At 56.2% G+C, this 136,401-nt stretch overlaps 9 protein-coding genes across 10 annotated transcripts; 4 read left to right on the top strand and 5 right to left on the bottom strand.

The window, feature by feature from the left end:
* The first annotated feature begins 30,673 nt into the window (after positions 1 to 30,673).
* On the top strand, positions 30,674 to 50,924 carry LOXL1 (lysyl oxidase like 1). The gene is given in 9 exon segments (XM_086620584.1): positions 30,674 to 30,738; positions 32,973 to 33,068; positions 42,578 to 43,551; positions 48,352 to 48,460; positions 49,877 to 50,014; positions 50,213 to 50,369; positions 50,479 to 50,574; positions 50,804 to 50,896; positions 50,898 to 50,924. Coding segments are annotated over 9 exon segments (1,755 nt in total).
* Positions 50,925 to 62,497: 11,573 nt separating this feature from the next.
* Positions 62,498 to 65,036, bottom strand: LOC104383370 (zona pellucida sperm-binding protein 3-like). The gene is made up of 9 exons (XM_086620158.1): positions 64,668 to 65,036; positions 64,121 to 64,239; positions 63,928 to 64,031; positions 63,574 to 63,751; positions 63,356 to 63,476; positions 63,175 to 63,266; positions 62,863 to 62,999; positions 62,697 to 62,786; positions 62,498 to 62,622 (listed from the first exon to the last, which is right to left on the bottom strand). Exons 1-9 carry the CDS (start codon positions 65,034 to 65,036, stop codon positions 62,498 to 62,500), a joined length of 1,335 nt encoding a protein of 444 aa, XP_086476284.1.
* Positions 65,037 to 68,953: 3,917 nt separating this feature from the next.
* Positions 68,954 to 72,191, bottom strand: LOC104378394 (zona pellucida sperm-binding protein 3). The gene is made up of 9 exons (XM_086620157.1): positions 71,790 to 72,191; positions 70,850 to 70,968; positions 70,669 to 70,772; positions 70,278 to 70,455; positions 70,055 to 70,175; positions 69,742 to 69,833; positions 69,414 to 69,556; positions 69,161 to 69,250; positions 68,954 to 69,069 (listed from the first exon to the last, which is right to left on the bottom strand). The coding sequence occupies exons 1-9, from the start codon at positions 72,189 to 72,191 to the stop codon at positions 68,954 to 68,956; spliced, it is 1,365 nt and encodes a 454-aa protein (XP_086476283.1).
* Positions 72,192 to 77,632: 5,441 nt separating this feature from the next.
* On the bottom strand, positions 77,633 to 82,053 carry LOC104378395 (protein PML-like). Its single transcript, XM_086620583.1, has 5 exons — positions 82,027 to 82,053; positions 80,907 to 81,385; positions 79,636 to 80,213; positions 78,334 to 78,453; positions 77,633 to 78,267 (listed from the first exon to the last, which is right to left on the bottom strand). Exons 1-5 carry the CDS (start codon positions 82,051 to 82,053, stop codon positions 77,633 to 77,635), a joined length of 1,839 nt encoding a protein of 612 aa, XP_086476709.1.
* Positions 82,054 to 84,358: 2,305 nt separating this feature from the next.
* Positions 84,359 to 88,470, bottom strand: STOML1 (stomatin like 1). Of its 2 annotated transcripts, none has more exons than XM_009982503.2 (7): positions 88,317 to 88,470; positions 88,011 to 88,117; positions 87,732 to 87,881; positions 87,023 to 87,226; positions 85,972 to 86,200; positions 85,274 to 85,489; positions 84,359 to 84,561 (listed from the first exon to the last, which is right to left on the bottom strand). In XM_009982503.2, the coding sequence occupies exons 1-7, from the start codon at positions 88,462 to 88,464 to the stop codon at positions 84,359 to 84,361; spliced, it is 1,257 nt and encodes a 418-aa protein (XP_009980805.2). In that variant the 5' UTR covers positions 88,465 to 88,470. The 2 variants fall into 2 exon arrangements, with proteins under 2 accessions (XP_009980805.2, XP_086476532.1); XM_086620406.1 differs by having other exon boundaries at positions 85,274 to 85,492; positions 88,317 to 88,464.
* Positions 88,471 to 89,751: 1,281 nt separating this feature from the next.
* Positions 89,752 to 97,316, top strand: LOC104375657 (protein PML-like). Its single transcript, XM_086620582.1, has 9 exons — positions 89,752 to 89,803; positions 90,479 to 91,046; positions 91,421 to 91,998; positions 92,402 to 92,454; positions 92,907 to 92,966; positions 93,056 to 93,272; positions 93,907 to 93,959; positions 96,485 to 96,641; positions 96,742 to 97,316. The coding sequence occupies exons 1-9, from the start codon at positions 89,752 to 89,754 to the stop codon at positions 97,314 to 97,316; spliced, it is 2,313 nt and encodes a 770-aa protein (XP_086476708.1).
* A 5,696-nt stretch (positions 97,317 to 103,012) lies between these two features.
* Positions 103,013 to 105,112, top strand: ISLR2 (immunoglobulin superfamily containing leucine rich repeat 2). Its single transcript, XM_086620477.1, has one exon. The coding sequence runs from the start codon at positions 103,013 to 103,015 to the stop codon at positions 105,110 to 105,112; it is 2,100 nt and encodes a 699-aa protein (XP_086476603.1).
* Positions 105,113 to 109,514: 4,402 nt separating this feature from the next.
* Positions 109,515 to 112,552, top strand: ISLR (immunoglobulin superfamily containing leucine rich repeat). The gene is made up of 2 exons (XM_086620562.1): positions 109,515 to 109,560; positions 111,294 to 112,552. The coding sequence occupies exon 2, from the start codon at positions 111,302 to 111,304 to the stop codon at positions 112,550 to 112,552; it is 1,251 nt and encodes a 416-aa protein (XP_086476688.1). The 5' UTR covers positions 109,515 to 109,560; positions 111,294 to 111,301.
* Positions 112,553 to 117,499: 4,947 nt separating this feature from the next.
* On the bottom strand, positions 117,500 to 128,353 carry STRA6 (signaling receptor and transporter of retinol STRA6). Its single transcript, XM_086620429.1, has 17 exons — positions 128,223 to 128,353; positions 126,448 to 126,526; positions 125,943 to 126,028; positions 125,676 to 125,815; positions 125,363 to 125,529; positions 125,071 to 125,196; positions 123,632 to 123,699; positions 123,439 to 123,515; positions 122,695 to 122,756; positions 122,251 to 122,431; positions 121,472 to 121,547; positions 121,260 to 121,393; positions 119,949 to 120,066; positions 119,639 to 119,740; positions 118,668 to 118,831; positions 117,985 to 118,122; positions 117,500 to 117,678 (listed from the first exon to the last, which is right to left on the bottom strand). The coding sequence occupies exons 1-17, from the start codon at positions 128,351 to 128,353 to the stop codon at positions 117,500 to 117,502; spliced, it is 2,028 nt and encodes a 675-aa protein (XP_086476555.1).
* Positions 128,354 to 136,401: the final 8,048 nt, after the last annotated feature.

Below are 136,401 nucleotides of genomic sequence, written 5' to 3'. Positions count from 1 at the left end.
TCTGGGCAACCTGTGCCAGTGCCTCACCACCTTCTGAGTGAAAAATTTCTTCCTTATATATAATCTAAATCTGCCCTCTTTCAGTTTAAAGCCATTGCCCCTTGTCCTATCACCCCAGGACACGACCTCACCCAACCTGCGCTTAACCGCTAACGAGCATTGGAACCCGGAGATGCTTCCCTAGGATGTTCCTGGCATTGATGGCTCCTAATTTACTGCCAGGATGGTTGCCCGCGGTCTGGCTTCAGCTCAGAGAAGTAGATAACCGACAGCCAACGAAAGCACCGTTTCATCCAGCAACGGGGTGAATCCAGCAAATAATTGTCCAAAGATTATCGCGGCGTAATGGTGCAACAACAGCAGCCGCCGCACATCATTAGAGCTTACCGGGGAGCGCGGGAAGAGATTCAACAAAGCCACGGCAAACAAATGCCGAGCAAAACACACAGCAGATGTAGCGTATTAGTTGTGCACGGATTGACTTAAGAGCTGTGTGTCAACAGCATCGAAGCAAGGCAGGGGTTGGCAAAGCCCCAGGCTGGTTGTATCTCTCCAGCATGGCTCCGTCCTCATGGGTTCTTGGGTTTAAAGGAGTTGGTGGGTGCGCAGGGGTGGTTGGGATGTCCTACAGTCTTTCTCCAGGACTTTGGAAAGATGTATCCGGGGTTTTTCCCCACCTCCCTGCCCGCTGGATGGGTGCAATAACCCATCGCTGCTTTGGCCTTGTCCTTCCAAGTGGTAAATCCTTTTGCCTCAGCTCTTTTCCAGCCCTCAAAGCTCTTCCTCTGTGCTGATACCGGCCCCGCTCCTCCACTTTTTATTATATTTTATTCCATGTATGTGTGATGGGGTTTGCTCTGCGTCTTTACGCAGCCGCTCAGACTCAGATCCCTGCGAATATTTGGGCTGCTCCATCAATGGGAACATAAGAATTGGTATTTTCCAGCTGCCGTGGGTAGGAAAATCAGGATGGCGGGAGTCATCGACAGCATCTTGTTGCTTCTTGCAGCCACCTGTTCCTCAGCTCCGTGGGAGGGGGACCGGTCAGTCCATGGGGCTGCCCAGGCATGGGAACACATCCTGATTTTGTACTGGGAATGCTTTGATGCACCCAAACCCTCAATGAACCTCTCCATAGGAGAAGAATCGATGCTAATAGAGTTTTGATCTCTTTTTAGTATGAAAAGAAGTATTAGGGTAGGGGTGGAGGCTGGCTGGGGGAAAAGCAGGTACTTCCAGGTTAGGTCATCCCAATTTAGAGCTGCGAATGGCTGGGCAGCTGTCTAACCAGCTGTCTAAACAGTAGGAACTGGCTTGGGTAGTGTTTTTTGGATTTCTAGGAAAAATGGAACCCCCTGAAGTTTCTGGCTCTTTTGGAACTGGCAGCAACTTTCTGTCCTAAAGTTTGATCCTCAGAGGAACGATCCGGGGGAAAGCAAAGCAATCGGAGACATAATTTCTCATTTAAAATAGCTTTGTACGTTTGTGTGGGTTTTTTTGTTGTTGTTGTTTTTTGTTTTTTGTTTTGTTTGGGTTTTTTTTTTTTTTAGCCTGGTGCTGTATTAGTGCAGACCTCAGAGCACCTGGAAAGAAGATCTATTGGATGATGGAGATATTCTTGCATTGACCATGAGTTTCAGGCTGCCTCCCCACCCACTTCTGCTATTTTAGATCCCTTTGATTGCTTCCCCTACTCTCAGCACCCGAGTCCTCTCTAGTCTCAGCTGAGGATGATGACGGTCCATCACCAGGTTGCAATGTTACCACTTAGTTTTGCAGACAAGACAAACCCTCTACCACCAGGTATGGTCCTCCGGACCACGAAACTCCACTGATGGAGCTTTCTGCATCTGAGACACACATAAATATCGCTCGTGCGCCGGAGAAACAGATATAGGACATCGTCAACTTTCCACAATTTATTCCACAGATGCCTTTTTATTTTTTTTTTATTTGTCACTATGGTAACTACAAAGTAAAGATCAAAGCAACGTGCCAACAGCAGGAAAAGGCTGGTGGTTGGTTTTTTTTTTTTACTCTTCCCTTTGCAGAAATAACTTAAGGTTGTTTTTATTTCTTTCTCATTCAGAAAAATCCCTTGCTGTTGGCCGGCGCTGCTCAAGGGGTTGTACCTTTATTTTGGCAAGGGATAAATCCTTGTGTCCAGACGTTGAGAAGTTGCACCTCGAGAGTTTGAGGATCGTATAAACTGAGTTTCCTTCATTTTTGAAACAAACACAAATCACAGCTTGATGGATGAGTGATGGGGTAATATGGCAAATGGAGAAGGTCCTGTGTTTTCATAGCAGTGATGATTTGGAGGGCTGGAGGAGAGAAACTGGAGCTACCAGAGGCTTGTGGGTTGGGGAAAAACTTCTGAGGAGGAAACACTTGGTTGTTTATCCTTCCCTGTTGGAAAACACTGATTTGATTAAAGGAAAAAGAAATTGTGGAGGAATGGCATGGTCAGTAAGGTAGCGTGGCCACGAGGAGCGGAGGTGGCCTGGGGGCTGCTCTGAGACCTTGGTGGTCTCAGATGGGCTCCCATGGCCGTGCTGCTTGGGGGACACCTGGCTCCCAGCAACTGTGGTGGGACCAGAGCCGCTCCTTGGGGTGAATCATAAGAATAACAAGCACCTTATTGAAAACAAGATGACCTTGGCTGTGTGGTGAGCTGGCATCTCCTGGCTTGTGGAGCAGCTTGCCTTGGGTGGGAAGAGGAGGTGGCAAGGCTATAGGGTCACTGCAGATCTTAAAATGCTCCATCCATCGCTGCCTGGCTGGGCTTGTTGAGGAGGATGCTGCTGCCTGACCTGCCTGCGAGCTGCCAGACCCTTTGATGGGTGTTTTGTATTGGTACAGGCCAGCCTGGTGGGACCCGGAGCGATGGAGGGGAAGCCCATGTTGGAGCAAGCAACAAGGATGGTTGTGGGCCAACTTGGTTGTGGGCCGGCTGCCTGCGCATGCCCATCCTCACCCATCCCATGCTGGGCAATTTGCCGGGAGTGAATATTCCCTGCCACAGTCTGCTCCCTGGGAACGGCAGCTCCGACAGGGATTTGATTGTCACTTAAAATGGAAATCAGCAGGCAGCCGAAGCAGTGGAGGGGAGGAGGAGGAGGGAAAATATGGTGCTGGCTCTCCTGGATGGCTCAGGGAAAAGGAGACTCAGGTCAGAAAAAGTGAACCCCTCAACAGTTGATATTGCTCCTGGCCATGCTCCATGGCTCTAGGGCTTGGGATGGGTTTGAGGTCCTCATCCATGCCCTGTGGCTTCTGGGCTTGGGTTGGGTTTGGAGTTTTCATCCATGCACTGTGGTTTCAGGGCTTGGGATGGGTTTGGGATCTGTTTCCATGCCCTGTGGCTCCAAACTGAATGCTTTAATGTGGATAAAAAGGCATAAACCACACAAATCTTGAACTCTGCTTGATTTTTGCTTCCTTCTCCTTAGTTATGGAAACAGGGTGCAAGAACCGAACATTTAGGGTAGGTCCCTGCTCTACGCACGTAGCTGTCTCCACGTAGCTCCACCGTCTTCAATAAGGGTGCTCAGGATCCAGCAGTTGCCCTGCTCTGATTACCCTCTTAATTATTGTAATTATTAATAATTGCGCTCTTCCCCGATAGGTGTAGAAATAGAAAGGCAGGTGCAAAAAGGAAGAGGATTGTCATCAATGTGCTGACGTTGGCCATCCTTCCAGCCGTCCTGCTACCTGAAGCCGAATCTCTTGCCGGGCACGTGGCATTTCCAGCCCTACTTTGTTGACTCAAATGAAGCTACTATGGAAGTAAGTACGATCCCAGACTTTGTGTTTTTAATGATACCTAAGCGTAGCCAATATGCACGGGCAAACTTTTAACTCTGATTAAAAACAGAGGGGGAAAAAAGAGGTTTTAAAAGACATGAGCACATTCGAAAGTGGTCATCTCTTCCTCTATGGGCTATAAAGCAGCTTTGAAGTTGGAGGGAATCGAATACTGGGTGTGTTTGTTGTTTCTGCAGATGAAACGAGATGCACGGTCGCGGCGATGACTAGGACAGCCAATTAGGATGCAGGCGCTTAAAAAATTAGCGCAAGGTTTTCAGCTGTCAGGAGAGTTCCTGGAGGGATTTCGAGGACAGCCTAGGGCCATCTGGTTTTAAGAAGGAATTTAATCCATTTAGGAGTGGGATTATGAGATATATTTGCTCGCAGGTGCTGGGGCATGGTGGCCTCAGGCTTGCTTTGAGTTTCTCCTTGCTCTCGCAAGCTTTGCGTTGTGCTGAAGATGTCTTCTGCTTTATTTTTCTTTTTAAGTACAAGTATTTAATAGGCAAGAGGGAAAATATATCTGGGGATGTGCTGCCATGGGGGGGCACAACAGCTGGACTCTCCCTGCCTGGAGGATCTGCATGGGCATATAGGGCAGGACCTGGTCCCACCTATCCAAGCCTTGGTCTCATGCGTTTAGTGCTTATTTTGCCATTGGAGATTTGTTTGGGATCACTCAGCATCACCACTGGTTTGCAGGGACATGCTGAAACCCACAGAGAGGATGGGAGATGGTTAAATGCAGGTGAGCAGAGCTGGTTTTAAATGAGCAGCAGCTTTTCTAATGCTGCAAGTCCTCCTTTAGCAACGGCAAGCTAAAATTAGACCTTTAAGACAAATTGAGAAAGATAATTAAATTAAAATGCAGTAGGGAGGTGGTGCCAGGCTCTCTCTTCCCAGACTTGTGTAAGCCCAATGGGGTGGGACCACACATGGGCAACCAAAAGCCAAATTCCCACTTGGTTCAGCGTGTTTGGGTTGTTTTCAGGGGGTTTTCCATCCTTCCTTAATTGGAGATGCATTTATTGCTCCCAGCTGATGTTTTCCAGACACAAAGGATCGCAAAGGGGATTTGGAAATGCCCCAACATCGTCCCCAGTTGTGCTTGCATCTACCTTCAGGTCTTCTCTTTGGTGGCCATGCCCAAAAAAACGCAGAGGAGCTTCATAAATCCAACAGCTCGGCAGGAGCAGACCAACCTCCAGCCTCTTTTGTCTCTAGTAAGAGACTGTCTTGAATTTAATTAGGCTGAGGGTAACAAGAGAGGGTGGTGGTGGACCTGCCATGGGATGCAGCTGCCCCCCTTAACCTTGCTCTGAGCAGGGCTGCATCCAGGTACCCTCCTCGTTGGGAACATGGTGGGACCACACCAACACCTGTGACGCCTTTGAGGACGCGTAGGTGATGGGGCTATACATAGACAGGATCGGGTTGGAGACATTTTGGTGGCGTCATCCTGTCAGAAGATGAAGTTCTGTCAATGCTAAAACTCTTCCAAACATCAGATTTTTTTCCCATTTTTTCCTGATTTCTCATGAGCTTTCATTTCCTTGCAGAAGAAAACCAGGGAAGCATTAGCCCCCGTGTGTGCACGCGTACAGGCACCTCATATGGGGATGTATGCATGCCTGGGGTCAAAATGAGCTAGAACAAGCCAATATATTGGTCCTGCATAGCCAGCTGCAGCCCAGGACCTCTTCTTTTTAATCTGCATGGATAAAGGATGCAGCCATAGCTGTATCCTCACAGGTAATTCTGGGTGGCAGGACCACAGGGAATATGGGACCAGGGAGCATTCGGCATCGTTGCAAGCGCAGCGACATCAAACCAACGTTTGCAAATCACTGACAAACTCGGTTTTGTCTGCGGTGGATCAGTGCTGCTCGTAGCCCTTGATCTCCATCGTCGCCAAGAGAAGCTCTTCAAAAATTTATAAGGCGCTGTTCGAACGATGCAGAGCGTGTTACTACCCTGCCTGATGCTCGAAGATGTGGAAATGTGGCTGGCAGAGGGGTGTTGGAGCTACACAGAAAGTTTCTGAGCTCCTCCAAGCATCACTGATGGTGTCTGATGTATCCTGGGGATTTCTCTCAGTGTGTCCCAGGATCTTGGAAAAAGGGCTCAGGTGCAAAGAGAAGCAGGCTGGAAGCAGGTGTCTCCTGCGGGTGGCTGCAAGCAGCCTCTGGATGCTGCAGGCTGGCTCTTCCCAAGGATGGGTTGAGCTTGGAGGGTGGTTGACGCCCTGGAGCCATCTCCACCACTTATTACTTTTGAGAATGGGAAGCCCTCCCTAGCTGATGCTCTTTGTAGCCTCCTTTGTGGAAATGATGCTGGATTAACCTGGTAGGAGCTCGGTTGCGTGTCTTGGTCATGTCGTGGTCATATCATGGTCATGTCGTGATCAAAGATGGCAATGGAGGACTCCAGCATCAAGAAGGGTTTGCACTGCAAAGGGGCTAGAGTGTCCTTCAGAAAACACGTTTTGGATATAAATTTGATGCTGGGCCGCAGGAGCTGTGTGGTGGTGTGGAGGTGGTGTGGAGATCCTTCCTGCAGAGATTTGGCTTGATGGGTCTCTCGATACCGCTCTGTCAACATGTGACAAAGTCAAGGAGGCCACCAGTTTGGGCAAAGGAGACGTTGACCTTCCCGACCGTGCAGGATCAGGCCTGATGGAGCGGTTCTGTGTGAGCCCCAAGCAGCTGAAGCTGGGAGCGATACCCCTGTGAGATGCTGCAGCACCATCACCACGCAAACGCAGGTGCATCTGCTGAAATCCCACTCCGGGTGATTTTTGACTCCAGCAAAGTCGGACAAAGAAGCGGTTGTGTCCTGCCACCCTTTGGAAGGAAAGAAAACACAAGACCTTTGTTTCTTTGAAGCCGTGTCAGAAACATGATGTAGAGGTGCAGGGGGTGGGTTGGGCCCACCCAGCCCCAAAGAATCCTGCAGTAGCTGTTGAGATTCATCAAAACTCAGCAACTGTATAACAGCTGGGGATCTCCTTAAAAAGTATTTATTGATGCACGTTCTCCTGGCTGCCTTCTGTCTTTTCCACTCTGGGCTTCGGTGGGCTTTATGGCCAGATTTCATGTTCTTCTGGAGGAAGGCCCAGCTGGCACCTGCTCACATGCAAATCTCCGGGGTGCCCAGGTCCCTGGGGCCACTCTGGAAAATGTTTTACACAAAATAGCAAAAATCTGCTGGAAAAAGGCTTAGGTAGCTCTTCTCTCCTGGATAAATGGGGCGATATGCGGTTGTCTGTCTTTGGCCAGACCCTGGGGACAGATGCTAAGTGTCCTTCCCTTTTGGTGGGGACACCTGGGCCCCCCTCAGATGTTTCTGCTGGGTAGATGGATGGTGAGCATCAAAGACAAGACCATCCTGGATGTCTCCATCAGCCTTTGAAGGGTGCAGGAGGTTGCTTTGCACTCAGGATGAGGTGGTGGGATCAAAGCCTGGCTGCTGTACCCCAACAGCAGTGACAACCGCTGCATCGGCCGCAAGTTTGGAAGGGGCAAGCTGTCATCTCTGGAGGGCCTAGATGTGATGCCAGCAGGGCAAGCCAGGACAGCTTTGGGGTACATCATCTCAACTACATCATGGTCTGGTGATGCTCTACAGGAGGAAATAAATGGAGATGACCTCGGGGGTGGCGGTGGCTCCGGTTCACCAGGGACAAGCCTGTCCTGGCGGAATGCCTGGTGCATTCACCTCCCTCTACATCTCCCTTGCACCACCCTGCCCAAGGAATCACCTCTCCCTGGGGACATCCCCAGCATCCCCCTCTACTGATTATATACCATGACTCACACTCGCAGCCACCCCCACCACACCCCCCTCTTCTCTCCCACCCCTCAGCACCTAAGTACACCTCCAGCTCCGCACTGACACCCCTCCTGCGCTCCCAAAACCCCACGCCTGCTCTCTCCCATGGTGCCCCTGCCTCCCACACTGACCCCCTCCCCATACCTTGTGTCTCCCCTAGACAGAGGTCCCGGGGGATGCTGAGGACGTCCCTCCAACCCATCTCTCCCCTGCTGACATCCCACCATTCGTATTAACGCACTGTTCAAAACACAAGCTGTGATGGAGGAGATAAATTTAGACTAAATCCCTCCTCGCAGGTGATTTTGGGAGTGGGGGGGAGTGGAGGCAGGGTTTGATTTTTCCCTGTGATGCTTTAGCCTCGAGATCTCTTCCAGAAACTGTGCTCCCATCCTGGCAGTGCCAGCAAAGCCCCAGAGATAGCGAGTGTTTTTTGGGGGAACCCACATCCATCATCAAACCTCTCACCTCACGTGCGGATCGGGAACCCCGCAGCCGAACCCTCCCCAGCCCGTCTGTCCATCACTCCTGATGGATTTTGTTGCGGGGTCTCTCTCCAATCACTCTTCCTTCGCAGGCTCCTTGATCTTGGTGATGTCTCGCGGCGCTGAGTTCCCCGGGCCAGTTGCGCCCTGAAGATTCCTGTTGAGGAAAAAAGGGATTTTTTTTTCTCTTTTCCCCTCCAGATACACATGTGAGCTCCAACCCTCTGGCGAACGCAACGTGACTCGAGGCTGTTTTTCTTGAGCCAGTCGCTGAAGATGCATGCTTGTACACCACAAACCCAGCTCACGGGAGGCTGACGGCTCCCACCCCAACCCCTGCTCTATCTCCATCCACCTCTTCCTGGGTCATCTGTTTAAGCAAGAAGGTGTTTTCTTCTTTTTGGATGTCTCATGTTATCCTCTAACAGCGTTTCCTCGCTCTCCCCATTATCCAGGGCTCTTGGAGGGAGGCTGGGCTGTGGCCAACCCCGCACACAGCGAGCTCTTACCCCCAGCTTCAGGCAGGACTGAGCCCCAACTTGAGCAGTTTCTGGGTCTCCGGTGAGATTTCCTTTCCTGGCAAGCACAGAAGTGGTGCCAGCAAAGGTTGAAGGCATCTCACGGGTCTCCTGAGCTCAATCTCTTCTTCCTGGGAGCTGTGAACGTGATGGACAGAAGGCACCAGCAAGAAAATAGGGTAAATCATGACAACAAATGGGATTTTCATCTTCCTGTAAAGTTTCCACCTTGTTCTAAGACATAACTTTATTTTTTTTTCCTTTTTTTTTTTTTTTCTGTGGCCTAGAGACAAAGCAGCAGTAGATGGGAACCCACTGTCCGTTGTCTTTGGGGTGTTGGGTAAAGACGACGTCGGGTAGGTAGGTGGGTGCAGTTTGTCTCCCAAGTCAAACAGAGAATGGGACAGCCCTTCCCCAGCACACCCCGGTGCTCCAGCACCTCTCCTCGGGGGGCAGAGCAGAAGCATTCCCTTTGGGTTTTTTTGGGGGGAGTTTTGGAGGTACAGTGGGTACCTGGAGGTACTCCTGTGGGTCAGGAGTGAACGCTGAAGAGGCTGGAGAAGAGGTGAGGAAGCTTTTTATCATTTCTCTTGTCCATCTGCCAAAGGAGGTGGATTTGATGTCTGCAAACCGAAGGCTGAAATGGGAGATCAGGATTTATTTGGGAAATAAAGCTCTCTCAATGTATTAATTCGTTGGATTATTTTTTTTTCCTTTTCCCTCCCTACAGTGTATTTATCTAATCCATTTATATATCTACTCATCTATCTGTCTCCTGTTTATCCGGAATATCTTTCGATTTATACCTATGCCTGTTCCTTTCTGCATCATCTCCCTGCCCTTTATGTATCACCATCAATTTAACCATAAAATCTCTCCCTTTCTCTCCATCTCCTTTGAATAAATTTTGGCTTTTGGACTGTTTCTCATTCTCACTCTACCTGTTGCACGCTGCGACTTTTTCCCAGCCTTGATCACCTCTTCAACGGAATATTTTAAGAAAAATATACCGTTAGCAAGGGATTTGCTTAATGATGTGTTTGGGGACGTGATGGGGAGCTGGGACACATCCCTGTGATGGGCCGTGTTGGAGGAACATTGTCACCAGGGTCTTCATGGTCTTGGGGAAGGAATAACCCTTTCTCCCCAAGCTCTCACAAGGTTGCAAACATCAATTCAGGTCGCTTTCTAGCCACATCCCTCCTCCACCTCTTGCTCCTGCCAGCGTGACTCAGAGCCATCTTGGCATTCCTGGCAGGTAACGCTTCCCACCAGCTCTCAGCAGCAGCGGCCAGGTCAAACACTCGTTTAGAAATGAGCAACTCAGTGCTGTTTGTGCATCACCAGGCTGCAGCCATCGGTGGGCAGGCGGTTAAATAATTCTTTCACACCACATCCCATGGTGCCCTTGATTGATTTTGTTCTCAATGCATCTCAATTTTGTGCTGAGGTCTTGTCCCCACCATCCTGCTGATGTTTAACCTTCTTGATGCTGGCGTGGTCAGCCTGGAGCAGGATGTTGTCCCCTCTGCTAGCCCAGCTTGGTGCTCCTTCATCTTGGGGAGAGTGAATCAACCCCTTCCAAGCCCCAGATGCTTTCTTTGGACACGCTCAACGTCCTTTCCACCTCTGCAAGTGATGCTGTTTAAACACGGCTCTCCAAGAAGCCTGCTTAGCTCCTCGTGCTGGAGAGAGAGTCACGATAGGCACGTCTCCAAAAGTCACAGGTATTGTCAAGAGGCACCGATATGTTTGATTTAATACACGGATGTCTAGTTATCATGTTAAATTAGCAGCAAGTAGGCATCAAGAAGAGAAGACACCCTTTTCTCCTGTAACAAGTTCAGTGATGGAGCACTTTTTGGGTATGTTGCAAGTAACGTGCCAGTCATGTGGAAGCTAACTGGCACTGACGGCAATTATTCGAGCCTTTTGGGAGACAGAAAAAGAAAAAAGGGCTTCCTTCCCCTTCACTCGATCAGTGCAAGGTGAGTGCAAATGGACCCTCCAGGAGGTACCTTGGTGGTCCCATGGCATGGATGCTCCTACACATGCTGCACCGGGATGGTGAAGGAGCATGGTTTCAAGGGGCACAGGCTCCGGGGTGTGGTTTTTTTCTGGAGATTTACTCTTCCTCCTGTGTTTTCACAGTCTTTACGTTTTTTTTTCTGAAATCCCAGTCGCCTGAATCTTGACGCTGCCTGAGAGGGAAGCTCGGCGTTTCCTACAGACAACCGAATACATCCCTCATTCACACGCGTCACCCTGACGTTGTCAACCTTGAGGAGAGGTAGATGTTGAGCTCTTTCCAGAGAAGGAAACTCAAACGTGGAATTACATGCATTAGCAGATGTTCCTGCCTCTAAATCCCCAGGTAGGGCAGGACACCACGTGCTGCCTGCTGTCCTGATCACCACGGCTGCCCCTTCCCTTTTCACTCCACCTGAGCTCACCTTCTTCTTGGCCAGCCCCATCTCTCCCCACGTGCATCCTCATCTCCTGTGTTGCTGTCTCCATCTTCTTCCTCAAGGGCAGACACTTCCTGCCCTGCTCCCACTGTGTCTTGCTGCACGGTCTCTCCATCTCACACTGTTTCTCCCCCCATGGTCCCAGGCAACTCTTCCCTAATACATCCCTTGTATCCCTTCAGCAATCCTCCCCTTTTCCTTGCAGTTGTCTCCTCTCCAACCAAGGAGCTTGGCTAAGACCTTGCTTGCTGGAAGCCCTTCCCAAAAGTGGCCACCAGCCATGGAAAGCCTCACGCGGATAACACTTTTTGAACACCTGGATCAAGTCCTTCAGGAATCATGTCGGGCGTGCACATCTCTTTCTTCTTCTTAGCAACAGCTGTCTCGTCTCTTCCTCGTGGCCATTTCTTCCATTGCAGAGCTCCCGTGAGACACCTCTCAGGAAAACAAGGTAAACTCGCTGAAATTATTTCCCAAATGGAAGTTATTAGCATGAATTTCTCATCAAAAAAACAATAAGAGGGGATTTATCTTCTTTTTTTGTTGTTGTTTTGATGGAAGCCGGGATGCGTAAGAGAGCTGGCAACACACATCCACTAGATAATTAGATTGAAAGAAAACCACCCCTCTGAAGACAATGAGATGATAAAAGAGATCAAGGTCCCTGGGAAAATGTAATCCTTCCCTTTTTTTTTTTCCATTACCTCTCAGGTTATTTCACTTTGCTATTAAGAAATTTGATCTGCTGATGAGCAGGAGAGGAAGCTTCCAGACTCCAGGAAAAAAAAAAGTTGGGTTGCATGAGGACAAGCTATTAAAGATTCAGCGATTGTACAAACCCCTGAAGGTAGAGAGTCCCCTGTGCGTTAGCATGGGACCTGGATTTTTTTGTGGAACGAAGTTGATTAAACCCTTCTTCCACCACTGGAGACGTCCTGCAGCCACCCTCAATAACAGCAGGTAAAAATAGTCCATTCTCAAGCACCTGCCCATCCGAACCTGTCTATGTCCCCTTGGCCATGGCCACCAAGTGAGTTCTCAGGGGATCCCTGGAGGTCTGTGGGAGCTCAGATCTTTTAGAGGCTCCACAGGAGGAGTAGTTGTGTGTTTATCATAGAGTTGGTTGGAAGGCAAAGGAGGGTCCCCAAGTCCTCACCATCAAGGCTATAAGCTGGGAGGAGCTGGCCAAGCTGGTTGCTGCTGCTACACGCAAGAGCGTGCCCACAGCCTTGCCTGCAGCAAGAGGACACCCTCTCAGGAGGACATCTTCCCCCATGGCATATCCTCCTGCAGGAGCTTCCCCCACCACTGTACAGCTCCTCCCTGCGAGGCTCTTTGCTTGTGTGTGGGACAGTCATTTGCAGTAGGAAGACTCTTTTCAATCTCATGGAGATCTTCCCCTCATGGGACCTCTGCTTAGAGGTCCTCGAGATGCGGGAGCCCTTTCTAATGAAAATCTCAACTGAAAAGTTTCCCACTGTGGGGAAGACACCTTCGCCTTTCCTCCCTTTTAAAATCCACCTTCAGCTTCTGGTTCCCTCGCCTGGTGCTTAGTGGTTTGGTGATGACAGATTCCTTTACAGCTGATGGAGCCGCTGGTCTGACACCCACAGGCAGGTGCCACTTCCTCTCCGAAACAGCGGTGAGACCTCCTGGCCAAGTCTGTTGCAGAGCAAACCCCTCTATATGACTGAGTACCTGTATCCCAAATTCAGGAGGCCTCTTGGATGACCACGAGAAGTTCTTCATTGCTTCAACAGTCAGAAGAACTTCATCAACCTCCATCAGAAGGGTTTGGATGGGTTTTGTCCAAAGTTCTGCAGCTGGAGGTAAATGAGAGAGCCTGGCCAATTCAAGCACTGAAAAATGCCTCTCAAGCCCTGGGAAGTCACCATCGAAACAGATGAGACGCCTCGTAGTCAGTATCTAGATCTGGAGGCACAAAGAATCATAGAATCATAGAATGGTTTGGGTTGGAAGGGACCTCAAAGATCATCTAGTTCCAACTCCCCTGCCGTGGGCAGGGACACCTTCCACTACACCAGGTTGCCCAAAGCCTCATCCAACCTGGCCATGGGGTGAAGATGTCGTGAGAGGTGGAGTAACGGGATCCAGCTCCCCTGGGAGCAGGTGAAAGGAGGGCAGCATTGGCCAGCGGTGTGCTTCACCTGCCTCCCACCACCAGTGATGAAGGGAAACTGAGGCAGCTTGTCTGGGTAGAGAGGGTGGCCAGGTGTCAGAGCAGGATCTGAACTCCTGCCTTCAAATGGACAAGGCAAATTAGCATGTGCCTTGCAGCACAGGCCAGGACGCACCCATGGGTGCTTGATTCTTCAATGGTGCTGCAGAAGATAAAGCACATAATTGTAGAATGGTTTGGGTTGGGAGGGACCTCAAAGATCATCTAGTTCCAACCGCCCCGCCATGGGCAGGGACACCCTCCACTCCACCAGGTTGCTCAAAGCCTCATCCAACCTGGCCTTGAACATCCCTTCCAGGGATGGGGCAGCCACAACTTCCCTGGGCAACCTGGTCCAGTGTTTCACCACCCTCAGAGTGAACATGTTTTATCCACCTTGTTGGTGGGATGCTCTTAAGCTTAACAGAGAGACGAGGTGTCCCTGAGCCCCTTGCAAAGCCATGCTGGGGTGATGTGGTTCTCTGTCCTACTGCCACCACAAAGCTGGTCCGGGATGAGCCTCATCACCACTGATGGGCCACCACCTGGGGACGTGTGGGCAGGAGGGAAAGGCAGCCCCATGTCATAAGATGGTGAGCAAGGAGCTCCTGTGATGTGGGCTCCTGGGGACCACAGTGGCACGGCTGTCCTCCAGCATGGGAATTGCTCCGGCGGTTTCTCGCTCCACTGCTCAAACCGGCCTTTCGTTGCCCCAGAAGGAAAGAATCAGCGAATGGCCACAGCTGCGCTTCAGCCGTAACGGAGCTGCCCAGCTGGACCCAGACCTGATCTCAGTCCACGTCCTGGTCACAATCCAGTGTGAGTAATCACATCGCAGAGCGACGTCTCCCCGGTCCTTCCCTGGAGTTTCAATCAGGAACGTTATTTCTTGGTTCTCCTCCTTGACCAAGAGACTCTGGGAGGGGAATTTTTCTGTTTCCCATGTTTTCTTTTCTTTCTTTTTCCACCCTAGCTCTTCGAGGTGATGCGGTGGTCAGGGTGGCACCGGCTGGCTCCGGGCACGAAGCTGCAAACTCACATGGAGAAGTTTGACTCAGGTTTGGTTTTTTTTTTTTTTTTTAGCATGAATTATTAATTCGTAGCCAGCCTTTCTCAGAGCAGCACTCTGCCTAATTCCAGAGCATCCGCTGCAGAGCGGATTTATCGCAGCCCGGCAGGAGCTTGCGTTCATATTGTCACCTCCAAGCCCTCCCAAAATTACTTTTGGTCATGCCGAGGAGGGGGTCATTTCACCCCTCGCTCAAAGTCGTGTGCAGCGGTGAGTCCTGGAGGACCGACTCCTTGCTCTGCTGCTCCTGGAGTTCATTTGGGCATTGGGACCTCTCCCCTGGTAGGGTGGTCTTCCTTCTCCCTTTGCTTTCTCCCGCACCTGGGGACTTGCTCGTCAGCTTTTCCTTTCCAGGGAGTTTGATGGATTGAAACCTCACACACAAGTTTGATGCAATGGGAGGTATTTGGAGACTGCTTTCATCTCTGGTTGTATCAATAATTAATATGTTGATCCAGAGCAATATTATAAATAGGGTAAATACTTTTCTTTTTTCCCCCTCTCCCCTTTTTTTCTTCTTTTTTAGGTAAAAGAAAAGCAGCAGCTGGTAGTGTCACTGCTCGGGGAGGAATTCTCAGTCTTCCTGTGGGGCTTGTGCCCTCCTCTCTGCTGAGATACCCTCTCCATCCCTCTGGTTGGGTGGGTTGGAGATGGCCATGGCTGTCTCCAGCCCTTGGGTCCTCGGGTAGATGACATGGCTCGGTGGCTCCGTGGAGGGTGAACGGTTCCTGATAATTTTGAAGTTTAGACTTTTTAAAGCTTTTCTTTTAATGGGAAACTCACATATAATGACATGAGTCCTTTCAAGCAGCCAAGAGTCCTCTGGTGATATTCAGCTCATTTGTGTTTTAGAGGCTGCTGGAAGGCCACTCTATGGGGACACCACCACAGGCATGTGTCTAATTGCAAACGGTTTCCCCAGCATCTTCCCATTGATCATTTTCATTTCTCACTCATTTTTTAGTCTTAATTTCTCTAAGACACATGTTTGGGTTTAGAAATCACATCACAGCTCTGTGTGTCCATCAGGGTTGAGGAGATCTCTGGAAGAGAGGCTGAAGCATCCTCAGCAGAGAGTCTCCAGCAGCTGAATCTCCAAACTCTACTTGGGCAGCAAATAAATGTCATCTTTCCAGAAGCCTCAGGGCCCAACTTGCTGACTGGTGACTTAAAGCATCTTGGCCTCGGTGTTGAAATAGTTCTGAAGGTCACTTCGTCAGCCAGTTGACGTTTGTTCTGGAGAACACTACGGCTAACATGATTCACCTGAGGCTGATTATACCCGTGGCATTTGAACTTCTTAGATATGCAGATAGGACTGACTTCCTCTCTCTTCTCTGCAGAAGTCGCCTCCGTCTTTCGTGATGTTCCTTCAGGTTCCGCGGTCCAAATTAAAATATTATCTGCTGTAACTTCAGCACCTCCTAATCCCTCAAATATCTGCTAAATTACTCTTTGAAATACCTTAGAAGCAGAACTAATTCCAAATGGCATTAGCTTAAATTTGCAACGTCCAACCGGTGCATTAAAAATCACTACCTTTGAGCCCCATTCATCTAATTTTACCGGCATTAATAGATGTCCTGCCTTCATGCTGAGAATATTTCTGCTTCTGAGAACATTGCTAACTTTCCATTAAGAGTTTCCAGTGGATCATGTCTCCGTTTGAAAGGCTTTATTTAACCCACATAAATCAACTTGCATCTGCGATTTATTTGGCTTTTTGATTCCCACCCTTTTCAGTCAATACACCAGGTTCAACCTACTCTGTTGGTTGATACTGTCTAGAGGGATGAAAGATAACGGTCAGACAAGTTTTTTGGTCCTGACACAGGAGGTAATCCCAGGACTTATTCTGATCCCACCAGTTTTGGGTGGTTTCCTCTCCTGTCAGCCTTCTCCAACGTGGTAGGACACGTCTCCCTCCTGCCGCTGGAAAAGGATTTAGTTTCTCTACGAGCTGATTAATAGCGTTGCTGATGCTGGAATGCACCTTTTGCCAACAGAAATCTGTGCCTGCAAGGAGGGCACTCTGTTTGGAAAGCCAGGGCTGCCCATGCTGGGATCATTAGGGATGCTCTCCTCCTGGGGCTGTACCTGTGTCCATTATCCCTCTGCCAGCAGAAGCAGGAGGAGCAGCTTTGCCAGACTGTGGACCAGTGTTTTTTCATTGTTTCCATCTGATCTGGATGCAAAAAAGGACCACAAACATACAAGTAAAGTTTCCTGGTGGATGAGCTCCAGGGCATGAAAGCAGTTTGAGAAGCAATCAGTTGCCTTCTGCCCAAATTTCTCCCCGAGGGACACATTGCTCCAGATTTCCTTCTGGATTTGGGACACTCAAGTTTGTCTGTTTATTGAATCCTCCCAGCAAGGTGGATCTGAACTGGTTCTCCTGTGATCTTGTAGGAAGGGGCCTGGTGAGACCTTCTGCTTCATCTTCAGCTTCAGTGCATCTGCTTGGGGTGGGTGTGCAGTGATGTACCTGCCCAATGTTGGGGCTTGCCAACAGACCTTAGGAAATGGGATGTGGCCTCCTTGCACGAACGAGTGGAGACCGAAGCTTGAACATACATGATCCTACAACAAATCACAAAGGATCCACCATTTACACGATAACGGACAGGGATTCATCATCTCCAAGCATTAGCTAGGCACACATCCAGCACGTCGGCGCTGAAATGAGTTAACAGGCAGGAAAAAAGCTCGAAAAAAGAGAAAAATTGGAGAAAAATGAAAGAAAAGACCCGGAGGGTGGCTAACCTGACGCCTCTGAAAGCCGAGCGGAGCTGCCATCCGCACGCAGCTCTCTTCCAGCTACGTGGGCGAGGGAGGGAACAAGAGGAGCTGGAAGAACAGAGGCTGCCAGAGAAGGAAACAAGCTGCAGGGGAAGGGAACCAGAGGGAGACGCTCTCAGATCACGAGCACCTTTGAAGTGCGCGAAGGAGAGGAAATCGTTCCTCACCCCCCCTTGGGACGGCAGGCTGGCACGCCGTGACTTTTAAGTTTGATTTTAGGGAGGTGGAGGTGGCAGAGGGAGGTGGGAGGAGGGAGAGAGGCTGACGTGTCTCCTGCCATTAAAGAGGGATCTCAAATTCTCCCGTGTAGACTGGCTTTTCCTTTGAAAGTCATCCCCGGGAGTTGGTCTGATGAAAGATGGAGATCTCCCACTGGGAGACGGTTGGCTGCCCATCTGTGTGAGGCTTGCCTTGGAGTGTCCACCTCGCTGCATGCTGGCCAACGTGTCCCCTTGGCTGGGACATGAGCTCAGCTCCAGCCTGGTTGGAACTTCTGGGCAGGGACAGGATGCTGGAACCCAGGGAGGGTCTACAAGGTGTACCCTCCCAAGGGCCACGTTTGGCTGATGGAGCCAAGGAGCACAGGGGGAGTTTGGTGGTCAGGGGCAGGGGACACAGCTCCAGCTGGGTGGGTGGTGGCACCTTGCCTCATTGCAATGGGTGCTGATGGTGTTGGCGGTGCCGGGGCTGGAGCAGGAGGGTGATGCTGGCTGTGAACTGGCTGTGAGGTGGTACCTGATGCCCATAGGGAGCCTTGGTGCCACCATGGGGACCAGGGGTTTGACCTGGGCGGGTGTATCCCAACCCTTCTCTGCCTGGGCATTGATGGAAGACTAACAGCTCTGGCTTGATCATCTGCACAGCATTTTTGCAGCCCTCCAGGTCATTTATCTTTGAAGAGCGCAATGCCTTGAAACATTTGGGAAGCATTTGGGCATCGCTTGGGCTCTGGCTGATGGTTTCTCCTCTGATGGGGTGCAGCAGGTGTCTGGGCTGGACAGACAGTTGGGACGTGAGAGGTCATCCTCTCCCACCTTGGCTCTCCTTGTCGTGCTTGTTTGCAGGGACCGTGCACCAGATGATGCTTCCTCCGTGTTTCCAGGCTGATACAACTGCACTGGGCATCCTGGTTTTTCTCTTACTCTACCAGCATCAACTCTCTGATGCCCTTAGAGGTGCTTGTGCTGGCCAGGCTGTCCCTGCTCCCCTCTGGGGACGCCCTGTGTGCATCCATATCCCTGTGCAAAATCAGGCAGGATATGCCCTGGGTTGAATTTCAAGGAACAAATCCCCTCCCATCCTTTGGGTAGGACTCTGGTACTGGGGCCAGCTCATTTCCAGGCTGGCTTCCAGCAGGGAAGGGTTGGAGGCCACATGGCAGCTGCTTGGATGATGGGGACGGAGCTGCCAGCAATTTTCTGCTGTGACCCAAATGATCTTTAATAAATGCACCAGGGATTTCTCTCTCTTTTTTTGCCCTCCATGCCCTTGGAGTTTGGGTAAATTGTGGCACGCTTGAGCGGTAGGACTGTTTGGTGGGCAGAGGAGCATCACCAGCTGGGGGCATCTTGGTCAGCTGGTGCCACGTCTCTGCTGGCCAGACGCATTTGGGTGGATGTGTTTCTTTTCTCTCTCTTTGCCCCTGGGGAAGGGCTTCCCATTCCCACAACAGACCTGATGAGGCTGGAAAGACAGACAGACAGACAAAAGGGAGCCATGGCCATGGGTCTCCACTTCCCGTGTTTGCGCCCAACGATTTACTCGTCCTTTCTCAAAAATCCTTTACCTCCACGTTTCTGGAAGGGCTTTTGGGACATCAGTTCCCTCTCTCACTTTTCTTCCCCCAGTGCTGCGAAGTCTGGCGTATCCAGCCCCAGAGCTGGGACTGTGGCCCGGGATGAGCTGGTGAATCACTCGTCAGTGCCAGGGATGCGCCAGGCTGGTTGTGTCAAAATTCCCCACAGGCAAGAAAATAATCCCCAACCCCCTGGAATATTCAGGGAATCTCCCAAAGGGGCACTTTGCGACGTCACTACTGCTGTTTTCTTGCAGAACACGCAGTTTTATTGAACTGGAAAAATTCCTGGAAACGTATTAATACCAAAAAAAAAAAAAAGCCACCCAATCCATTACAGCAAAAGCGTCGTAATGGGTCTTTTCAATCTCATTTCGTTTTGATAGTCAAAGTGTTTCATTGAGATACTATCGCTTGAATTTCATCTGGACTTTTCTGCTGTCTCACTTACATATAGGCTTCATATTACATTTCACACTACGCTGTTCAAACATAATCCCAGTGGAACATGGCTACTTATCAAAATGAAATTCCCTTTTGGAATTTCCTACAGGACATAGAATTCCTTCCAGCAGTGCTAAATTGCGAGATATGCTTGATTTTGGGAATACAGTACCCCTTTTCTAGAGCGTTTTTTGCTGACAGCAACAAGTTGTTCACTCTGAACCCTACAGAAGGCAACTGAGTGTAAAGCATTATATTTCATAAGCTTCCTGTCTCCGAGCCTGTTTTGTCACCCAGGGTCCTTCCCAGCACCACAGAAGCAATTGCTTCAAGCTGAACTTAATTACTTTAATAAATTAGATAACAAGGGGTGGAGAGAGGGAGGTGCTTAGGCAACAGGGGGTGATGCTAGAAGAGGGGAGGTGATAAGATGGAGGTGGTGAACAGGTGGTTTTCTCCTGTGGTGGCAAATTGCTGGGAGCTTTCTTGGCCAACAAAGGTTTCATTGTGAGCTGCTGCTGCCTCATCCTGGGTCTGATACTGTGAGTTATTTCCAAATTATGCCCCAGGGACAGAGCTGTCCTATCTCTTTGGGTCACCTTGTCTCTCTGACATCCCTGAGGGAGGAAACTTCCCTGTTCCCTGTAGCTGGTGGCCTGGAGAATGTTATTTGTGCTCTTTTGATGATATTTATTCCCTCTTCTTGTCCTCTTTACATTGCTATTTCACCTCTCTCGCTCTCTTCTGCTGTCCCAGCCCAAGAGGCTCCGGTGTAACTCTGGGTCCAGGGAAGCCGCAGTGTAGGCAGGAGTGGGAACAGGGCTGCAAATCCCCAGCTTTGGCCCGATTCCGTGGGCAGAGGTGCCGGCAGCTGCCGTTGATGAGATCTGAACCCTCCAGCTTGACCTGGGTGCCAGGGCCACCCTGTCTGTGAATTCGTAGGGTGATGGCATTTGAACTTCTCTTTGAGCACTGAATAAGACATTTGCTCTTGTTTTGGGGCTGATTTACAACCCCCAGCCCCAAAATGGGGGCTCCCCTTGGCAAGCAGGTCTCCCAATCAGACCCTCATCCCAGCACGTGGCTCCATCCCTTCCCAGCCATCCTTTGGCAAGACCCAGCCCTTGGGTTTTTGCATCTCTCTGCAGAGCTATCAGATGGAAAACAGCCTTTGAAGGAAGGTGAACCCCCGTCGTGGGCTGGAGGCTGCTGCCCTGGTCCCCAGCATGGGTTTTGGGGGGTCCTGGGGTACCCTCGTGTCTTGCTGATGAGCATCATCTCTGGATGGAAACCCCCAGGAGCAGAGTGATTCCTGCTCATCAAAGTCCATTATTTTATGTCTCCTTTTTTTTTAAAAAAAAAAAAAGAAGAAAAACTCTTTTTTTTTTTCCTTCCCCTCTCTTTCTTGAACACTTTGAAAGGAAACATCTACTTCTTGCAGTAAACCCATTCAGGCATCCAAAACATTCATGGAATTCGAAAGAACTGGAAGAAGTTTGATCTCTGGGCTGTCAAAAACAACACGGGGAGGGCAGGAAGAAAATTGGTCTGAGCAAAAAGCAGTTTCTCTCCCTGCATCACCACCCTGATTTGCATCCCCTGGCTGAGAGCAAATCCCTCCTATAAAAAAATGCTACTTTTTTTTTTTTCTTTCCCCTCAAACATGCAGACGAGGCAGTTTCTAGCCTGATATTAATTGGGCTTGGGATGCCGCAGAGGTGAAGTGGTCCATTTAAGTGGACTTAAAGACAGGTAGACTGGCTTTTGGGGCTGCAGTAAAACAAATCCATCCCCTCCCTCGGTCTCCTAAAGGCTGATTTTCACTAAATCTGCCGAAGGAAGAATAGAGGGGTGGAAAAAAAAATTAAAATAATAGAGGCAAGAACAGGTCAGCAAGAAGGGGAAGGAAGACGCGACGTGCAGCGAAGAGACCAGATTGTCTGCCTGAAGGTTGGGCTGTGGGTTGTTTTTTTTTCTTTTCCCTATCAAGGGTGCAAGATAAACAGAGACAGAAGGTTGGAAAGTGTCCCAGAAAGGTCTCTGTAGAAGGAGGCCAAACGTATTTAATGTGGATAAACAGCAGGCGAAGAACCGCACCAGAATTTCGAGGCAAGGTGGTACAAAATTAAACCTTTTGGTGCTGCTGTAGATGCATTGGCCACGTGATCTCCACCCTCAGCCCACCTGCAGGGACCGGAGGGCTCTAGGAAATCCTCTGAGCATGGGTCTGTCCCCATTCCTCCTCCAAATGTCCCTCCAACATGGGTAGCTTGGCAGGTTTTCCCCATCAATGTGCAAGGATGCTTGGTTGGTGTTCCTGAAGATCTTCTCTTTCAAGGGCGTCATCCCATGGCCGTATCCATCTGACTGCGAGATGCTGAAACCTCCCCTGGTTTTATTGCTGGTCCCACCAGCATCTCCATCTCCTGCCTGTTTTCTGCTTTGGGAAGGGATTCCTGTATTTACGGGCTTGCTGTACCACCCCATCAAATCCAGCGTGAGATAGGGCAGCCCACGTGTGACAGCAGTGTCCAAGTGTGGAGCCCGATGCCATGGTCATCCCAGTGTGAGCATCACCAGGGCACGGAGCAGCTGTGCTGGTGTTGAAAGAGAAGAACCGTGAGTGAGCTGGTAGCCACTGTCCCCATCAGCTGGGAAGCACAAGGGCTTCACTGTAGCCCTTCCATATATAACCATATCCATGGATTTATTTTATGGGTGCCATACTGGGCTGTCAGCAGCTTGAGACTGGTGGTTAATGCCTGTTTGGTGGCTCAGCGGGGTCAGGAGGAGCAGGAGGTGATGCTTTCTGACCATGACAAATACTCAGGTGTACAGGAGTATCTCCTCATGGGTCCCAGCTTGGCCAAGATCTGGGCTTTGCAGCCATGCTGGTACCTGTTATGGAGTTTGGGGGCTACCCCTGCAGTGACCATGGAGGGGGATGTGATGGGGGAGCATCCTGGGTGATGGGACCTGGAGATCAGACTGTGCCAGGGGCTGGAGGCACCTTGCTTGCCATAAAGCCACCATGATGTCTAGAAAGTCATTTTGCTGGATGGTTTGGCCGTGTTTTGCTTGGAGCCACCTATTTGGGAATTATTTTTTTCCTGGAGTGGACAAATAAATCCCAAAAGAGGCTTTTTTTCACTAAGATGGAGTAAAAGGTGGGGGGACGGGAGACCATGCAGGTGGACCTCAGCAGGTTGAAGGTCTGCATCTAGGGTGTGTTCCCCCTTGGGCACCATCCTGCACCTCGCAGGCTCTCTGTTGTGGGGCAGGACACCCGTGGGTGCTGGGGGCAGAGCAGGGTGGACAGCCAGAAAAGATAATTTTTTTTAACATGGGTGACTTGGTCACGCTGCTGGTTGGTGTAAAGCACTGGAAAATGTATCTGTTTGTCACATGGAGTTTTACTCCACCGAAGGGAAAAACCCAAACCTGCTGCTCTGTGTTGGAACCATGGGAGAAATGGGGATTTTGGGACTACATCTGTGGAACGCAAGGGGGGAGGAAAAAAAAATACTTAATTTGAACCATTCTGGAGATTTTTACTTTATTTTCGCGATATCTTTTGTATCATCAAAGTGGCTAGCTTACCAAGCAGTTGATTTTTTTTAATCATTCCCATGAGATCCTTTTGAGAAAACATCACTAAAATAGAAAGTTGTATGTTATTTATGTATTTTATATATATCTCTTTATGCATTTATACATATATCTCTTTATATATTTTTATATATGTGTACTTCTATGTATATCTGTATAATTTTATATATATATCTCTGTATAACTTTATATATATATCTTTTATATATTTATATAGATATATCTTTTATATTTTTTATTTATATATATAATTTTTTGAGAGAGATGTATGTGCCCATACTGGTCACCTTTCTAACCGCCCCAGTGATGCCCCCTTTATCCCTGGCAGTCTTGCAGGGCTGGTGGGAGGGAGACCTCCCAGGGCAGCAGGTGAGCCGCCCTGAAAAGACTAACCCCAAGAAACCACCTTTTTCTTAAAAAACTTGTGTTTCAGCATCTGGTGCCTTATTTATCTTCCCCACGTCGCCTACAGCAGGGCCCGGTCCTTGGGACCGCGTGTTTGTTAAATCAGATCAGAGCTGGGCAGGCAGGAGGTGAAGGGTGGACATGAAAGTTTAATGGCTCCGTGTCTCTAAAGGCTGAAAATCCGGCTGCTCCGGGTGGTTTAATTTTTTTATTTTATTTTTCCCCATCTCGCCCGCTGCTGATTTTAGTGTATCAAATGATTAAAGAGCTGCTCCCCATGGCAGGAGCTGCAGCGGGGACCCTTGATCCGATGCTTGGGGAGGATGGAGATCTAATACTTCTTTTTTTTTTTTTTTTTTTTTTCATATGGGGATTGGCTATAAAGCAGGAATCCATATCCGCTCAGCTTGGCAATAAACCTTCCATTCTTCTTCAGAACGAGAGAATAGCACCGATCCAACAGTAAATAAAGGTTATAATACCCAATATAAACATTCATTGGCGTCCTACACCCACATGTCTGCATGTTGCCTGGTTACAAGTAGAAGAAGGCGAGTGGCTTATTTATCTAGGAAATATGTCCTGGGTATAACCTCATGTCTGAATTTAAACCAGTGTAATTCACTCCAAGCCAACAATGGGATAGGTGATCTCAGTGCGACTCGTCTCCTTGCCTCCCCCCTCCCATAATTTTCCATCTTACCCCAGACAAACCCTATTGCCAATGACCAATGGCTCCGAATGAGGAGTTTGCACTGGGCTGACGACGTCGGTGAAGAACCCGCTGACGATTTAATTGTGGCGGGTGGCTGGTTTTGAGTTCGTAAGTCAAGCTGAGGGCAGTCGTTCCTGCCTATTCCCAGTCCCCAACTGTTTTTCTGGAGCGCAGCATCTTCTCCCAGACCCGCTGCCGGGGGCTGAGCCAGATGGGCTGTCTGTCGGCGACGCTGCAAGGTGAGGCAATGCACTTGGAAGGCTGTCTGGATCTCTGACTCCCCTTTTCCACTCTCTCCCACTGGTTTTTGTTCCGTGCTTGCTATGTCTGACCCTGTTTGGCATCTCTTCCTTTTGTCCTGGTGAAATCTGGCCCTCCTTCTCCAGGTCTCTTTGCTTTCTCAGGTCACCTCTCAGTGAAGATCCACCACTGGTCCTGTTTCCCAGCTTGAGATGCCCCAACACAACATCCAACCTGTCCACAGAGCCAAAGCAAACCTTTCCCTATAGATGGTGAGTTTTCCTCGCAGTGAACGCGGAGCTGAGCTTATATATTTCCCACTGAAACCCAAGTCCGGGCTCTGTAGAAGGTGCTGGTGTTAAGTGATTCATGGTATCACCTTGATGGTGGATCTATTCTTTGAGTCCCAAGGCGTTTCCATGCAGGAGAGGACCTGTGACCTTTGAGGAGTTAATGACATTATTTTGCTTTTTACTGCATTGACATAAACTATCAATATTACCTTGACTTCTTTCGAGAAGCCAACTGGCGGGGTTGTTTCATTAGGAAATGGCTCAATAAAAGCGCTTCTTGAAAAATTTATTGAACCTATAAAAGGAAGTAATATCATGAACAAATGGAGTGATATCAAAAATTATGTCCTCTGCGTCCTCGCAAAAACCCGTGTGCTGCAAAGCGGTGTCCGTAAATCTTGGTGGGAATTCCCAGCAGCTGCTCAATTTGGCCACACCAGGTGATCAAGATGCGAAGCTGTTAGATTAGATGAATTTGGGAGTGTTTGGGGAATACCTTTTTCTATTGCTGACGGCCTTTCCCACCTGGCTGCGGGCGAAGAAGGAGGCTTGGCAGCGCTGTCCATTTTTGCAGCATCTCTACGGGCTTAGAAATGGGTTTAGGCAGCACCTTGGGCACCGTCTGCCTTCAGCAGAGCTCTCACCTGCCTCTAGAAGCAGCTCTATAGCTGTGGTATATGAGGTATGTGACTCCATCCCTTGAGATGGAGATGCTCAGCGCTGGTAGCCGTGCAAAGCTGAACAAAAGGAGCAGAAATCCCAGTCCCTGATGCCTCATCGCTCCAAAACAGCTGCCAGGTGCTTGGAGGTGCAAAATGTGGCTATTTGGACCATCACAGGAATGGTCATGGATGCTGAGGAAACTCAGAGCCTGCAGAAAGTGGGAGTGATAGAGATGGCAGGACAAAATTTTCTTGGTGATGCTGGTCTGTGGAGGGAGCTCAGTGTAAGGTCGTGGTCAAGGTTGGAGGGACCGGCAGCTTTCTGTTGACCTTCTCCAACATGTGTTGCTTTGCTTATCTCCATCGGTCTTAGCCATTTGGGCTTTGCAGTCCCAGATTTTTTTCCATCCCTCATCCCAAAAAAAGTCTTCTCATGCTTAATATCCTTTTTTCCAGTCTCTCATTTCAAGACTTTTATCGGTTTGTCCTCTTGTCAAACTAAACACGAGCTGCTCGGCCAGAGGCATTTATCAGAAGAGCAGGGCTTTTCTTCCAGGCGGAAAACCCCGAGGTTGGAATTTTTAAGCCGGAAAAAGCACAAGCAATTACTTTGGATGGGCCACATTCGATACGGTCATCGCCTGGCTGGAAACGCTGCGTTTATTTACACGTGCTTTGGGAAGAGGGAACGGCGATGCCCTTATTGTCCATTCATCTCGGCTCCGCTCCTCGCCTGGTTTCACGAGCTTTGCGGGCACTCGCTGATAAATCTTTGATTTTTAAGGAGCCGAGGTCATGCTCCGCTTCTCAGCGTGCCGGGAGTAAAAACATCACCCAGGGCACGCGTACGTGAACACAATTTCTTATATTTTTTAGCTGAAGCAGGTTGGGAAGGACGCTTTTTATTTCATTTCTTTATCTTCTCAGCTTGAATGAAGCCAGTGTTGGAGAGGGTGGTTCTCCCCGGGCAGCAAGTGCTCGGGAAGGGTGGAAGGACCCTCTCTAGGTTTGTGGAGCTGCCAGAGCAAGGGCCTTTCTTTGTGACCAGCTCAGCAGACAACCCCGAGAGGAGACATGGGCCACAAGTCAACCTTTCTGCTGCTTTCTTCTTCCTCCTGCCAAGCAACGGCAGCAACGTGCCTGGACTTTGTCCATGGGTCTTGACCTTGAGGCACAGAAAGGGGCCTCTTGGCTCTATCTACCTCCAGCCCTTTTTACCCCAACACTTCTTCCTCTGCCCAGACCATCCATAAGTCTCCTGGGATCTTTGCAGAGAGGATTAAAATACTCCAAGTTGCCAACGTGCGTTGGAGATGGCTTCACCTTGCTCCCTCTTAATCTTGCCTGTCCCTCTCATCTCCAGGAGATGTGACCCTGCCATTCCCACATTCCACCTCTTTGCGGTGCGAGCTGCTCTCCTCCTGTGCAGACCAAAGCACCATGGTCCATGCTGGAGACGCAGCCCCTCAACGAGAGGCTTCCACTGCTGCCATCTCCTAGATGATGCTCCTACTTGTTGTTGCAACCGGAGCACTGGGGTGGGTTGTGCATCAGCTTCACCCTCTTGGTGAGGTGGACCTCCATGGGCCATCTTGTCCCTCTCTGCCAGACCCTCAGACCTACTTGCTCTTGCTGGTGGGTCATGGGTGAGTCCTGAGCACTGAGGCAGGGAGAGGATGGGACGAGGAGCAAGAACATGCTGTTTTGCAAAGCTGGGGAGTGTTAAATGATAACAGAGATGTGTTTTTGTAGTGACTGCATGTGGGCTTGCTCCCTTCAGCAGTTTCCCATTAATAAGTCTTCATGAATGTTCCCGGGCATATAAACTTTAAACAGATAGCTTGTCAGCTGGGAATGGAGCCTTTCATAGATCTCTTTGATGGAACAGTTTTTAAGGACAAAACTGGGGACAGGAAAGAGAGTTTGCAGCCCTCCATCCATAAAAGACGAATGCGTCGCTGGAAGATGCTGTCAGAGATGTTGAACAGCTATTTGGGTGATGGTGGGTTTGGTCCCCCATCCCAACACCCTTTCCTGCCTCGCAAAGTATCCCTGCCTTCAATTTCTTTTAAGATCATCCTGCTTTGCAAGATCTTGACTGCATCAAAGAACAGCTCACCACCTTTCCCTACTCATTTCAAGGGGGCCAACTTTGACCCCCTCAAGCAAGAGACAAGAGCTCCTTAAAAATCCCTTATAAATTCTTATTTATATGGGTTTTTTTCCCCTTAATATTTCATGGTTTCTGGGAACCAGAAGATAGGACAGCGCAACAGCTGAGCTGAACACATCAGGTAGAGTAGTCAAGAGTTGCCTGGTGATCTCAGACACACAATTTTAGGACATCGAGCTTCCAGACCATGGGTCTGAACGCTGCCTGAAAGTACTTCTGGGTGGACATGAGATGTTTGAAGGTGGTAATAATCATGTTTTCACTTTTAGAGGTTTCAGCCAGATGTAAAGTGGTGCTTGAACCTTTCTTGCGTGGGTCTTGTGGCTCCAAACTGCTACAGTGTGAATCAGAGCTCCCTGGACAACAATTTAAAGGGATGCTGAGGGAGATCAGAGGGATGTAGAATGGGCTTGTGTACAAGGAAAGCTTAAATAACCCACTCTCATCAGCACAGGGCAGGGATGATGGATGGGGTTGGTGACAGAGGTCTATAAAAACCTGAGCAGCAGGGAAGGACCAGCAGGGAATGATTGCTCTTCCTCACAAGGTGAGAACCAGAAGACATCAGATGAAAGGAGTTTCAAAACAAAGACAGGACTTGTTTGCACGACCCATCATTCGGCTCTGTTGCATTAGTGCAGAGGTGCTGCATCCCAGGCAGGACCCGGTGGTGATGGGTCCGACTGTTTCGAAACGGTGTGGATCGATTCCCTCTCATCTTGAAGCTGGAGTTTTAGAATTTCTCTCCATCTTTTTGAACAAATTGTGGTGGGTTTTGCTCCTTATATCTACACTCAGGTTTTTGCTTTATCTCCAGGGGTGAGCAAAGTTTTTCAGGGCATACAGCTCATGAAGGATTATCTCCTCACTCAGCTCCGGGCAGACCTTGCTGAGAGGGTTCAGAATGGAGCTGAATTGTGATGCTGAGACCCCAGCTGCAGTACCCTGTTGTCCTCTGGGCAAAGGAATGTCTCAGAGAGGGAGGTTTGACCATGAGGGCATGTTGCAGGGATGTAGAAGTCATGTATCATGATGTTAAATGCCCATCTCCCTGCCATGCCAGAAGATGATGCAGATCATAGAATGGTTTGGGTTGGAAGGGAACATCAAGATGATCTAGTTCCAACACCTTACCCTACATCAGGTTGCTCAAAACCTCATCCAACCTGACCTTGAACACTTCCAGGGATGGGGCAGCCACAATTGCCCAGCTGTTCTCTGGGCAACCTGGTCCAGTGCCTCATCATCCTCATGATGAAGAATTTCTTCCTTAGATTTAATCAAAATCTCCCCTCTTTCAGTTTAAACCCCTTCTCCTATCACTACACATCCTTGCAAGAAGTCCCTCTCCAGCTTTCTTGTAGATTCCCCTTTAGATACTGGAAGGATGTGGTGGTGATGTCCATGCAGGGGGCTCCCCTGGATGGTGAAGGGGGTGTTTGGGGGTGCTGGCTGCTCTCTGTGGCATCCTCTGCCTTCCCTCAGTCCAGTGCTGGGCAAGGCTTTCTCTTTGCTCTCAGAGCCTTGGGGAATCAAGGAGCATCCTTCTGTTAAACAGAAAACTCTACTCCAGCCTCCAACCGGGGCCTCTGCAGCAAATCTCCTCCCAGGGGTGTCATCACCACTTGACCCTACGAGTTTTCCATCTCCCTGCCTCCACTTTAAAGAGCATTTTCGCAGTCTGGGTGAGACTGAATTAATTTCTGATTCCATCTCCCAAGGTCAAGACCTGGCTGGGAAAGGCTCTAGTTTGCCTCTTCGTGTAGTCTTGAGATGCCTAGACAGGGTAGATATTGGGGGATGATGTAGCCATCTCCAGAGCTTTTCTTTTCTATGTTAAGTAACTGGAAAAGAGCATTATTTTTTTTCATTAAAAATTCATTTGGAAGCGGTGAGGTTTCTGAGGATGTAATTAGCTGAGTTCTCCTCCTCCAGCAGCTCTCTCCAAAGCTTCTTGGGATCACTCTTTTCTCTTTTCCTCCTCATTTCACTCTTTCTTAGCCCTTTTGCAGCTTGCTTAGGTTTCCCTGGACACTGAGCGGCACAGATCCTTGCCAGCCTCAGAAGCGAAGAAAACAAAGTAGTTAATACAAGGGATGAGATCTGGCCCAGTTACTCCTCAACAAGACGGCTCTGAAAGAGCATTTCTTTGTACCTAGACCTCTCCTCTTTCATGTGTTGCCATTTCAACCCCCCAAGTGCAAACCCTGCTCTCTGGTTGTTTTCCTTTTCCTTTTTTTATGCCACATTTATCCTCGTTCCTGCTAGTTTTCTCCCCTTTTTTTTTTTTTTTTTGATCACCCCAGCCATCATCTTGATGTCTGACCAACCACTTTGGCAGGTAAGAGGCCAAAGCACCGACTTTATTTCCAGAAGCAGGGTCTTCACATGGGGCAGCTTACGTTCAGCGGGCATCTGCAAAGCCCTTGGGGTGGCTTCCTCTCCTTGGGAGCGCCCTGAAGTCCTGCCTTCGCTCCGAGCTCTGCTCGTGCCTTGTTTTCCTTCTCTATAAGATGCAGGGAAGAGGATGCCTGGCTGCTTGGAAAGGCTCCGTAGCTGGCAGGTGGTTCTTTCCAAGGTTTTGCTCTGCTGAACGATCAGCCCCTGAGGAATTAAAGTACTATTTAAAAGACTCCTCAATTAAGACCCCCTAATGATGGGGCACGGCACCTCCGAGAGCCTTTGTCAGACTTGTTTCCTTGCATGGGTTCACGTTCCCTTTACACCACGAAGGTGGGTTGTGTGCTGAGGGACCCTCCCTCTGCCCTCCCAGCTCTGCAATTACGATTGAGATTGATTAAGATTTATTCTTTTTAATTAAGATCGAGAGGCTGGAACCCCAGGGTGCACCAGCCTCAGGAAGAAGGACGATTATGCAGCAATTACACAGCCTTGTAATGACATTACACATGGGATGTAGACTTGAGGTCTTCCAAAGCCATTGTAAACAGGTCAGCGCCAAACCCAAGAGATGCCAAACGACTTGGGCACCTTCAGCTCCTTGTCGAGGGGCTTGGATTTGGGTTGAAGAGGAGATGCTGGCTGAGAACACCCCATGACCTCATATCTTGGTTGAACTCCCATCCCTGTGACCTCACTGTATTCGTCAGCGAGCGTGTGGTCACCTCCCCTCCTCTTATGAGCGTATGATGCATCAGCATCGCTGTAGAACTGGGAGATGGCGAGTGCCTCTTCCAAAATCAACATCTTGCAGCTCATCCCTCCTCCTCCTCCTCCTTCCTGGTATGTGGTGCTCCCCAGGTCTGGGCAGCCCTCCTGGTCCTTGTCTTTTACTCCACTTGGAGATGAGTAAGAACTGGGCAAGCCTACACCATACCTCCCCCAGATGCTATTTCCAGCTCAGGAGATCTCTGTGGGAGATGAAAGCCCAACTGTATGTGACTGAAACGAGCCTTAAAGGTGGGTTTGGAGCCAGGATCTGAAAGGTCAGACGTCTCTGACTCACGCCTTGATAAGCACTGGCTGAGTTGGCATTGCTCAGGACCTCGGCCCTGGTCCAGTTTCAGTCTCCTGGTTTGGGGATGCAGCTTGAACTGGCTTACCCAGAGGGTTTTCTGCACCATGTTTCTCCAGCCCCATAGCCCCAAGGTGGGAGAACTGCCACACTGATGCCAGTCATGGGGACACGGTCTGTCTGCTCTGAGGATGGTAAAACGCCTGCTGAAGCCCACCCTTTTGTAAGCAAGGAGGAGAAGCACAAGAAGCACGAATTCACTCTTCTTTCCCTCCTGTCTGGTTAAAAAAAAAAAAAGTGAATTTCCCTGCTCCTGCCTCCATTCAAAAATTCAGGCAGCAGCATGGATGGTGTTCCCAGACCATGCTGCCCACTCAGCCCTTCCTCCAGGACATGCCTTTGGAACCCAGCATTAAGTTTTTCTTCTGCTGGATGCAGAAATTTCCATTTCCTCTCCTGGTTTTTACTGCTTTAATTCCTCCTCTCTGATCGATTGTTTCTAATTAGCAATCCCAACCTGCGCTCCACTCACCTTTTATCCTCCGCTAAACGCAGGTTTGGACTGGAATTAAACGGAGCCATGTAGGCCTGGGGATGTGTTCTCCCACCCAGGGAAGCAGGGCACGGGGTCAACAGGAGCTGTGCCGCAGCCAAGGAGGTTGCTGATGAGGTTTATGAGCCTTAGGATGGTGTAAACCCAGGGGACCTTTTGGTACCCTTGCCTGGCTGACCCCGCTCTCCTCTCGCTTGTAGAAAGCCCAGAAGATGCCTGTCCACAGGGTGAGAGGGCTCAGTAGCCAAGAGGGTGGCTCCAGGGGGTCTCCAACCTCGCTGGGAGGTCCACCTGGGTGGCATCTGAAAGGGAAACCATCCCCAGAAAGTTTCCTTTTTACTTCCCATTTTTTTTTCAGGAGAACAGATGAGTCCTGGAGGAACCAGCATCCCTTCGCCTAGCAGTGCTCTGCGCTTATCCTCATCTGGCATTTCTCGCTCGCTGGCTTCTTTTTAGTCTTTTCTCACAGTTTACAAATTAGTCAGCTTTGCCCAGTGAGGGAGAATTGATCCTTATGGCAAAACACCTTTTTTTCTTTTTTTTTTTTTTAATTCCCTCCTTCCCTCCTTTTTGTTTTTTTAAAGCCTCTAAAAACAGCTTTTGGTTCCCCTGAAAGCAGCCGGGAGAGCTTCAAGATGAACCCTGACACCTTGTCACACTTGCAGAGAGCTGCGAAAACAGTCTGCTTCCCCCTTGCCGGGCTGGCAGTGAGAAATTTTCCTGTCTGGGTTTAAAGGCAGCGTCTGGAAATCATCCAGGGAGGTCAAGGCTGGCTTGCTGGTGGCATGGAGGCTGGGGACGATGCTTTTTGGCCGGATGACTTCCTTCATCCTGTCCAGTTGGTATATGGAGCTACAGCTCTGGGACCCAGAAGATGGGGAGATGTGGGAGAGGACGCTCCTGCCTCCTTGCAAATGGAGATGTGTTGTCCAAGAGGGGTCATGACACGGGATTGATCTTGCAAAAGCACCGAGTGTTCCCCCTCATGGAAGGGGGTGCAGCTGCTGTCCGTGCCCCTGCAGTGTCCCATCAGCTCCCTTCCTTCTCCCCAGCACATCTCTGTGGGAATGGGCAAATTTGGGCTGAAAACTCTTCTGTTGGGCTGTTTGGTGTCTAAATGAACTTACAAACTGAAACCACTTGTCCAAGTAGCGTGGTTTGGGTCACCCCACACCAGCACCTTCATGAGGGTCTGTCGGATCACAAGAGCAGATGATGGCCACAAACCCATTGCTGGGGACATAGCTGGGGTGCCTGAGATGCCACCTTGATTCAGCTCCTGAGATGAGATGCTCATGGTTGACAGCATGAGGTGGTATCTCCACCTGCCAGCCCGTTCCCTCCATCCTCCACGCCTCTCCAGGTCTGAAAAGAGGGGAAAACAACAAGAAATCCCATTTTGATCCAAACCCTTGGGAGATTTTTCATCTGTGCATGTCTTCCTCGCAGGCAGAATTCAGAGGGGCTGCGCAAGGTGCACGAGAAGGTTGATCCATCGCTGGAGACGCAGCGCAGTGGGTTTCTCCCACGTTTGCAGCTTAACTGGTAAGTGCCAGTGGCAGCAGGGAGGGATTAGGGGCCTCCCGTGGGATTAGGATGACTTGAGTTTCAGCATCTAACTGTCTGCGGGATAACTAACCCTGTAGATGTGGACGGAGGTAGCCACAAGTCTGATCAGCTCCCTAATCCAGCTGGCAACTAGTCCTTGCAGGAGGGATGGAGTAAACACCACCAAAGACCATACAAAGGTCTTTCATCACCTTAAGCTGCTTTTGAAATTGTGCACTAGCACTGGGGAGAGAGTCTACAATGAAGTCTTCCCTCCTCTCCATCAGCTGCAGCAGGAGCAGGGCTCTAATGCTGGATCAGCTCTGGGGCCCCCAACATCAGAAAGATGTGGACCTGTTGGAGCAGGTCCAGAGGAGGGCTGTGAAGATGATCTGGAGCACCTCTCCTCTGAAGACAGGCTGGGAGAGTTGGGGTTGTTCAGCCTGGAGAAGAGAAGGCTCCGGGGAGACCTTCTAGCAGCCTTCCAGTACCTAAAGGGGCTACAAGAAAGCTGGAGAGGGGCTTTTGACAATGACGTGTAGTGATAGGACAAGGGGCAATGGCTTTACACTGAAAGAGGGGAGATTTAGGTGAGATCTAAGGGAGAAATTCTTCACCATGAGGGTGGTGAGGCACCGGAACAGGTTGCCCAGAGAAGTTGTGGCTGCCCCATTGCTGGAAGTTTTCAAGGCCAGGTTGGATGGGGCTTCGAGCAACCTGGTGTAGTGGAGGGTGTCCCTGCCCATGGCAGGGGGGGTTGGAACTAGATGGTCTTGAAGGCCCCTTCCAACCCAAACCATTCTATGATTCTGTGATTTTAACCCAGTTTGGATACTGGGATGGGTATCTTTGCCCCATGGCGGTGGCAGGGTGAGGGACGGCAGCCCACCATGCTATAAGCCCTGGCTGACCCAGCCCCAGCACATGTCATTACATTTCTGAACACCTTCAAATCCCCACAACCACTCCAATTTATGACATTTTTCTACCTCTTTTCTCACCGGGAGCTACAGCGTTTGACTGCAAGATGTGGCACCTGCTACAGCATCGCCTGGAGCCATCAGCTTTGCAGCAATAGGTCAAGTGACCCAGAGAGATGGAATTATATAGAGAAAGACAGGAGATAGAGATGTCATTAGAGAGAAGTTGGGAGCTGGGAGAGCACCTCCAGGTCTGTTTTGGGTTTTTTTTCTGGATGAAAGGATCTTGCTTCAGAGAAGAGCGTTATTATATTCAGATTCCTGACTATAAGGAATTCAAGGCTTCTCCAAGTCGTACAACAAACGGAATATTAAATGATCTTGCAAAATTTATGTTACAAATCAATGTAACCTGCATAAATCAACCCAGTCGAAGAGAGAAGGTAAGGTTTGGGGCTTGCTTTTTTCCCAACCTCCTTGCTATGACTAAGCCACTGCTTTAGAAGCAAAAGATGCTGCATCCAGCTGGAGAAGACCTTAGAAAAATGTCATGTCTTCAGCCAGATACATCTCCTCACTCCTTTTTTTTTTTCCCCCACAACTGGGTGAAAGAGAAATCACTCTCCAACTTTCTGCATGAAGTGAAGTGTTTAGGGAGCTGGTGGGGGTTTAGGGAGCAGCCTGGTATGAACCTTCTGATCCAAATGTCCGATGCGGATGGATGTCTCTCCTTCCAGGCTTGGAGCTGCGGATGTGAGGAATGGATGAAGAGATCCCAAACTGCTAAGAATTATCATTCTTTTTTTTTTTTTTTTACAGAGGGGGAAACTGAGGCAAGCAGCCACCTTACTGTGGAGCAACGAAGGGCTGAACTTTGTCATCTCCCCAGAAAGCCACCGAAGGGCTGTAAATCTCCACGAGGGTTAAAGAAGAAGCAAAAGACTCTGACTCGTGCAAGGAATTTGTTCACCCTCAGCTGGGCTGGCAGGTGGAGCGGAAAATCTGCCGATATATTCAAGGTCTTAATAAGGTTGGGAACGTCCAGCGGTTGGTCGTCCGGAACCGCCGCTGCTCAACGGGTTTTATCGCTCCGGACACTTCTGCTGATGCAGAGCGATTGGTTTTGCAAGGGATGCTCGCTGGGCAGGGATCCGGGGAAGGCTGAGCTAATGCTGCCTGACATACGTTGTTTAGGAGATAAGACCAAGTGAGGAGGAGGAGGAGAAAGCTGGAAAAGCCTCCAGGGGAGGAAAGCCCTTCCACGCTGGGAAGGGCGGTAGGAGGGTGTTGGGATGTTGGTGGTATTCAAAGCTCAGCATCCTGGTCCAGGGCCCACCAGGATGCTAAATGCAGGGATTCCCAGGCCCTGGGGGTGTTTCATTATAATTTTATTGGCCTGGGACATCTTAAAAGGCAGATCATGATGCCAAAATGTAGATGTCCCTCTCAATCTTCATGAGACATCGAAGTGCGTTTCTACCTGGACTTGTCAAAAGCATTTGATGCTGTGCCACACGACATCCTTGTCTCTAAATTGGAGAGACGCGGATTTGATGAAGGGACCACTCAGTGGATAAGGAATTGGCTGGATGGTCGCACTAAAGAGTTGAGAATTACCCTTCCATGAGTGACTCTTCATCTCCTGTTCTGGGCTCAAGAGGTTGCTTTTCCGTGGACAATGCTGCCACTGGTTTCACCAGACAGTGGGAAGGTGGAACCCAAGATGGTGGTAGGACAAGGTGCATGGGTCAGCAGGAAAACAAAGAAGCAGATTTATATGAAATTGCTGCCTCTCCCTAACCCAAAAGCCAATTTCTCTTGGTTTTGGGGTTTGTTTGTTTGGTGTTTGCTTGTTTTGTTGTTTTTTGTTTTTTTTCTTCCCCAGACAGTTCTTGGTCACTCTTTCAATTGCTCCTGATAGAGACATCCACCACGGAGGAGAAGATGAGCATCATGATGAGATGCATCCAGCCCTGTAGCAAGACCTCTCAGCCCGCCCTCCAGGTGAGATTTCACCCTGTAGATCTTCTGTAGCAAATATTAAGGGAAAAAAAAATAAATTTAAAAAAGCAATTCTGGCTCGCTGGGAATGGCAAAAAGGAGCTGGGTTTGGGGTTTTGCTGGTAAAACCAGGACCGACCCGCACCGAGCATCCCTCCAGCCTCGGCTGGGGCAGAAAACCACCTTGAAGAGTAAACGCCGAGGTCCTAATGTCGCGTTTGAGAGCGCAAAGCAGAGTAATACTCAACCAATTACGCTAATGCCGCTTATTTGCTCTTGTCACAGGGAGTAATTGCTCACCCAGAAGCTATTAAATCAGAGAAGAGCAGAACAAACAAAACTATTCATTTTATTCGCTCTGTATTTATCCACCTGCCGCTCCGCAGCGCAAGCAGCCGCCGTTCGCCGTTCCGCTCGTGAGCCGGGCAAAGGCATTTGTCACCGTTCCGGGTGGTGTTTCTCCTTCCAAAGGGGTTGTAGGAAAGACACGGGACACGTTGGGGGTTTGTTTCACCACCCTGACACCAGCTCAGCTTCGCGCCGCTGGTCTCCAGGCCTCTGCTAGGCAAGATGGGGAAACTGAGGCATGGGGGAGTGGGGCTGCAACCCCACCATTGACTGTGTCTGGTGAACCAAAACAGGGTTTTGAGGGACCCCGTTGCAAGCACATGTCATCCTGGCAAGGTCTGGGGATGATCTTCTGCTGGTGCCAGCTGCCACCACTGTCCCAGCCCACCCAGGAGACACCAGGCAGCTGCAGGCAGGAGGGCAGCGATGGGTTAAATTTGGGGGAAATGGGGAAATATAAACCGTGAGAGCAGCCAGAGGGAAAAAAGGAGGAAGATCATGAAGAAGAAGGTGGTGGGAGAAGGTTCATTGCTCCTGGTGCAGGGAGGTGGCTGTAGCATCACTGCCAGCTAATGCCAGGCTCCCTTGGGGTGACATGGGTTGAGGTTTGAGGGGGTCTGAGACCCCCTCCCAGTTGCCAGCTGGGCTGGGAAATGGCTTTGCCCTGACTCTGCTCAGGATACGGCCCCGGCTTCTGCTCCCAGCCCAGGGCTGGCGTCAAGCCGCGGTGAAGCAGCTGGTCCAGCTGCCACCGAGCATTGCATCCCCCTCCTCGGGGTCCCGCGGGAGGGATCGGGCACTGGCGGGGGGGGCAGAGTCCCCTAACGAGGCTCTGATCATTAAACCAGCTCATTTAACCAGCGTTACTGCCCACAGGGAGATACTCGGGGTCCTCAAGCTGGGAACCTGAGGAACATCAATGGGGGAGGTCTGGACTGCCCCCTGGGACCCAGCCAGCATCGTCCTCCCGGAGCAGGATGGCGAAATTCAGCTGCTTTATTTAGGTTACAGCCACGTCCTATAAATAACCCGTTCCGGAGAAGTCGGCTGCAAACAACTTGCTTTTAAAAAACATGTCATTATCCACTCTGCCTCCCTAATTAATTCCATCTCCTGCCATCCGGGAGCAAAGCTTGCGGGGTACCTGGCATATGTGCTGGGCTGGGACCCCCGGGGAGGTGCTGGGACCCCCTGGGAGATGCTGAGACGGGTGGGTAAGATTGTGGCAGAGGGTGGTTTTTAGGGTGCTGAGACCCTAAATCCAGCCCTGGACTCAAGACACCCAACTATGATCACAGGAGAGGGAAGGACTTGCGAGCTGCTGAGGATAATGTCCCTGGAGATGTCCATTCCACCTTCCCCTTGTTCCCCAACAAGGGCTGGTTTGTGTTGAGGACCATGATGGAGACCAGGCTCAGGAGATCGGAGGACGATGCCCTTTGGGAAAGCTCACATAAGCAAAAAGCTTCTCAGACTTGACTCTCACCTCCAGGAAGGTGATGGATCTTCCTGGCTTAGCGAAGAGCTGTGGTGGGTTGCAAAGCAAGAGAGTCACCCAAACAGGCTGGAAACTTAAGATAGGAGTTTGGGGGAGATAAGGGAGGGAACGTTCCTCCTGCAGAACCACTGAGACAAAGGCAATGACAACGTGATTCAATTTACAAACGTGTGTGCTGGGAGCTCAGATGAAAAAAGATGCTTCTCCTGGTCACCTTTAATGTCCCTGATGGCTGGTCCAACACCGAAAAGCTAATTTAATGTAGTGATAGGACACGGGGCAATGGCTTTAAACTGAAAGAGGGAGATTTAGGTGAGATCTAAGGAAGAAATTCTTCCCTCTAAGGGTGGTGAGGCACTGGAACAGGCTGCCCAGAGAAGTTGTGGATGCCCCATCCCTGGAAGTGTTCAAGACCAGGTTGGATGAGGCTTTGAGCAACGTGGTGTAGTGGAGGGTGTCCCTGCCCATGGCAGGGGGGTTGGAACTAGATGATCTTTGAGGTCCCTTCCAACCCAAACCGTTCTGTGATTCTATGATTTGAGCCACCAAAACAGGTCTCAGACTAAAACCCTGCCATCCCTAGTGGGATGCTCAGTGTGGGTTGGGCTGGGGCCAGGAGCCGGGGTCTCACCAGTTTCTCCTGCCTGTGGATGTCCCTGAGGGATAGCATCTCTTGAGGATGGTGGGTTTCTTAGAAACACCCTTGGATTCTCATCCCAAACTGTGCTCGGCTATAAAAAACCCCAGAGGTGACGTTGTTGAAGAGCATCGCTGACATCTCCAATGAGGCCGTAACACGAACAGGGATGGAAATCAGAAGCAAATTAATTAGAAGCTCCGTTAAGAACATCAGGAGGTGAAGAAAATCACCTTTAATTGCTAAACGTGCAAGAGGAACGTCAATGTAGGTGTCAAGGAGCGCTGTGAGGGTTCAAAACTACTGGGGAGCACGTGTTTGGAGAAGGACCACCATCCCTTGAAGACCCTCCCCAACCATCTGTGGGTCGAGCGTGGGGTGGGGAAGGGGCTAAGCAAGCCCAGGCGAGGTGGTGGCAGGGCTGGGACCTCCCCGCTCCATCCTTTCTTAGGGATTATTTCAGAAATTACGGGTTTCTCCATGTAATTGCTCTCGAATTTTGCTTTATTTGTGGTGTTGCCCAAGCTGAGGAGAAAGGAGAAGAGGAGCCACCTCACCCCAAGCTCGAGTTTTAGTTTTATTATCCCAAATCATACTTTTTTTCCCCACACTTTTCTTGTTTTTCTGCCTCAAGACCAGCTCTGGGAAGGAAGGACCTTGCGCAACCCTTGTTCCGCTTTGGAGCTCCTACTTATGGGATGCCATTGCCGGAGAAATTCCTGGAGAATAAAGGCTCTTGAGGACAAGACAATCCAAAAAATAAATCCCTCTGCTGCTAATTGCTGCAGGATGCTTAGCGGCACTTCATCCTCTCCCTGCTCCTAAACCTGTCCTGGGACATCGGGAATATAAAACTCGGTGGGATTTTGGTGAGGGAGTGGGATTGGACGTGGAGGACAGCTGTTTTGATAATTTTCTTTTAATCTGGATTATTTTTTATATTTTTTCCCTTTTTTTTTTTTATCTAGGGAGAGCAGAGCCATCGGCTCACGGGGAAAGGAGGTGATTCCTCTGCAGCGGTGGCACGAAGGGGTTTCCTCACCCAGTGAGGGTGTAACATCTCAAAATTTGGCAGATTTTAGAGGAAAATTAAGAGCAAGAGACTGGCCCTGGCATGGGAACGTGGCTGTCCTTGTCCTCCGACACTGACTCAGCTTGGTGGCCTTGGTCCCATCCTCTTGTCCCCACAGCATAGGGATTGAAGAGGTGAGAGTTTGGTGGTCCTTGATATGGTAGGAACTGGAGAAAAAGGGGGAATTTCTGCCATAAACTGTTAAAAATTACTCGGGGGGGAAAATCTGCTGTTCCCCGAAACAGCCTGTTTTGGGGCAAGAAAGGAGAGATTCAAGTAAAGTTAAATTCTCCTTTTTTTTCTCCCCCATCCTTTGCCTCACTTGGCTGCCTTGAAAAATCGAGTCAATCCTGGAAAATCCATACTAAAAAAAGGCAGCAGGAAAAGCCTGGGAAGGAGTTTTTGGGTGAGTTGGACACGGCTGGAGCCAGAGGAGCCTTCGTGCCACCGTGCCCCGCGGTGCCCACACGTCCCCTGTGATTCCGTAAGGTAACACCCAATTACTCACATAACCAGTTATCCCAAATGGCCGAAAAATAAATAATAATAATAGAAAAACTGAGCTTTAGCTAATTAAGTCGTGACGTAATTTAATCGCTTGGGAATTCAAGGAATTTGCTGTATTGGTAATTATTTCTGCAAAGTAAAAGCAGAATGGACAAATTAACTTAAAATTTAGGATTTGAGCCCAGCAGGAAGGGATGGAGGCACCGAAGCTGCACTGGGGGTTTGGCCCAGGCCAGCGCTGCCTCAGTTTCCCCAGCATGGTGGCTTCGCCTTGCCCTCTCTTTTTTGGGGATCACATCACGATGCCATTGCCCTGATGCTGGATCCGGCCACCCACATCCACCCCTATAAAAAGAAAAGGGGACAAAATGGTTGGGGGGGGGGTGGTGTCCATCCAGCCCCTCCGCCCCCTTCTCGGGAAGGGGTTTCCGTGGGGCTGGGGTGGAAGAAGCCACTGCAGGGGTGGCTGTCCCCACCGCTGTCGCCCCATGCGCGGTGGCATCGCAAGCGTGGGCTGCTGGCACCATCTAGTGGGGGTGGGATAAGTGGAGACACCCCCCCCCCCCCCCCCACAACCTCCCCCCAGGACAGCGAGACACGGCCCCTCGTGTCACATCGTGGTGGCCCAGGGTCGCGTTTTGGGACAGGTGGGCTCCGGCCACCCCCTCCCTGCATCCCCCAGGGGATGCTGAACCCCCGTGGGGATGTGGGGTGGGACCCTACATGTCCTTACCCCTCCGCCCCCCCGCCTGCAACCCCCCAATTAAGGGTGATGGAGCCTGTCCCCTCTATCACCGCATCCCAGTGCCACCACGCAGGACCCCCCCCGTTGAACCAAATCTATAGGGACCCACCCCCTTCACCTACCCCAGCATCCCTCCTGTCCCAGGGTGGGGGTAACTCTGTCCCCACTGCGTGTGTGTCCCCCAGATGTCACCATCACCCCCCCCCCCCCCCCAAATCCTGGCTGGGGCGATGCGGATTCACAGCCAAGACTCGACTCCCAACCATGTCCTTGTCCCCAAAGAGGGGGACAATGGGGGGGTGGGAGGAGGAGGTTTAGGCCAGACTTTTCCCAGCCAGCCCAGCGCTGCCTATGACATCAACTCTGGAATTTCCAGTCCCTGCGGGAAGAAGGGAGGAGCGCGGGCGGGAGGAAGGAAAAGCAAAAAAAAAATAATATTGGGGGGTGTAAGGCATTTGGGGGGGGTCCCAAGAGGGGGGATTCGGTCCCTCCAGTAAAGGCCAGTGGTGGGATCCAGTGGGATCAGCTTAAGTTTAGTCTCTGGTCTCGTTCTGGCTCCATCCCTGGTTTCGGAGCTGGGAACGGGGTGGGGGGAAAATGGGAAAAAGGAAAAATCTACGCGTGGAAAACGCGCGTCGCTCTGGCCGGGGCTTAAAGGAAAAGGCCGGATGGCACAAGGGCAGCTTCAGGGGCAGGGGGGTGGCAGAGGTTTGGGGGGGTCTGGTCTGGCTTTTGGGGTGCTGCCTCAGTTTCCCCAGGGTGGGAGAGGGAGAGAAGGACACCACGATGCTTTTTCCCAGCCCTGTTTTTACCCTGAAGTATCCCCCTACGGATGCCAGGCTGGGGTCGTGGGGCTGTAAAAAGGTAACGGGGGGTGTTGGGGAGGGGGTTCAGGGGGTCCCCAGGGAGGACGAGGTGACGTCCCCAGATTGTCACCAAGAGGCAAATTCTGGGGGGAAAAATAAAGAAAACACCCCAAATTGTCACAAAAAGAGGCAAATTCTGGGGTAAAAATAAAGAAAACACTCCAAATTGTCACAAAAACAGGTAAATTCTGGGGAAAAGCTCCATTTTGGGGGCACGGTTTCTCCTTTGAGACCGAGCCGGAGCTTTTTGAGTTCCAAGCCCCTCCCCATGGCCTCAAGCCTCGGCGGCTTTGGGTCTTTTTTTGGGGCGAAACCCCCCAACATCGTGTCCCTCCTCTCATCCAGCCGCCCCCTTTCTTTGGCAGCGAACCCCGAAAACGCGCCGAATTCGGGGCGAAACGGCGGGAAAAGCCGGGGTTGCAATAAACGTTGGTATTTTATAAGAAAAAAAAACCACAACAAATCACTAATTTTTCCTCTTTTTTTTTTTTTCGGCTGGTTTTCGATGGATCAGGGGTGTAACCAGCCCGGAGCGGGGCAGGATGAGTGCGGGAGGCGGGTTTTAGGACCCAGCGGCGGCGGGGAGGAGAAGCGGCGGAGAGTGGGGGGGGGGGGGCGGTTCCCCTCCCCGCCGCCGCTGGGTCCTAAAACCCGCCCCTCCCGCACTCATCCTGCCCCGCTCCGCGCTGGTTACTCCCCGCCGCCGCTTCCCCTCCCCGCCGCCGAGCGCGGCCGCTCCGCCCGCCCCGGGAGCGCCTTTACCGGGGGGAGAAGCCGCCGCGCAAAGCGACCGGTAGCGGCGGGGTTGGATGTGGATGGATGTGGGGGGGGGTGGGGGGTGGGTTCCGTTCCCGGGATGGCTCCGTGGGGGTTGTGGGCAGCGTTGAGTTGCGGGTTGTGTTTTTTGGCGAGCGGGCAAGAAGCGGGAGGAACCGGGCAACCGTGGAGGCAACTGATTCAATGGGAGAACAACGGGCGCGTTTATAGTTTACTTAATACCGGAACCGAATACGTCCCGGCGAGGCAAGAAAGAACCGGAGGCAACCGGTTGTTGTTGGCGGGAACGGGAGGAAACGGTAACGTTCGACGGCAAGTACCCGGTTCCGAAACGGTTCGCGGCCAAACGCGACATCCCTTCGGTTTCGGGCAGGTGCCCGAAAATTGGCGCGAGGGACCGGTGGGCGACGGGACGGCTTCGCAGCGGGGGAGGCCCGCCGGGCGCTCGCGCCAACCGTCCTCTTCATCTTCCTCTTCGGCCTTCGCCTACGCCTCCGTCGGGCAACCGCCGTACCCCCAATTCCCTTTCGCCCCCCAATACGAGCCCTACGAGGCCCCGCGGGCGTACGACGAGGCGTACACCTATTACCGGAGCACCGGCGGCGGCGGCGGCGGGGTGGCCGCGGCTTCGGCGGCGGCGAGCGCCGGCGTGGTGTATCCCTTCCAAGCTCGGACACGCTATGAAGACTACGGAGAGGAGCAGAGCCCCTATAGAGCCCAGAGTTACTACCCAGCAGCCGAACGCCCCTACGTACCCGCCGCCGCCCCTCAACCAGTCGACGGGTTGGATCGCCGGTATTCCCATAGTTTGTATCACGACGCTGGGGCGACACCGGAGCAGGGCGGCTCGGACTTGTACGGCAACCGGCAAACCGCTGGCCACGGTGGTGCGGCGACGGATAACCTACAAAGTCCTACCGGGACGGGGTATGGGGGGCAGTACCCCCCCTATGAACCACAGCCGCCTTTTCGGGCGTTGGAGCCTTACGGGGTTCTTCGCCCCGAGTCCTACCTGCCTGCCAGGAGCCCCGAAATGCCGCAAGCCGTCCCCGATAATCAAGCTCGGGTCAGCGTGGGCAGCGTCTACAGGCCCAGCCACGGCGGACGGGGTGAGTCCTTTGGAGTGGGGGGACACTTTGGGGTGGGGGGGCAGCACCCTGGGGCGGGATGATGCCCTGGGTGCTCCATCGGTTGGGGCAGAGCTCTCCGTGCCCGTGTCTGGGGCTGGTCGCTCTCCGAGATGGGGACCAACATGGCCACCAAGAGGTTGAGGATGGTGGAGACCCAACGTGTTTTGGGAAGGACGGTCGAGGTGGTGGGAAATGAGAAGGAAAGGGAAGGGCTGCGAAGGGGCACATCCCGGCGGGTTCTGGGCTTGGGGTGGGTCTCGGCTCATCCCACACTTGTGGGGTGGGGTGGAGTTGCACTGGTGGGGTAGGATGGTGCCGTGTCCCCAGTCATCCTGGCCGTGCGCCTGGTGCAGGGACACACTCGGTTCGTGGGGTCCACCTGTGCTCAGGGCCGATGGCCCCCTCGGAGCCGCAGCGGGGCGTGCTGTCACTGCGCATCCTGCTGCCCCAGATGCCGATGGAATCCCAGGGATTTTGGCCGAGAGCGTTATTTTTGCTCAGCGGTGGAAGGGGAAGCAAGGCTGGAGGGCGAGATGAACAGTGGCCTGGGGGATCTGATCCCTTCCTGGCCCTTGGGAAACCCATCCCAGCTGGAGCCTCTGACCCGTCTGACCCCGTAACCCGCCCAGCCCTGGTTTCTGGGAAAAACCCATCCCAGGGGAAGTGTTCGTCGCAGCCCTGCCCCGTTGCGTGCGAGTGAGTAAACACAGCGAGAACAGCCGGGCTGGGTCAGGCCGAGGGCCGGCCGGCCCCTCCGAGCATGAGTGGGAAAGAATTTGGGGATAGAGTTTGAGTGGAGAGGATCTTCTTCCGGATCTCTGCCCACCTCGTCAGGAGCAACCACTCCTGCCAGGCCAGGGATGGAGTGGTCAAGGGATGGGGAGGGGTCAAGGGATGGAGGGGTCAAGGGATGGAGAGGTCAAGGGATGGAGGGGTCAAGGGATGGAGGGGTCAAGGGATGGAGGGGTCAAGGGATGGAGGGTCAAGGGATGGAGGGGTCAAAGAATGGAGGGTCAAGGGATGGAGGGTCAAGGGATAGAGAAGTCAAGGGATGGAAGGTCAAGAAATAAAAGGACGAGAGATGGAGGGTCAAGGAATGGAAGGTTGACAGATGGAGGGACAAGGGCTGCAGGGATGAGGGATGCAGACGGTCCCGCGTCTCTGGGGAGGGATGCCTAGGGCCCACTGCCCTACAGATGACCCAAGGCGACAGAGGGGATATGGGAATATGCCTGCCAAGCTTAGCTTCTCCCCGTTGGCAAAGGCTGTGTCCTTCAAGGATCCCTGGAAGCTGGGCCAGGAGGTGACAGTCCCACAGTGCCGGGGCTCTGTCGGGGGGATCGAGGTGGACAACCCTTGTTGGCTGATGAGCCCGTTAGTGGGACACCCACCTCTTGGTGCATCAGCCAAGCTTGTTTAGGGAAAGCTGTCACCTCCCTGGGGGTCACCCAAAAAAAAACCCCAGCAACCCCCCCAAGGCTGTCAGCTGCAGGGCCACCCCTCAGGCAGGGTTCTTAATTGCCCAAAACACTTTGTAAAGCCGAATCAGATGTTAATTATGCGCCTAAGCTCTTTAAGAGCCTTCTAATCCCACCGGGGCTCCGCCAGGAATGCGCGGCATTCCCAGCCCCTCGCTGGGGCACCTGGGGGGGTTGATTAAGCAATTAGATCCCACTGGCTTTTACGAGGGGGTTTATCAGGGCTTGCGTGAGCATCGCGGGTCCTTCACCTCCCTCTGTCCAGAAGAGAGGAGGAGAAGGAGCATCGGAACGGTCTCCAGCCCTGAATCCGTTGGCAGGGAGGTGGTGGTGAAGGTGGGAGAGGAGCATCTCATGTGGCTTGGTCAAGAGAGGGAGGTGAAGGCAGCGGACCAGGTTTTGGCAAGGAGACAGGGAGGAGACGCCAAAAGTCTTCATGTCTTCTGCTCACAGCCGCTGCGGAGGACCCAAGTGTCACCCATGTCTTGCTCAGGGGCCGAATCATCTCCTGCGAAGGAGGTCTTGGCTGGTGAAAGCCAAGCCCGCGGGGCAGATAGCCCACCCACCCCTCCTCGTGGGGTTTTGGCCAAGGCGCTGGTTCCCACCGGGGCTCCCTGCTCTCAACTGACCCCCAGGAGGCATCTCCAGGGGGTTCCTCACCCTGAGCCCTACCTAGACTACTCCTCTCTCCTTTCCTCCATCTCCAGGAGGATTTTTCACCTTCCTCTCCTGCAAATGGGTCACCCAGGGTTGTTTTTTGAACGACAGAGGCTTTTGGGAATCCCATGGCGTGACGGAGATTTTGGTACCCACTAAGTTTGAGCAGTGGTGGCCATGGTGACACCTGAGGATGCCATCACCCGTGGATGGGGCACCTGGGTCAGGAGATGATGGTCTTGCTGAAAAAGTCTCTCTTTTGTGGGCTTGGAGATGGGTCTGGGTTGATTTTGTTGCTGTCTTCAGACGTTTACCAACCAACATGGGGATCTCGAGAAGATTCGGTGGGGCTGGGATGGGATGGAGGGGATGAAGGGTCAGGAGGTGCTGGAGGAGGGATGCTGTGGAGGAGGGATCCCATGAGACGATGGGATGGGATGGCATGAGATGGATGGGGTGGGTTGGGATGAGATGATGGGATGGGATGGGATGGGATGGGATGGGATGGGATGGGATGGGATGAGATGGGATGGGATGGGATGGCATGAGATGATGGGATGAGATAGGATGGGGTGGGATGACATGAGATGGATGGATGGATGGATGAAGAGGTGCATCTCTGTCACTTGGGGGGTGTCACCCTGTCCCCACTGCTCACGGCCAACCCCTTCGGTGGTCTTTGGGTCTGGGACCCAGCACTGCCGGGCACAGGGAGGCGAAGCAGCCAGCCCCTTTGGAAAACCGCTGGAGCCAGGGATTTTTTCCAGCTAATCCCAGCACACCTGCACAAACAGCGTGGCAGCGGCAGCGACGGGGAGCAGATCTGCCTTTATTTTTTTTTAATTATTCTCATTTTCTCGGTGAATAAGAAGAAAATCTGCTCTGGCAGCTCCCTGGGGAGGGGGCGGAGGAGGAGAACCAACCATTTTCCAGCTGTGGTTGTCCCTTTCGGAGGCGATAGTTGGGAGGGGGGGGGGCGGGGATCTGCCAGACCCCTGAATTTGCAGGAGGTGGGAAAATGCTGACTCAGCAAAAAAAGTGGATGAGGATTTGGCGGGGACGGGATGGGGATGGTTGGGTGCCCGGAGGGTGGCGAGGCCAGATCCTGCCATTTGATTAACTCCAGCAGTGCCGGTGCGGTTGGAGCCTTCGCTACTGGGATGGAGTGGAAAAATCGTGCGGGAGACCCTACAATAACAACGGGGACCGTGGCGGTGCGGGAGGGAGAAGGAGTCGGGTTCCTCTCCTGGAGCATCCAAGAATTTATTATAACCAGGAACGGGGAGGAAAAAGCCATTTTCTGAACGACGGCGAAGGTTGAATTAGTCAATTATTGAAATATAATATTAAATCAGGAGATTTTGGGGCCCCGCCCCCACGGCGTTGTGCGGCCCCCGGGTATGACGTCAGCAGCGATGACCAAGCGAGCGGGGCGGGAACCGGGAGTGACGAGATTCCCTGGAGGGAAGGCAGAGCCCAGAAACAAGGCGGCATTGTTCTTTTTCGCCCGCGGTGGGGGGGGAAATAGGGAAAGTAGGGAGGAAAAAAAGGGAAAGTAAGGAGAAAAAAAAAGGAAAATGAGGAAATGAAAGTAAGGAGGAAAAAAAGGGAAAATAGGGAGGAAACAAAAGGGAAAATAAGGATTAAGAAAGGAAAAATAAGGAGAAATAAGGAAAAGTAGGGATAAAAAGGGAAAATAGGGATAAAAATGGAAAATAAGGAAAAAAAAGGGAAAATAAGGATTACGAAAGGGAAAGTAGGGAAAAAAGGGGAAAATACGGAGAAAAAGGGGAAAATAGGGAGAAAAAATGGTAAATAGGGATGAAAAGGGGAAATAAGGAGAAAAAAGGGAAAATAAGGAGAAAAAAGGCAAAACAGGGATTAAAATAGGGAAAATAAGGAGAGAAAAAGGGAAAATAGAGATTAAAAAAAGAGGAAATAGGGAGAAAAAAAAAATCACAAGGAAAAAAGGAAACGTGCTGGAAATTGTCTGGGTACAAAGGGAGGAGCTGGTGTGGCCAGAGCCCCCTGGTCCCTTGAAAGGGGATGGGGATGAGGATGGGGATGGGGATGAAGATGGGGATAGGGATGAAGATAGGAATGGGGATGAGGATTGCAACAACGATGGGGATGAAGATGAGGACAGGGACAAGGATGGAGATGGGGACCAAGATGGGACTGGGATGGGGATGGGGATGGGAATGAGGATGAAGATGGGATGGGGATGAAGATGGGGAGGAGGATGAGGGATGAGCCATCGCACTCACAGGAAGGAGGGATGCACAGCAGAGGTTGTCACGGAGCAGGGCTTGGCTTTGCAGAGGGAAACTGAGGCATGGAGCGCCTGGGGAGCATCCCCCACATCGCGGTCCTTCTGGTGGGGCAGATGTCACAATGCTTTCTGGGCCAGTGGTCCCGGAGGAGCCTGGCTGTCCATCTGGCTGTCCGTCTGTCCATCCGCACCTTGCTTCGGGGCAATGCCGGCAATTACAGACGAGGAGATTTCACTCCCGTTTTGGGGTGAAAAACAGGAAACAGAGCAGGAAATAGGGAAAAAACCCTTCCCTTTTTTTTAAGGGGTCCCCAAACCCTGTCCCCAGACCTTGTCCCCAGGCCCTCAGGGCTGTCCCCGTCCTCCCGGCAGGTCTCCCTGATTTGGTGCCGGACCCCAACTACGTCCAAGCATCCACCTACGTGCAGCGAGCTCACCTCTACTCGCTGCGCTGTGCGGCAGAGGAGAAGTGCCTGGCCAGGTGAGCGGTGCCATGGGGCTGGGGGTGGTGGGACACGGGGGGTTTGGGGGGATGCGGAGGATGGGATGGTGGGGGAGGAGGAGGGTGGGAGGGAGAGGGGAAGGAAAGGGGAAAGAGAAGGGAAGAGGAAAGGGGAAAGGGAAAAGAGATGGGGAAGGAGGAGAAGGATGGAGGAGAGAGGGAAAAGGAAGGGGAAAGGGAAGGGAAGGGAAAAGGAAAGAGGAAGGGGAAAGGGGAAGGAGGAGAAGGATGGAAGAGAGAGGGAAAGGGGAAAGGGAAGGGAAGAAGAATGGGGAAGGGAGAAGGGGTGGAGGAGAGAGGGAAATGGAAGGGGGAAGAGGAAGGGAAAGACAGGGAAAAGGTAAGGGAAAGGGGATAGAGGAGAAGGATGAAAGAAGCAAAGGGGAAAGGGAAGGGAAGGGAAGAAGAATGGGGAAGGAGATGGATGGAGGAGAGAAGGAAGGGAGGAGAAGGATGAAGGAGAAGGATGAAGGAAGGGAAGGGAAAGGAAGGGAAGGGAAGGGAGGGGATGGGAAAGAGGGGAAGGATAGAGGAGAGAAGGAAAGGGGAAAGGCAAGGGAAGAGGGAAGGGGAAGGAGAAGGATGGAGGAGAGAAAGAAAGGGAAAGGAAGGATAGGGAAGAGGAAAGGGGAAAGGAAGGGGAAGGAGGAGAAGGATAGAGGAGAGAAGGAAAGGGGAAAGGGAAGAGGAAGAAGCAGAAGGAGGAAATATAAGAGAAGGAAAGGGGAAAAGGGAAGGGAAAGATAGGGAAGAGGAAAGGGAAAGGAAGGGGAAGGAGGAGAAGGATAGAGGAGAGAAGGAAAGGGGGAAGGAGAGGAAAGAGAAGAGGGAAGGGGAAGGAGGAGGATGAAGGAGAAGGTTGGAGGAGAGAAGGAAAGGGGAAAGAGGAAGAGGGAAGGGCAAGGAGGAGAAGGATGAAGGAGAGGAGAGTGAAAGGGGAAAGGGGAAGGGAAGAGGGATAGGGAAGGAGAAGGATGGAGGAGAGAAGGGAAGAGGGAAGGAAAGGAGAAGGATGAAGGAGAAGGAGGGGGGAGAGGAGAAAAGAAATGGAGAAGGGAAGGGTGAAGGGGAAAGGGGAAGGGAAGGGCAAGAGGAAGGGAAGAGGAAGAAAGATGAAGGAGAGAAGGAAAGGGGAAAGGAAAGAGGGAGGGGAAGGGAGGGCAGGGGAAGGAAGGGAAGGAAAGGGGCACACATGAAGGTGTCTGGCGGGTGCTGCGGGACAGGGGACCTTCTCTCTCCGCTCCTTTGTCTTTCTTCATCATCCCCTTTTCCATGGAGGAACCTCTCCCCACAGAGCCACCTGCACCCCATGCCTGGGGGTGGCTCCTGTCCCCGGGGGCTGGGACTGGAGGGCGGGGGGGACACCCGGCCATTGACCTTCCCCGATGTCCCCAGCACCGCCTACACCCCCGAAGCCACCGACTACGACGTGCGGGTGCTCCTGCGCTTTCCCCAGCGGGTGAAGAACCAAGGGACGGCCGATTTCCTGCCCAACCGGCCCCGCCACAGCTGGGAGTGGCACAGCTGCCACCAGTGAGTGTGTCCCCTCCATCAACCCTCCCTTTCGTGGCAGTTTAAGGCTCTTTTCATGGCATTTCCCCCTTTTTGGGGGGAAAATGTCCCCGGGGAGGGAGCTGGCAAGCTGCTGTGGACCTTGGGTTGGTGGGGACATCGCCGTTTCGGGTGGAGGGGTCACCCTGACTTGGCGTGGTGTCCCCACCGTGTCCCCAGGCACTACCACAGCATGGATGAGTTCAGCCACTACGACCTGCTGGATGCCACCACGGGGCGGAAGGTGGCCGAGGGCCACAAGGCCAGCTTCTGCCTGGAGGACACCACCTGCGACTTCGGCAACTTGAAGCGTTACGCCTGCACTGCCCACACCCAGGTGGCTTTATTTTATTTTTGGGGGAGATGGGGATGCTCGAAGGGTTCCTTCGGGTTCATCACCCCCCATCCCACCCTGAATCCCTTTTTTTTTGTGCCCGTCCCCGCAGGGCTTGAGCCCGGGGTGCTACGACACCTACAACGCCGACATCGACTGCCAGTGGATCGACATCACGGACGTGCAGCCGGGGAATTATGTCTTAAAGGTGGCCGGGGGGGTCGTCGGGGGGTGGGGGGGTGGATTTTTAGGGACAAACATTACCCATTTGGGGTCGACTTGGGATCTTCTCAACCATCAGGTTCACCTTTTTTTGGTGCCATCCCTTTTACTGTGGGTTTAGGGGCTGCCCATCCCCCTGTCCCTACCTGTTCCTAATTTTTTTTTTGGGGGGGGGTGTTGTGGTTTTTTTTCCTTCCCTTTTCCCTCGTTTTTAGGTTCAAGTGAACCCCAAATACATCGTCCTGGAGTCAGACTTCACCAACAACGTGGTGAGGTGCAACATCCATTACACGGGCCGCTACGTCGCCCGCGACCAACTGCAAGATTTCCCAGTAAGGAGCCGCGTCCGTCTGTCCTTCTCTGTCCTTCCCTTGGCAAAAAAAAAACCCACAGAGATGGGGGTCGCCTCCTTTTTTCCCTCCTTTTCATCCAAAACCAGCTGGATTTGGCCAGCGGTGGAGGTGGGGGTTGGCGTCACACTGCTTTTCGGGGTGTTTCGATCAAATTTCCTTGTTATTTTGGGGAAGAACGAAGCTGTTTCTAAAGAAACCCTCCTGCCCTCCCTCAGAAATAATGGTTTTAAATGTTTCCTAAATCCTGGGGTTTTTCTTGATTTTTTTTTTTGTCTTCTTTCAGATCCTGATGGCAGCAGGGCCGGAGGGACAGCACCTGTCCCAGCTTCTGTCCCCATCTCGAGAAAGCTCCTCTGTCCCACCGGAGACCTCCCCCCTTAAAAGAAAATCCCACCCTGTTTCTTCACATCTAAAGGACAGGAAGCAAGACGGACTCTTTTAAAATCTTTTTTTTTTATATACTTAACTTTTCTTAAACCTTTTTAAATTTTTTTTTCCCAGTTCCTAAGGGAAACCGATGCAAAGTTTTAGCAGGAGGCTGTAAACGCTGGAGAAATTATGTAAATCACATATTAGCAATAGAAAATTCCGTAGGCTTTAATCCCTCCTGCATTATTTTTTTTTTCGTGGGGGGGTCTCTGGCGATGCCACCTCCCCAAGGTGGGGAAGGAGACAGCCCGGAATTGGGAGGTGCTGCCCTGGCAGGGATTTTTGAGACCAAAGGTGCTGGAAATCTCATCACCTTAATGGGGGGGGGGGGGTGCTCCCTCCGTCCGTTCGGCTTTTCAAACTCAGGAGGGAGCCCTTGAGATGACTGGAAGTCTTGTTTTTATGGGTTTTATTAATATTATTGTTATTTTCACGAGCTTTAAAACCAGAAATCATTAAAACACGTTGCTTCAGAGGGGTCGGTGTTTAACCGAGGCCACGGTGCCACCACCCAGGGGTGGCTCTGAATGTCCTGGGGCCACGAACGGGATGGGGGGACCGCAGGGCAACCTGTTATCCTGTAATCCTGGGGGCTGGGGAGCAAAGGGCAGAGCACAGGAGGGGTACAAAGGATGCACGCCCCCCCCCCCCCCCCAAGACACCCCCAAGTGTGTGGCCGTGTCCTGCACCCCTGGGGAGGGGGTGCAGGACACGGCCACCCTCTCGGTGCCACCCTTGGTGCGTCAGGAGCCACAGCCCCCCCAGCTCCGGGCCCCTCGCCACGTCCTGGGGTCCCCGTCCCCCCTCTTCTGTCCCCCATTCCCAGCACCTCCGCTCGCCCCGCCCCTTTCCCCAGGCCACGCCCCCTGGTTTTGCCCTCGCCCCGCCCACTCGCTAAGCCCCGCCCACGTCTCTCTGCCCCGCCCCTCCCCGCCTGTTTCAGCCCCGCCCACCGCGTTCAGCCTGTCGTGGCGCCGCTCCGCTCCGCTCCTGCCCCTGAGCGGGTTCCGCTCCGCTGCGCCGGGCTCGTCCCGGGCAGAAGGACCCGCCGCGCCGCCGCTCCCGCCGGTGCCCCCGCTCCGCGCCGGGCCGCCTCCGCAGCCCCGTCCCCGCCCGGGGCGGCTCGAAACTCGGGGGCGGGGGGTGCCGGGGGCAGGAAGGGGCCGGGCCGGGGAAGGAAGGAGCGGGCTGCGCGGGGCCGGGCCCTTAGACCGCCGTCCCGCCTGGAGAGGCCGGGGCTGCCCGTGCCGCGGCCCGGCCTGGAGGAACGCGGCGGCGGCGGCGGTGAGTGGGGCCGAGATGCCCCGCCCGGGAGCGGGGCACAAGCGGCGGCCGGACCGGGGCCGGAACCGCTCCGCTGGGCTCCGGGAACAGCGCGGGCGAGCGGCGCCGCCAGGGCCCGGCGCTGCCCCGGGCGCTCGGCTCCGGGGGCCGGGCTCCCTCCAGGCACGGAGCCGGGAGCGGCCGCCCCGAGCGCGGGTGAGGGGCGCCGGGGGCCACGGGCCGAGAGGGGGGTGTCGGGCCGGGCCGGCTGCAGCGGGGCTGGGCGGGCCGGGGGCGGCCGCGGGTGCCGCGGGGAGCTGCGCCCCCGCCCCGGGACAGGCCCCCCCGTTGCCGGGGGCGGCTGCCGGGCGCGGGCCGGGCCCTGCCGGGGCTTCGGCCCCGGGGGCTCCATCGCCCCCCCGGCCCCACACGCTTTGGTTCCGCTCCAGCCCCGACCCCGCAGCATCTCTCCCAGCCCCGCCCCACGGGGGTGTTTCAGTTTGTGCCTCGCGGGCTCCGTTTCTCCCCCCGCCTCCCATCGCTGATTGCAGCTTTATTCGGGGTCTCTCTCTCGGCTCCAGCTCTGCCGCGTTTCTCCTCCAGCTCCAGGGTTTGTCTCTCAGCTCCAGCTCTGTGTCACACCAGCCCCAGCCCCGAAGGATTGATTTCGGCTTTAGTCCGGGGGTCTCCGGTTCAGCGCCAGCCCCACAGTCTGTTTCCACCCACCCCTGTCCCACATCTTTATCTGACCTCCAGCCCTACGTTGTTTATTTCAGCTCCAGATCTGCACTGTCTCAGCCTCAGCTCTGCCCTTCGTTTCAGCCGCGGTCCCGCTCTGTGATGTTCAGCTCCAGCCCCATGGTCAGTATTTCCGTCCCAGCCTCATCATCTTGATTTCAGCTCTGGCCCCAGGGTCTCTACTTCTGCCCCCCCCCTCACACTGTTTATTTCAGCTCCAAGTCTGTATCGTTTCAGCTCCAGCCCTGCAGCATTTATTTCAGCTCCAGCCTCTTTATTCCAGCCACAGCTCCAGACCTGCGATGGTTCAGCCCCACGGTCACTATTTCACCCCCAGCCTCAGCATCTTTATTTCAGCGTCTGCCCACGGTACCGATTTCGGCTCCAGCCCCATGGTCTCTCTTTGGGCTCCAGCGTCGGGCGTTTCAGCAGCAGCCCTGGAGAGTTTAGCCCAGCCCTACGGTCAGTATTGCGGCCCCAGCCCCACATGCTTTATTTCAGCTCCTGCCTTGTCGTAGTTATTTTAGCGCCAGCCCCACAGTTGGTGTTTCAGCTCCAGCTCCGACCCTACAGCGTTTATTTCAGCCCCGGACCTCATGGTCGGTGTTTCAGCTCCAGCTCCAGGGTTATTATTTCTTCCCCAACCTCATGTTACTCATTTCAGCTCCAAGGCTGTATCATTTCAGCCCCACAGTTTTTATTTCAGCCACAGATCCAGCCCTATGGTCAGTATTTCTGCCCCAGCTCCGGCCCCACAGGGCTGTATTTCAGCTCCGGCCCCACAGGGCCTTATTTCAGCTCCGGCCCCACAGGGCCTTATTTCAGCTCCCGCCCCACAGGGCTTTATTTCAGCTCCCGCCCCACAGGGCTTTGTTTCAGCTCCGGCCCCACAGGGCTTTATTTCAGCTCCGGCCCCACAGGGCCTTATTTCAGCTCCGGCCCCACAGGGCCTTATTTCAGCTCCGGCCCCACAGGGCTTTATTTCAGCTCCGGCCCCACAGGGCCTTATTTCAGCTCCGGCCCCACAGGGCCTTATTTCAGCTCCGGCCCCACAGGGCCGTATTTCAGCTCCGGCCCCACAGGGCTTTATTTCAGCTCCCGCCCCACAGGGCTTTGTTTCAGCTCCTGCCCCACAGGGCTTTATTTCAGCTCCAGGAACTTTATTCCAGCTTCAGCAACACAGTCAGTGTTTCAGCTCCAGCCCTGCAGCATTTATTTCAGCCCCAGCCCCGAAGGATTGATTTCGGCTTTAGTCCGGGGGTCTCTGGTTCAGCTCCAGCCCCACAGTCTGTTTCCACCCACCCCCTGCCCCATGTCTTTATTCCAGCTCCAGCTCTGTGAGATTTCAGCTCCAGCCCCACACTATTTCAGATCACCCCCTGCATTATTATTTCAGCTCCAGCCTGACTCTTTATTTCAGCCATGGTTCAGCTCTGTGATGTTTCAGCTCCAGCCCCATGGTCAGTATTTCTGCCCAGCCCCGGCCCCACAGGCTTTATTTCAGCTCCGGCCTCACAGGTTTTTATTTCAGCTCCAAACCTCCAGTTTTTATTTCAGCTCTAGCCCCAGACTCTTGATTTCAGCCACGGTTCAGCTCAGTGATGGTTCAGCTCAGTGATGGTTCAGCTCAGTGATGGTTCAGCTCAGTGATGGTTCAGCTCAGTGATGGTTCAGCTCAGTGATGGTTCAGCTCAGTGATGGTTCAGCTCAGTGATGGTTCAGCTCAGTGATGGTTCAGCTCAGTGATGGTTCAGCTCAGTGATGGTTCAGCTCCAGCCCTATGGTCAGTATTTCTGCCCCAGCCTCATGATCTTTATTTCAGCTCTGGCCCTACACTCTCTGTTTCAGCTCCAGGGTCTTTATTCCAGCTCCAGCCCTGTGTTGTGTCAGCTCCAGCTTCACAGAATTTATTTCAGTTCCAGCTCTGTGTTGCTCCAGCCCTGGCCCTGCCGTGTTTATTCCACCTCCAGCCCCTGCCCTATGATCTTTTATGTCAGCTCCAGCCCTACAGTACCTGTGTCAGCTCCAGCCCTACCATATTGTTCGAGGTCTCGCCCCACACTTACAGGTTTCAGTTGAGCTCCAGCCCTACAGCCTCCAGTACAGCTCCAGCTCCAGCCTCGCCTCTTCCCACTGCCTCTGGGTGGAAGCTGCTCCTGGTTCTCCCAGCAGCACCGGGGCTGTTGACATGGTCGTAAATCAATCACTGTCATCACACGAGTATCACTATGAGCTGTCATCACTCTCCCACTATCCCATAATGAGCGTGCCCAGTGAATAAAGCCTTGCCCCCCAACCCTGTTTCCCCCATATCTCAGACGTTGAGTTCGGCCTGGTGCAGCCCAGCGTCCCGCGCTTCGGGGACAAATGTGACCAGACCCCGACCTGCGGTGAGGGTCCCACAGCCCTGCCCGACCCCACCCCCCACCCGGCCCAACACCCACCCACCCCCCTGCTCTCACCCCCACCCGCTCACCCACAGACCCCCCCGAGCCAGCGTTTGGGGGCTGGCAACAGCCGCTCAGCCACCCGTTCCCCGTCCCAAAAGGCAGCGCTGGGGGGTCCTGAGCCCCAGACACAGCCCCGAGCCCCAACACCCCCCCCGCGGCTGTTTTCAGGCCCACAAACGCAGCACCGGCTCCGTTCCCACGCGCTGCAAACGCGGCACTCGGGCTGGTTTCGAGCTGCGAGCCCCGCGGCGGAGGGGGGTCGTGCAGCCCCCAGACCCGTTCTCAGGCCCAAAGCCGCAGCACCGGTCCCGCCGGGGGCTGGAACCCCCCTGCTCACGCTGCTGCTGCAGCCCCCAGGGCAGCCCCCGGCGCGGTGTGACGGGAATGGGGAGGGGGGGGGCACGTCCCGCAGCCCCGGGGAACGGTTACGGCACTTTATTGGCGTCGAGTCAGTGTTACACGTCACGTTTATAACAACGCAATACAGAAACAGCAACAGCAACGTCTCTGTGCGCAGCCCCATCACCAGTTCGGCCCCGCAGAGATCGAGCCCTCCCCTCCGCGCAGCCCGGCCTAACCCCTCGCCCCGTGCCGCGGCCAGTGCCCTTCCCACCCGTGCAGGACCGGCCCCCGCCGCTCACCGACCCCACAGCGGGGAGCGGCGGCGGGACGGGGCCCCGCTGTTCCGCCAGGCACGGACACGGGCCGGCCCGGCACCTCCGCCCCGCCGCACCGAGCGAGGGGCCCCGCGGCCGGCCCGCGCTGCCCACCGCCCCGCTCCCAGCGCGCCCGGCCCCGCTCACCGGCGCTCCTCGGCCCGCGGGGCGGCAGCGCCCGCAGCACCGACCGCTCCGCACGGAGCCGCCGCGCACTGCGGCTGCGCCCGCCCGCGCACGCGCATTACAGCCCGCCGGGCCCGCCGGGCCAATCGCAGCTCGAGGCAGCGCCCGGCCCCGCCAATCGCGGCCCGCCCGGACACGCGGCGCGGCGCTCCAGCCAATCCGATCCCGTTTCACCTCACGCCGGTCCCGCCTCCGCCCATCTCCGCTCCAGCCAATCCGGTCCCGTCCCTTCTCTCCGGCCCCGCCCCCCGGTGCCGACGCGGGCGGCCGGAGCGGTCCCGGCCGCGCTGCCGCAGGCGCTGGCGGTGCTCCCGGGAGCGCGCGCGGGCGCTCCGCAGTGGGGCCGCTCCCGGTTCCCGTTCAAGCCCTCAGAGCCGGGACCGGCGCCGCCGGGACCGTCCGGGCCGGGAGCGGGGCCGGGGCAGGACCGGCACCCGCGGCTGAGGCCGGGCCGCGCCTCCCGCAGCGGCGGCGGCACCGGGAACTGAGGGGGATGCGGGGGCGGGGAGCGGAGGCGGGGCCGGAGGGAATGGCGGGGCCGGAGGGGGCGGGGCCGCCGTCCCGAGCCGGAGAGCTCAGGCCGGTGCCGGCTCTGAGGGCTCGAACGGAGCGGGACCGGATTGGCTGGAGGGGAGATGGGCGGAGGCGGGACCGGCGTGAGGTGAAACGGGATCGGATTGGCTGGAGCGCCGCGCCGCGTGTCCGGGCGGGCCGCGATTGGCGGGGCCGGGCGCTGCCTCGAGCTGCGATTGGCCCGGCGGGCCCGGCGGGCTGTAATGCGCGTGCGCGGGCGGGCGCAGCCTCAGTGTGCGGCGGCTCCGTGCGGAGCGGTCGGTGCTGCGGGCGCTGCCGCCCCGCGGGCCGAGGAGCGCCGGTGAGCGGGGCCGGGCGCGCTGGGAGCGGGGCGGCGGGCAGCGCGGGCCGGCCGCGGGGCCCCTCGCTCGGTGCGGCGGGGTAGGGGTGCCGGGCCGGCCCGTGTCCGTGCCTGGCGGAACAGCGGGGCCCCGTCCCGCCGCCGCTCCCCGCTGCGGGGTCTGTGAGCGGCGGGGGCCGGTCCCGCAGGGGCGGGGAGGGCACCGGCCGCGACCCGGGGCGGGGGTTTAGGCCGGGCTGCGCAGGGGGAGGGCCCGATCCCTGCGGGGCCGAACTGGTGATGGGGCTGCGCACAGAGACGTTGCTGTTGCTGTTTCTGTATTGCGTTGTTATAAACGTGACGTGTAACACCGACTCGACGCCAATAAAGTGCCGTAACCGTTCCCCGGGGCTGCGGGACGTGCCCCCCCGCCCCATTCCCGTCACACCGCGCCGGGGGCTGCCCTGGGGGCTGCAGCAGCAGCGTGAGCAGGGGGGTTCCAGCCCCCGGAGGGGCCGGTGCTGCGGCTTTGGGCCTGAGAACGGGTCTGGGGGCTGCACGACCCCCCTCCGCCGCGGGGCTCGCAGCTCGAAACCAGCCCGAGTGCCGCGTTTGCAGCGCGTGGGAACGGAGCCGGTGCTGCGTTTGTGGGCCTGAAAACAGCCGCGGGGGGGGTGTTGGGGCTCGGGCTGTGTCTGGGGCTCAGGACCCCCCAGCGCTGCCTTTTGGGACGGGGAACGGGCGGCTGAGCGGCTGTTGCCAGCCCCCAAACGCTGGCTCGGGGGGGTCTGTGGGTGAGCGGGTGGGGGTGAGAGCAGGGGGGTGGGTGGGTGTTGGGCCGGGTGAGGGGTGGGGTCGGGCAGGGCTGTGGGACCCTCACCACAGGTGGGGGTCTGGTCACGTTTGTCCCCGAAGCGCGGGACGCTGGGCTGCACCAGGCCGAACTCAATGTGAGATATGGGGGAAACAGGGTTGGGGGGCAAGGCTTTATTCACTGGGCACGCTCATTATGGGATAGTGGGAGAGTGATGACAGCTCATAGTGATACTCGTGTGATGACAGTGATTGATTTACGACCATGTCAACAGCCCCGGTGCTGCTGGGAGAACCAGGAGCAGCTTCCACTCAGAGGCAGCGGGAAGAGGCGAGGCTGGAGCTGGAGCTGTACTGGAGGCTGTAGGGCTGGAGCTCAACTGAAACCTGTAAGTGTGGGGCGAGACCTCGAACAATATGGTAGGGCTGGAGCTGACACAGGTACTGTAGGGCTGGAGCTGACATAAAAGATCATAGGGCAGGGGCTGGAGGTGGAATAAACACGGCAGGGCCAGGGCTGGAGCAACACGGAGCTGGAACTGAAATAAATTCTGTGAAGCTGGAGCTGACACAACACAGGGCTGGAGCTGGAATAAAGACCCTGGAGCTGAAACAGAGAGTGTAGGGCCAGAGCTGAAATAAAGATCATGAGGCTGGGGCAGAAATACTGACCATAGGGCTGGAGCTGAACCATCACTGAGCTGAACCGTGGCTGAAATCAAGAGTCTGGGGCTGGAGCTGAAATAAAAACTGGAGGTTTGGAGCTGAAATAAAAACCTGTGAGGCTGGAGCTGACACGATGCAGAGCTGGAGCTGAAATAAATGCTGCAGGGCAGGAGCTGCAATACAGAGTGTGGGGCTGGGGCTGAAATAAATGCTGCAGAGTCAGAGCTGGAGCTGAAATAAAAGCTCGTGGGGCAGGGCCTGAGGCAGAAATACTGACCATGGGGGCTGGAGCTGGAATAAACACAGCGGGGCTGGGGCTGAACTGACATGGAGCTGGAGCTGGAATAAATACTGCGGGGCTGGAGCTGGAATAAAGATCCCAGAGCTGAAATAAAAACCTGTGGGGCCAGAGCTGAAATAAAGCCTGTGGGGCCGGGGCTGGGGCAGAAATACTGACCATGGGGCTGGAGCTGAAACATCACAGAGCTGGACCGTGGCTGAAATAAAGAGTTCGGGGCTGGAGCTGAAATAAATAATGCAGGGGGTGATCTGAAATAGTGTGGGGCTGGAGCTGAAATAAAGACACGGGGCAGGGGGTGGGTGGAAACAGACTGTGGGGCTGGAGCTGAACCAGAGACCCCCGGACTAAAGCCGAAATCAATCCTTCGGGGCTGGGGCTGAAATAAATGCTGCAGGGCTGGAGCTGAAACACTGACTGTGTTGCTGGAGCTGGAATAAAGTTCCTGGAGCTGAAATAAAGCCCTGTGGGGCCCGGAGCTGAAATAAAGCCCTGTGGGGCTGGAGCTGAAATAAAGCCCTGTGAGGTGGGAGCTGAAATAAGGCCCTGTGGGGCCGGAGCTGAAACAAAGCCCTGTGGGGTGGGAGCTGAAATAAGGCCCTGTGGGGCCGGAGCTGAAATAAGGCCCTGTGGGGCCGGAGCTGAAATACAGCCCTGTGGGGCCGGAGCTGAAATAAGGCCCTGTGGGGCCGGAGCTGAAATACAGCCCTGTGGGGCCGGAGCTGAAATACAGCCCTGTGGGGCCGGAGCTGAAACAAAGCCCTGTGGGGTGGGAGCTGAAATAAGGCCCTGTGGGGCCGGAGCTGGGGCAGAAATACTGACCATAGGGCTGGATCTGTGGCTGAAATAAAAACTGTGGGGCTGAAATGATACAGCCTTGGAGCTGAAATGAGTAACATGAGGTTGGGGAAGAAATAATAACCCTGGAGCTGGAGCTGAAACACCGACCATGAGGTCTGGGGCTGAAATAAACGCTGTAGGGTCGGAGCTGGAGCTGAAACACCAACTGTGGGGCTGGCGCTAAAATAACTACGACAAGGCAGGAGCTGAAATAAAGCATGTGGGGCTGGGGCCGCAATACTGACCGTAGGGCTGGGCTAAACTCTCCAGGGCTGCTGCTGAAACGCCCGACGCTGGAGCCCAAAGAGAGACCATGGGGCTGGAGCCGAAATCGGTACCGTGGGCAGACGCTGAAATAAAGATGCTGAGGCTGGGGGTGAAATAGTGACCGTGGGGCTGAACCATCGCAGGTCTGGAGCTGTGGCTGGAATAAAGAGGCTGGAGCTGAAATAAATGCTGCAGGGCTGGAGCTGAAACGATACAGACTTGGAGCTGAAATAAACAGTGTGAGGGGGGGGCAGAAGTAGAGACCCTGGGGCCAGAGCTGAAATCAAGATGATGAGGCTGGGACGGAAATACTGACCATGGGGCTGGAGCTGAACATCACAGAGCGGGACCGCGGCTGAAACGAAGGGCAGAGCTGAGGCTGAGACAGTGCAGATCTGGAGCTGAAATAAACAACGTAGGGCTGGAGGTCAGATAAAGATGTGGGACAGGGGGTGGGTGGAAACAGACTGTGGGGCTGGCGCTGAACCGGAGACCCCCGGACTAAAGCCGAAATCAATCCTTCGGGGCTGGGGCTGGTGTGACACAGAGCTGGAGCTGAGAGACAAACCCTGGAGCTGGAGGAGAAACGCGGCAGAGCTGGAGCCAAGAGAGAGACCCCGAATAAAGCTGCAATCAGCGATGGGAGGCGGGGGAGAAACGGAGCCCGCGAGGCACAAACTGAAACACCCCCGTGGGGCGGGGCTGGGAGAGATGCTGCGGGGTCGGAGCTGGAGCGGAACCAAAGCGTGTGGGGCCGGGGGGGCGATGGAGCCCCCGGGGCCGAAGCGGCGGCGGGCAGAGGGGCCGGGCCGGGCCGGGCCGTCCCCGCGGAGGAGCCGGGGCGGGGGCTCCCCGGCAGGGCCCGGCCCGCGCCCGGCAGCCGCCCCCGGCAACGGGGGGGGCCTGTTCCGGGGCGGGGGCGCAGCTCCCTGCGGTGCTCGGCCCGGGGAGCCCCCGCGGAGCCCGCGGCCGTCCCCCGGCCCGCCCAGCCCCGCTGCCGCCGGCCCGGCCCGGCGCCCCCCTCGCCCGCGGCCCCCGGCGCCCCTCACCCGCGCTCGGGGCGGCCGCTCCCGGCTCTGTGCCCGGAGGGAGGCGGGGGCCGGGCTGCCGGGCCCCGGAGCCGAGCGCCCGGGGCAGCGCCGGGCCCCGGCGGCGCCGCTCGCCCGCGCTGTTCCCGGAGCCCCGCGGAGCCGCTCCGGCCCGGCCCGGCCGCCGCTTGTGCCCCGCTCCCGGACGGGGCATCTCGGCCCCACTCACCGCCGCCGCCGCCGCCGCGTTCCTCCAGGCCGGGCCCCGGCGCCGCGGCACGGGCAGCCCCGGCCTCTCCGGGCGCCCGGCCCCGCGCAGCCCGCTCCTTCCCCGGCCCGGCCCCTTCCTGCCCCCGGCCCCTCCCGCCCGCCCCGTTCCCCGCCCCGGGGCAGCCCCGAACCCCCCGCCCGGGCCCGGCCACCGCCCCGGGGAGGGCGGCGACTGCGAGTGGCGGCGCCGCGGGGACACAGCGGCTGCTCCGCTTCGGGGCGCCCCGGGCAGGGGGCGGGCGGGGACCGGGGCCCAGGGCCCAGCGGGGTCGGACCGGGGCGGGACGGATGGAACCGGGGCCACCGCGCCGCAATGAGCCCGGTCAAGGGCGACGGCGGGAACGCGGCGGGGAAAAACGGGCTGGGCGGTGCTCGGAGGGGCGGGGCATGTTGGGGGGCCCCCGGGGCTGTCACTTGTCCCCTTCGAGGGGGACCCCGCAGTCGAAGGCGTTGGGGTCCTTCCCCGGCTGAGCCGCAGGCCCCCCGCACCCGCTCTGGCCCCCGGGAGCGGTGGGTGGGGGCCGGGGGACGCAGCCGGGACCCCTCTGGGGCGCGGGGACTGCCCCCAGTGTCACCCACGAGTGGGGGTCAGCTCCCAAAACTGAGCCCCTGGGAGGGCTGAAGCCCGGGTGCAGACGTGGGGGACCCCCCGGGAGCTGGGGGGCTCCGGCACCCCCACAGCCCCGTGCCGGGGACGGATGCTCCCTCCCTGGCGGGGCACCCGGAACATCCCATGGCGGAGGGAGCAGCACGGCCACGCTCTGTCCTTCCCAGACTTTATTCGGCTCTCACCCCGCGCTCACGCCGAGGCCCGGGCGCACCGCCTGCGTCCCACGGCCACGGCCAGCCCCACGCCGGCCAGCCCCACGCCGGCCACCACGCACATCAGCCCTGTCCCCACGCCGGGCATCGCCATCACCCCACCTGCGAAAGCAAGGGGGGCTGTTAGCGTTCGGCACCGGGGCCGTGCCACGGGGCCGCGGCCGGCGAGGACTCGCCCTCACCTCTCTCCTGCCGCTCTCTCGCGGCACCCAGGTCCCTGGAGAGGAGCACGGGGCCGATGACCACGTCACCTTCGGCCTCTTTCCCTGAGGAGGAAGGAGCCGTGAGGGGCCCTCATCCCACAACCCCGGGGTGTCCCCTCCATCCCCATGGCGGCCATACCCTCGGCGTCGTGGCGGCGGAAGCGGCGGCCTGGCCATCGGTCCAGGGGGTTGAGCCCCCGGGAGAGTGCAGGGGACTCGCAGTTGCCCGTCTCGCAGCAGCTGCAGATGTCCCGGGTGCCTTCCACAGGTGCCCAGCTGCAGCGGGGTGGGAGCATCGTCACCAGAGCCCCCACCCCACACCAGCACCCACAGAGCATCCGTACCCCCTGAGAGTCTGGGTCTGTGACACATCCCAGTGCCACGGCAGGGCTGTGGGATGCTGGTGGGCACCAGCCCAGACGTGTCCCATCCCGGCATGGTGGCTACTCACGTGTTTCTGGCTCTGTTGAAGGAACACGCCTTGTTCAAGGGGTCTGGGGCTTGGTCCACTGGGGTCACCTTCAGGTGACAGGTGATGTAGATCTGCCGGGAGGGCAAGGGGGAGAGGTGGGGACCCACTGGTGGGGGCCACCGGCTGGATTCAGGGCTGGCGGTGGGACAGGCAGCCTTACCAGGTTCCTGGCGTCCCCCGCGAACCTGAACACATCGATCCTGAAGCGCAGCATGTCCTCCCGGGGCCGGGGGGTGATGAAGGCAGAGCTGGTGTCGTCTGACCTCCCATCAACCAGGCAGCTGGGGTGGGATGGGGCAGGGCGGGGGGGTGTCAGCATCCCAACAGGTCCCCCCTCCCCACCTCCAGCGCCATGGCCGGCGGATTCCCGGGGCTCACCCATTGAAGTCGATGATGGCGTAGTGGGGTGAGGAGTCGGTGCCGGGGCTCAGGGCGGCCACGCAACTGTCCACGAACAACCGCAGCGGCACGTGGCTCTCGGTGCCCACCTCCGCTTGGATGTTGAGGACGTCACCCAGTTGGAAGCCAGTGAAGGGTCTCTCGGCACTCCAGTCCTCTGCAAGGCAGCGCCAGGGTGATGAAGAGGAGGGTGGCTCCGGCCGTCCCCGAGCTCCCGTGGCACCGGTGCCAAAAGCAGGAGCACTGGTGTTTGCCGTGGGGTGGGGTAGAGGGTCCCCAGTGGGAAAAGGGTGGAAAATCCCCGGTGGTGGGTCGGGATGGCTTCCCACCTACCATTCATGAGGCGCAGGGAGAAGACCAACCTCTCCTCGGCCGACAGCGTGTTGCTGAAGGGAGCCCAGGTGGGGCGGATGGCGTTGCTGCTCACGTTCTCCCTCCTGGGCAAGGAGCACCGTGTGTTGGGACCCGGCCCCGTGTCGGTCCCCAGGGACCTAGGGTGGGGGTCCTGAGGACCGTGCCGCCTTACCTGGGGTAGTGGCACTCGATGGGGATGACGGCGGGGTTGCTGCGGATGATGACGGGGTTGCTGGCGGGGCTGGGGTCGTAGTTGAGGAGCGTGCGGTAGATGAGGGAATCCGGCGTGATCTGGGTGGAAAAGCATTGAGAAGCCGACAGCGGGGCCACCCCCGACACCCACCGAGCCACGTAGCTGGGAAACGCGAAGAAAGGGGGGAAAAAGCCAGGGAAAAGGGGGTGGAAAAGAGCCCAGCTCCGTTCTGGGCGAATTAAACTCCTTAATGGGCAAAAACATAAGCGAAACGGGGCTGGTGTGGGGGTTTGGCACTGTCGCCGTGTCTCCGGCTGAAAGGGCAGAGCAGCTTTGGGGGAAAACTGCTCCGGTTTGGGGAAAATCCCCACTGGTCCTTCCCTGAGGGGGTTCCTCCATGGTGCTCTGCGTCCGGGGATGCCTGGTGCACAGTCCTGTAGCCTGAGACTGCTTTTTAGGGAGGAAAACATGGGATGGCAGGTGGGATCCCAAGAATGGAGAAAGCGTGGTGGGGAGAAGGTCTTACCTGGACAATGCTGCCACACTCATGGAGGCCGGCGGTGAAGATGACGGTGTTGTGGGCAGGGTTCAGCGAGGAATGCTTACACGCCGCCGGCCCCAGTGTCAGGTCGGCCGCGTTGACCAAGCGCCCAGTACCAAAGAGGTCCCTGTGCACTGTCACCACCAGCTGAGCCTCCTGGCACTGCACCGTCACCGGCAGTTGGCTGGAGATGGCTCGAGATTGAGGCTCCTCTACCCAAGACCAGGTGTGGGGGTCTGCCCGTGCCCCCCGCCTCGCCGAGTCACCCCAGGAGAAGTCCCAGGGTGGGTAGGCGGCCACCTCGCGCGTCGCCCAGCAGAGGAGGGTGAGGATCAAGCCGCTTTTGGGTCCCATGACTCCTTCTTCCAGCAAACGCCGGCACAGAGAGCGGGTGCTGCTCCTCCAGCCTTTATATCCCACCCCCCCGACTCCGGGAGCCGTCCGCCCCCGCGCTCCCGTTTGGGGACCAATGGCACCCAAAGGCCAACCCTCGTGGGTGCGGGGAGAGGGGAGGCACGACCGAGGCATTTCCGGGGTGCTGGGACCCCCTGTTGCCAGGCTGTCCAAGGCAAGAGAAGGAAAAGAAAAACAAATCCAAAAACCTCCTCGTCAGCCTCTTTGGGGAAGTTGTTTATAAAACTCAGCAGAAGCCGGAGACGGGGAGACTGGTACAAAGCGGCGTGTTTAGGTTATAAGGTGATAAGGGGGTTTGTCAAGGCTGCGGGGGAGGTGAGAGGAGCAGGGGCCATGATCCCGATCCGGGGGCTTCCCGTCTCCCTTTTGCCAGGACTGTCCGTGCCCAGTGCTGCTGGCCCCCCTGCGACTTGGGTTTTCCGCTCGGATGCTGATGTGCTGGGAAGCCACGTGCTCACAGCTCCAGCCTAAACAGGGGCTTTAAGCATCTCCCGGTTCCCCAGCAGAGCTGGGAGCGGGACGGTCGGTCACCGCCGAGCCAGCAGCAGCCCTCACCACCGACACGAGCGTGGCCGTTCTCAGCCAGGACCCAACCGCCCCCATAACCAGCCTCGTCAGCTGCAGAGCCCCAACTTTTCTTTTTTAACCTCCAGCTCTTTGCCTCCTGGTTGGTCTCGTTGCCTTCAAAGAAACGGGCTCGGGGGAGAAGCAGCCAGAGGTGGGGGGGCTGCACCCATCACTCCCCATCCCCACACCAGTTTCGATCCCATCCCTGCCACGAGCAGGGCTGGGTATTACCCGGCTCCTCACAGCTGGGGGAAACAGGGAAAGCTGCTTAAAAAATAAACTCCAAATGTTTTCAAGCCTTGTTATTGGAATTTCTGTCCCTTCTTTTGAGCGTCTTTAACTCTTTTTCCCTGCCAGGGCTCTGCAAGCATCGCAGCAGTTCCATACGAGGGATGCTCCGTTTCATACCCCAAATCCCTCTCCCTCTTTGGAGGTCTCCCTGGTGAGCCTTAGGGATGGCAGAAAGCCTCTGCATTGGGATTTTGGGAAAATTAAAAGAAACAGCAAGTTTTTGGGGAGTGCAGACACCGGCCAGCTCACTCCCAGCCAAAATCCTAGAAAAAATTACGAACCGGAGTAAAACTTTGTGCTTTCCTCAGGGCGGGGGAACCCAATGCCCTGTCCCTGCTGCCGTCAGCGGGTCCAGGACTTCGCTGTCATGTTTAAAATACCTTGAGACTGGCACTGGTGTAGAAATGCCAGGGATTCCAGGAGGCTGAGCCCTGTGCGTCAGGGAGATAACAGCAGCAGGAGATGCTGAATCAGAAAATAAGCAGCTTCCCACCCCCTCCCAGAGAAGAACATCTCTGCTCAACCAGGTCCTTGGCTTGCAAGGACCACGAGAGATGCCTGGTGTCATCCCATCACATCCCGGAGAGCTGTATCCCTCTGTAGAGGGTCAGGTCGTGGGTCTCTGGGTACCAGGGCTTGATCCCAGCAGGAGAATAAATCCCTGCAGTGGGTCATCCCAGGTTTAGGTGGCTCAGCTCAGCAGAGGGTGAATCCTGGGTGGAGAAACATGCTTGGGTTCAGAGGAGAGAAGGGGATTTGTCTATGAAAAAGGGGGTCTGCTCCCAGGTTAGCCCTTGCCCAGACCAGCTGTCCCATCTTTATTCTAAGCACAACACAATGCTGGCCATGGACCAACACACTTGGGAAGACACGTGAGATCATTTTTTTTTGGAGGAGTCAGAGACCAGAAAGTCCCAGGGTACCAGAAAAGCACAAAACCCGATGATTTTCCCCCATTGTATAAAGGAGACTTATATTTCCTTATCAAATCAAGTTTTAAGTTAAAAAAAAAAAAATCTCTCATCAAACGGCAAGATCAGTGCTGCTGTTGAGCCTGAGGATGCTGCCCAGGAAGGGGCAGGAGCTGCTGGAGCAGGACAGCTGCTCCAGAAAGCATTTCCCCATCCCTGCTTTCCTTGCAGGCCAGATTTGGCCAATATTGGTCTTCCTTCCTTGGAGCCTGCTGAGGTATTTTGGTCAAGCAGCACATGCTGAGTGGCACAGAGGAGGGTTTTCCTTTAAAAGACTCCTCCACGTGTCTCAAACCAGGGAGATACTCCCTGCTCAGATCACATGTGCCAAGGGACAGCGAGGGCACTAAACATGTAGAGGAGATGCTGATCCAGAAGGAATGGGTTATGTGAGGATCTAACATGTGGCAGCAGCCACATCTCATGGTCCGGGAGGCTCAGGTTGGGTGAGGAAGTATTTCTTCTCCAGGAGGGTTGTGCAGCCTGGATTGGGCACAAAGAGGTGCGTGAATCTTCATCTACAGACATCGCCAGCCTTAGCCAGGCTGATACATCTGGTCTTGGACTGGAGACCTTCTGAGATCACTTCCACCCACATCTCCATGCCCTCCTCCTCTGTTTTATGCCCCAAAAGCTGATAGCTCACAGCTCTCATGGGACAGTGAGGGCTTCTCCCAGCTATTCCCCCTAAAAGCTCCTACCTTGCTACAAGACAAGGACCAAACCATCCCAGCAAGGGTCAGGTCAGATGGACAAGGAAAGGAACCATACCAACTCCAACCTAAAGTCAGTGCAGCTCCCTCATCCAATCCACAACTAATCTTTTAATTTTGAAGGAGAGCTAATTTGCTTCTAGAACTGTGAGCAACCAAACACAATAGCAAGGGACAGCCTGGGACAGTGGTTTAGATAACCCAAAGCCTTAAGTCCAGCTTGGCCCCTTGTACAAGGTGCTGTCTATCACAGGACATCTGGCTGAGGGTATCCAGGATGCTGGATGACACCCAAAGACACATCAGCTTGTGCAAGATCCTACTTTCCTCTGTCCTCCATGACCAAGAGCACTTCCCAAGCTCTCCCAGAGCAGACTAGGAGGCTACAGAAGTCCTCCTGTCCTCTGTAAAGCCAGCTCGAGGTGGCCCATGCTGCAAGCAAGCTCTAGCTCCTCACAGGTCTCAGTTTACCCTGAACCCAGCATCCCAAGATGTTCAGTTCCCACCACTGCCTAGAGTGGGAACCTCTTCCAGCTCATGGGGAGCAACAAGTCTTGGGGCAGCAACATCTTGCTGCTATGGCTGCCCTGCTGAGCAGAAGAGCCCAAATTTTAGAGCAAGGGGAGGAAAAAAGCAAACGTGACGCAGACACATCAGAAAGTCCCTTTCTGGAAGGGGCAGGGGGGAAGTAGAGGCAGAAATTCCAGTCCCTGCCCCAAGGACTGTTTATACATTTCAGCCAAGGCTTGTTACGTACAACTATGTGTAAACAGTCCTTGGGGCAGGGACTGGAATTCCTGCCTCCCTCTGTCCCAGGAAGAGCCCAACCCGCTGACCCTCGAGTTGTGCTCCCTTCTTCATCCAGCCAAAGCTCAATTTGTCTCCCAGAAACAGCTTCAGGAAGGAGGAAAGCCATCCAAGTTCTACTAAACCCTTAGTTCCCCTTGGCTTATTGAGTAAAGAGTCACCAGTATGGAGCAGACCCAAGTAGCTCCAGAAAGGTAAAGTGGTTTGAGGCTAAACTTCTAAAAAAGAAGAAAACAGAGCATCTGTACAGTGATTTTTTTTTCCCCCCCTTTTGCATCAGTCCCCAGTTAGGTGCTCTGGGAGATGTCCAAGGCTGTACCAAGCTTGACTGAGGACAGGGCTTCGGGAGAAAGATACTCAGGTTGGGTTTAGGGAGGCAAGAGAAGCCCAGTTCAGGTCAGCATGAAGATCTGATTAGCTCAGTTGTCCAGGAAGACATCTTCTCTCACAGTCCTCCAATTTATTTTATTTTTTTATTGGACAGACTATAAAAGTTGGAACCAGTGTCTTAAACAGGGTTGCTGGGTTTGTGGCAGACAGTCAGAGCTCCTAGAACAGCAAGGATCAGGATGACTAAACCAGCGACTGCGGCCAGCCCCAATACCATCCACAAGTGACCCGCATCTAGGAAGGAGAAGTAAGGAGGTGGGTTATGGCCAGAGCCAGGACATACCACACAAACCACCACCACCCCCCTTCCCTGGGTTTGCCCTACCTTCTGAAAGCATCCTCCTAACTGGTTGATCTTGCCAGCTGTGGATGAAGAGGGGTCCAACCACAACATCTGCTTCTTTCACCAGGGGATCTGGAAGGGAGGACCTTTAAGTGCTCAAACTCATTTGAACATCTAGCTCTTCCAAGCCTTGGATCAGCACTGAGGAGCCAACAGGTCGAGGCAGCTCTGGCCACTCGGCTCCAAGCAAGTTGCCACAATGGTGACAAAACCCAAGAGGCACACTGAGACCTACCAAGGTCAGAGGGCAGTTCTCTCCGGACACGTCCTCCTTGCCACCGGGAGGGAGTGTGGAGCCTCCTGGAGTGCCTAGCCAAGCCACAGCTCCTCATCTCACAGCAGGAGCAGACATCCTGGGTGCCTTCCACAGGAGCCCAGCTAGAAGAGAGCCTTGGTGAGCAGCTCACCCTGTGGCAGGAACCCTTCACATGCTTTGGGGTCTCCTAGGGGAGACTGAAACCCTCCCAACCTAGGTGGCCAACCCCACCTTCCTGGAAGGTGACACATGATATGAGAAGCCCAACCTCTTCACCTTTGGGCAAGCTGCTGTTCCAGCTACTCACAGGTTGCTAGCTTTGTTGAAGGAGCAAGCCTTGTTCAGAGGGTCAGGAGCTTGGTCAGCCAGGGAGACCTTCAGGTGGCAGGTGATGTAGATCTGAGGACACCAGGCAGAGCAGAGAGGTTAGGCTGTCCTTTGTCTTTATGGCTTTCCCCCACGCACCATGAAGTCAGTCTCCCAATGGGACCACCACCTCCCCAGGGTACTCAACCCTGCCCCAGCCTCCTTCAAGTCACTTAAGGGTTCAGCCATTGAAGCCCATTAGAAGGCCTTGTCTTGACCAGTCTCAGAACTGGTCTCCAAGGAAGATGATTTACCAGATTGCTGGAGTCTCCTGCAAACTTGAATGCATCTACTGCAAACTGAAGCACATCTTGCCTGGGTCTTGGGGATATAAAAGTTGAGGTGGCATCATCCAGTTGCCCATCCACCAGGCACCTAGGTACAAAACCAAGGACCAGCAGGATCCCAATCCCACTGTCAGAGATATCCATACCTTGCAGAAAGACATCTCTAAATGAGGGCACCACCAGCTCTTACCCGCTGAAGTCAATGAAAGCATACTGGGGAGAAGAGCTCCTGTCTGGGCTTGAGGTGGCCACACAGTTGTCCACAAAGAGCCTCAGAGGTGCATGATTCTCTACACTGACACCAGCTTGGAAATGGAGGACCTCTCCCAGTTGGAACACGGTGGAAACTCTCTCAGCACTCCAGTCATCTGGAAGGAGAGGCATCACCAGGCACTCATGAACAGGAAGCCAGATTGTTCTTCGCTGCTTCCACCCAAGGAAACCCCAACAGGCACAGGGTGCTCACCAAAACCTTACCAAACCCCAGTTGCTCCAGGAGAAGCATCAGCAGGACCATGTAGTAGAAGCACGGCCACCTCAGAGGTGCCCTGCACTGGAGGAGACCCTCACTCAAAACTTACCGTTCATGAGGTGCAGGGAGAAGGGCAGCTTCTCCTCAGAGGACAGGGTGGAGTGGAAGGGCACCCATGTGGGCTTGACTCCATTGCTGCTCACGTTGTGCCTCCTGGGGAAGGGACAACCATGGTCAAAGGCTCTGCGGCAGCAGAAGGGTTTGCTCAGTGCTCACCAACGTTGGCTAACCTTGGGTAGTGGCACTCAATAGGAACCACGCCAGGGCTGGTGCGGACCACCACAGGGTTGCCAGTAAGAAGTGGGTTGTAATTTAAGCTCGTGCTGTAGACCAGAGCGTCTGGGGTCACCTGGGGAAGAGACAAAACGCATTATCCAGTCATTAAGAGCCTCCTTCCTCGGCCACACCCACAGAGCAGCACATTTACAACCTGGACATTCAGCACCGAGATGTTTCTTCTGGCCATCAGCCAGAGTGTTTGGGCTGAAGGCAACCAAGCCGCACCCATCCTGCTGCAGGGAATGCTCCGTGCTGGGAAGCTGCTCCAGCCTGTCCCAGGAGAGCCTCTGGTCAGCAGCAGGGCTGGATGCAGAGGTACTCAACTCAATTCTTATTTTTCCCCACCCCCTCCTCCTACTTTCCATGCCCTGGAACAACAGACAGGAAGGTCTGTCCCTCACTGTAGTGGAGGATGACTTCTGCTCAGGGAGGATTTAATGAATTAGCAACCTGCTCTAGTGGAAGGTGTCCCTGCCCATGGCAGGGGCATTGGAACTAGATGATCTTGAAGGTCTCTTCCAACCCAAATTGTTCTACAGTTCTACCATCTGCTGCAGTGGCTCCCAGCACCAGGGCGTCTGGGCTCCACCCTGCAGAGGGCAACAACAGCTTAAGTAGTCCCAGGAAATTTAGATACCTCTATATTCATCAAGAAAAACCTAATTTCTCTGCCCCTCACACACCCTTCCCTGCTCACACAACACCAGAGCTAGCCCCTGGGGCAGATAGAACAGCTTCTGCTGCCCTTCAAAAGCAGATCAAGATGTTCAGTTTCCAGAAAAGGTTTTGGAGCATTTCCCTGAGCCCACCTACACAGCAGCTCTCTGCCAGTCTCAGCATCCCAAGAGGAAGACCTTCATCCTAAGGTTCCATCCCCACCTCCAGCCTTACCCTAAGGGTGCTGCCACACTCGTGCAGTCCAGCTACGAAGGTCACCGTGGTCTCAGCAGCGCTCTGGGCTACCGGCAAGCAGGCAGCCAAGCCCAGGGTCAGGTCTGCAGCCTTGACCAGACGTCCCGTGCCAAAGAGGTCCCTGTGCACCGTGACCACCACCTGCGCCTCCTGGCACTGCACGGCTACAGGGTGCAGCAGGGCAGCAGCCCGAAGCTGGGAAACATCCACCCATGCCCAGGGAGAGGGCTGGGAGAAGGCACGGGGCTGCCCCAAGGAAGGATCCCTTCCATACCTCCACAGCTCTGCCTCCCCTCTCAGGAAGCCCCAGGGGTCATAAGCAACCACCTCCCCAAAAACCCAACAGAAAAGAGCAAACCCCAGGCTGCTTCCAGGCCTCATCCTGCCTACCAAGGTCCAGCACAAAGAAAAACTCCTCTCCAGGGACCTTTTATAGCCCACACCTCCCACAGCCACTCCCACCCCAGGTGATGCTCAGCACACCTCCCGTAAGGGCAATTGGCAACAGCTGAGAGCACCCAGTTCCCTGGGGAACCCATCCTGGTGGGCTCTAATGAGGTGCTGGGTGGGTCCTTGGCCCACAGGAGAGATGTCGAGTTTGCTGTGCAGCCAACTGTAGTCTTTTCCCCTGTTTTTTGGTAACAACCAGCTCTATGAGATCCACAGAGACATGTCCCACCTCCAGACCATACGTCCCACCTCCAGATCATGGGGTCCTTCTGCAGTGGGGTGGCTGGGGGACACTTTCCCAAGGCAAACCCACTCTTCAGGTGCCCAATCTTGTCCCTGTCTCCAGCTCTTTCAAGCTGGTGATGATCCTCACGGAGCTGCTCATGTCAAGGGCAATTGGGGATTTCCCAGACGCGAAGGACTCATGGCTGGCTCTGTGCTACCAAGCAAAAGTTGATTTTTTTCTTGAGGAAAAAGGGGAAATTTAACCTTGAATTAGGTGGAAAAATAGAAGGAAAAGGGAGGATCATGGAGGAGATCCCCATCAGTTGCCCTGAAATGTGCCCTTGCTCCTGCAGGAGCAGACCCCACATAGTAGAGTCTGCACCAGTGGTGCTGCCACTTGTGTTTCTTGGTGTTTCCCAGGATTTTAGCAAAAAGGAGGAAAATGCTTGTGCCCATGAGGCTGTTTAACTGTTTCCTGAACAGACTTGTCACCTGGAACCACCGGCTTCCCGGGCAGGACTGGTGTTGAAATGAATGGTAGTAAAATAATGAATAGAATAATCTTTATCAGGAATAATATTAGGTGTGAGTAATAAAAAATATTTCTAATAATTATTAGACCTGGGGCAAAATGGTCTCCACGGTGTCTGGGCAGTTCATCTCTTCCTGAGATGATTCAGCAGCAGGTTGTCCCCTCCGTGGTCCCCAGGAGGAGGGGACCAGGGCAGGTTGACCCAGCTGAATCACCCTGCGAGCTTCCTTGTGCCTGGTGAAGAGGATGTAAATCAGGAGGAAAAGCAGTTTGTGCCTTGAAGTGGCACCGAGGAGGAGCACGGCTCTGGACAGAAGTCCTTGTATGGGGTTTTAGGGACAGGACATGGGGAGGACGTTTGCTTTGTCCCTGTCTCTCGGTAGAACATTGGTGTGCTCGTCTCTTTGCTTGTCCTCGCCGGTGAGGACCAGGTGAGATGCCCACAAGTTTGGGGCAATAGTTGTGGCTGAGTTGGGCTGTTTTGGCATGATCCAAATGGGAGAGCTGCCAGCAGGACAGCTATCTGTGTCTTTGACACTGTCCTGCACATCCTTGTCTCTAAATTAGAGAGACATGGATTTGATGGATGGACCACTCGGTGGATAAGGAATTGGCTGGATGGTCGCACTCAAAGAGTTGAGGCCAACGGCTCGATGTCCAAGTGGAGGCCAGTGACGAGTGGTGTTCCTCAGGGGTTGGTGTTGGGGCCAGTGCTGTTTAACATCTTTGCAACATGGACAGTGGGATTGAGTGCACCCTCAGCATGTTTGGTGACGACACCAAGCTGTGTGGTGTGGTCAACGCGCTTTGGGGAAGGGATGCCTCCAGAGGGACCTTGACAGACTGGAGAGAGGTGGGCCTGTGCGAACCTCATGAAGTTCAACAAGGCCAAGTGCAAGGTCCTGCATGTGGGTCGGGGCAATCCCAAGCACAAGGACAGGCTGGGTGGAGAATGGATTGAGAGCAGCCCTGAGGAGAAGGCCTTGGGGGTGCTGGTGGATGAGAAGCTCAACATGAGCCGGCACCGTGCGCTGGCAGCCCAGAGAGCCAACCGTGTCCTGGGCTGCATCCAAAGCAGCGTGGGCAGCAGGGCGAGGGAGGGGATTCTGCCCCTCTGCTCAGCTCTCGTGAGACCCCCCCTGCAGTGCTGCATTCAGCTCTGGAGTCCCCAACATCAGAAGGACATGGAGCTGCTGGAGCAGGTCCAGAGGAGGCCACGAAGATGATCTGAGGGCTGGAGCACCTCTGCTATGGAGACAGGCTGAGAGAGTTGGGGCTGTTCAGCCTGGAGAAGAGAAGGCTCCGAGGAGACCTTCTAGCAGCCTTCCAGTGCCTACAGGGGCTACAGGAAAGCTGGAGAGGGGCTTTCGACGAGGGTGTGTAGTGACAGGACACGGGGCAATGGCTTTAAGCTGAAAGAGGGGAGATTTCCATTAGATCTAAGGGTGAAATTCTTCACCATGAGGGTGGTGAGTCAGTGGAACAGGTTGCCCAGAGAAGTTGTGGATGCCCCATCCCTGGCAGTGTTCAAGGCCAGGTTAGATGAGACTTTGCACAACCTGGTGTAGTGGAAGGTGTCCCTGCCCATGGCAGGGGTGTTGGAACTAGATCATCTTGAAGGTCCCTTCCAACCCAAACCGTTCTATGACTCTATGATTCTATGCACCATGCAAAGGGAAACAAGGTGGTTGTTCCCATGGGGAGCAGGCTGATGGGCTTTCTCTGCACCTCCCTGAGCAAAGAGGACCTCTTGGTGCTCTCTTGCTTGTCTTCAAGCCAAAAGCTATCTTGGGGACGGCCACACATCTCACATACATGCTCATAGTGCTCGTCCCAGCTGTGTCATGGGCTCGAGGGGCCATCACACTGCAAAGCACCCGTCACCGCAGTACCCACCACCCGCATGTCTGTCTTTTTGAGCAGGTGGATGTTGTAGGAACAGGAAGCAAGAGGAAGTCATTTGGAACGCACAACAAATTAGGAAAATGATTTATTTCTTCAGCATCAGTAGGCAGGCGCAGGAGCCGAAGAGCAGTGAGGTGCATCCTCTGATAAAGCAATTCCCTGGCTGTCTTTGAGCTTAGAAAGCAGGAGGAGAGGTAGGAAAACCATGCTCCTGTGTGCCCACCCAGGAAGTTCATACCCCAGGCTAGAGGGGTTGGATCCTGCTCTTGACCTTGCCCAGGTCTTGGACTTTCTCTTTGAAGCCGTGCCAGTGAGAGTTGATAAGATAGCATGTTTTTTGGAGTCCTTTCTCGAGGTTGTGCTGGTAGGACTGGAGCTCAGAGAGGGTGATGTTGTGGGTGACCAATGTTTGGGCTGACGGCTTGGTGAGGAGCTTCTCGGCCAGCAAGGGCTGGAGGGAGATGAAAGACTCCAGGCTGGTGTAAGTGAGGATCAGCCTGGGTTTCCTCACCACGTCGACATCCAGGACCTCATACAGGTACTTCACGATGTTGGTATTCTCCATGGCGCTGCAGTCACCAAAGTGCCACCAGAGTTAAGTGCTGGCCAAGTTCTTCAGCTTGTAGTTATCTCTCTCAGAGATTGTCTGCTTAATCAGGAGTAAAATGTCCAGGAGACCCTTCATGACAGAGCTGAACTCCTCTTTGTGCTTCATGACCATCAACGCTTTCAAGAGGGTGGGAAAGGGGAGTTAGCAGAGACCAAAGCCACCCAGGATAGGCCTGTGGACAGTGTTGAGGTGGCACAGCAGATTTCTCAGACCAATCTCGTAGATGCAATTTTTGACCATCAAGCTGGACAAATATTTCACTGGCTGGGAATATTTTCTCTCCATCTGCCAGCGTCATCCAAATGCTTTAATTTTCTGGAGAAGAGGAGGAGGAAGGGAAAGAGGATTGGAGAGGGAGAAAAGGCAGAATTAGTCTGTTATTGAGTCATGGGAGACACCAAACAGCTGGTCCCAGGCTGGTCCAAGCAGCTTGGCTGCTGTTACACCCATCGTCATCTTCAGCCTTCATCACCTTCACTGGTCATGTCAGGACATTCGCGTTTTGGCCTTTCTCCCTCTTTGCAGGGGTGGAGGTGGAGGCCTAAGTGTGCAAAGAGGAGCCCAGCCCTGCGTGGCCAGGGATGGAGATGTCCTTGGCCACCGGAGCACAGCTGAGCAAACTTGACCCCCTGGGTTTGTCCCTGCCCAAAGCAAGTGCTCTGCTTGCCCAGCCGGTCTCTGCTGCTCCAGGGTCCTCATTTCTCTCATGAAGCCCCTTGCTCTCCTGGACTGTGGCTGCTCCAACCGCCTTGGGCATGGTGCCCTCTGCCATACAAGGGTCAGGAAAACTTTCTGCTTTGCTTTAACAGCTGCAAAAGAGAAGATGGGAACCTCCCCTTCCCAAGCTGGGGGAATAGCTCATCTTCATCTTCTTGCTTCAGCCCTGAGGGTCCCAAGCTCTGCAGGGCTTCCAGGCAGGGCTAAACCCTTCTGATGCCAGGCTGGGGTGGCTGGGGATGTGCTCTGCAGAAGGGCAGATTGAGGATCCCCAGTCCCATGATGGCTGTTTTGGCCCAGGCAAAGGCAGGTCTGATGCTAGACAAGCCCCTTTGCGTACCACGAGACTGGAAACCAAAAGAGAACTTGCCTTCAACGTCGCTGAAGGCCACTCCTGCTTGAGCAGGACTCCGCCCTTCTCATGGGAGATGTGTTGGGGGACCCCAAACCCATCCCAACCAGTTGCAGCATCTGTCCCTCACCAGCCTTGGATGTGGGCAGGGCGCAGGCAGGAAAGGAGTCGCAAGCCACCGTGCCGAGATGTTCGCACCTTAACCCCGGAGAGGTGCCTTCAAGGGACAAAGTCTGCCCTGGCTCTGCGGCCCTATGCCCAGCCAGCTTGGCCAACCTCTTCTTTCGAAGGAGAACATGGAAAGCGGCGACCAAATGCCAGAGCTGAAGCAACCTGGTGAGGGCTGGGGGTAGCCCCAAAATCCTGCCAGGTAAACCCCACCAGGCAAAAAAAAATAATCCCAGAGCAAAGCGAACCCAAGTTTCATCTGGTGGGGGTTTTCCATGGCTGGAGTTGGGGTGGTTTCCGAAAGAAGAACAACACTATGAGCTGAGAGGAGGATGAGCAACACTGGGGACATCTGAGAGCAGCAAGAAAAGCCTCTGCAGAAGGTGCAGGTGGCTCTGGGGGCCACCGCCTTGGAGGGTTACCTCTTGGAGATGCTACTGAGGCCAAAATCCAGCAGCAAGCTTGTTGGTTGGGCTGAAGAGGTGCCCGTTCTGCCCGGCCACCCGCCACCTCATTCACCCATCTTTGCACTGAAGCCTTTCCTCCAGCTCTCCCATATGGGTTCGCTGCCCTCCCACCCGTCCCAGACCCATAAGCAGGGAGGTCACATGTGCTGGGAAGGAAAGAAAAAAGAAAATTAGTAAGATCATGCTGTTCCCAAGCAAGTTCTTGCCATGCAGCGGCAAGGGCTCGTTCCTGGGGGAGATGCCACCTTCCCAACCCCAGCAAAAGACCAACACGCCTTTCATTCCAGGAGGAATTTGGCAGAGCAAGGTGAGATGGAGCGCCTGGTCTCCATGGGGACCTTCAAAGGGTTTTCCAAGCAGCTGTGGTCCGCAGTGAATGTTCTGGTTTGCAGACCCTCACTTTCTCCTCCGCTTCCGAAGTCTGGCGCTGGTCTTCCCACCACGCTTGGCCCTAGTAGGGTGCCCTGATCTGGGGTGTTCCCCCTCGGATGATGAGCTTGAGGACTTGGAGCACGCTGGGCTGGTGGCAGGGGTGGCACAAGAGGGTCTGCTGGGGGAAGGGGCCGCTGGGCCTCCTTCATGTTTCTGTGGGGTGCTGGGAGGGAACTCCAGCACGTCGGAGGGCAGCAACATCCAGTCCATGTCTGCAGTGCAGGGGTCCTGCGGGCTGGCCGTGGGCTGCAGCAAGGGTCCCATGGCAGGGGTGATGGTGGCCAGGGAGCGGGACATGGCCCGCATCTCCCGGGTCATGGACACCAGGTGCCTGTTTGCCCTGTGCTGAGCTTGCAGGAGGTGGTCACTGATCTTCAGGAGCTTGTCCACCTGCTGCGTGTTGGACCTCGCCCAGCCTCCAAAATCTTCCTGCAGAGAGGCCAGAGAGTTTTGGATGCTCCTGGGAGGAGGCACAGTGTCCCCATGGGCTGACTCCAAGTGTTCCTCTGCTTCTTCATCCCTCTGCATCAGAAGGGCTGGAGGAGGGGTGGGTTGGGTGGGAGACATATCCCCTCCATGTCGTGGACACGCGTGTCCTCTGCTGCCAGAGGGATCTGACACAGGGGCGCAGGGCTGGCGGTTGGCAGGTGGCTCTGCGGAGAGATCTCGGGGCAGCTGGCATGGTTCCCTGAGAGGCTCGAGGTCAAGGATCAGGGTGCTCTCGTCATCAGAAGGGGAGTCAGAGGTACCTGTCACAGGGAGGGAGCAGGAGGTGACAATCAGGGCTCGGAGGGTCCTCACAGGCTGCCTCAGTGGGGTGGAGAGGGGAGACAGAGGGATGATGCCTACCATGCAGTGGAGACACAAGGAGTGGGGTGGGAGGCAGCTTGTCCCCAGGAAAGCCCGAGCTCCATCCAGGACATCGCCCCTGGGCTCTTCTATGGACCGTCCATAACCCACAAGCTCGCCCTGGGAGCTCAGCAGTGGAAACTTATGGAGGGCCCCAAGGAGGACACTGGTTATAGCCCAGGTCTGGATGGGCCAGCAAGTAGAAGGATGGAGCAGAAGACCCTGCAAAGTCCTTTCCTCCTGGTGCTTTTCCCCCCATTTGCTGGAAGGATGCTACTGCCTTCTGACCAAGCCTGGATCCTGAAGCACACCATCCCTGCACGTGCCACGGACACCGAGGCCTTCACTGTTCCCAACCCACCAGCATCTCTGCTGCAGCGCTGCTGCCGAAGAGCTGGGGGAAGATCTGGGCAAACCCAGCAGTGGTCATGGACCTCTCACCATCGCCATCAGGGAGTGCTCCCGGGGGAACATTTTCTCTTCCCGGTTGGACGCACCATCCCAAGGTGGCAATCAACAACCCAAAAGGGGAATTGCCCCAGACGGTTGCGGGCAAAGGTTGAGCAAAGACTGGAGATCTGAGGAGCAGAAGTGGTCGGTGGGCGGCAGGACATGAAGGCCTGGAGGATGGTTATGACCTCTGAGGGACCTGCACGTGTCACCAGCACAAACATTTCTCAGAGAGGATGTGGAGTCGATCCAACTCTTCCACCTACATCCTCCTTGCCAACACCCACCTCTGCGAGCCCCTGCTCCGCATGCCCCCTCTCCAGGTGCCCCTCACCTCCCTTGTCCCTCGACCCACAGCATGGCTCCATCCCAAGCGATTCACCATGTTCCCTCCCTGCACAACCGCACTTGGAGGACGGCCATACGCTCCACCGGTGCAAGAGACAAGCGTTGTCTGGGAAACCACGGATGCAACAACCACATCCCACCTTGGGGGAGGTTGGAGTGTGCCCAGCGCACGAGCAAAGGCTGGAGGCACAGGTCCATCAAGTCACAAGTTGGAAGGAGACTTGAAACCCATGGAGGATATGGTGCAACCAGGGGTTATAACCTTCAACCCTGCTTTCGGTCCCTCCCTCTCCAGCCCGCCTGGCCAAGTGCCTCCTCACCTGGGTGCCCGGTGACGCGCTCCACCAGCGCCTGCAGCCTGGCTCGGCATTCCGCCAAGCCCCCGGGCTGCGCTTGCTCCCCGGCTGCCGCCGGCTGCAGCCGCCGCAGCTCCTCCAGCGAGGCCTTGATGAAGGGCTGCATGTCCATCACCTCCTGCTCTGTGCCGTAGAGGTTCATCTTCTCCACCAGCCGCTCGCCCGCCTCCATCCGCCGCAGCACCCCCTCCACGCGCCGCAGCTCCCTCGCCAGCTCCCGCCGGCCCTGCTCCTGCCGCGCTTCCACCAGCCCCAGCAGCTCCTCTTCCTCCCGCCGGATCCACCTCACCAGCTGCTCCACGCGCTGCCCGATCAGCTCCCGCGTCTCCCGCTGCGCCCGCTCCAGCCGCGCCGCCTCGTCCTGCAGCTCCGCGTAGGCGGCCTCGAAGCTGCTCCTGTTCCGCCGCAGCTCCCGGCTCATGGCGCTCAGCTCCTCCTGCCTGCGCCGGCTCTCGTCGCGGACGTCGCGGAACTGGGTGTGCTGGTTGTCCAGCAGGGCGCAGACGCAGCACATGGGCTTGCGGCACGCGGGGCAGTAGATGCTGTGAGGCCAAGGGCAAGCAGAAGCGGTGACTCAGAGCGCGCGTTTGTCGGGCTGCAAATCGGCTCATTCGTTGAGCTGACGTCACTACCAATTTTGGGGCAGGTGGCTGGTTTTGTACCCTCCCGATTGCAAATAAAAAACGATGGTGGTTCGCTATCTCCACAGGGTTTCTGCTTCTCTGCTGGGCTGGCTAGAGTCACTGGGGTGACCGTGCAAGTGTTACAGTAGACGTTCGTCCACGCGCCGCAAGAGCGGTGGAGAAATGAGCTCATTGAGGTTATGTATAAGGAGATAAGGCCAAAGAGTATCTTATCTCCATAAGATGCCTACGGCAAGAATATAGGAAATGGCAAGAGAAGGTCATCAACCATCCCTCATTAAATTCTGGCTGCCTTCTTGCTGAGCTCCATCAACCTCACCCTCCTAACCTTAGCAAGGAGCACCCCACACGCTCCCCTCCGTCTACCCTGTCCCCACTTTCCCATCATCAGCTTGAACCCAGCTTCATCCATACCTTCTCTCCATGCCCTAGAGCCCACCGGTCACTATTTCCCACCCATCTTCTCCATGACATGGTGGCAATCAGGACAGCAGAGGGACAAGGACACCCTGCCCAGTCCCACCATGGACTAGTCCAATGAGGTCAGTGACAAGAAACCACCCAGATGGGGACAGACCTCCTTAGACCTACCTTGCAGTCTGGCTCTTGTGGGTCGGGTTGGAGCAGGACAAGTTACTGGTCTCCCTGGTGCCCTTGAGGAATTCCGTAGCAGACCCTGCCCTGATGTCCATCACCCTCTTGGCTTCATGGCTATCCCTCTTCAGGTAGCACCGGTGGGCCTCGAAGCACGTGATGCAGAAGAAGTCCTCACACTCAGAGCACCAGAACTCACCGGCTTTCTTGCAGTTGTTGCAAAACAAGTCAACTGTGTCAATGATCTTCTTGTAGACCTTGAGCTTGGCCTGCAGGCTGGTGAAGAGCAGGCTGTCCGTGTCGGGGATGCCGCCGGCCTGCGGGATGGCCGTCTGGCACACAGGGCACTGCCCAACGAGCTTGTTCTTGCTCAAGCAACTGAGGCACAAGGTGTGGAGGCAGGTGAGGAGCTTGAGGTCGGGCGATTCCTGGTGGCAGCCCTCGCAGAGGATGAACTGGAAGTCATCTTCTAGGAGCTTGGGGATGGAGGCAGAGAGGAAGAGGAATGAGCGCTGGGGCGTGTTTTTAAGAGCTTCTGAAGCCACATCTTGGCAGGGGAGGTGACCTGCAAACCCTACTTGGAGCAACCAGTGAGCAACTGTGTCCCACAGGAGATGGCCCGTGCACCACAGTAGGGTTGGATGGATGGAGCCTCGCTGAGCACTTCTTCTCCCTCTAGCAAAGAGGTGGGGGGACAGTCCCAGTCCCCTGGCCATGGGGCTGGGGAGGGTGGCAGGGGGGCAGCGCAGGGGACAGAGCACAGAGCAGGCATCTAAAGCCCCTTGGATGACACCCTGGTAGGATGGGGACCACCCTCCCAGCCATCCCTCCCCCCTCCAACTCCCTCGCTCAGCCCATCCCTCCCGCATCTGTGCTGGGGGGGGGGCGGGGAGGAGGGAGGGGGCTGAACTGGGGACCACCGCCCCACCTTGCTACCCACCAAACTGGGAAGGGGAGGAACACCCCAAAACTCTTATCCCCATCCACGCCTTGGGGCTGGGGGCTCCTTAGTGGCCCGGTCTCCCCCTCCCTCGTCCCCCCCGAGCCCCCTTCGCAACTCCGGAGCCCCCTGGCCGCATCGTTCCCCCCCTCCATCCCTGGACCAGCCGCCGCTCACCGGAGGGCCGGAGCCGGGCGCGGCCATGGCGGGGGTGGGGGGGGGGGCGGGGGGGGCAAGGGCGGCAGCCCCCCCGCCTGCCGGCGCTGCCGGCACTTTCACTTTCGTTTACGGTGCAATTAACTCCTCCTTCCGGCGGGGGGGGGAGGGGGGGGGGACGGGGAGGGGAGGAGCTGAGCAGAGCCCGCACCCAGCCCCGGTTAACCGCCCCCCCCCCCCGAAGAAATGCGGAGGGGACCCCAAGACACCCCGTCCCCCCCCTAAAAAAAGGGATTCCCCAGGAGCAGCATCCCGCAGGGGGGGGGGGGCAGGTCGGGGGGTGCAGCGCCAAAGGGGTCTCGGCTTCTGCGCCCACCCTGTCCCTGTGCACCCCGCGGCGGGGGGGGGGGATCGGGGAGGGGGTGTGTGTGTGTGTCCCCGCCTTGGAGAGCGTTTCCACATCCTGCTTCATCCTGGGGGGCTGCTCGGGTTCGGGCTCTCCTCTACCCTTCGAGCCATCGGGATGCCCCAGACATCTGCCCCACGGGGACCACCACGAACGGAGGGCCACCACGAATGGGGGAGACCAGCATAGTAGAGGGACCACCACAAAATGGGAGGCCACCACGAATGGGGGGACCACCATGAATGGGGGGACGACCATGGAAGAGGGATCAGTACGAAAGGGGGGACCACCACAAAAGAAGAGACCACCATGGAAGAAGGACCACCACGAAAGGGGGGGGCACCATGGAAGAGGGATCAGTACAAAAGGGGGGACCACCACAAAAGACGGGACCACCATGGAAGAAGGACCTCAACAAAACGGGGTACCGCCACGAATGGGGTACTACCACAAATGAGAGGACCCTCACGAGCAGGGGGACCACTACAAAAGGTAGGACCACCATGGAAGAGGGACCTCCACAAAAGGACGGACCTCCACAAAAGGAAGGACCGCCACAAAAGTGGGGATCACTATGAACAGCTGACCACCACGAATTGGGGGATCACCACGAATGGGGGGACCAGCATGGAAGGAGGACCTCCACAAAAGAAGGGACCACCACAAAAGGGGGGAACCACCACAGTAGGGGAGATCAACATGGAAGGGGGAACATCACAAAAGGGGAGACCACCAGGAAAACTTGGGGTTCACCCAGCCTGGCAGCCCCAAAGGAAGAGGGCATGGTGGGGCGCTACTGCCACCTCCCTTCAGGGCTTTTGATGCCTGTAGGATCTCCCAAAGCTTGGCCCAGGCCTGTGCCACCCAGCCTCAGGCTTTGAAGAAGACATTTAGCAGGTGGTTTGGCCTGTATCCCCCCTCCTTGAAACGTTTCAATTCTGGAAACATTTCAATTCTCCTTGCTCCCCCCACCCCTGGCAAGGAGCCTCCTTGCACCGTCAGGCCGTGGTGGGACTTCATGTGTTCATCACCACTGTACGGGGAGATGGAGCCACACCATGGAGCCTCCTTGACTGGCAGCAGCTCCCATGCCCTGTCCAGCACGTGACCTCTTTACTCAGCAACGTCAGGTCCCTTGGGGAAACTGAGGCACCGAGTGGCGCAGCCCTGTCTGCCTGCGGAGGCCATCAGCCCATCACTGCCCAAGGCTGCAGAGCAGGTTTATTGTCCACGGAGCGTTGACCGAAAGGAAGCTTACAAAATAAATCCGTATCTATATGTGCCTATATACAGTCCCCCCGCCGCTGCGGGCAGAACCTCACGCCACGCACGAGAAAGCACTTTGAAGCACGAATTTAGCGCAACGACTCATTACAAACCGCTGTGTCGGGAAGGTTCAGGTACCTCCAGGAAGGTCATTCCTCAAATCGTCACCTCTGCTCCTTCCCCAGAAGTGCTGGCGGTGCCACGCTTGGAGCCTGACCCCAGCCCGCTGGTGGCATCCCAGCCTGGTCTAGCCAGCCCTCATGGCTCGCTTCGGCTGCCCACCCAACCCCATCCTTGGTCACCGTGTCCCCAAGCTCTTCTCCATCCAATCTACTCAGCTCATGCTCCTTCCAGTTTGAGATGCCCGTTGTGGGGGCACCACCGCTGGGTCAGTGCCCTGGTGGCATGCTGGCCAAGGGACCTGGAAGCAAACTGGTTCCCATCCCGTAACGTTGTAGGCAAAAGATGGGCAGAGGAGCTGAAGCCAAGGACAAGGACAGGCAACGGAGCTCAGCCTCAGTTTCCCTGCTCAGCTCTTCACCCATCTCCTGCAGCCTCCATGGGGAGGGCAGCAGGAGCTCCAGCAGGACAAGGTCCCCACTGCGCAGCACCCCCGTACGTCCCCTCCTTTTGCACACCTACACAGACACATGCACACAGACACGCGCCCACGCGCACGCTCTATCTGCGTTGCTTCATCGCCTTGACGAGCTCCTCCAGCTTCAGGGCAAGGTGCAGGTCGCCTTTCACCTGCAGCTTCCCGCTCATGTAGGCACTCAAGGGGCGCAGGTCACCCAAGAAGAGGTCCTGCAGATCTTCCTCCGCCACTTCCAGAATGACGTCGGGGCTGCCCTCGGGCACGCCGTGGCCAGCTCGTCCGCTGCCTGTAGGACATGATGGGTGGGAGAGGGAGAAACAGAAGGCTTCAGGAGCCAGCCTTGCCTGCTGAGGTTTTCCCCCCACCATTTCTTCTGGGTTGAGTTGGGCCAGATGACAGACAAGGGCCTGGCCAGGGGATTTCGGAGACAAGCGTCCTCACTCCTTATGGAGATAAATTTCTCTTGTGTTGTTCCACCAATGTCCTGCTACAGTGGTCCACCTCCAAGCCCTGTCCTACTTTTGCCATGGCCACCAGCAACAGTGGGGGGATGGATTAGGGTGCTGGGAGGACATCTTCCAGCATGGCAGTGGCTCAAGGCACTGCCCTCCATCGCTATCCGCTTGAGATGGTGGCACAGAAGAGCCAACAAGCCCTTTGGTCTGTGAGCCATCCCACCTGGCCAGCCTTGAGGAGACCTGGCTGCCAATTTTCTATCAGTACTCTCTGTCTGAAAGAAAATTTTTGGGGTTTTGGCTTTAACCCAAATCAAATTATACTTTGGACTTCCAGGGAAGTTTAATGAACTGAAGGCCACGGTCGCCAAACTGCAGTGCTCAGCTGATGGACCCTGGGGTGCCTCTCATGGAGCTACCAAACGGGCTTGGTTTGAGACCCCCTACCACGAAGCTTGGTGGGGTTCACAGCATGCAAAGGGGGCACGGGCACAAAACACCCTCCCACCTCCGACACAACAACCCCAAAGAGTGGTTGGTGACCTGAGGAGAGGTCTATGAAGTAGGTGCTCTGGGCGCCGCTGGGCAGGGTGATGTTGACCTGGTAGGATGCTCCCACCTGGCCGACCAGGGCCTCAGAGAGGATGGGCTCCACCGCCGAGAGCAGCTCGTCTGCGCTGGGCTTCCTCCGGGCGCTGCCGGTGGTGGCGAGGAGGGGAGCGGTGGAAGGCTCCACCTCATTCAATGTCTCCATGCTGTCTGCTGGGGACAACGGGACAGAAGCAAGTTAAGGGGACACCTTTGAGTGGTCAACTTTCCTGGTCTGCATGGACCCGCTAGAAAAGGTCTTGGGAGCAGAGAAACCCACTTCTCCAGCAATTTTCCAGCTAAGCAAGAAGAGGACAACACAGTTTTGCCAGTTGCCCTCAGATGTGATCCTCTCAGCAAGCTCAGGCTTGGGTTTGCCTGATGGAAACGCTGAGATCTGAGTTCGTCTTGAGCCCAGGCTCCTGCAGATCTGCCCCTCCCCTCCCAAGTCCCATCTCCAATGTCTTCTTAGAAAGGTTGCCACATGCTGGATGGAGCTGTGCCCAAAGCCGTCCTCTCTCCTTCCCCTGCCAGCTCTGTGCTCGTAGGAGCATGGTATCTCTGGACTTTGACTCCTCTGACCAACGGCCACAAAGGTCACCTGGCAGGAGGGACATCCCCCAGCAGAGAAGTGGTGGCCTTGGGTTGGTTACCTGCCTCTGGAGCGCCGGTCCTGCTGCCTGCCAGAGCCAGAGTGTTGCTGAAGAAATGGGCAGCCAGCTGCTGAATGGTGCCATCCAACCCCTCCAGCCCAGGGACAGGTGGCACGGTGGCCAGAGGGCCCACCAGGTTCTCCTGGGGTGGCTGCAGCACAGCCTCCATGCTCAGCTCCACCCGGTCCACCTCCAGGCCCCAGGACTTGGTCATGTCATTGATCTCCAGCTGCAGAGCCAGGAAGAAAGGGAGAGGTGTTGCCAGCCCAGGCAAAGCCAGGTAAGGTCATGGAGACTACCCACTGTAGCACCCCCAACCACGGGCATCCCATAGCTCATAATCCTGCTACCCACCAGCTTTAGATGTGGGGTGTTGGACCAGGCTCAATAGGCCACCTCCTCTGAGCTGTCCACTCTTATGTTCAACCCAGCTCCCCTAGTTGCTCTCCTGGCTTGGAGGAGGTTGGGACGGGGAGGATGGCTCTCTCTTGTTCCCTTTTCCATGGCTCCCTCCCAGGCTGGCCCCTTTCCTTGTTTTTCCTTGGGCGACACGTCCTGGTATGACGGCCCACCAAGCAGCATCTCTGGCTTCCAAACCACCCCAGACACTGCAGAGATACCCCCAGCCTCCTTCTGTATCATCCCCTGTAGACCTTCAACCCACAAGCTCTTGGTCTGGCCCAGGTCAGCTGTGGCCACTACTCATCGTCCCTCTGCCACTGCCCTGCCCAGCTTCTCTCCTCAAAAGCCCCTTCCTGTTTGCAGACCCCTCCAGACATTTTCCTGGTGGAGATACGGAGGTCAAATTTAAGCCTGCTGACAACACGTGGCCAAAGCCCTTCAAGATAAGCCACAGAGCTCCAGAGACCCACAGGCTGAAGGTATCTGCACCTTGCTCATCACCACATGTTCCCAGCATCTCTCCTTGGCCAAGGCCATGGCCAGATGGACTTTCAGCAGCTCCACCTTTCCCTTACTGTTACTTCCACACCAAGAGCATGAAGGTTTGGGGGGTGAGGGGGGTTCTGTGCAGGGCTGGGGAAGTTCTTACCAGCAGCTGCTCCCCGATCCTCAGCTTCTCCACCTGGATCTCACAGAAGCTCTTCTTCATCAAGGTCTTGGTCATGGCATTCTGCGCTGTCATCCGGGTGGCCGCGATGAGGTCCTTCACCATCATGACGGACAACACAGGGTCCCACACCCGGAATTGGACATCGGCGCCCATGGAGATGATCGCCCCGTCCTTGGAGGTCAGCTGGGGCAGAGAGAGTGGTCGGAATCTCTCCCCTTCTCCACCCCATGGCCCAACCCTTGTGTGTAGTGCCTGGGAGCAAAGGCATTTGCTTCTTTCCCAGCTGGCAACCGGCTCTAGATCTCTTTATCATGAGGGTTATTAGAAGTAAAACCAGCCCAAATGATGAAGTTTGGACCAGTCTGAACCTTGAGGCCGATTTCCAGCATGGGGCTGTTATTGAAAGGTATCTGGGAAGGACATGGACCGAAGTTTTTGAGATGTCTCCAGCCAGGAACGTGCATAGAAGAAGGTGCGCAAAGTCAAGAGGAGCTTTTCAACCGCAGGCAGGTGAGGACTCTGGGTTCACAGCACCAGCTACAACTCCCCCCTCACCTCGCTTTGATGGTGAAGGACCTGAAAGTTGGGTCTGTGCGTGGCACCAAGGGTCAGACCATCCCCAAATCCACCTGCTCTGGGTATTTTAGAGATGTCTCCCCACCCTGCCCTGAGGCCCAAGGCAGCTCACCTTGCAGGGGGGCACGTTGAACGCCCTGGTCCTCAGATCCACTCGCTGCCAGTGATCGATGAAAGGCAGCAGCAGGACCACGCCAGGTCCCTGCGGTGCCCGGACACGGCCCAGGCGGAAGACGATCATTCGCTCGTAGGTGGGCACGATCTGGAACAGGAAAATTTAGACCAGAGCAGAGGCAAAACCCTGAGTCCCGTGGTGCCAGGAGCAATGGGAACGTCCCCCTCCACGGAGGAGAGGTTGCCACCCCGCTCCTCGCCTGCTTTCCTCCCTTACCTTCAAGGCAAACCATCCTGAGATGGGGAAGGTGACAATCATCAGCAAGAAGACCAAGGAGGTGATAATGCCATGGCAGATCCAGGACAGCCAACCCTGGGAGGAGTCTGCAGGGAGGTGAAAGAGGGATGTACCTGCTCCAAAACCCTCTGCCCTGCTCGTGAACCCCCAACCAAACCTCTCCCCCCAGGTACCCCACACCCCAGAGAAGACAGCAGGGTGGGGGCACCCAGCCAACGTGACACCCAACAGCAGAAGTGGCCATGGGGAGGAAGGTGGCACCTCCCCTCTGAGGTTGGGACTCACCTGCGGTATTCCCGGCCGGCCCCAGAGGGTCTTGCTTGGATCCAAAGGAGAAGAAGCCCTTCTGGGCACCGTAGAGCCCGATGCTGGACTGCTGGAAGCGGTCGAAGTCTCCCAAGGGAAGCGCCTGGTATCCTGAGCGGCTGAACATGGTGCTGGTGCCTGGCACCCCGCTCCCGCTGCTCAGAGCCCACTAAGCCCGGCTCCCCGTTGCCATCGCAGCCGCCTCCGCGGCCAGCACGGCTCCTGCCCGTTCCCGACCCAATCCGACCTCCCCGCAAACCTCCTCGCCTTGACGTGCAACCGGAGAGACGCCGGAGAAGAGTCGGTGAGCCCCGCTCTTATCGCGGAGGATGCTGGAGCCGGGAGCCAAAACGCGCAGCCCCGTAGCCACCTTCGGCTTCGGAATTGGGAGATGAGTCCCGGGCTGTCGCTGGCCACCAGCCCTGTGGCCGTGGAGGCCGCGGTGAGGATGCTGCGGTAGGGAAGGATGGAGCTGCTGGAGCTTCCTGGTCTGCTTGTCATGTGGCTGCTGACGGCACAGGGACGGAACGGCTCGCGGCTCACGGCTGGGTGAGTTTTTTCCTGGAGAGGCCTTAACCGGGAAGCGTTCCCGCTAGCCATGGGGAGGACAGAGTCTTCCATCACACATTCATCTTGGGGGGCTCCGGAGGGTACCCCAGCCCCACAGAGAAGCAGGAGAGGTATTTTTCCCTGGTAATTCCTGTGCTGGCATGGCCTTCTCACGGTGCCAAAGCCCCCCCGCTCCATCTCACTGGCATGCAAAGGGTAGGGGAGACCAAAGAGCAGCCCGGAGGGTGGTGGGTAGCAATAGGGCAGGTTTAAAGCCCCCCTCCTTGGCTGAAGCGGGGGCCTGAGACCCTTCCCCAGGCACAGCAGCAGCCCTTGTAGCCGAGCTGGCACCCAGACACGCACCCAGCACGGCGCGGGGCTCAGACCCAGAAGCTGAAGCAGAGCTTTGCCACCTGATCCCACACACCCCCCTGATGCCAGCATCCCCAGCCCAGTACCTGTCTTCCCCCTTCAGTACCAGCATCCCTCTCCCAGTACCAACATCCTCACTCTGGTACCAGCATCCTCCCCCGGTGCCAGCATCCCCCCACCCCCGGTATCATCATCCCCACCCCGGTACCAGCATCCCCATCCCGGTACCATCTTTCGCCCCCGGTACCAGCGTCTCCCCCTCCCCGCCCCTCAAAGTTTCCTCCGGTACCGGCATCCCGGGAAGGCAGGAGCGGGCGGGGGGCGGGGGGGGGGAACCCCCACTCCCTCCCTCCTACTCCCCGGCCCCGCGCACCTCTTCCTCCCCGGTAATCTTCCCCGCCTTCCCAGCAGCTCCTCCTCCTCATCTTCCTCCCCCAGGCCGCCTGGGGAAAACGAAAGTCCCCGGTAAACGCCGCTCGGCCCCGCCGCGCCCATGCCCGACAGCCCCGCCGCCCCCCCGCCGCCCGGCCCCGGCGCCCCGGCAGGTAAGGGGGGGGTCCCCCCATTTTTTTAGATGGGGAGGGGGGACAAACCTGGCCCACGGGACCCCCAAAGAGACCCGCGGGCATTGGCTGCTTGGATGGGGTGGGGGGGGGGAGTGATTTTTTTAGGGTGCAAAACCATCGCATGGGGAGGGGAGGTGGTAAGGGGGGCGGGGAGGGTCCCTGAGTTATTCGGGGGGGTCCTGCCTGCGCGGGCGGAGGCCCGGGAGGGTGGGGGCTGGTGCAGGGGGTGCTGCCCGGGAGGTTTTGCGGGAATGGGGCGGGGGGGGGGAGGGGCGAAACGACGACACGACCGTCTCCAGGGTCTCCCCTGCCCTCCCCCCCCCCCAACCCCCCCAGGGCAGGAAGAAGCGGTGACAGCAAAGCCAGAGTAAAGTCCCCTTGCAGCGTGTCCCTCCCTCCCCTCCTGTTTCGAAATCCAAAATTCCCCGAAAGGAAGGAGGTTGGGGAGGGGGGAGCAGAGCCCCCGAGGGGGTTGGTCCCCCCAGGAAAGCCTCTGCCTTCCCGGGGCGCTGCCACCCCCTCACCCTCTGCTCACCCCTTCCCTGCAGCCGGGGGGGGTAAAGTGCCCCCCACCCCCTCCATGGGTGGGACTAAGTCTCCCGGCCCCTTCCATCTCACGTGCTCCAATGGGTTCCCCCCCCAAAACCCACCTAGATGGAGCCGGCACTGCTGCCCCCAAGGAGTCGGGAGCAGGGGTGGGAACCCCTCCGTGCTCCCCCCCGTCCCACCCTCCCGCCATGGAAGATGACTTCCAGTTCGTCCTCTGCGAGCGCTGCCGGCAGGAATCGCCCGACCTCAAGCTCCTCACCTGCCTCCACACCTTGTGCCTCACCTGCCTGAGCGAGAACAAGCCCGTGGGGCAGTGCCCCGTGTGCGGGACGCCCATCCCGCAGGCCAGTGGCATCCCCGACATGGACAACCTGCTCTACAAAAACCTTCAGGCCAAGCTCAGCGTCTACAAGAAGATACGTGACGGCGGTGGCCCGAGCTGTAGCCGGTGCCGGAAAGAAGTGGCAATGGTGTGGTGCTCTGAGTGTGAGGAGTTCCTGTGCACCAAGTGCTTTGAGGACCATCAGTGGTTCTTCAAGAAGAGGAACCATGAGGCCAGGAGGGTGGAGGAGCTTCGTGCTGATTCAGCTCATCGCTTTCTGGAAGACTCCAGAAAGTCCTGCAATCTCTTTTGCTCCAGTCCCGGCCACGCCAACCAGGGTCACATCTCCAGGTGAGAGCGGTGCCTTGTTCCTGGGTCCCATCCTGCACCATGGGCTTTGGGGCTGCTGCTCCAGGACCAACGGTACTGGGACAGCAGAGTTCAGGGGGTTTTGTCACCTGCCTTCGGACCGGCGAGACCGCGGGCAGGAGCATGGTGTGATATGGGATTGCAAGAGGAGAGCAAAGATGGGTTGAATACCCAGCTTCATGCCCGCATCTGCAGCTGGCGATGTGAGGCAAAGCCCTTTCCTACCCCGTGCCTCAGTTTCCCCTCTCGTTAAACTCCTCAGCCCTCTCTTGGGGAGGGAGAATCATACCCAGCGCAGCCAAAATCCTCTTCTTGCCTACCTACCGGCTTTGAAGGACACTCCTATTTCCTTCCAGCATCTACTGCCCCACGTGCGAGAAGGCTCTGTGCTGCTCCTGCGCGCTGCTGGACAACCAGCACACCCAGTTCCGCGACGTCCGCGACGAGAGCCGGCGCAGGCAGGAGGAGCTGAGCGCCATGAGCCGGGAGCTGCGGCGGAACAGGAGCAGCTTCGAGGCCGCCTACGCGGAGCTGCAGGACGAGGCGGCGCGGCTGGAGCGGGCGCAGCGGGAGACGCGGGAGCTGATCGGGCAGCGCGTGGAGCAGCTGGTGAGGTGGATCCGGCGGGAGGAAGAGGAGCTGCTGGGGCTGGTGGAAGCGCGGCAGGAGCAGGGCCGGCGGGAGCTGGCGAGGGAGCTGCGGCGCGTGGAGGGGGTGCTGCGGCGGATGGAGGCGGGCGAGCGGCTGGTGGAGAAGATGAACCTCTACGGCACAGAGCAGGAGGTGATGGACATGCAGCCCTTCATCAAGGCCTCGCTGGAGGAGCTGCGGCAGCTGCAGCCGACCACGGAGGGGGAGCGAGCGCAGCCCGGGGACTTGGCGGAATGCCGAGCCAGGCTGCAGGCGCTGGTGAAGCGCGTCACCGGGCACCCAGGTGAGGACTTGCCACGGGGCACTTGGGCCACCGTCACCCAGCTCTGGGTCCCACAATGTTTGGAGCCGCCTCCTTGCAGCAGAAGGAGCCCAAATCCACTCTCGTGGGGTGCTTATTTCCACTGGGTCCAAGGTTGGCTTCTTTGATCCTACAGTCAGAGCCCCTTTGGGGGCTCCCACCCATCGGAGAGGCTCTGGTGATGGTGATTTCTGGGTCCCCAGAGGCTCCTAAACCCCTTGGGCCATCCCAAACTGAAGAATTGGGAAAGGGAAAGGGGACCAGAGCTGCCCCTTCCTCGCTGCAGCTGCCGGGCAGGTTTTTCCCCAGCTCAGCTGTTGCCACGGTCGGGTGGGAGCTCTGGTGGCCCCGATTCGAGATTGCAGCTCTGCTCTTTCCGTTGCAGATCCTACTTCCCAAGCTGTCCCCATAGTCGAGGTGGCCCTGGAAAACAACCTGGTGAGATGTCTGTGTTTTGGCCCAGCGTGCCACCGTTGCGGAGAGAGCTCCGAAATGTGTATCCCGCCTTCCTCTGCCCTTCACAGCCTTTCCCAAGGCTCTGCCTTCCCCTCCCCAGCCCGTCACTCCCATTTCTCCACCAACACTAAACCCCCACCAGGGATGTTTCTGCCCAGGCAGAGAAGAACCTGCTCTGTAGCCATCGTTTCCCACCAGCATCCCACTCCTCCGAGCCTGCTGCTTCATCCCTTGTTTTCAGCAGGGAAAACCCCGTAGTCTTCCCCGCCTGTAGCGCTGCCAAGCACCTGCGGCTGTGCCTCAGTTTCCCCCTGCTACTAAAGATGTTTCTGCCCCCTCCCCGGCTCTGCCTGCTGCTCGGGGATGCCCCAGCCCCACAGAAGGGTCGGTGGTCTCGAGGTCCACCCTAACGCTGCTCCGTGCTCTCTCCACAGCAAGAGGAGCTAGTCCAGCCCACCTTCACCATCAGCCTTGCAGAGATGCACACAAGCCCGGTAAGAACCTCCCCAGCCACGCAGGAGCCTTTGGGGACCAGGAGATGCCATCTCGGTTCCTTACTTTCCTCTATGCTCTCCTCTTCCAGGCTCTCCCCGTCATGCCGGGGCCCAAGCGGGGCTCGCACTGCATGGAACAGGGCAGCCAAATGTCACCCAAGCTGCTGAAGCTGGAGTGTGACCCCATGCCGGTCCCCAGCCATCCCAGTCCCAACCGGGGGGATGGCAGAAGCGAGCCCAGCACCTCCGCGCGGGGCCGGAACGGCAGCACCATCCGTGCCAACAGCAGCCACATAGATGATGAAGGTGGGGACTGGGGACTTGACCCTCCTCGTTACTCCATCTCTGCCCCCACCCCAGATCTTTATGGGGGTCCCCTCTATCTCTCCCAGCCTCGGGGCGCACCAAGTGTTGGCCAAGCTCCCCTGGGTCAGAGAAGCGGAGGGTGGGAGCCAGTTCCCATGGAGCGGGGGAATACAAGAGCAAAGCTCAGGGGTGGACGCGGATGCTCCGTCCAGCTCCGTGTCCTGCCTCCAAGGCTGCCAAAGCCGAGCCTGGGGAAGAGCGTAGCAGCAGGGCAAGAGCACAGAGACGCCCCCCGCCTCCTGCTCCAGCAGCTCTGGATTTTCCTGGGGCAGAACACACTACCGTTTTCAGCCAAGCATGTTTTCTTCCCCAAGCTGCCCCAGCCCCACTCCAGCATCCCGGGAAGGAGGATGAAATGTGTCTTCTGGAGGGGCTGGTGCAGGGTGGGTGGGGGGAAGGAGCAGGGGAGAGGTTACCCCCACCTTGGGATGCATCTGAGAGCACACAAGGGCTGGGTGGGTCATGGTCCTTGTAAAAGATGAGTCCTCCCATGGGGAAAGCGGCGTGATCCAGAAAAAAAAACACCAACAATCACCAGTCTCCGAGCTTCTGCATCCTCCTCTTCATCCCGCAGAAGTCACCAGCATCATCATCTGCAGCTCGGAGGACAGCGAGGAAGACACGGCGGTGAGTGGAATGCCAGAGCTCTCTCCTTGCTGAGCCACCCCGCCGATGGAAGAGGCAGTTGCCCCCAGCATCCCGGGGTGCCTTTCCCTTCCCTCCAGCCACACTCCCACCCGAATCTTCTCCCTTCCTATGGCACCAGCGAGAAACTCGCAGCTTTCTCATCCTCTTTGGTTGCTCCTGAGCCATCCCAAATCTCATCCTCCTAGGCTAAGAGCTTTGCCGATACCTCCTGGTGTCCCGGAGCAGCCCGGGTCCTCTCTTGCCGGCAGCAAACCCCAACTTTGGGTGCTCCGAGGTGGGATCTCACACCGGCCAATCCCCCAAGACGACCCTTTTGAAGTCGCTCCTCACGGCTTTTTCCTTTTCCGCCTCGCTGGAAAGGTTGTTCTCAGCTGCGAAAAGGAAAAAAAAAAGAAAAACAAACCAAAAAAATTCAATCAATTTCCATATAAAAATCAAATTTGCAAGTTGAACGGAGCGTCCCTGCGCAGTGTCCACCACCCTTGTGCCTACGCAGGCTGAGAAGTTCCTGGGAGCCACAGGAGCAGGTAGGGGCCATCTGAGCATCTCCAAAGCGACATTCCCGAGCTCGCCACGGTGCCATTCCGTGGTGCTGGCACTGCCCATCAGCATGTTGTGACCCAAGGGCTCTGGCCGAGGTGGTTAGATGAACCAAGGGTTGGGATCACTGCCCAGATACCCCATCCCCAACACGGGATCCCTTTGGGAACGGGGGTGAGAGTGGCTGATTTAGGAATCAGGCTGGGGGGGGGTTGGTTTTCCACCTTAATGAGGAAATAACAGCCCCGTTGTTATTTTTTATTTTGTAAAAACTAACGCAGAGGCTCTTCTTACTCTTCAATAAAGCTTTTCAGATTAAATCCCAGCCTGCTGCTGCCTTCCTCACTCATTCTTTCCTTTGCTTTTTTTCCTTTCTCTCCTCATTCCTCTCTAAAAGGGGGGAAAAATAATTAAAATAAAAGAGTTGCGAGGCTAAAACCCTGTCCCCGCTCCCAAAAAAATCTCAAGGCTGGGGTTTTGAGGGAGAAATCCCTGTGTGAATCAGGTGGCATTTGGGAACAATGGGGATTTTAGGGCATAGCAAGGGGGTTAAAGCTGGTGGTGGGCATTAGGATGGTGGAACCTCAAGGGCCGGGGAGAAAAATGGGTTTAAAGCCTGGAAAAAGGGGGGGGGAATAGGAGCTGAGTGAGAAAAAAGTTTGAGGGGTGGGATGAGGCAGTGGGACTCAGCCCTGGGAGGCTGCAGCTTCCTGGGGATGGAGGGCGAGGGCTGAGCACCTGCCTGGAGGCTCAGCCATGGAAAAGGAGGTTTTTGGGGCTGGGGGAGCAGCTTTGTGGGGTCATCTGGGGACTGGTGTGCTCTGGACGCTGAGGTGAAGCCACACGAGCATTGCCAGCACCCAGCTCCATCCATCTCTGTGTGCTCATCTCTACGGGGTGTGATTTTCCTCCCCCCAAAAAAATCCACCACTTTTTCCTCCCCCCCTCTGCTTAACCCCTCCAATAAAAGCTTTTTGTGTAGGAATTGGAGTCACTCATTGCTGGTTTGGGTACCAAGGGCATCTGCACTCACGGTTGCTTGGTTCATCTAACTCCCTTCAAGCCAACTGGGTCACCTTGGGCACAGCCAGGCGAGGGGGGACACAGGGCGCTGCCACCACCAGCACTGTCCTTCTCCTGTCCCTTCCCAGGCAGAGGAACCCCTCAAACACCGAATTTTAACCCGGTCTTCAAGTGATCCCACGTCCCCCCGAGCTGGGGAGCACTCGGCTTTGCTCCCACCCCTGCAGACACAGGTCCAACCACGACTCCACCGCTCCTGGGCTGGAGGTGAAGGTGCAGAGAGCTGGTGGACACCAGTTGGGGCTGCAAGATTGTCCCTGGGGGAAAGAGGGAGGAGAACCAAGGTTGGAGCATCTCGAATGCGTTGCTGGTCTACTCTTCCCGTATTCCCTGGGGATGTCCATCCCTGCTAAGGCTGGGCAGGAGATGGTTGGTGTGGCTGCTTTTGCTCACCCTTGGGAAGCATCGCTGTAGGCTCAGGGTCTGCTGAGCCTGGAGAGGCACCAAACCTCCTCCCAGCCTGATTCAGGGTCAAATAGATCTTGAAGTCCAGCGGTATCTCCTGCAGTGAGGTTGCTCCGCCACATTTAGGTCCCCGAGTGACCTGGATCCACAGAAGGTGTGCAAAAAAGGACAGTGAGTCCCCAGACCTGTGTGGATCCACTGCCTGGATCCCACCCCCTGCTTAGCATGAGCTGCATTCAGGGCTCTGCTCTTGCTCACTTGACCCAGACCCTGATTGTGGGTTCTCAACGGGGTTCCCCACAGCCAGCCCACTCCTGAGACACAACATGCACCCTGGCAGTGCCGGGACATCAGACCCTGTGGGTTTCATGGCACGCAACCATGGCCAATGGCCCACCCAAGGGTGCTCCTCATGCCATCTCAGCCAGGTCCAAGCAGGCAGACAGGGCTCAGCCACCTTCTCCAATCTCTTGCAGGCCTCCAGCAAGCCCAGGGACAGCAAGAAGCCTTCCAGCCCCATATGGTCCGAGAGTGGCACCTCACCTCACCTCAGCACCGGCCCCACCAGCCCCTGGGATGACGGGTCTGAGCTGAGCACCTTGGTGTTCCTCAGCATGAAGGTCGACCAGCAAAGTGAGCATTGCCTTCCCTTGGCATGGGGGACTGGGTGGGGCGGGGTGTGGAGAGGGGCACCCCAAATACTTACCCCAGCCCTCTCCTTTCCTTCCTGCAGCCCAGCACGTGATGGAGGTGGCAGCAGCAAATGGAGAGCACACCTTCAAGATGCTAGTTCAGACGCCCGAGTCGCTGCTGGAGCTGTTCTCCCAGGGCGTCCCCATGGATGTGGGGATGCAGCACCTCCTCTGGTACCTCTCACCACTCACCAGGCCCATCCTTGTCGTCTATAACTTCTGGGCACCAGAGCTGCCTGCTCTCTTTAAAGCCCTGGATGCTACGGGCACAAAAGTGGACTTCTGCCGTGTCGTGGGTGGTTACGTGGATATGTTGTCCTTGATCAAAGAAAAACTGCCCAAGGCCCCTTCCTACAGGCTGAAGAACCTGCTGAAGAGGCACCTGCAGCAACAGCTCAACGAGGGCAACACATTGGCCACAGCCAAGGCCTTGCAGGAGCTTTGGGGAGCCCTGGAGCTCCCTGCCCATGCTGACGCGGGGATGACACTCACCCACTGCAACCTGCAGAGCTACACCATCCTGTGGCCCCTGCTCCGGGAGAAACTGCTCACCAGGAAGACGGCCAAGATCTTGGCCAGGCGCAACCTCATCCTCTGGGAGGTGAAAGAGGAGTGAGAGTCAACCATTGCGTGAGCTGAGCTGGTCAGGTCTCAGGCCGACTGCGACGGGGACGCTCTCCAGGGATGCCCGTGGTAGCATCGAACAGGACTCATGGACCTTCTCCCCTCCCATCATGGGGCTTAAAAGGTCCAGAACCCCGGGGAAGAAGCCACCCAACCGAATGTATGTTTTCATCAATTAAATTATGTGGTGCAGCTCAGCATCATGTCTTGGGGTGGCTTTACCCCTCCTCTTCCCAGCCAGGTGAGAGCAGAGATACTCGGGGCAGCAGCAGGTACTTCGCCCCCCTCCTAACACACACCCCTCCCCCCCAAAAAAATGGATACAGCCCCCGATGACAGATAAGAGGATCACCAACGATGTCCCCAACTGGGGCTGGAGGCGACGTGGCAGTGCGGGGAACACGCCACCAGGTGTCCTCTTTGCACAAGCGGGCGTGCAAGGGCTGGCTCGTGCCCGTGCACACCTGCTCGTGCCCGCGCACCCCCCTCGTCTCCCGCGCACACGCAGCCCCAGAGCCCACGGGTGGTCCCTCCTGTGCCTCGGAAGTACCGGCGACCATCACCGAGGTGTCCGGTCTGCTGTGTTGGGCCCAGAGGGAGATGGAAGGGTGAAGAGGTCCTCGGGGTGGCTCGAAGTGGGTGAAGATGGGCAGCAGAGGGCTGGGGTGAAAGTCTCCTCTCTCGTAGGGTGCGGTGGGAAGCTGCCAAGCTTGGGAAATGATGGGGAAGAAAAGTGACCCCCATCTTCTGGGGACCCCAACCCCAGACACACTGATGAGGTATTGGAGTGGGATTTTGGCCAGCGAGGAGCTGGGAGTCCTTTGGGAGCCACCTCGAAGGAGCCCCCACCGCTACAAGGTGGCACCCAGGGCTTGTCACTAAATCCGGCCAATGCCACCCCACCCCGGGGACTCTCCCTGCCTCAATGAGGGCCACGGGCAGAGAAGAGCAGACCCCATCTGGCCACCATCACCGGCCTCATCAAAGTCTTATAAAACAATAGCAAAGTCAACAGGCTGCGGGAGCCGGATTAGCCCCTTTTTTTTTCTTTCTTTTTGCCCCAAGCTGCCATAAACCTCGTTCATCCGGCTACAAAAGGGTTTGGCACCGCGGGGTGAGCGGAGAAGCATCCGAAGAGCCTCAGCCCTGGAGGAAGGGGCTGTAGGTGGGGTACCCCAGTGGGGCAAGGGCTCCCCAAAGGTCCCACCAGCTTCCATAGGCTGGTACAGCCCCCCTTGGACCTCCCTTCCACCCATGAAAATCCTCTTCCGAGTCAGAGGTGCAAGGAAGAACCAAAATTTCTCTGTTGGTTTTTTTTTTTTAGGGCAATAAATAACTTTACTGAATTAAGCGGATCTCCTGAAATGATATATAATACGCTGCTTGCTCGATTGGCTGTTATTAATAATGCATCGCTCAATCTAAACCATTCATAAAACGCTCCCCATTAGCCCCGAGCGAAGGGCTGTGGGACTCAGGAGGGGAGGGGGGAAAAAAAATAAAGGCAAGAAGGAGCAGCATAAATCCTTTCTGTTTATGAAAATGGATTTCTTCCCCCGACAATCATGCAAAACTAATTAGAGCCAAAGGGCCGGTTCCTCTGTATTCGATTACGCCCTGCGAGATCGTTCAGGGTGGCTGGAAGTCCCAAGGCAGGGGAGGACACGGCCTGGGAATGGTTGCATGGATTATAATTCTAATAAAAACATTGGCCTGCTGATATCTGAAGAGGTTTGCATCCTGGAAACCATCAAGAGCAAGGACGGGGCGGTCAGGACTCGTAAATATTTGGAGAAGTGATGAGGCAAAGCTGAGGGAAGCCTTGTCTAGATGGAAGAAGGTCAACCAGGATGATGGCTCGATGCACTCACCTGGTTTTGGAGGAGCTGGCTTGGGGCTAGAAGCTAGAGAAGCCAGGAGAGCCAAAAGTACTGCATTGCCTTCTCCTCCTTAAATAGGTAATACCCCTGATCAGGGCTCCTCCCTCAGCCACCAGTTGGAGATTAGAGATGTAAATCAGCAAACCCTCACCAACCACAATGGTGATCCAGGGGTTGCTCCAGCTGCCCTTGGGAGCTGCCCTTGTTTATGCCAGTGGGAGATGTGTCTCCAGAGCTGTGATGGTCAATGCCAGCTGTGGCCTTGGCCCTCAGCCCAGCTTCTACTTGTCACATATTTAGGAACATGTTGAAACTTGGGGTGCCTGGGGCTGAGGCAGGAGTGAGAAGGAGAGGCTGGCAGTGCCAGAGCCTGCTCTTCCATCTGTCCAACCGTCCATCCATCCGTCCATCCCTCCACCCATCTATCCATCCATCTGTCCAGACATCCATCCACCCACCTATCCATCCATCCATCCATCCATCCATCCATCCATCCATCCACACCTTCACCCTCTACCATCCTCTCTGGGAGCTCTTATCTGAGGGGATTGAAAAGCCACCACAGACCACTGTTGTTACTCCCTACGCTCATCCTGTGGGAAACTGAGGCACGAGTGGTGACACGAACCCCACATGTTGTGTCCACTGGGGAGGCTAGAATGGGGAGGGGGATGGATGGTGTAACCCATGCCACGTTGCTTCACGCTGCGATGGGCTCCCAAGCGTCTGGGTTAGAGCCTGGCCCTCAGCAGCACAAGGAGGGATGCGTTATCCATCCCATCACACGTGCCTCAGCTCCTGACCCATTTCTAGCACAACGCGCTGCCTCCGATGCTCCTGAGACACTGCTGATGTATCTAGGACACTTGAGCTTCTTCCTCTTCCATGGTGAATGAAGGCATCTTGGGAAGAGCCCAGCATAGAGCACTGGTGAGCAGCCCAGCCAGAAAACAAGGATCCTCTTTGTGTTGGCCACGTCCTTGTGATGTTTTAACCTACTTTCGTGCTCTTCAAAGCACCTTTGTGGTCCCTGAATCTCCCACCTGAGCTCTGCAGCCCAAGTCCCAGCCGTGGATCAACACCACCAAAGGTCCCACGGCCCCACGGTGGTGTGGGGAGCCTGGGATGTGGAGCAGCAAGGGGTGAGGGTGCTGTGGGGCTCCGGAGAGGCTGACTGTCCATTGGGGGTTCAGATAGTGAGTGAAAGTGGTGGGGGAAAAAAATGCCTCTAAACCACAACTCCAAATGTCCGATGTCGCAATTCCCTGAGCTGCAAATCGCCAGCACTTGGGAGATGGTCACGGTGAGGGTGAGGACACACTTGGGCCACCAGCCAGATGATGATGGGATGGGATGGGAAGGGAGTGAGTCACAGCTCAGCCCCAAAAATGTCAGGAGCACCGCGGCCATTCAAACTCTGCTCCAGCGGGAAGGGAGCCATGGAAGTGCTGCCTTGCAGGTGCCCATGGTGGGTGTGAAGCGATGCCTACCCCCTGCTTCACCCCCCCTGCAAGCCCCCGTAGCACCTCAAAGCGAGGTGGCTACACATCACCCAAGCACCCTGCCCTCCCCGTGGGTGCCAGCCGCCCACCAGCCCTCAGATCGCAGGGCTGAAGGGAAACTGAGGCACGTCTGAGGCTGACTGCCTTGGCTGAGGTGGTCCCTGGGCACCAGGTCTTTGGACACGGCTCCTGGCAGGGTGGAGATGCCTGGATCCCGGCATGGAGGATCAGACCCGGCATTTTGCTGTCAAGTGCCCTCCTCTCTCTGCCCCTCCAGCCATCACTCCCCTCCCCGCTTCCCCCTCTCCCCTCGGCCTTGGAAGATACACGCCCATCCCCGTGGCCTCGGGGCGGGGATGTGGAGCCGGGCTCCCCCCGCGGGAGACGTGACGGGGCTTTTACTGTGCCTGCGAGAAAGCGGGGAGGTGGTGAGACCCTCCCCTTCCTCCGCCCAAGACCCCCGGGGGTCCCCAACCCCGCAGCCCCCCCCGGACGCTCCCAGCCCCCGCGGGGGGGGCGGAGGGTGGGAGTAGCCGCGGGGTCGGGCCGCAGCTCTAGGCGGGGCTGTCGCGACAGAGCCGGGTCGGGGACACGAGGAGGACCGGGCTGACCCACCCGAGCCCATGCGGCGTCCGAGACACCCCCCCCCCCACCGCGACAGAGCCAGTGGGGCGGAGATGGGGGGGCGCGGGGGTGGATGGCGGGAGGGAGGAATCGATCCCGCTCACAAAATCAATGATTTCTCGGGGGGCGAGGGAGGAGCAGGGCCGGGGGCGGGGGGTGGCGAACAGACCCCCACGTCGAGGAGAAGCTGCGGAGGGGGGGGGTGCTCCCCGTTACCGCGCCTTTCCACTGGCTTGGAACCTTCGGGAGGAAGATGAAGGAGAGCGATGTCGTCCCAGGAACCCCCGCCCCCCTCCCCATCTCCTTCCCCCTCCCCTCCAATGCTTAAAAAATGCTTAAAAGCTCTTTGCGTTCACCCGCGACGGGCCGGCGGCACACGCCGAAATACCGCATCGAGCGGGCGGGGGGGGCGGCGGCACTGGGGAGGCGGCGGGGGCGGGGGGTACCGGGAGGGCTGGGCAGGGTCCCGAGCCCCGGTTCCCCGTCCACAAGAGCTTCCCCGCGGTGTCCCGGGAGGACGGGGGTAGCCGTGTCCCGCATCTGCCCCGACGGCATCCCGACGGCGGGGGGGGGGGACCGGGGGAGGCGACCGGGAGGGAAAGCGGAGGCGGGGTGGGGGGGGCTGGATTCTGGCTGCTGCCAAGAGCGTGCGTGAGTTGTACTCGTTGCTCTGTGGGGAGGAGGTTTATTATTATAGGGTTTTCTTTTTTTTTTTTTTTTTGGGGGGGTGGGTGGTTGACGCCGCACCCCGGCCCCGAGAAGCCGCCGGCTCCGTCCCCGCCGCAGGTTGGCGAGCGGCGGCGGTGGGTGGGTGGGTGGGTGAGTGGGTGGGATGGGAAAGGGGTGGCGAGGAGGGAGGGGGCGGCCGTGCGGAGGGGGAGGCTGGCAGAAATGCTAATTCCTCCCCTCGCTCTCGTCTCGGCAGCCCAGTGCCCGTACGGCCCCGCTCCGCTTCGCAGCTCAGCCCGGAGAGGTGCGGAGGTACCGGGGTGGGGGGCTGTCCCGTGTGTGTGTGTCCCCCTCTTCCCCCCTTCCCCAAAACCCTTCTTCTTCGCCTCGCCCCTCACCGTCGTGTCGGGGCTGGCGGAGGCTCCTCCGTGCCACGGGGACGGGGTTCGGGAGGAGGATGCGGAGAACCGGGAACGGGGAGGAGAAGGGCTGCGTGTTGCTTAACGTCACTTAGGAGCGGGTAAGGAGCGGGGTCACCCCCGGTGCGGCGGTGGGGGGGGGGGGGGAGTGGCAGGGGGGGGGAAGAGAGGGAAATAGGGAAGGGGAAAACTAGGGAGAGACGAGAAGTGAGGGAGAAAAGTGGGGAGAGGGAGAGAGAGAGAAGGCTGGAAGAAGACGGGAAGAAGGGAAGAAAAGCGAAAGCAAGCCCAGAAAAAGGAGGAATTAAAGCAGAGTAGGAAGAAAACGAGATTTAATTTATTTTTAATTTTTTTTTGGTGGGGGGAAGAAGGAAGGAAAAGCGTGATCCAGACAAGGAAAAGAGACGGAGGAGGGTGGGAAGAGCCGGAGGGGAAAAGGAGGAAAACGGGGGAGAGGAGGGGAAGGGGGAAGCGCGGCCGAGAAGGGGGGAGGGGGGGGCTGCGGGGGGAGCCCGGGCCCAGACAATGGGGCACGGCCTCGCCCACCAGGGGCCGGGAGCCCTGAGAGCCCCCCGTGTCCCTTGGCAGGGGGAGATGGCCCCGCTGCTGGCCCTGTGGCTGGTGGCCCTGCTCAGCCTGGCCCGGGCGTGCCCCGAGCCCTGCGCCTGCGTGGACAAGTACGCCCACCAGTTCGCCGACTGCGCCTACAAGGATCTTCAAGCAGTGCCCACGGGGTTGCCCTCCAACGTGACCACCCTCAGCCTCTCGGCCAACAAGATCACCCGACTGCAGCGGCGTTCCTTCGTGGAGGTGACCCAGGTGACGTCCCTCTGGTTGGCGCACAACGAGATCAGCGCCATCGAAGCCGGCACCTTCGCCATCCTGGTGCAGCTGAAAAACCTCGACGTTAGCCACAACCAGATCGTGGATTTCCCCTGGCAGGACCTCTACAACCTCAGCGCTCTCCAGCTGCTCAAGATGAACAATAACCACATGGCCCTGGTGCCTCAGGGGGCTTTCCACACCCTGAAGGACCTCCGCTCCCTACGCATCAACAACAACAAGTTCTCCGCCCTCGCAGAGGGCATCTTCGACTCCCTTAGCTCCCTCTCCCACCTGCAGATCTACAACAACCCCTTTGACTGCTCCTGCAAGCTCCAGTGGCTGAAGAAGTGGATGGACAGCACGCTCATCTCCATCCCCGAGAAGGACTCCATCACTTGCGCCCTCCCAGAGCAGCTCCGAGGAGTGCCGGTGGGGAAGATCCCGGACGTGCAGTGCACCTCGCCTACCGTGCAGCTCACCTATTATCCCAACCTGGACACCACAGAGCTCTTTGATGGCTTCACCCTGACGCTGCACTGTGCCGTGACGGGCACCCCGCCGCCTGAAGTCAGCTGGAAGATCCGCACCTCCAGCCAAACCCTGGAGCTCAACGGGAACCCAAAGGAGAGCGCCGGGAAGGACCTACACAAACAGGACCCCGAGCGTTTCTTGGTCTTCAAGAACGGCACGTTGGTGATTCCCCACCTAAGCAAGCGGGAGGAAGGCACCTACACCTGCCTGGCCACCAATGAAATGGGGAGCAACCAGACCTCGGTCAACGTGGCTGTGGCGGGCACCCAGAAATACCCGCTGCAGCCTGGGAGGGACCCACTGGGGGGTAAAACACAGCCAGGTGACAAGAAGTCTGGGGCCAAGGGAGCGAAGAACAGTGTGCTCACACCAGATGAGAGGAGCAAACCTCTCGGTCCCACCCGGCAGAGCCAACCGTCCTCGGCAGCTGGGACAGAGTCCACGGGAGATGGGCAAGTCCCTTTCCAGCTTCCACCCTTTGAGAAGAAGTGTGGCTCCGCGCAAACCAGCAAGTACATTTCCAACCACGCCTTCAACCAGAGCGGCGACTTCAAGCAGCACACATTCGACCTGGGGGTGATCGCTTTAGATGTGTCGGAGCGCGACGCCCGGGTGCAGCTCACACCCACCTACATGCAATCCGAGAAGGTCCACCTCAGGATGCTCTACCTGTGCCAGCAGAGCAGCCAGGGCCATGCCTTGGTCCAATGGTCCAAGATTGAGGAAGGGGTGAACTCATACTGGTTCCAGGGCTTGAACCCCGGCACCAACTACTCTGTGTGTCTCACCTACCTGGGGGAGGACTGCCAGGTCCAAGTGGTCTTCACCACCAAAAAAGAGATCCCCTCCCTCATCATCATCGTGGTCGTGAGTATCTTCTTGCTGGTGCTGGCCACCTTACCCCTGATGGGGGCCACCTGGTGCCACCTCCTCTCCAAGTACCAAGGGAAGACCTACAAGCTCATCATGAAGGCCCAGAACCCGGACCAGATGGAGAAGCACATGGCCGCCGACTTCGACCCCCGCGCCTCGTACCTGGAGTCGGAGAAGAACTACAATCCCAGTGAGGTGGGGGAAGCAGACGCGGAGGAAGAAGAAGAGGAGGAGGAGGAAGACGATGAAGGAAGCAGGCGGAGGAGGAGGAGAGAAATCGAAGGGGCTCCGGACCTGGAGCGCGAGGAGAGCGTGGCGGCCAGCTCCGTGGCGGAGTCGCAATCCAAAGCCAACGGCGAGGAGTTCGAGGTCCGCTCCGAGTACAGCGACAAGCTGCCTCTGGGTGCCGAGGCCGTCACCATCTCCCAGGAGATCAACGGCAACTACCGGCAGCGGCCCCGCTGAGCCTCCCCTCACCCCCTCCGCCCCCCATCCCGCTCCCCGCCTCCCCCCGGTCCCCGTCCCCCTCCGCCTCCCGGGGCACCGCCGCCGCTTTTCCTCCGAGGAACGACCGAAGCATCCTCAGCGACGCCGTCCTGACCTTCCTCCTCCTCCTCTTCCTCCCTCATGGGGCAGGATCCCGGGGAAGGGACTTCGCCCCGGGGATGCTCGATACCGGCGGGACGTTTCCGCTACGATTTCGTTTCCGTTCGGTTACCGGCTGTCGTCGCTCCCAAATCAGCGGCAAAATCGCAACGATTCCCGGTCCCCCGCCCGCCTCCGCCCTCCGCTCGCCCCCTCTTTCCTTTCCCCTTAAAGGAAAAAAACGAAAAGAAGAGGAAAAATGGGTAAAAGAGAAAAGCCCGGTATCCCAAAACCTTTTTTTATTTTTTTTTTTTTCTGCAAACGGTTCAGTCTCCGGTGGGTCCCCGCCGCTCCTCGGTCCGGTCCTGCCGCGCCCTCGGTCCCCGGTGAGTCCCTGCCGCTCCCCGCTCCGGCCCCGCCGAGCCCCGGTGCGGTCCCCACCGCTCCTCGGCCTCATCCTCCCCGGTCCCCGCTCCCCCGGTGGGTCCCCGCCGCGCCTGGGTCCGGTCCCCGGCGCTCCCCGGTGGGCGCCCATCGCGCTCCGGTGCATCCCTATCTCCCTTGTGGGTGCTGGGACTCCCCGCCGGTGCTTTCCGTTCCCCGGTGGGTACCAGGGCTCCCCGGTGCGATCCTCTTCCCGCTGGGTACCGGGGTACGAGCCCCGCCGCTCCCCGCTGGCTACCGGGCTCCCCGGTGCCCTCCCCGCCGTTCAGCACCCGGAGGGGCTGGACAGCTCCGCGCCCCCCGGGGTGGCGGGGGCGGCCCGACACCCCCCCCCGCCCCATCCCGACCCCCCCGGCCCGGCGGGACCCCTCGATGTGTGTTGGGTAGAGTAGCCTTGTAGCCAAGTGTCTGTGCCGTAGATGCGCCCGGGGTCGGGGGGAACCGCTTCCCGGGAGGCGAAGGGTCACCGCCGCCGGCCCACTGCCCCCCTAATCCGGTTCCCGGGAGCCCCGGGGCCGGTGAGTGCCGCGGGCGCCTTTCTGCGAGCTTCTGTCTGTGAAAGAGTCAATAAAAGGGATTGAAAGTGGAGCCGGATCTGTGCTTGATGGGGGGGGGTGGAGAAGGGGGAGGTTGCACCCGGTTCCCCCTCACGTCACTGCCGCTGCCCCCGGGCTCTGCCCGGTGTAGCCCCCGGTACGGCCGAAGGGACCCCGAGGAGGTGGGAGACGGCACGGAGACACATCGCCGCAGCTGCGGGCAGAGCACGCACGCAGGCACTATAAATATATATATAAAATGTATACACTATATATGTAAAAAATATCTATATACTTCTGCCCATACACCAAGCACGCATACAGTATATAGATTATATTTCTGTATTTCTATATCTGCATGTTATATATAATTCCCACACATACCCTATATAGAGATGCTCACACTCTATATGTACACATCTATGCTACATACACTCATTTTTTTATATATATATATACACACACACACACTAGGGCTACACACAAATAATTGTTATACACACACACGTTTTGTATGTACTCAGGCTACACACGCGATATAAATATATGTAAATGCAGCATATGTATGAAAATATAATAAACCAAATACATTACGCGCTCTGCAGACACACTCTAGAAACTCACTGTATGGAAAAATACCAGCAATATTTTCCCCCAGCACGTACACACACTTCCCACACGCGTACCACACGCTGTACACACACATAGGCAGGGAGAACACGTATGGTATGTACATACCCCACTTGTATAAGCCCTCTACATCCACCCCCACGCAATGTATATGCTCAATATATGTACAAACACACACGAACACCCCCATGGACACACACATCTTTCCTCCGGGCACGTGCCCAGCCAACACTCACCTCCTACACACGCCCCGGCTGTGCGTACATGTACACATTACATACATGACTATATTCCCTCACCGTGCCAGGGGCAGGACGGGGTTAGTGTCACCCCACTCCCCAGTCTCTCCCAGCCCCGAGACCAGGGGGGTTCTCAGAAGGTGCCCGGTGGATTTATGGCCCTGGCCCCAGCCTGGCCTCCCCCCCCCCCGCTGCTGATTTAAGCCCACAATGCCACGGCGAAGATTTAAGGCTGCCTTGGATTGCTTTTTCTTATCTGGACCTACCAAACTGCATGATCTCCCAGTGTCCCTGCTTGGGAGGCGGTGTCCAGCCGGCACGTGGGGACGCTCACCCGCTCACCAGCACCCATGGGTGGCCCCTAGCACCCTCTCTTATGTCTCCCCCCCCACTGCAAACACTCATTTCTCCCCACTCCAGCTATTTTTAAGTCCGGCCTCTGCATCTTTCTCCTACTGCAGGGAGCATGGGGGAGGCAGACAAAGCAGGTCGGCAAGTGAGGGGGGTTCCCACCCCAAATCCCCCCAAATCCCGACAATTCGAGACCCCTCCACCACAGCCCAGGTGTTTGCTACAGCTTTTAAAACCCAGTATGCCAAGCACAGACCCCCCCACCCCGCGTAAACAAATCCCCTTCTGCGGATACACTTCTAATTGAGTTTCATGCTTAGAAACACGTTTAAGGAATGGGAAAAGAACAATCGTTTCTGCCTCCATTTAATTAGAGGGTAATAGATTTCCCCACCTAACGTATCCACGGGGAATCTCGCCGTGATGAGCTCCCTGCCGACGCCGGATCACTCGGAGATGTGCTCATTTCGGGAGGGCACTAATTAGCACTGGGCACCCAAAGGCACAAGAAGGGGTCAGGGATGGAGCTCCGCACCCTCCTTCCCAGCTCCCGGCAGGGCTGGAAAAGGGGTTTCTCCTGGAAAAGAGTTAAATCATCCTGGCGGGGTGGCTGGATCCCTCCGAAGGCGTTAACCCTTCTGTGGAAGGGTTGCGTGGGACGTGCACACGCCTGACAGTGACACGCTCGAGCCCACGCAGCCCCGGCTGTCACACGCTTACGGTGTCACCTAAACTGTGGGAAGGTGTCTGGCACCCTTTGCCCAGGACAGCTCCAGAATAAAGAAGCTTTTATCTCCTCCTCCATGCCACCCCCCACCCCATCATCAAATTATCTCTTATCCCAGATCAAAAAATGAAAACAGAATCACCGTGTCTCCTGCAGCACCGTTATCGGCAGCACCGCAGCTCTCACCCACTGAAGGGGCCAGGCCTTGGTGGTGGTCACGTATGGAATCCGAGGTCCCCATGGAAGTGGCCAGAGCAGCATCATTCACCTGCTCTTTGGGTGCAGGTGGGCAGAACTCAGCTTGGTCCTCTGCAGCCACCTCTGCTCTGCGTCCTCCGAACCCTCCCGCATGGGCTCTGAAGATGTCCACAACAGGGGCTGATGGACCATCTGCTTCCCGTTGGCCACCAGCCCACCATGCTCCGAGGTGATGGGCACCAGAGATATCAACCCACGTGGAGCTGGCAGGGGTGGGGGGGAGGTCAGGAAGCAACGCCCACACTGGCCCTGCCAGCCAGAGCATCACCCCCTAAGAGGGGCAGCCACAGCCCCCCCCCAACACCTTGTAAAGCAGCTCCTGAGCCCCACGGACAAAATCCCTCACAGTCATGCTGCGAGCCCCCCCAGGAGCTGCTGACATCCCAAATCATCCCCTTCTCCCTCGCAAGACACTGTTTTTAACCCCGAGCCTGTTCGCAGCCTGACCCCAGTGGCAGCTGCATCAGCGCGAGGGCAAAAACAGGGATCCAGGGATCCAGGGAGGTGAAGCTCTGCCGGGGGGACTCCAGCTCCCCCCTCCCTGCTCCACCTCCATCTTGCTCAAGGCCTTTTCCAAACAAGGACCGGTTTGCCCCGTGCTGGAGGTTCCTCGTGCCTCTGCGGGTGCCTGGGTGCCTCCATGCCAAGGGGGATTCGCACCCATTGCTCCGACCCCAGCCCCACAGCGGGCTGGTTTCCCACCAGAGATGTCCCAGTTTGGCCAGTGGATGAGTTGGGAGGGCAGGGAGCAGGGACCGCTCAGCACCCTGGTCTGGATGCCCACCTGTGCCCCAGTGGTCCTGCCAGGCTTGAGGATGGTGGCAGCAGCATGAACACCCCATAATTTACTTTTGAAAGCTTTTCTCAGCCGTTTTTCACAGGGCAGAGGCGATAGCTCCAGGTAACGTCCCTTGGACCTTGGCAGCTCATCTTCCTGCCTGACCCTCACCAGCCTCTGGGCGCTCACCCACCCACCCTCCGTCCCACCCTGCCCCAGTCCCACACAGCCCTGCAGCAGGGTGTCCCACTGCCCCCAAGACCCCCCCGAAGCCTTTCACCCCCTCTCGGGGACAACTCACCTGGTGCCAGCAGCCTCCCGAAGCCACTCGCCCACCGCCCCGGACCCGAGATGTTCCCTACAAGGTGGGGGACACAACGCACTCTGAGATGTGGGGTGAGGTTTGGCTGCTGCCCCAGTTTGGGCAGTAGAAGTGGGGTTGGGGGTGGGGGAGGACACCGGCAGCAGCTCCGGGGGAAGGAAGGACCCCCCCACAGCCGTTTTTAAGGCAGCGGGAGTGGGTCGGTGCCATGGAAAACAGAAAGGCCCGGGGGACGGGGAGGGGAGGGGAAGCCCGAAGAGGGCCGAGGGAACGGGCGGTCCCATTTTCCACCCTCCCCAATCCCGGCTTCCAGAGGAGCGAGGGCGAGCGGGCTCCGTCCCCCTGAAGCTGCCGGTGAAGGGGCAGGGGGTGTCGGGGAGGGAAGGGAAGGGGGGGGAGCGGGCTGGGGAGGGAGGGAAGGGAGGGAGGAAGAAAAGGAGGGAGGGAGGGAGGCGGGGGGGGGCGGCTGGCTGGTTATTCACGGTTCTGGTATGCGCCGTGCCGGCCCCGCTCACACCGCCCCGGGGCACCGAGAGAGACGGCGGGGAGAGGGGACTGTGCCCCCCGCCCAGGGAGGGGGATGCTGGAGGGGAGAGGGTCTGGGATGGGAGGGAGTCAGGGTGGAGGAGTGCTCGAGGACCAGCCCCCCCCCCCCCCAGTGTTGCTCTAGGGGTGCAGCCCCAGCCTCACTCCCCCTGTCACCCTGCAGCTTGGGGTCCCCTGCGAGCTGGGACAGATGGGGGACACCCCAGAATGACACCAGCTGGGGTTTTAAATGCATCAGCCAAAGAGTTTCTCCCCCCATACCCTCCCCCATCACCCCCAGAGCCCCCTTCCCTTCCCTTGAACCCCAGGGCCTGAGTTATAGTCTATGCCCAGGACAGGACCCTTTGTGTCCCCTTTCATCCCCCTCCCCCAGAATTGCCGTGCAGGGCTTATTCAGCCTCTCCCTTGCCACTAAAACATGCCCCCCCAAAAAAAAAAAAAAAAAAAGCTTTAAGTAACAGGGTTGGGGACTGGGAAGAGAAGCAGAACTTGTCTCTAAGGCAGAGACAAAGGGGTCTCGGTGCCAGCTCCTGGCAGAGCCGCCGTTAACCTCTTCCACGAGGGGATGCAGCTTCCAGCCCCCCCAAAACAGAGCGGGCAGGGTCCCCTCTGCGAGGCAAGAAGGGGAATAAGGAGTTAGCTCAGAAATATTTCCCTCTAAAGACTTCCAGGAGCTGGGACCCCCCGCTCTCTTGCTGAGAAAAAGCACTATAAAAGCTGGTTTTTTGTGTTGTTTTTTTTTTTTTTTTTCCATGACGTGGAAAAAAATATGGAGACAGGGGGTTGGTTTGAGGTCTGAAAAATCTCAACAACCCTGATGGTTTAGGGGAAAAGCTGGTTGTGAAAGAGCTGTGGTTGCTCCGTTTCCCTTCATTCCAGCCTCCGCAGGGAGGACGCCGGCCCCCCCAGCTCCCACTCTTTATCCCCAAACCTGGGGGGAACAGCATCCCGGGGCAGGGGAATCATCAAAGATCCAAAAGAGGCGTTTTGTAGCGGGGGAAGGAAAGGGTTTAGGGGGAAGTTCTCCACTCACGGAGGTAGTTGGCGAGGAAATGCCGGCTTCGGATTAGGGAATATCTCAAACAGCCTTTTCCAGCTGAAGTTCTGAGGATAATCACACGGACACGGCGCTCGGCTGCTGCTTCCGCTCAGCGTTCAGTGAGGAAAAGCAGTTCCTCATCTCGGCCAGACCCAGCCCCTTCATCCCCCCCTCTCCATCTCTGTTCCCAGGAGGAAGGATGAGGCCCCTGCTCTGCTGCCTGGGGCTGGTCGCGCTCCTGGGGCCCTGCCTGGCTTGTCCCACCGCCTGCTCCTGTTCCATCAAGAAGAATGGGCGGCTGTTGGCCGAGTGCGCCTACAAAGATCTCCAGGAGGTCCCCGAGGGATTGTCCACCAACGTGACCATCCTCACCTTGTCGGCCAACAGGATCAGCTGGTTGGGACAGGACTCCTTCATCCAGGTTCCCGAAGTGCAGTCGCTGTGGTTGGGCTACAACCAGATCGGAGCGGTGGAACCAGGGGCTTTCGCCTTGTTGGTGCACCTGAAGAACCTGGACCTGAGCCACAACAAGATTGCGGATTTCCCCTGGCAGGACCTCCGTAACCTCAGTGGTCTGCAGATCCTGAAGATGAACAACAACCGCCTGGCCGGGCTGCCCCGGGATGCTTTCCGCTCCTTGAAGGACCTGCGCTCCCTCTGGCTCAACGACAACGAGTTGACCACCCTAGCTGAGGGCACCTTTGACAACCTGCCCTCCCTCTCCCAGCTTCAGATCTTCAACAACCCCTTCAACTGCTCCTGCAAGGTCTTCTGGCTGAAGAAGTGGACTGAGAACACCTCCGTCTCCATCACCAAGGGAGGTTCTATCCTGTGTGTGGCTCCCAGGAGGCTGAAGGGCAGGGCGGTGACAGACATTCCCGACCACCACTGTGTTGCCCCCTCCGTGCAGCTCACCTACCTCTCCAACCTGGACAACACCGTCACGTACAATGGTCTCACGCTGACTCTGCACTGCAGCGTGGCGGGCAGCCCTATGCCAGAGATCAGGTGGAAGATCCAGACCTCCAGCCGCCGTGTCGAGATCAGCGGGCCCAACGTGGCACGGGATGGAAACGTCAAGCAGAGCCAAGAGCGTTTCTTGGTCTTCAAGAACGGCACCATGGCCATCCCCCACTTCAGCAAGGAGGATGAAGGCATCTACACCTGCCTGGCTGTCAATGACGTGGGCACACGGGATGTCTCAGTCAACGTGGCCTTGGCTGGGTCAGAGAATCCAGCTGAAGACCTTCTCCGAGATGATCCCCAAGCTAGCCACCTCGGAGATCGGAGCTGCTACAAGGGGGATGAAATGGATCCCTCCGGTGCCGGAGAAAAGCTGGTGATTGTTTACCACATGCCAAGGGCGTCAAAGAGCAGGGCTGGAGGAGCCGTGCCCCAGGTCCACCTGGGGACCCTCCTGCTGGCTTTGGGCATCGCGCTCCACTGTTAAAGGGGGGAGAAGGAAATGGTGCCTTGGGTGTTCCCCCTCTTCCTGTAGCATTTATCTTTACGTAGTGCCATGCCTTTGCTGAGCTTCTGGGAATGGTGGGCAGTCAGGAGTCAAAGGGGGCTGAGACTCAGGCCCAGGGCTGGTAGTTCAACCGCTCCTTAGATGGGGGTCGGGGCTGGGCATCCATTAGTCGAGAGCTTCAGACAAGCTCAGGTGTTGTAGAGCAGATCCTCACCACACTGCCACTTGCCAGACATCCAGATCTGCCACCTCATGACTTACCTCCCTCCTGAGACCAAAGTGCGGTTGCAGAATTAAAGTCCACCCTCAACAGGGTGACCACCACCCATCCCCAGAGCCCAGCACCACCAGCCCCCCTCCACCCGCAGCAGTGAGCTGTGACCAGGGAGAGGATCTCTCCCAAAGAGGATCCTATCAGTCCAGCAGCACCAAAGATGCCATCCCTGCCGTGACCAGCGCCCAGGTCAGGCACGTCCTTCCTACCACCAACCCCATGTGAAGCACCAGGAGCAGAAGGACCAGTCTGAGAGTAGGGGAGCAGCCTGAGCATAGGGTCCTGAGGTGCCAGGGCATGGAGTCCTGGGATCTCAGGGCACGTGGTTCTGGGGAAGCAGAAACACAGTGGTGCTTTGGAAGCAGGATGGGTATGGTAGGACATGTCAGATGGGGCCGTAGGCTTGGATCAGGCCATTTTGTGGAGCAGGTGAAGCTTTCCCTCAGGCTCCATCCCTGCAGGAGCACAAAGGGCTGGGTGCTGGGAGCACCCAGGGTGCCCTGCGCCCTCCCTGCATGTCACAGGATCGGGCCCTGACACCCTCAGGACCTCTCCTAGACACGATGCAGCTGATTCCCCCCCCTCGCCCTTCCCTCCACCCCTGAAGCTTGTGGTCCGAAACGCTCACCTGGGCTGGACCCAGCGAGCTGCCCCGCTCCGGGCCCTGACCCCGGCGGGGAGGGATTGAGCTCAAAGAGTCCAAAAGAATTCCCCAGCACCCCTCTCTGCCGGGAAACCGAGCTGGGGGGGGGTATGATGGAAGCAAGACTGGGGAAACCCAGATGATGGAGAGAGAAGCTGAGCTGACCCATAAGCCATCAACACGAGCCTTATATGCTTTAGCCGTCCCACATGGGACATATAGACTGCACCCGGATGCCCCGGGGTGCTGGGGACCCCTTGTCCCATGGCAGGGGGTGGGGGGCGAGCGTCTGTCTTGCACCTTCCACCAGCCCTCGGGACGCAGACCTGGACCCCTGCAGCCACCCTCGCCTTACGGACAGCAATAAATACTTTTTTTTTTTAGGAAAAAAAACCCACCAAGCTGGCGCGTCCTGCCTCTGTGCACCCCAAATCCCACAGGGTACTGCAGCTCATTGCCAAGCCCTTTCCCCCCCCTCCAGCCCCCCTTGTGCTGTAGCATCCCCTCCCCAGCTCCCCCAAAGTCCTTCCAGCATCGTAGCCTCCCCCCCAGCAATGACCATGGCAGGAGGATGCACTTATAGGGTACCCCCAAATCCCCCCATCTCTGCCGGCTGCATGCAGGAGAAGGCAGCGATGCCAAAATCAGCCAAAAAACAGCTGGCTCAGAGCCTCGGGCTTCTGCACGAGCTTCTGCAGCCCCACGATCCGGTGTCCAGCCGTCTCGTAGGGCAAGGACAAGGGCAGCTGGGGAGGTGCTGCACCCCGGGACCACTCGGGTACAGCACCAGGGTCTCCACGGGGGTCCCAATGCAGAAACAGCTGGTGGCTCCTGGCATGGATGGCCTTCCGAGCTAACAAGCAGGCACATATTTTTGCCCCATTACAGGCAGAAAGGATGAAAAAAAAAAAAAATCCCAAACATCTTGGCCCTGGCAAGAGTTTCAGTTTCAGTTCATAGGATACGGCTTTTAATGCTGATTTCATCCCAGCTAAGGTCCCCCCCTCCCCACCTGCCTGGGAATAAAGGAGGATGGGAACTTATTCCTGCAACCTCAGCTGGGAATAGGGTTTGGAGACTGGGATAAGGATAAAAGGTAAGATTTATGTTCCCCACAGCCATAAGCTGTGCCCAAAAGGCTCTGCCCACCTTCCAGAGCCACTGTTCCCCTGGCTTGACCTGTGCATGGCTGGTTTGTCACCAGCTCCACGTTTGCCAAGTTCACTCCAAGCTTTTATAGCAAGTTATTAGTGATATTAAACATCTCTTATTCATAAGAAACGGGACACCTGGCCACGCAGCTTTTGGGTTGGATGCTACAGGTGATACTGCACTTGGTGGCACTATCCTTACTGGCCACGGCGATCAGCCAGTGCAAGCTCGGGATGCCACAACCTCCATCATCTTCTCTCTGTCCCTCACTGGCCACAGCGTGACCCAGACCTGAATTTCCACCTCCCCACATGGGCATTTTGTTGTTGTTAAGGGCTGTTTTCAGCCAGATCAGCTCCCTGAACCTGCTCACCCTCAGTTCGAGGTTGGTTGGAGAGGACCGAGGATGAGGAGGAGCAGAACTATCCCACGGCCAAACCAATTTTGGGGGTTTAGGGAGGAGGTGGGAAGACACCATGAAGAAGAGCAGCTCAGTTCACCCTCAGGGCACCTCACTTATGTCAAAGAAGGGAAAGAAAACAAGCAAATCCATGAAGCCAGCTCCTGTCTTCCTCCCAGGGCTGTCATCTCCTACCTCGGCCGCAGCCCGTCGCCTGCCAAGATATCTCCAGGAAGCTTCGGGCAGGGCCTTGTAAACAGATGCTGAAATCCAGCTCCACCCATGACCCAGAGCTGGGAGAGATTTCAGGGATTACCAAAGCTGCCTTCAAAACCCCAAGCTCCTTGGGAGGCCGGAGATCAGAGTCATAGAACTGTTTGGGTTGGAAGAGACCTTCAAGATCATCTAGTTCCAACCCCCCTGCCATGGGCAGGGATGATGGGTTGGGATGGACTGCAAAGGCAAGACAAAGCCTTTGCCGTAGGGTATCCCTTCACCTCCCAGTACAAACAGGACACCCAGCACCCATCAGCACCACGTCTCTCCCGTGCTCAGACACGCAAACCTGAGCACGCAAAGCCCAGAGCCGAGAAAACAGCAGGAATTGCACCTCGGGCTCCTGCTGTCTTAAAAACACAACAAAAAAAATGACCCAGATCTGCCTCCGGTGTCACGGCTGTCACGCAGTTTGGTGACATTGTCCTGTGCACCAGACGCTAATCAAATATGATTAAAGTGGTCAGGGCAGCGGATGCGACAGGGCTTGGAGCATCCAAGCACGGTGGGGGGCTGCTTGGGCAGCACCCGCAGGCAGCAGATGAAAGCAGGGACCCCCACACCCCCTTCTCCTCACTGTGATGGATAGACTGGGAGCAGGTGGGGCTCCTGGGGAGAAGGAATGGAGCCCAAAGAGTAGAGCTCACCCCCAACCCTCACCAATGGTGCCAACAGCCATCCCCCACATGCCATAAGCACCCCAGAAAGGGGGTGTTGGTCCTTGAAAGCCAACAAAGAGCAGGTCTGCTCACCTCCAAGGAGATCCTTGGGGCAAGGGGCTCAAGCCCATTGACACTCCTCGAGCACAGGGGATGGCACCGCAGCCCCACTCCGTGCAGGGTGGGCTGCAAAGTCTGGGAGGTGCCTGCTAAAGCAAGGCTGAGGGGTTTGAGATGCTGTCAAGAAGAGCCAGGAGCCATGGGTACAGCTTGTCAAGAGTTGCCTGCAACCAAAGCATCCTTTGGACCACCGAAGGCCGGCGCCAAGGTGGTCCTTTGGTTTCAAGGGACACATCGAAGGCGATCCAGTAAGAGCCTGGACACCCACCTTTGGTGCTTTAGCCTCAACACGTCTCGTTTCAGTTCCCATCCTTCCTGGGAGTCGTGGTTTAGGGGGCTGAACGTTTTGATGGGAAAACAAACGGATCAGCTTCGCCTTAAAATTTCCCTAAGGCAGGGAGGGGACATCACAGATTTGGTCCCATCACGTCCAGGTCTACCGCAAAAGCTCCACTCCACGTGGTCGGAGCAAGGTCAGCCCCAACCATCACCCAGATATACACGTCTACGTCTGTCCTCGTGTCCCTCCTGCCAGGTCTGGCTTATTTGGGAGCAGCCAAGAGACCAAGCGCACCCCGGGCGTAGGAACGAGGTATATGATTTATTAACCTTCCCCAACTTGGCACGTCCCAGCGAGGTGTAAAACTGCTCTCTACGGGTTCAAGCTGAGCTTGCTCGGAGGGTCACCACCCCTGGGGAGGTGGCAGCAAGAGACATGGGGGGGGAAACAAGAGTTATGGGGAGCAGAAAACAAATGGCTCTGCAACCTCACGGCCTAGAGAGTTTCAGCCTTCACAAAATTGCGGAAAAAAACAACCAACCAAACAAAAAAAAGAGTCCTGGGGTTAGGTATGGCACCTGAGAAGAGCCAGGATCGGACCCAAAAGGGAGGAAAGCTGGGGATAGGGTTGGCGGTGGGGACCTTCTCTGCAGGGACACCACGCTGAGGTGTGGGTAGTTCCCCACGCTCAGTCTGGTTGAGGATCGCTCCGCGCAAGCCAACGTGCATCTTCTCCCTCTTTCCTCACTGTCCCGGTGCTGAGGGCTCGCGCCTGCCTTCCCGCGTGTCGGAAAGGCGGCTGTTGAGAACTGGTGAGCTCGTTGCAGGAGTGACTCCAAAGACGTTTTTAAGATGCCTGAAGGCTTTAGCTTGAGTCATCAAGCCCTCTCTGTTCAGGTCAGGCTTGGAGGTGACCCGTTTGCCTTCACCTCTGGACCTTGGTAGTGGCTCAACATGGATCTAGACCCCACATCACCACTGGAGAGGGACCAGAGGCTGGAGAGGGGTGAGAGGTGCCCAAAACTCCTGCCAGTGCAGGAGGAGAGTCAACGGGAGACAGGAATGGGATGGGATGAGATGGGAGCCAGAGGCAGAGAGGTGGGAGGGGGGCTTCTCTGGAGGTCAGGGCTTGAGGGGGCTGAGCTGGGTGCCATTGGTGGTGGGGTCAGAGAGGGCGGTTTTCCGGCAAGCCATCAGTGAGGGGTTGTTGAGGAGGGTGTAGGCCAGCCACCAGCGGGCTCGGCTCTGCTTGAACCTGGCTCTGCTCGGCGGGACCTTCTTGGGCTGCATCAGCTGGATGCCTGGAAGGAGATGGGAGGTAGGGTGGGGGGGAAATTATTTCAGCCCCATCTCCATCTCACTGAGGCTGCCCAGGTGCCACCTACCCCCTGGGGTGAAAGCAGATGAGCCCCATCCTGCTCTCACAGAGGAACAGCTCCTAGTGTAAAAGCAGAGGAGGCACCAGAGCCACAACCCTCAACAGTCCCTTTACCCCAAGGCACCACCAGCATCTCTGGAGCAGCAGCAAACCCTCAAAGATCATCCTGATGCCACCCCACCCTGGTGCATCCCCCTCCCCACCCTGGTTGGTGGTGGGAAGGTCTTACCTTCTTCCATGTTAGTGGCCTGTAGCCCCTGCGGCCCCTCCAGCTTGACTAGCTGGAGGAGCAGCAGACAAAAAGCTTTCATCACCGGGTGGGACTGGCTGACCTCGATTTTCAGATAGTGGCAGTAAGCGTGGTAGCCTGGGGGAACAAAACCCACAGTGAAACATGTGCGGGGGGGGGGGTGGAGGGGACCACACTTCATGGTGTCCCTCCACTGTCCTGCCCTGGAGCAAAGAGAAGGATTGTTTGGTCTCTGCTCTGCCAGAGCAGCTCTACCTCCAGACCTGGAGATGGACTCTGCTCCTGAAATCCCAGTGGGAAAAGCAGAGAAAGGGCTGAGCTCTCCTCCCTGCTACCCTTAGCACAGGAGAGATAAGGGTCCCACATCCACGGGAATGGGGTGTGGCCACTTGTGAAGCCCAGGGGACCCCAGTAGGGCATCACCTGTCCTTGGGGATGGGTGGAAAAGCAGGACCAAGCAGGCATCAGGAGAAGCTGCTTGCTGCCCTTGTCCCATTTGCCCATTTCTGAATGCAGAGCACGAGGACCTGAAGCCACCCTTTGTCCTGGAAGCTCCAGGTGGTGGAGGAGCTCCTGGCCCTGTCCCCACTGCGAGCTTCGTGGTGGGAAAAGGGCCTCCATGCTCATGGAGGTGCTGCAGAGGGACCTCCCCAGGGCCCTACCTGGGTCGAAGGTCTCCACACCACGGTTTAGCAGGCTGATGTCCAGCTGGCAGAAGTGGACAGCGTTATAAAGGCCAGAAATGACCATCCTCCACACACCAGCCAGGACACCCACCAGGACATTGATGGGGAAGAGCAGGTAGGTGACTATGTAGAGAGCTCGCCTGCAGGTGGAGAAGGAGGAGTAAGGAACACAAAGACCATGAAATGGGAAGCATAGCCCTTCCCTGCCAGAACCTCCTGCCAAAATAAGCCTCCCACACTTCCCTCGCTCCTCGGCAGACACAGTCCCTGTTGGAGGTGTCTCCATCCCATGGAGAGAAGCAAACACCCTGCAATGCTCTTGGAGATGACACAGTGTCATGCACCATCAGGACTTCAAAGCTTGGCCTCCAGCAGGCATAAGGTCTTGGTTTCTCTTTGAAGACTTAGAAACCAGACAAATCATGAGTAGGGTGGTTTGGGATGGAGGACACCAGTTCCTGTGGAGGCCAGAAGAGCCTAAAGCAGCCTTCCTGCAATGCTGGGCAAGGGATGGAGGTGAGGGAAGTGCCTTGGCTGGACAGAGCAGGACACCTAGATCCATCTGTCACCCTGGTCTTCAGCACAAGGAGACAGCTTAGGCAGTGATACCATGCATGAGCAAGGGACCCCATCTGCCGGCCACGTCTGAACCAGTCCAGCCAATCCTGAGGGACCTGAGCTTCCTCTGAGGCTTGCAAATGGGGGTGGTGGAGCAGGGTACAGACCTCACCAGCTTCTCCCCACCAAAATCAAAGCTGTAAATGGGCCATGGCCCTCTAAATCATCTAGAGAAATCTCTCGGGGAACATGAAGCCACCAAAATCCCCTTGAGCTCATGGCACAGAGAACACCACGATATCAGGAGCACATCTAAACCCAACACAGTCCCAGGGTCCTGGACCACGGGAAGGACAGCTCTGCTCCAAAGATCCCCCAAGTCCCCATACCTGTTGGTGAGCTCCTTCCGGAGGGGATGCTGCTCCAGGAATTGGTAGCGAGCCACCAAATTTTGCACAATGACAGCAACAACCAGGGTCAACCAGAAGGGCCTGGGTGGAAGGGAAGAGGCAGGTTGGGCACCAGGAGGGATCCCAAGCAGGAGACACCATCCATCCCAGGCAGCAGAAGCCTCCAGCAAAGTCAAAGGATCCTGAGATAGAGGCTCCCCTTGGCAGAGTACCCCCAAAACACATCGTGGCCATGGACATGACACACACTTGGGTCTTCCACCCCTCCCAGAGGGCCGCAGGTGCTCACCACATGTTCTGAATGATTTTGAAGAGGTAGGTGTTCGTGCCGGATTGGAGCGGGATGACGAAGAGGAAGGTAAACGCCACCGAGCAGATGAAGAAAATCACTTGTTGGATGAGGAGACCTGGGAGGGAGACACAGGGAGAGGAGCCATGGTGGAGGAGGACGGAGAAACTCTTCTCGTTCTTCCTCTTATTCCCCAAACCGCTACTCATTGCTGAGCGCGGCTCTCGCGTCAATCCCATAAAAAGCCCGAGAGATCCGTACCCGCCTCCCCCGCTCCGAGCACAATGCTCCACGCGGGGTTTCGTTACGAGCTCAGCCTTTCTTATCGCACCCGCCTTATCCCCGCCGAGAAGAGCCGGTGCTCGGGGCCACAACTACGACGCCTCGTCATAAAAAAAAAAAAAAAAAAAAATCAGCCTGAGCTCTGGTTTCTAATCGTAAATCACGCCGAGATCAGCAACAGCCATGCTTCCTCCTGCTGGAGCACAAGCTTCACCTCCGTTGCTTTGCTTTAATGACTTGAAAACCGGAGATTTTATTTTTTTTTTTTAAGCAGGAGGTAGATTCGTGGCTCTGGCAGGATGCACCGAGCTCTGGGTGGCAAAAGAAAAGCTGCTCCCGGCCAACAAAGACCTGCAAGGACCTCCTGGGGTGCTCCCAAGCTCCTCCCTCCACCCTGATCTCTGTGATCTGCCTGCAAAATAGGTCCTCTCTCTGGAGAGGTGATCACCAGCAGACCTGGTGGTCCCTCCTTGTCCTTCCATCACCACCCTTGACCCTCAGCTCGACTCTCCCACGCAGCCTCAGGATGCCAATACAGTTGGGTGTTGCCCATGCATCACCATGGATGTTTCCTGAAGTCATCTCCCATGGGGCAGAGAGGCCTTAAGATGTCTCCAGACTGTGGTGGGGTGGAGGACATCAATCCTCCACCCATCCACGAAGTAGCCAGCAAGACCCAGGCTGTGCTGGAGAAGACACTCAGCAAGGAGCACCTGGGATGTGAAGGCCGAGACCGGAGGAGACGGAAGGTCCTTTGCATGAGATGCTGTGGCAGGTTCTCAAATCAAAATATTTGGGCTCGAGCCAACACAAGTCATCATTCCTCATCTCTGTCCCCCTTTTTTTTTTTCTTCCCTACCCTTCAGTGTTCAGCAGAAGGACAGATTGTGTTTGGGGAACAAGGAACAAAAGCCTCCCTTTCTCAAAACAGGGCAAGAAAGGAGGAAGAGATGCTTCAGCTCAGGGTAGGCTGTGCAAGATGAAGGCCCACCACCCATCCACCCCCTCTTGCCCCCTGACACCCCTTACCCAGGCAGGCAAAAGCTGTCTGGAAGCTGGCAAAACCCATCCAGCAAACGATGGCTTGTCGGGATGGGCGGAGGATATGGGCTTTGTAGAAAACATCCAGCACAGCCCCTTGGTAGAGAGCCTTCAGGTTGTTCCTGAGGGGAAAAAAAACCACAGCTACATCCCAGTTGGGTGTCAAGGTGAAGGCCAGAGGAGCTGGTACCATCCCGTACCTGTGCATCACCAGCGTCCTCAGCAGCATGGCGCAGGTCAGCAGGCAGCACAGCACCAGCGAGCAGACGTAGCAGACTGCAGAGGAGCAGGATGGGGGCGGGGAGATGGCCAGGTCAGGGCTGCAGCCAGCCCCAGCAACGGGATTTTGTTGTAAAAACATATCTGAGGAGCGTTATGGGGGCAGGCTGCATGGAAGTACCACTCAATGAGGCACCGTGCCTCAGTTTCCCTCCCTACCCACTTCATAGTACAGGGATCTCCATCTCTCAGGCAGGCAGGAGGTGGTGAGACAGGGAAAGGGAAGGGAATAAACAGACAACCAGGCAAAATATGAGGAGTTGAGGTAGCTCAGCACTGGAAAAATCATCGAGCAAGCTGGCAGTGCAATGGGGAGAGCTGGGGAAGATGATGTCAGAAAAGGGGGGGAAGCAAGAGGTCTGGCAGGAGGGAAACAAAAGATGAAAAGGGCTTGGTGACTCTAGAAAAGCCATTAAAAGGGCCCCCCCTCAGCTGGTGGCACCCCCAGGCAGTGCCGTGAAGGGAGGGGGGCACTCCTGCCATCCTCACACCCCTCCCAACCATCCAGGACATTTGGTTATGCGGGGTGGGGGCCCATCTGCTCAATGGCAGGTGACTGTTTAAGTCCCCCACCCTCCAGAAGCTGCCCCATCACCAACCAGCATCTTGGACCATCCTCTGGGTTAGAAACCTCTCCGATAAGTTCTGAAATCCTCCAAAAAACCTCATCTATGGATGCAGGACCTGGCTGGGAACCCACCTTCCAGCGACCACAGGTAGTACTTGACTGTGTTGAGCTCCTTCTCCATGTCACCCGGGACAGCCGGGTTCTCCGAGGGCACCAAGCCAAACTGGACTAACAGCACCACGATGTCCTTCGTCATTCCTGCCCGCACGATCTGGATGGTGGGGACGACAGCTACCAGGAGCAGCAGGGCCACCTGTGAGGAAGAGGTGCCACGTGAGCCCCAGGTCACAGCGTCCCACCACTGAGCCGTCACCTTGGCTTAAAGGACTTAAGGCTGGCTGAGCCCTGGAAGCTCACGGCTCAGCCGAGGGACGGTAATACCTCGAGGCACGCTAATACCATCCCCTTTAGCCAAAATTGTGGCATGGCAAAGACCTCCAGGCTCCTGTGCCTGGAGAGAACACAGCCAAGAAGGCAGGGAGGTGGGTCTGCTCGGCGTTTGGCCGTCAGCATCACCTGGTAGACGGCGATGACGGCCGTGGTTAGGGACAGGATGAGCTTCAGCGGGATCCGGAAACCTGTATGGCAGAGGAGTGGGGATGTGGGATGGAGGAGGGAAGAGCTGCAGGTCCACCCAACCCAGCAGTGAAGAGAAAAATACTCAGGAGAGAGGGCTGGAACCGGGCAGCCAAGCGTTAATCGGGATTTCCCCAGGGAGATCCAGGCAGGATGTATAACTGGAAGAGGTTTCTCCATCCTTCAGCTGGATGATTTCCTTCCTATTACTCCTCTTTTCCTCGAAAACCCTCAAAACCTCATGCACCGGCATCCCAGCAGCCGTGTCCCTCGGGATGCCACCTCCCAGCACAGCCCCTTGCCTCGCACGGGGCAGAGAGGGCGATGGGTTGTCCCCCATTCTGGGCCTGTTGGGGATTTTATCCCCTTATTGTCCATTTTATCCCCTCATCGGTGCCTCCTCAAGCATCAGGCTGTGATATCAGCCCAACCAACGCCTGAACCCCCCCAAACCTCCATAGCTGGGGTGGGGGGACACGACACATCCAGCTCCCCACCCCAAACCGCAACAGTTTGCGCGAAGTCGAGGTGTCGCGGGCGGCAGCTGCCGTGGCACAGATGCTTCGGGGATGGAGCCAAGAAAGGCATTTGCTCCGTCCCCCTGGGGAGGGGGGAATCGCAGCCTGTTTGCCGAGCTGCTGCCGCAGCCGAGCCCACAGCCCCCGCCACCTTCCTGCAGCCCACCTTCCTCTGGAGCGTAGATGTAGGAGCGTAAATACGTCCTGATCCTTCCTAGGAGGTTCTCTTCTATCTTCGTGGAGCTGGAGAAGGAAGGAGATGGTGCCAAGCGTGGCTGTGGGGAGCAGGGACCCCCCTGTGCCCCCGCTGCAGGCAGCCAGGCAGGGCTGGTGGAGCGAGGGGAAGGTGCCATCCTTACCTCCCCTTCCCAGGGCGTTTGGAGAGGATGGCCTTGAGGTACCTCTTGTAATAACCTCGTCCCGTCACCTTAAGGAAAGGCATCAAAAGAAGGGTGGGCAGCAGGTCGAGGGAGGTCGTTGTCCCCCTCTGCTCTCTTGAAACCCCCGCTTCAGCTCTGGGGTCACCAACATCAGAAGGACATGGAGCTGTTGGAGCAGGTCCAGAGGAGGCCATGAAGATGATCTGAGGGCTGGAGCACCTCTGCTGTGGACACAGGCTGAGAGAGTTGGGGCTGTTCAGCCTGGAGAGGAGAAGGCTCTGAGGAGACCTTCTAGCAGCCTTCCAGTGCCTACAGGGGCTACAGGAAAGCTGGAGAGGGGCTTTTGACAAGAGTGTGTAGTGACAGGACAAGGGGCAATGGCTTTAAGTTGAGAGAGGGGAGATTTAGATTAGATCTAAGGAAGAAATTTTTCACTCTGAGGGTGGTGAGGCACTGGAACAGGTTGCCCAGAGAAGGTGTAGATGCCCCGTTCCTGGAAGTGTTCAAGGCCAGGTTGGATGAGGCTTTAAGCAACCTGGTATAGCGGAAGTTGTCCCTGCCCATGGCAGGGGGGTTGAAACTAGGTGATCTTGAAGGTCCCTTCCAACCCAAACCGTTCCATGAATAAATTGCCTGGTTTGAGCACAGGGACAGGCTCAGAGGTGACTCTGCCTTTTTTTTGCGGGGGGCTCTCAGAGCATCTGCATCCCACCCAGCACCCATCTCCTTGCCCACCCACCCGTTGCTTGCACCATGCCCATCTCTGTGCAGGTGATGCGGGTGACGGGCTCCCAGCCCTCGTTCGGATAACGAACGACACCGGCAGCAAATCTCCCAGCACAGCAAAGGTGGAAATAAATCCCCCTCGTTCCCACCAACAGAGCAGCCCAAAGCCAAGTGCACCAGCAGGACAAACCCTCCTCCCCTTCAGCCACCTCCCTCCAAGCGCCTGGGGGTCACTTCAGTCCACACTTTTTGCTCTTTTCTTTTTTTTTTTTTGAATTGAATTAGTTTTTTTCCTCCTTTCTTCCCAACAAAGCCCCAGCATTTCCCAAAGGGCCGGGGATTATCCAGCCTGCCTGGAAAACAAGGCAACCCCAGTCCCAGCTTGAATGGGATGCATTGATGCTGTAAACCTCTTGTACTAAGAAGTTTACTCCAAAGGATGGATTTTTTTTTTTCCCCCCCTCTCCCTCTTCAAATCCAGCAAGAGTAACAGAGCCACGAGCCGTGCCGTCAGAGGGCAGGCAGCTCCCATCGCCGGAGCCAAGCAGGGAACACATGCCCCGGGGATTCCAGTTCTCCCTGTGGGGCAGGAGGGCCACCAACCAGCCCACGTTGACTGCCAAAGCCGTGTAGATCCAAAGGGTTCCACCCATGCTACCACCCCACCCTGTTGCCCCATGGATCTTTGTTACCTCCTTCTCCAAGGTCTCCTCCTGCCCGATGAAGCTCCTGATGAGCAAGGCTGGATACCAAAGGCTTAAGAGCACAAGGCAGAGGATAATGGGGACGTAAGAGAGCGTGGAGTAGTACCTGTATATCTGGGGAGAAGCAGAGATGTCACACGTGAGACCACCCCAGCCTGGGCAGTCTAGTCCAAGGCAGGTGACACCTTTACTGTCACTTCGAGGCAGTGATGAGAAAGCCACTTCCAACCGTGGGCCGTGCCAGCCTCCCAGCTCCTTCCCCAGGTGGTAGGACACGTACCTTTGGTGACTGGGGACAATCCACCTTCTGCCAGATGTGGACCACGCAGTGGCACCAGGAGAGCAGGCAGCCCACAAGGTAGCTGACCCTGTGTCGGACGGTGGCACAGGCGATCAAGGGGTAGTAGAAAGCAGGGTAGTAGAGCAACGCCAAGATCTTCCAGTACTCTAGATGGGACGGTGGGAGGAGAGGACAGAGAGTGAAAGAGGTGAGTGAAGACAGCACTGTCAGTAGGGACCAGAGTGAACAAGCTGCACATCTCCTGACTGGGGAAGAGCATGGTGGCCACGGGCCAGGAGGGTGCTCGCCTTACCCCGGGTGCTCTGGGAGGAGTGGGCGATGAACGGCAGAGGGTCCTTGTCCAGGACTAGCACGCAGAGGGAGGAGAATAGGATACCGAACACCGCAGCCACCAGCCCGCGGTTGCCTTCCTCCTCCAGAAAGTTGACTGGGCTGCAAGGCAAGGAAGTGATGAGCCTGGCAACCAGTGATAGGCACCCTGTCCCCACCATCCTCTGCCCCACAGCTGCTTTATCCCACTCTTTGCTGCAGGGTGACAGGGACCCTGAGGACCTGGTACCTGAGCAGTCCTGGGACGCCGTTCCAGCAGCTCCGGTGGAGACGTCTGCGTTTCACCAGTAAGGACAAGCCCACAAGCACGGCCAGCTGCCAGAAACGCAATGGAGGGAGTGAGTAAACACATGGAGGGGGGTTGGGGACATGCTGCTGTGTGATGGGACCTCCACGGAGACACCATCTCCACCCAGCACCCTAAATCCAGCCACAGCTGAAGCGGAGACAGGCATTTCTCAACCTGCTCTGATGAGTTATGGACTTTAAATGCCTCAGAAGGATCACGCTGGGAAAAAATGAAAAATAAATCAAAGCCTTCCGTCAACTACAGGCACAAAGCCAAGTGTGGAGATGTGCAAATCCCTCGTTGGAGCATCCTGGCTCAAACTTCTCTCCAGCTGAAGAGCCCAGACTTGTTATTTGGGACTAGATGGCCATGACTTGAGCTGAGGGACAGCAAAGACAACGTGGGGAGCAGTGAACCCACCCCCCGGGACTCGGCAGGTACTTACGGAGATGGGTGCCATGCAGGTGTGGTACAGCCTGGGAGAAACGGTGGGGTGGCAGTCTGGGATTGCACTGGGAAACATGCTAGAAGGGGGGAAAATGAAAAAAAAATTTAAAAAAAGAAAAAGAAATCTATCATATGTGGTTGTGTTTAGTCCCCAAAAGGCAAAGCAAAGACATTGAGGTGATGTCCAGGGATGCGGTGGCCGAGCAGAGGCAGACCTCGATGGAGCAGGGCTACGTGACCATCAATAACGGGGGATGAAGTCACCCTCACGAGGTGACTTTACGAGCGATAACACCCAGGAGCAGCCCTGAGCCCATCCCTGCAGCTCAACAGTGGGTGGGCATCAAAGGACCAACCCCCCCTCACCTCTTCTCCACCCATACCTGCTCCAGCTCTGTCTTTTCGGGGGACACAGCCCACAAAGCGGCGCTTCTCCTCCCTACCCAAGCCGTGTCCTTAATTAAACACCAGCTGGGAGGTTCAAGACCCCTTGTTGTGTTTTTTGACACCTTTCCCATGGGAGAGGGACCAGCCCCGGAGCTGGGGGGACGACGGAGGCGATGGTTGCCCAGCGTGGGTGCGTTCGAGGACGCGGTCCTGGAGCCAGCCAAGGCCAGGCTCAGCTTTATTTATTCACTCTCTGGCCTCCATTCCATCCCTTAATCTCTGCTCCGCCACGGCTGCCCTTCTCCTCTCCCCAAGGCCGGGCATGATGGTGCCTTCACCCAGTGCCAGGCAGCAAACCCCTGTTCAGCTGGGGAGCTGAACCTCATAGCTCATAGGGGCAGAACCCTCCTGAGCCCCATAGCTCACAGCAGGAAGACCCCCCTGAGCCCTCTGCCCACCCCACTGGTGCTGCGGGGTTTGGGAGGGAACAAGACGGGAGACCCACTGCAAGGCAGAGCCTCACCAGCAAGGCTGCAGGGAAGGGTCCGAGGGTGAAATTAAGATTTCTCAGGCATCGTGTGTTCAAGGTTGCCACCAACCTGCCAGAAAAGGTTTTCTAGGACTGGCTGCCATTAGCAAAGTTCTGATTTCTGCTTTTTTTTGGGAGTTGTTTTCCTGGCCTTGGGTTGATCAGAAAGTTCCTGCTGTCCCAAAACATCCAGGCTCTGGAAATCCAGGGTGCCCACCCACAAGATTAAGAGCAGAGGGATACTAAAACCCTGTTAGGTATCACCCAGGGCTTCAGCATCCAGGAGCCATCAGATGGGCAAACCCCCCAGTGCTGCCTCCATCGCTTCACCGACCGCGGCTTGCTGCAAAGGAGGACACCCAGGAAGCACCCCAAAGGTTTCTAGAAGAGGTGTAGGTCGCCCAGGTGGGGCTTCACCTGGGGAAACTGAGGCTGGGCAAGGAGATTTCAAAAGGCTGTTTCGCAATGCAGAAGATTAGGGACGAGGAGGGACCCTTAGGGCTGGTCACCGCTGGGATCTCCTCCTGCTTGGAGGATTAGGGATCAGTCAACCGAGCGGTGTAAAACCCACCCGCAGAGGACTAAGTCAACAGAGGGACAATAGAGCTGATAGATGGGCCTCATGGGACACCTTGGATGGATTGCTTCACTGCTCCGTGCCTCAGTTTCCCCTCCCTATAGCACTTCTCTTGTCCTCAGGAAGGGCAAAACAAGCCCTTTTGGGGGCCCAAAACAAGCCTTTTGAATCACCTCCCGCTCACCTGGGAATAAATCCCGGCTCCAGTGCTCGGGGGAAGTTGCTCTACAGAAAGGGGATAGAGCAGCGGGGCAGGAGGCAGGGACGGAGGGACACTTACTCATCCTGCGACACGGCCGGCTCCATGGTTTCGTAGATGTACCAGTCGGAAACGAGATCATCGGCGCCGGCAAAGCCGTTGTCCGGCAGAGCATCATGCGTCCCACTGGAGCCATTGGCTGTCATGGCCATCTCCTTCCTCCCTCCGCCGGCTGCGGAGAGAGATGGCAAGAGGCAGCGAGCGAGCGGGCTTTCCCCAAGGTGGGTCCTCCTACGTTCTTGGAGACGCAGGGATGGAGGCAATGAGCCGAGGGGCTTTGTCTTCTCAGGTCACTCCCACCTCCACCTTACCCCCTCTGCCTGCAGCTGGGATGGGAGACCAGGAGCTTTGCAAATCCAGCCGTGCTTCCAAGGATCCGGCTTTTATCTGGACTCAGAGGGAGGGAGAAGGGACGGACCTCCGCCCCCACACGAGCCCAGCACTCAGGGCACACCTAATCATCCCCCGGCCGCTCCCTGCCCGTGCCGCGGGACGCCGAGAGACTCGGAGCCTTTGTTTGGGTTCTTTGAGAGCTTTTACGCTGACAGCTTGAGAATTGGCCCAAGGGTCGAGCGTTGGGCTCGGCGGCAGTGGCAAAGCCAGCATGAGACCTCACCACCACTGGAGAGCCCATGATCCCTGTCCCCATCAGCCCTCTGTGCCACCAGACACCTCGTCCAACTTCCTCCAGCCCTGGGTGGGAACCTCAGCCCTTCTCCCTTTGTAGCAACCGAAAGGAAGAAGGGTTTGTCACGGTGCCAGACCCAACAAGCTCTCGTTTCTCCTTCTCTCCATTGTTTTTTGATGACTTTGGCCCAGGCAATCCCACACCCTCCACTGATGTCCCAGAGCTACAATCTGCTTCATCTACCAGCGCTGTCAGAAAGGCAGTGCCCAAAGATGTTCCCAGATCCCGGGTAGCCCCCCCAAGCCTCAGGAACCTGGTCCAGGATCTGAGGATGCCTCGTCCCACAGCTCGAGGATGTCATCAAAAGCCCCAGGGCTGCTCTGATGGGATATGCAGGAGATGGATGATTGAGCGGGCAGCTTTGCTCAGGGCTGCTGTTTGTACAGCTGGTGTTCACCGGGGGCTGCAATGGATATAGCTCGCCAGCTTCAAAGAGATTCCCCAAATCCAGGCTGCAGCCCCGCGGGCAGCCCTGTCCTGGGACAAACAAGCGACACTTGCCACTGTGGCCACGCTGCTGACGCTCTGCTAGATGCCAGGTTTTGGGTCCCCTTCCAGAGACTCCTTCTAGATCAGGACACGAGGCCTGGGACCTTCACCTCCCTTTCCAGAGGGCCAAAACTCAACCACAAAGCAGGTCTTCCCCCTCAGCCTTAGCATCTAGTCCACAGCAGGGTGCCACCACCATCCCCCTTCTCATCAGCCCCAGGTGACCATCCCACTCAAACCATCCCCAGACCCCATCCCACCACCCACGCAGCCCCTGTCCCAATCTCAAGGCATCGACTCTCCAGCCATCCCTTGGTTTTGCCTGTGCTGGGAAGCGGCTCTGACCTCATCTCCCAGGAATGTAGCACTCTGTAAAAAGGTAGAAGGAGCCTGTAAAGTTCACAGCAGTGCACACACGTCCGCAAGCCCCGTTCCTCTGCCGTGGGGTCACCAAAGGGTGGCAGAGCTGGGAAACTGGGGTTTAGGTAGGTAAAGCGAGCCACGCCAGCCCTGGCATAGGGTAGCATCCCTCCAGGGATGCCGTTTCCCCTGCCAAGGAACATTCAGATGAAGGACCAGCTCCAAAAAGCACCGTGGGATCACCTATGCCCCTCTCACCTGCCCATGGGGTCACCCAAAGAAGGACAATCAACATCTACCAACCTACCAGCCTGGCAACGTCACTCCGTATGACCCACCTCTAAACAAGCCAGCAGATGCCACCTCTCCAATTCCCTGATTTTCAGCCACCTGGGGATGCGGCAGCCGCGGAAAAGCAGGAAGGAAAGGAGAGAAAAACCCAGCGAGAGGCATGTAGAGCTATCAGGGAGCCCCACCGGGCAAGCCACAGCCTGAATCCGTGCCGGGCAGCAACATCACAAGACCAAGCTGACAAGCTCCCTGGGTGGCACATCAGCTCCCCTTCCAGCATGTCCTTGCTTGGAGCATCCCATACACGCAGATCCCAGGGCTTGGCCACCCATCTCTGGCTGGGTATGGGACCAAGGTGGGTCAACACTGTCCCAGCACCGGGTTACTTTCAAATCCTGTGGCCTAACTGGCTCATCTTCATGAGATGGATGCTCTCCTGCTCCAGGGGAAGGTCCTCTCTTGTGGTCCACCATGCAGTCATCATCCACAAAAAAAACAGGTGTATGGACAAATCCGGAAGTGCTTCTGAGTTTCCAACCCATCTGCTGGGCACCACCCAGCAAGCCATGGCAGCACAAGACTGAATGCATGATGGCGGGACACGGGGGCATCCAAGTCTGTATCTCAACAGATCTCCTACTGCCCTGGCCAAGGGGGCTGGTGCTGCACTGGAGCAGAGACCTCACTGGGGATGGGCGTTCCAGCTGGGGAGACGCATGCGACGGGGGTCTCTAGCCTCACCATGGCACAGGGAAGAGTTAACCCCCCTGATTCCTGCCCAAGCTGCAAAACCCACGTCCTGCAGGAACAGAGGCAGGTGTGCTAAAACCTCAGCAGGATTGGCATCCCCGACCAGGGTGAGGCCACCACTCTCCACCCAGCTCCACAGGCACTGGCTCCTCCAGCCGGGACCGAGCCAGGAGCTTGTCAGCTGCTTCTTCTTCTCAGTCCCTCCATGCCCCACGTTTCCCCCGAAACCTGATCTCTTTGCTCCTCTGCCTAACCTCTGCCGAAACAAGCCGGGGCCTTTGATGGCGGCAGCCTGGCCCGAGATTGATGGCTTCAATAAAGCTCCTTCATCTTCTTCATTTCCCACTACCCATCGCTCTCTGGGGAGCTTTTGCATCCCAACATTATGAATTAAACTGGGAGGGGGGGGGGTTTGGAGAAGAGGGGAGCCATAAGGGAATTAACACCCCCCACCACCCCCTTCCCTCCTCCCATCCAGCCTAATGGTGATGCCTTATGTACAGCTTTTAATAAAAATGATAAAGATCTCATTTCACGATTGTTCAGGGAGCCCTTGGGCTGGGGAGGGGGTGGGGGGGGAAAGAGCTGGTTAAGCGCCGTTTCCTCCAGTTCCATCACCGTTCAGGAACTGCGCTGGTGGCCGCCAGGCCGGTGTCCTGCAGAGCCAGGTGGCCCCAGGAATGGCTTTGGAGGGCATCAGGACAGAGAGGAGCTGGTGACCCAAGCTCGTGAGATGCTCATTCCCCAAAGCCCGGTGTCACATGGGAGCAAGCTGAGCCAGCCCACCCTCAGTCCCCAAAGTCACTAAAATCAGCATCCTGGCACCAAAATGACATGAGAAAGGTTGGTGCGCAACCACAAAGGGTGAGTTGGTCCCATCCTTTCCCTCCACCCGTGACTTTGGAGCCCCCCAAGTACCCAAGACACCCCAGCCAACCCCTTGCCCGGAGCTTTTTTTAAAGCCTTTGATCATCTTTTTGGAAAAGCCGGCCTTTTTGCCAGCAGGAGGATCTCCCACTGGCCCCGCGTTCCCCAAACGCAAGCACCGAGGAGCCCACGCACACCCTGGACCACCCAGTCGGAGCCTGGAACCTCCGGGAAGTCACTGCCCCAGGACAGGCTCAGTCCCTGAGGACATCAAACTCATCACACTAGTGAGCTGATGCGGGAAGCTCAGTGGCTGGTAAACTCCCCAGGGCCGCCAGCCCACAGCTCTTCCCATCCTCATCCCCTCAGGAAAGCCCCGACCTGGGGACAGGGAAAGGTCGGGAGGAAGTTTTCCATCCCATTCAGCCATCCTGCTCCGACAGCGTTTTCCTCCCTCCTTCCAGCTCAGACTCAGCAAGAGCAATTCTCATCCCATCCCCTCCTTCACCCACCACCCCAAATCCCTCCTGCACCCCACCTCCACCCACCAGGCAGATTCCAGGAGCCTCACAGGCTCTTCCCAAACCCTTTCCTCCACAGAGCCGGAGGATAATAAATCCACCACCGAGAGATCATAAACACTCCGGGCGAGCCAAAAAAGCCCCTTTTTGCATTTTAGAAGCAAAGGCAGCTTAAAGCTTTACACCAAGGAGGCTGTTGAAGGTTATTTTTAGGCTCCTGCCCCCCCTCTTCCCTTAGTTTCAAAAGGAAGGCAGCAGCACCTGCCGCACACAAAGCCCCCTGCCTCCGCAGCCGGCGAAGGGGAAAAGTCAGGAGTTTGCAGGGTTGCACCAAAACTTGCTGACAAAGTCATCAATCAGCATGGAAAGTGGTGCTGGGGGGGGGGTTCAGGGCAGAGCCCCCCATAATCTCAGATCCTCTGATCCTGGGGGGGGCAGAACAAGCATCTCCCAGGAACTACCATCCCTTCCAGCACTGGGTGGGAGGTGAAATTACTGGTTGAAGGCAGACCTGGGATTTTTTTCTGGGGGGGCTTCCCACCCCCCTGAAAGCAGGATTTACCCCCCAACCCCCTAAGCAAACAGGCTGCAGCTCCCACCCAGAGCGATCAACTCCGCGAGTTCGTTAAGCCCGGCACCGCCGAGTTTGCAAGAAGCACCGACAAAAAGATGGAGAAAAAGAGGAAAGATAACCCCAAAAATATTACTTACCTTCTTCCCAGTGGCGATCTGACACCCTGGTCTCGGGCTAAGCCAGGTCTACAGCATCCGTAGGCGGGAGCCCCGGCGCGGATGCGGCCGTAGGAACGCAGAGGCAAAGTTCAGAGGAGCGGCGGAGCGAGCGGAGGCTCGGGGGAACTTTATCCCCTCCATCGCCGGGAGGTCCTTGGCTGGGGGCCACCCTGGGCTTTAGAAAATTAAAACCAACCAACCAACCCCGCTGCTCCACTCTCCCTTTCATTAGGCAGAGCTTTTTCAGGAGGGCGAGGAAGCTCAACCCAGCCCCCTGCTTCCCCAGCTCGGCTCCCTCCACCCCCCAAAGTGACTTTAGGAGCAAGACACCTCCCCCCTCATGGGATGCAAGGATCTCTGTCTCCTCCTGGGGTAAGTCAACTCCTTACTGGTGTAAATCCATCGAGCCCAAAGCTTTTGCCCAAATCTTGTGGATTTAGTTGGGTTTGCCCCCACTCAGCTTAATTTGGGAGGGGTGGGAAGAGAGGAGGAAAGGTTCAGATTGGTGGGAGCTTGAGGACAAACATCCCTGGTTTGGGGATGTCACTATCAGAGCATCCTCCCCGCAGCCCCTCAGAGAGGGCCACATCCTGCCCAGGGCTCACACAGCAGAGTGACGGTCCCACAAAAGTGGGAAACAATCTGAAAAAGTTAGGAAAGGGCAGAAAAACATCTTAAGGTGCAAACTGGGGGATGCTTGACCCCGGGGTTGCCCTTATCCATCCACTCCTCAGCCATCACGTCCATCCCACCAGCAACACTTAGTCCAGGAGACAGCAGTTTACAAAAAAATAATACTAAAGCACATAATGTGGACAAATACCTACACGTGACAGCAAGCAAAGCAAAGGAAAATTAATCAAGGTTGAAGATTTAGCTTAATTTTTAGCCAAAACCTTGTGGCAATGCTGAACAAAGTGACCTGTGGAGATTTATTTATTTTTTTACCCCTTCCCTAGGGTTGTTCTTAAATCAGAAACATTGCAGGTGGTTCCCAAAGGTGCTTCCTGGGATTGCTGAGGGACTGGGAAAGGGCTAGCGGAGAGGGAGGAGGTTGAAATTGAGTCATAGTGTTGATTTTTTTCCCCCCTACCCCAAAGATATTCCAGTGGTGTCCATCCTGATCTTACCAAAGTGATCGTTATACGGATGCACAACAGCCCCAGAAGGGTTGGGTGCTACCAAGACATCTCAAGGCCATCAAATGCCCTGCAAAAAGTTGGTATTCCAGTAGTTGGAGTAGAAAACCCCAAAAATGGCTTTTGGGAACCCAGCAAGCCTTGGCTGTGCAGCTCCCACCCAGGCTCTGACAGTACACCTTGCCAACATCCAGGCTGGGAAGAACCCTGCAAGGTGAACCAGGAGCCTGGTGGCATCCTCTGATGCTGCTGCTGACACTGGATGAGCACAGAGATGGGATGGTTTTCCTGCTCCTTACACCTCTGCCAGCCTGAGCAGCAGCTGCAGAGACTCTCCAACACCAGGAGCATTCTTGGCCTCTGCTTCTGGAGAAGTGTTCTCTCCTTGTGTGCATTGATGTTCTGAGCCTGTTTTATCTCATAACGTTGGATAAGAAGCTGGAGAGGAGATTTAGACATGACCCAGCAGCCACAAGCAAGTCACTGCCTTTCACTGCACCCATGGAGACCCTTCCCTAAGGGAAAGGGACTCCTACATGGAAGGGCAGAGCTAAGGACAGCAGGAACCTGTAGCGACAGGACAAGGGATAATGGTTTTAAACTAAGAGTAGATTCAGACTAGGTATAATGAAGAAATTTATGATGAGAGCAGTGAGGCAACCTGATGTAGTTGAAGACGCCCCTGCTCACTGCAGAAGGGTCAGACTAGATGACCTTTAGAGGTCCCTTCCAACCCAAACTATTTATGAACCCACCTTTGGCCAAAACACCCAGCTCTCATCGCTCTTATGCAGCTTGTCAGACCCAAACCCTGAGCTCATCACTCCAGCCAAAGGCCACCTTTCATTTTACAGAACAAAAAACCCACTGGCTGCCAAAATAAATGGACCTCACACAGTCCCATGAATCAGCCTCATCCCCAGTAGAGCCCTGGAAACTGGTGTTTAGCTTTGGGCAGTGGGGAGGCAAAGGAGGGTCTCAGTCCCAGGTTTGTGCCTGGTGCCACATTAACACTATGGAGGTGGCACCTCCAGACCTGCTCCTGGTACAGCTGGGAAAGTGCTGCATGAACAAACCATTCCCTCAATCAGATTATGCAAAAATTAGTCTTTGATGATGCCGTCATCAGCAGTGGCTCCGTAATGTGTTTGCACAAGGGTGGGAAGGGAATTAAGCAGGCTCGTTAAGGATGAGATCGCCCTGTTCCCCCACGTTGGGGCCTGGCAGGGCTTTAATTGAGGCAGAGGAAACTTTCAGAAGCGTCAGGGAGCTGATGCCCAGGGTGAGATCCTCCATGCAGACACTGATTTGATCACCACGATTCCTCCTGCCATCGTGCCCCAGGGAAGCATAGCCCAGCTCAGCAACACGGGGTCCCCACCATGGTACAGGGGTGCAAGGGTGGGGGGTCTGGAGTGAGTCCCAGCTGCACATAAGCACCATGGGGACATCTCCAGATGTCCAGCAGCCCAGATTGCCACAGTTTTGTAGGTGAAACAGCTCAGAGCAATGTCATGCACTCAATTCATGCCATCCTTGGGCTCTCAGCTGGGAAAAGCCACCTCCATCTGACTCAGCTCCGCTTCAGGAGCACCAGGAGGTCTCCAGCCCTCAGGGGAAAGAACCAGTGAGCCCTCCAACAGCACTAAAAGCATTTATGCTCTCAGGCCTCTCAAGGAAGCAATCCAGCCATCAGCATACCCAAGCACCCCGAGCACATCAACACTCTTCAACAGGCTTGGCTGGCAGGGGAATGACCCCCTCATCCCTCTCCATTTCACCAGCCCAAGCTTCATACCACACTTTTCTTCTCCTTTAAACCCAACTCAGTGCCCAAAAGCCCCAAATTACAATCAGTTTCCCTCTTGGCCTCATCCTGACCCCACAGCATCCTCAGCAAGGCAGGAGGTTAGATGCATCATCCACAGTTGCGTTGGGCATCAGCACCCTCAAGACTTTGACCCGTATTTTTAATTTCCCAAAGAGAAACTGAGGAAGGACCAGGAGGTAAAAGTCAGCCGTCCTGGAAGGGGTGAGGAACTGAGACACATCAGGATTTATTTTTAGTGATTCTTTCGTCAGCCCACGCACCTGCCAAAGGAATTCTTGGAGGCATTGGTGTCAGTCCAGGTCTTGTCTGGACACCTCTCAGGTCCGGGCTGCTCCCAAACTAGGAAAACAAGCAAAAAATCTTATGCCCCAGGGCCTCAGATGCTGTTTTATCCCCCAACACACTCCCTTCCCAAGGATAATCTTGTTGTTTCAAGCTGGCACCAGCATAGAGACTGGAATGTGGCTTTTTATACAGAGTCATCTTAGAGAAGGGCCACCTGCTAGCCCGGCTCCAGCTCACATTTCACCAG

Source organism: Tauraco erythrolophus, chromosome 14 (assembly GCF_009769465.1).
Source record: "Tauraco erythrolophus isolate bTauEry1 chromosome 14, bTauEry1.pri, whole genome shotgun sequence".
In the NCBI taxonomy this organism is placed as follows: Eukaryota; Metazoa; Chordata; class Aves; order Musophagiformes; family Musophagidae; genus Tauraco; species Tauraco erythrolophus.
Note: the sequence above shows the minus strand (reverse complement) of the source record. Positions and strands in the feature narration are given on the sequence as shown.

What these genes read in the sequence shown, in the direction of transcription:
- LOC104378395 (XM_086620583.1), bottom strand. Translation starts at nt 82,053, where the DNA reads ATGGCCGCGCCCGGCTCCGGCCCTCCG. An exon ending in CACAAGAGCCAGACTGCAAG is followed by an intron (nt 80,214 to 80,906) that starts GTAGGTCTAAGG and finishes TTGGCCTCACAG; the next exon opens with CATCTACTGCCCCGCGTGCC. An exon ending in ACCATGCCAGCTGCCCCGAG is followed by an intron (nt 78,268 to 78,333) that starts ATCTCTCCGCAG and finishes CCTCTGGCAGCA; the next exon opens with GAGGACACGCGTGTCCACGA.
- STRA6 (XM_086620429.1), bottom strand. Translation starts at nt 128,353, where the DNA reads ATGGCCATGACAGCCAATGGCTCCAGTGGGACGCATGATGCTCTGCCG. An exon ending in AAACGCCCTGGGAAGGGGAG is followed by an intron (nt 123,516 to 123,631) that starts GTAAGGATGGCA and finishes TTCCTTCTCCAG; the next exon opens with CTCCACGAAGATAGAAGAGA. An exon ending in GGCCACTAACATGGAAGAAG is followed by an intron (nt 117,679 to 117,984) that starts GTAAGACCTTCC and finishes ATCTCCTTCCAG; the next exon opens with GCATCCAGCTGATGCAGCCC.
- LOC104383370 (XM_086620158.1), bottom strand. Translation starts at nt 65,036, where the DNA reads ATGGGACCCAAAAGCGGCTTGATCCTCACCCTCCTCTGCTGGGCGACG. An exon ending in ATCGAGTGCCACTACCCCAG is followed by an intron (nt 64,032 to 64,120) that starts GTAAGGCGGCAC and finishes CTCCTTGCCCAG; the next exon opens with GAGGGAGAACGTGAGCAGCA. An exon ending in GCGGCAGGAGAGAGGTGAGG is followed by an intron (nt 62,623 to 62,696) that starts GCGAGTCCTCGC and finishes TTGCTTTCGCAG; the next exon opens with GTGGGGTGATGGCGATGCCC.
- STOML1 (XM_086620406.1), bottom strand. Translation starts at nt 88,464, where the DNA reads ATGTTCAGCCGCTCAGGATACCAGGCGCTTCCCTTGGGAGACTTCGAC. An exon ending in GCCGGCCGGGAATACCGCAG is followed by an intron (nt 88,118 to 88,316) that starts GTGAGTCCCAAC and finishes ACCTCCCTGCAG; the next exon opens with ACTCCTCCCAGGGTTGGCTG. An exon ending in CTTCATAGACCTCTCCTCAG is followed by an intron (nt 84,562 to 85,273) that starts GTCACCAACCAC and finishes CATGTCCTACAG; the next exon opens with GCAGCGGACGAGCTGGCCAC.
- ISLR2 (XM_086620477.1), top strand. Translation starts at nt 103,013, where the DNA reads ATGGCCCCGCTGCTGGCCCTGTGGCTGGTGGCCCTGCTCAGCCTGGCC.
- LOC104375657 (XM_086620582.1), top strand. Translation starts at nt 89,752, where the DNA reads ATGCCCGACAGCCCCGCCGCCCCCCCGCCGCCCGGCCCCGGCGCCCCG. An exon ending in ACAGCGAGGAAGACACGGCG is followed by an intron (nt 93,960 to 96,484) that starts GTGAGTGGAATG and finishes AATCTCTTGCAG; the next exon opens with GCCTCCAGCAAGCCCAGGGA. An exon ending in CATGAAGGTCGACCAGCAAA is followed by an intron (nt 96,642 to 96,741) that starts GTGAGCATTGCC and finishes TCCTTCCTGCAG; the next exon opens with CCCAGCACGTGATGGAGGTG.
- LOC104378394 (XM_086620157.1), bottom strand. Translation starts at nt 72,191, where the DNA reads ATGAGGCCTGGAAGCAGCCTGGGGTTTGCTCTTTTCTGTTGGGTTTTT. An exon ending in ATTGAGTGCCACTACCCAAG is followed by an intron (nt 70,773 to 70,849) that starts GTTAGCCAACGT and finishes TCCCTTCCCCAG; the next exon opens with GAGGCACAACGTGAGCAGCA. An exon ending in TAGGAGGATGCTTTCAGAAG is followed by an intron (nt 69,070 to 69,160) that starts GTAGGGCAAACC and finishes TCTCCTTCCTAG; the next exon opens with ATGCGGGTCACTTGTGGATG.
- ISLR (XM_086620562.1), top strand. Translation starts at nt 111,302, where the DNA reads ATGAGGCCCCTGCTCTGCTGCCTGGGGCTGGTCGCGCTCCTGGGGCCC.